Consider the following 144,179-nt stretch of genomic DNA (forward strand, 5'->3'; position numbering starts at 1 on the left):
TTGGGTAGTTTGAAAGAAAGATTGGGGTAAAACTGATACTATATGATTCTAAAAAGCAAAACTAAGTAGGAAAAGGTAAAAAAAAAAAAGGGAGGATGTGTGGAACATTATCTTATAAAATAAAGTATAAGAGGAATAAGTGAAGCAGAGGAATTAGATGGGGAAAGAGAAGCTGGTCATTCTAGAACCCTATTCTTAAAGGCAATGGATTAAAGAAAAAATAATACATATATATCTAGAAGGATATAAACATCTATATTTGGGCAGAAACAAAATGACAAAGGGAAAGAGGTAAGAGAGGATAAGGAAGGGATTCTCAGAGGGGTGGTCAGTTACGTAATTAAAAGGGCAAGGTAGCAAGTAAGTAGAAACAAAGCAGAGAAGTCAGGAGGGATAAGAAATAAGAGATATGCACAAACATAAAAAATCAGGGGTAATAATCATGATCTTAGACAAAACTAAAATAGATTTACTCAGAAGAGATTACTATATTTGTCAGTCACATTAATTGATATTGTTTTACACTGTTTAAAATAACTGAACAATATAAGGTTGGAATATTGCTGTGATATAGGGAATCATGAGTTGGTAGAGTTGGAAAAATATGGAAAGACTTAGACTTACAAAGGAAAATACTATAAACCTTCAGAGAAACAGAGGACAAGTATAATAAAGCCTTATATAGATGAATATGAATATATATGTGTATATATGCATATGATTGGCTATCTATGAGTATGCATGCATATTTGTATGTATACATACACAAATACATATATATATATTTCACATATGTTATAATTTCTTGAGGAAAGGTAGGGAGGTAAGAGGGAATAAAAGAATAAAGTAAAAAGTTCACAGAAGAGAACAACAACAACAACAACCAAAAAAAAAAAAAAAAACCCTACAAGGAAGCAAAGATGGACAACTCTGAACACAATGTGTAGTTAATAGCATTTATTTATGTTAATATATATGTATATATTTATAGTATTATATATATATACACACACACATATATATGTGTGTGTATGTGTATTTTTTTTGGAAGAACCATTCCTTAAAATGCTCAAAAACTTCTATCTAAAACTGAGTAATATTATTTGTATCATTGAGTATTGAATACTGTTATTTGTATTTATACATTCTCACACTGTGGGTAGAAGAAAATTCATAATTAGTCAAGACATAGAAAATAATATATATATTATTAAATATTTTTACATTAACAACATCAATGGAGCTCGAATGAGAACTCAGATTATCCACTAAATATCCTCCAAGGATAGAATTCCCCAATCTTCCTTCTCTGGTTTAAAGGTTATATTTGTAGGACATATTCTTTGGGAAATAAAAAACCTACAAAATATGCAGCTGTTTAAGAGCACAGCCTATATATTCCTCTGTTGGGTTAGCTCTTTGTCCTTTATGAGAAATATGTCCGTGTTCTTGTCTACCGCAATCTCAGCTAAGCAGATCTACACTGAAGAACTCTAGTTTCTTGCCTTTGCTCAGAAATCTGCGCATAAGTGCAGGAAAAAGTCCATTGTATTTCTGCCCTATGAAACCTATTGTTGTTTATTGGGGGAGGAGTCTGTGTTCAGAATTCAACTGGCTCTATTGCATTCAATTCTACTGATTGGATAAGAAATAAATCAACAAGAAAAAAGCAAATAAAAATAAGTTTGAAAGAATCCAGATGAAGTCAGACCAGATGTTCTTCATGGGATCAAGGCAATCAATCATCTTGCAATCACTGGAAACCAATCAGAGTGATCTATTTTCATCCCAAAGGCAGCCAGGTAGCACAGTAGATTGACAAGTGAACCTGGAATCAGGAAGCATCAAATCTGTCCTCAGACACTTCCTAGCTATTGTGAGGCTAAAATGAGATAATATTTGTGAAGCAGGGAGCAGATTTTCTAGCACACGAGACACTGTTAAATGTTAGTTCTTTTTCCTTTCCCTCCTCCCCCTTCTTAACAAGACTTCAATGAATGTGTTCATATTCTTAATGACAAGATGCTCTTCAGAAGCCTTTACAGCCTCACTCTCATAAATTCATCACAATGATTGAAGAACTCATTAAATTGACAAATTGATCAGGGGCTCGCCTAACTAATCAACCTCACTTACACACACACATAGGTATATAAATATGTGTATATATGTGTATATATATATATCTCACATGTAACATAGAGATATATGTGGGTATGTATATATATGGGGGCATGCACACACATGTGGGTTCATTCGCATGTAAGTATATACATACAACATATATGCTCACATACATGTGGGCACACACACACTTACATGTATGTGTGTATATATAGACACATCCTTATCCATCCTTGGGGGTGCCATAGTACACAGAGTACCAAGCTTGGAATCAGGAAGATTCCAGTTGAAATTCTGGCCTCTGATAGATAATAGCTTTGTAACCTTGAGCAAGTCAATTAGATTCTCTTTCAATTTCTTTGATTGAAAAATGGACACAATAACAGAATTTGCCTCTCAAAGTTGTTGGGAGGAGCAAATGAGATATTTCTAAAACACTTAGCACAGTGCCTAGTACATAATAGGTGCTATATAAATGTTGCTATTATTATTATATGATTTGTATATATTCATATATATAATATAGATATAAAAATGTATAATATATAGATAGCTCATATAGTGTAGATTATATAGATATGGATTTATATATTGTGTATTATAAAATTTTATATATCATTAAATATACTATATGGATATATCATATATATATATATATATAATTTTATAAATATATATGTATTCTATGTATTTTTATAGTATAATAAAGTGTAGAAAGGTTGTTTTCTCAGTAGTGCTGAAAGATCTTCATGGGTTTAAGCCTTCAAGCACATCCATAACACACACATTCATACACCCCCACCATCCCTACCCTCTTTTCATTAGATTTTTCTTATTTGCAACTTAAGAGATTTCTGTTGGTATGAATAACTGCTCTCTAACCCCATGGGCTCCCAAGTGAGTGTCACAAGGTTTCCTGAGTCCCTCACTGCCTGTTATTGTCAAAACCTCCTGGCCAGTTTCTTCTTGATGACACAGATTGATCCCTTCTGTGATTCTCCCCAGCCAAATCAATACATTTTGCAATTAACAGGATTAGCTATCTTCTGGAGAGCCATGACTTTGGGCTTTGGATCAGGGTTATGTTTCCAAATCAATTACCATGTTGGGTGCTTGGCAATTCTTGAGCAAACAAATAAATAAATAAATAAAACCACATTTAAAGCAACTTTCCATTTACATGGTTTTTTTGGTTGTTTTTTTAAATATACTCCGGGAAGGGCGACACCACAGGTTTCAGATCGAATCTCTACTTGGTTCCTTAAAAATTATTTGACAAATGGTAGGAATGAAATGACATTTTTATCAAAAGAGGAAAATGAGATGTTCCTTTAGGAAAGAGGTATTTCTATAATACAATGTATGCATGTCTGATTTCTGAACTGAAAAGGTATAGAAATCAGCACTCCGAGATAGCTCATATTCCTTCAGGTCACTGCCAAAAGTCCCAGTGTCACTAGTTATTGTTTGACTGGCGATCTCCTCCCTCCTTCCCCATTTGCTCTGGCACGTGGTCTTTCTCCAGGGTCTGTTTCTTACACAGCCAAGTGTGAGAACAGCAAGAGGCTTAGAATTAATAACAACCCCGGGCTAAGCAAGAGGACTGGTTGAGAAGAGACTAGCCCTTAGGATGGAGAGTGGGACAGGTTGCATTTTGCTCTAAGCAGATGTCCTGGAATGCAAAGAGAGGCAGTGAGAAATATGTGATGTATATGCATGTATGTATATATGGATTTGTATATACTTGTATGTGCATATATTTGTGTGTTGGGGGGGTTGTTGAGTGCAGGGATATGTTTGTGTGGGTTATTGCTTAGCTTCTGGTGAGAAAGGGAGAGACCAAATGTATTTGCATTGCCTTGTTGAGCAAGAATACTACTCTGGGAGACAGAAGAGCAATTTGATTTTTCCCAAGTGCCCACTAGATGCTAGTTAGTAGGGTTACCAAAATACAATGAGAAAATGCCTTTCTTCTTGGAGCATGGAACTTGTATCCTTCTAATGGAAGAATTCAATATGGAAACAGATAATAAATTAATCAGTCTATTCTGTATATCATACAAAACATTGGGGATATAAAACATGGTCAACCCAAAATAAAACACAAAAAAGAAAAAGCTACTGAGGAAGAGGTGAGAATAAATCACTGGTGTTATGAGTGGGGAATCAAGGAAGACTTCCTGAAGGAGTGAGCCCCTGAACTGAACCTTGATGAAAAATAAGGATTATGGTATCTGCACTGATCCTTTGTTATTTTTGGGGGGGAATACTACTTTGCCTCAAGCATAGCATTCAATTTCTTGGGCCCTCAATTATTCTGATGAATAGATAAATTCAATTCCATTTCATGGACAATTATTAAAAACCATATCTTGGACATCCAAGGCAAGGGTGCTGATAATGAGAAGACAATAGAATGGCACTTCTCCATTTGTCCTGAAGTTGGGGTAGGAGCTACGCCATTCATACAGATAAGAACAATGCAAAGTGGCACATTATGGAGCCCAAAGAAGATCTAGATATAGAATTTTGGATAGAAACAATAATGACAACTATAAAACAGTCTCAGCATGTATACATGTATTGTATTTAACATATACTTTAACATATTTAACATGTATTGGTCTACCTACCAACTGGGGGAGGGGATAAGGGAAAGGAGGGGAAAAATTGGAACAAAAGGTTTTGCAATTATCAATGCTGAAAAATTACCCATGTGTATATCTTGTAAATAAAAAGCTATTTTTAAAAAATAGTCTCAGTTAAGGGAATCAGGGAAAATGAGGAAGGAGGGAACAATCATTTATGAAGTACCTATTATGTGCTACTCTGTGCTAGCCTTAAAGGAAAAAGAGGGATTCCCAGAGATTCTACTGAGATGAGAGGGAAGAGACTGACCTGGAGATGCCATAATTTTCATGCTTGTGAGATAACTTGCTGAAGAGTTTGATGGCGACATGTAAAGGGTGTTTTCCAGTTCTACTATTTTGTGATTTGGTCTATTTTAGTTTTTAAATGGTCAGGGGGAAAATAGTCTGGCCAGAAAGAAATGACACATCTATAGCAAGATATTTACCAGCAGCATTTCTGGTGGTAGCAAAATTGCTGAACACAAAGTGGATGCCCACAAATGGGGGCAACCCCTGTACAAAGTGGGTCATATGAAGAGAGTGGAAATACTGAAAGAAATGAAGAATTCAGAGAAGCCTGGAACTGATCTGTAGTGAAACAGGGAAAAGGGAAAGAAAATATTTAAATGAACAAGTTAATAAAAAGAGAAAACAAGACTGGAAGGCAGTTACATTCTGATCCTAACCAATCTTGGACCGGGAGAACAGATGAAGAAACACGATTTCCTTCTCTGTACAGAAAAGTGGGGAACTATGGATTCAGAAGGTTGAATACAGTAAATCAATCAGATGCAATTACAGTGTTGGATGCTTTTTCTTAACTGTTCCTGTTAGAAATTCAATGGGAAGTGATATTTGGTAATAGACTGTGCTATACAAAAGAACAGAAACTGTGTATATACATATATGTATGTACTTGCACATAAACACACACATGTATTTGTGTGCATATATGTATGTGTGTATATATGTATATAACACATATATTGAGAAGAAATGTGAGATGTACAAAATTAGACAATCCACCCCAAAAGTTCATAGAGACTATTTATGTCCAATCTGTGGCAGAACATTCCAAGTTCACGTTCGTCTGATCAGTCACAATCAGACATGTTAATGTGACTCTAATAATGTAATGTCATTTTGCTCCTCTTTGAGAACAAAGGAAAACAACTAACCAACCAACCATAAACATATACTATATTTATATGTGTGTGTGTGTATATACATATATATGTATATATACACATACATACATATATATGTATATATATACACATGATATATATATATATATATATTATTTATGAAAGAAAAGAGTCTGGCTCATTTTAAGAAATCAATAAGCATCTATAAGCTTACTATGTGTCAGATGCTGTGCTAAGTGTTGGGGATAAAAAAAAAAGATTCCCTGTCCTTAAGAAATTTATGATCTAATTATGATCATTTAAGATACAAATTGTTATCTCCAAGGTAGAGAAACCATTATTGTTGTTCTTGTGGTTCTTGTTGGTCCTTGACTTGAGAGTGAGTTGGTTTACATGAGACTGAGTAATCTTTGAGGGAATAGTAATAGCTACTGGGGGATGGGAGGGACCCTCTGGAGGTGGTGTTTGAAATCAGTCTGAAAGAATCAAAAGTTAAGAGAAGCATCCCAGGCATGGGGGAAGAGCAGATGCAAACAAAGGACAATGAATTTGTGGTAAGAGAGACCTTAACCCCTGGGATCTCAAATCTTATAGATTTTATAGCTACAGTTCTCCATCCTCTCTTCTCTTTACATATTTAACTACTAATTCAAGTTTTCATCATCTGTTCCTGATCTAAACTATTTCAGCAGTGTTCTAGGTGGCCCTATCCACTTCTATTCATCTCGGATTCAAATTTATACAGCTGCCAAAATTATTTCCTTGCCTTTACTCCACCATCTTGGCTCCATTCCTGAAAATTATTTTTTTAATGTTTGGTCAGATCATGTCATCTCTTTGATAGACATCTTCAGTGGCTCCCTTTGACTGTGAAGATAAAATACAAATTCTTCAGTTTGGTACCTAAAGCTTCTGCAGTCTGCCTCCCCCTTGCCTTTTGTCATACCATTACTTATCATTAAATTGGGTCTCTGGGTTGAGTTTGCTGATGAATAAAAGTCAATAAAGAAGCTAAAAGTCATTTGAGATAATGTGGAACACATAAATCTATCTCCCAGTGATATGGTGGATAGAACACCAAGCCTGGAGTTAGGAAAATTCATTTTCCTGAATTCAAATCTGACTTCAGACACTTATTAGTTGTGTTACCTTGGACTAGTCACTTAACCTTGTTTGCCTCAGTTTTCTCATCTCTAAAATGAAGACAAAATGGCAAATTAATGAAGTATCTCTTCTTAAAAAAAACACCCAAATGGGGTCACAAAGACTCAGACAAGACTGAAAAATAGCCTTCCAGGACTATTGTGAAGATAAAATGAGAGAACATCCATAAAGTGCTTTGCAAGCTTTAACACTCTATTATGACTACTAATTATCATCATCATCATCATCATATTGTTATTATTATTTGGCTAAGAGTACTGTGTATACAACATCCACCAAATCCACCAAAACATTAAATTTATTATATATGTAGAACTCTGTTTACAACAAAAAGGACAGCAAAGGTCACTTAGTCTAAAGCTTTTTCAACTCTGGATCAACTAATCCCATGTGAGGTTGTACAACTGAATGTGGGTGTCATGAAATTATGATTTATTATCAGCGAATGTTTAATCTGTATAACTATTTTATACACCTGTAGACACAGATTGCCTAAAAATTTCTATGGCAAAACAAGGGTTGCCAGTGAAAAAATTTTTGACCTAACCCAATCCTCTCATTTTACAGATGAGAAAACTGAGACTCAGATAAAATAAATTACTTGCCCAAAGTCATATAACAAGGCAATGGCATTCACAACTTGAATGTAGTCACATATCCTAATTCTCTCCTTCATGTTAGGAAAACAAAAATCATAGTCTCCTTAAATCTTGTTAAAATGTGATTCTGCCATGTTCTAATAAATCCCCAGTCCTTGTAACCACATTACTTTGTGCTGTTTCCTTACAGTAACTGGGAGCAATCTGTTTCCTCTGCCTGTGTCTCTGTAAGAGCCACCCCTCCCCAAAACCATCCCTAACCCCTCCCCCCCACCATCACCCCTTCCACATACACAGTGATGGTAATGGACAGGAGAGTTATTTGGAACACAGCATCTCTCACGGCTTCCCTTCTCCTATCAACCTTACCTTTTCCTACCAGTTTAGCAATATTGCAGTTTTGGCTTCTGGTGCAAAGTTTTATAAGGGAATAATCCTGGTGCCATTAGCTTCAAACCCTGTGGCGTTGACATTGCAATAATCTGTCAGCAAATTAGCATCATGGGCTTGCTGCATGAGGTAACCTGTGCCTGCCTGATACCCTGCAATCTCATGTTGTTAAAGATGGCCCTTTAAATCAAATAGACCTTAGCAGGGGGTGGCTCTAACTTGGAAATCCCAGCTTTCCCCTGTAGGGTCATGTCTGCTCAGTGGGATGGCCAGACTGGGGAAAGAAACAAAGAAATCAACCACCTCAGAGCACCTGCTCGTCCCTCTTTATTTAGGACAGTTGGAAATGTCTTTGAGGGAGCCGGTCATCTGTTGGGGAAAATGCCCTTCCAGCATCCACTCGAGTTCCCCCTCTCTCTGCAGAGTCAAAATTTAGCTATCCATCTTGTCAAGGAATAAGGAGAACTTCTCACATTCTAGAGATCGATTTGGAGACCCACGGGGCATAAGGGCAGGACATAAAGCCTCTGAGTTACTGTTAATGCCGACTTGGGGTAATGAAGGCCGTCCATCCCATCCAGGGCCGAGTCCCCATCTTGGGTCTCTCTTCCTCAAGACATCTACCAACGCTACAATTTGGGGTCAACTTCCTGGCCCAATTCTGAGCATCCCAGGGAGTGCCCTCCCATGCCTCCAAAATGACAACAACAATAACAACAGCCCAGCCTAGAAATCACCCAAAGAGATAATTTTTGAATAAATGTGGCCCGGTGTTCGCTCCTCATTTGCTGGGAGCTGCCAAGCGGCAGCCTAAATTGACGGCTTGTTAGTGAGGACTGGCCCCTTTGTGAGATGTTTTCAGAGTGATTGATTTACAATAAAGTGGTTCCTGGTGGGTGCATGCAGGTGGAACTGATGCAGATCGATTCTAGTGGTGCTAACTAATCAGCTGTTTAAGCTGGCAGCGTACTCCATGACAGCCACAGAGCAGCTATCATTTTCCCCTAAGATTACAAATTAACTTGTTCTGTTTCGCCTACAGGCCGTCAATTTTCGGGGGGCCCAGCCTCTGGGGTGTGGGGGGGAGCAGGGCACAAGGGGCATTTAGGAAGCAGAGGGGAAGCCTCTGCTGGAACTTTCTTTCCACCAAAGGCAAGGCGAGGCAAAGCATCATTTGCTCTTTGAAAAATAAATCTCAGAGAAGAATGGGATTTATCATTCTCAGAGAAATTAATCCCCTTTCAGGGAAGGCAGGAGTGAATGAAGCTGCTCTATTTCAAAAGGCTTATTCAGCATTATTTTTTTTTTTCTATCAGCTTTTTGTTTGAAGATCCATTTCTCTCTTCCCCAAAGAAGGATGAATTACTAGGCAGATGTCCATCCACCCCACCTTCCCCAGAAGAAAATCTGATTGAGAAAATTTACAACTTACAGGGTGAATGAAGGAAGCATTCACAAAGCTATTATCTCAATTGACTTCATAGCCACTCTGTAAGAGAGGTACAAAACAGAAAGTTAGCACATATCACCTATATTTTACAGGCCAAGACACTGAAGATCAGAGTATCCACGTGCAAAACTATCCTGCCACTAGGAAGAATCAGAGGTAGAGTTTGATTCCAAGCCTAGTTGTGTGATTTTGGACAAATCAGCTTCATTGGGCCTCGATTGTCCAGAGAGGCAACAGCGAGCCAAGTGGATATATTGTTGAAGTCTCGTTCAAATCCTGCTTCAGATCTTTTCTGTCTCTGTGGCTTTTGGGGAACCTCATTTTCCTCCTCAGAAAAATGGCCTCTGATTCCCTTCTAGCTCTAACTTTATGATCCTATAATCACCTGAAAAATCATGGGTTTGAACACGATGGTCTTGCAGGTTTCTTACTACCCTCAGCTCAAGAGCTTTAGATTCTATGGCCTTCTTCTCATCACACCTTGTTTCCTTCCACTACAACAGTCTGACTTGCACAAACTACCTACAGCCCTCACTTTCTAGATTAAAAAAATTCTTTATTAAAAATGACTCATAGAAAATTAGAAATTTTAAAACTCAAAGGAGAGATTAACAAAATAGAAACTAAGAAAACTATTGAACTAATAAACAAAACTAAGAGTTTCATGAAAAAACTAATAAAATAGATAAACCTTTGTTTAATTTGATCAGAAAAAGAAAAAAGAAACAAATCATGAACATCAAAAATGAAAGGGGTGAACTTAACCACCAATGAAAAAGAAACTAAAGCAATAATTAGCAACTGTTTTGCCCAACTGGATGGCAGCAAGCCTCTTTGGCAAGATGAATATTTACAAAAATATGAATTGATCAGGTTACCAGAAGAAAAAATAAAATACTTACATAATCCCATTTTAGAAAAATAAATTAAACAAGTCATTAATGGACTCCCTAAGAAAAAATCCCCAGAACCACTTGGATTCACAGTGAATTCTACCAAATATTAAAATAACAATTAATTCCAATACTATGTAAACTATTTGGAAAAATAGGTCAAGAAGGAGTATTGTTAAATTCCTTCTATGACACAAATATGGCACTGATACTTAAATCAGGAAGAACCAAAATAGAGAAATAAAATTACAATCTCCCTAATGAATATTAATGTAAAAATTTTAAATAAAATATTAGCAAAAAAAAAAAAGACCCCGCAGAAGCCTCTCATTTATACAGCAATGCCCTTAAACACTTAAAACTTTACTCCAATGGAATTACCCACTTTACAAAAAGACCTGAGGGTTGGTGTGCAGAAGCATTGTGATAGCAGTAGCATTAAAAATAGAAAGGGAGGAATGGAAGCTGGAGGACAATCTCTCTGACCTCCTCTTGCCTCCACTTTGTTTATTAAAAATCAATAGGCAAAATAAGGCTCTGTTGGGGAAAAGGGAATGCTTGAAGTTCTTGGTGGAAATGACTGAATCTAAGTACCTGAATTATGTCTAGGACTCCTGAGTTTGGGGCTATGTCTATAGGAAGTCTGCCCGGATTTTGAGAGTAACCATGAGTCCTCAGTTCAAATAAATTTTGCTTTAATATGTTTTTGTTTTAATCCCTTTTGTCTGTAAAGATTAATAATAACAAACATAATGTAATATTATTATATTTATATTACATATCATATACTATTTATACTATATTGTTATAATATATCATATTAATAATATGGTATAATATATTTTTGGTTATATAAGTATGTTAAATATAATAAACATATAAATGAATGTATACATATACACACATGTGTATATATTTGTGTGTGTGTGTGTGTGTGTATGTACAATGTTATATCACATGTGTTATAACCCTATTACATCAAGGATATATGATAAGAATAGAAGCTAAACCTGTAACTTCCTTATTATAAGGGACCTCCCAGGTGAATAAAACTAATTTATCAGTGAATTTTGCTTCCTTCTTGTAGTCTTTGTGAATTGCCTGAGGCAATGAAAAGTGATTTATTTTGGCTGTATGACACCAGACATTTCAAAAGCAAGATTTGAATAGAGGGATATCTTGACTTCCAGGGCAACTCCCCATCCACTACATCATGCTGCCTCTGATTAGAGTCCCTTGGTAAGAGAGTAGAGTTTATTAGTAGGTGGGGGTTGAGCCAAGAATTTAATTGGATAAACCCATATAAATTATATGCATAGAAAAATAAACTTGACACTGTTAGCCACAAGAGGAACAGAATAAAGGTAAAGACATAGCCTCTTCTCTGAGAGCTATAGAAAGAGAGGGAGGGAACAAATATTTATTAAGCACTATGTCCAGGGGCAGGTAGGTGACATAGTGGATAGAGCTCCAGTTTTGGAGTCAGGAAGACTTCTTCCTGAGTTCGATTCTGGTCTCAGACACTTACTAGTTGTGTGATCCTGGGCAAGTTGCTTCTTGGTTTCTCAGTTTCCTCATCTGTAAAATGGTTTGGAGAAGAAAATAGCCAACCCTCTAGTATCTTTGCCAAGAAAACCCCAAATGGAGTTATGAAGAGTTAGAAATGAATTAAAATGACTGAACAATACCTGCCAGACACCAGGATAAGTGTTTTATAGATATTATTTGATCTGAGACCCTATGGGGTCAGTTGATCTAAAATAAGCCCCTGTATGAGTGTGGGCTGTCCAATGCCTTGTCCTTGGTATAGGACAGGTTCAAGCTAATGTCCAGTATGGCTCTCTGGTGATTAAATTAGCAAGACTCTTTAGAAAACATAAGTGTGCCCTGGAAACAAGATTTGTTATGGCTAGAAAGAGAGATCAAAAAAAAAATCTTGAAGCAAAAATATTAGTAGCTATTTAAGAACTAATAATTTAAGTGGCTACCTGTGTGATATGAGAGAGAAAATTTGATGAATTTGGACTCAGGAAGAGCTAAAATCCGAATCCTGATTTTGGCTCTTGCTAATTGTGTAATTAGGACCACATCATACACATACCTCTGTGTATCCATTTCTTCATCAATAAAATAGGAACAATAATATCTATATAATACCCTTATTTTCTACCTTAAAGTGTTACCATGAGATTCAAATGAAATAATGTCCAATGATTGCTTTGCAAAATCAAGAGCCTATTTAAATGTCACTCAGTATTAGCTTTCTAATCTGGACAGTTGGAACCACTTCATTTAACTGATTAATAAACATACAGTTTAGCATTACCCTATAGACTGAGACTAATTTTCACCCTGGATAGGGGAATATAACAAATTCCAAACTAGTGGATTATTGCCTCAGTATTGAAATAGTCTTATCATGTGTCCTATGTCAGCATTTCAGAGTTGAGGGGACTTTAACAGCAAATAAGTCTAAGCCATATAAGAATAGACATCTCTTCTAGCCTATCATGTAGCCTCTGCTTGACATCTCTAGTGATGGAAAACACACTATCTTCTAAGGCAACTTTGTTTTATTCTAGGTTGTCTCGAACAATAGGAAGATTTTCCTTAATTCAAGTCTAAAACCGGCTTTTTAAAATTTTTTTTATCTATCTATCAGGTCTGTCTATCATGTTTCCCAACCCCCTTTACATTACAGCATCCATGTAGCAGCCTTCTTGTTTCATGTCTCTATATCTCATGAGGTACTGCATCCTCAACACATCCAAGAAGGCTTTTCATACTTCTTAGGTATAGTTTGTGATGTTTACCTCAGTCAAATTTTTTCAATCACAGCTCTGGAAAAATATCCTGAATTTTGAATTTGGCACAGTTTTGGCTACCTAACATAATTAAGCATTTTTAAAATCATTTGGTAAGTTTCTCTCTCTCTCTCTCTCTCTCTCTCTCTCTCTCTCTCTCTCTCTCTCTCTCTCTCTCTCTCTCTGTTTCTACTTCCTTCCCCTCTGCCTTTATTTCTGTCTCTGTTTCCCTCCCTTTTCTGTCTTTCTCTATCTCTGGGTATGTCTCTTTTTCTTTGTATCTCTACTATGTTATGAAAAATAAAGCACAATGTATTTGATATACCTTTGAGATATCATAGAATTTTGAAGTTGAAAACATCTTAGATATTATTCCTCATTTCCATTATTCCATTATTTCCTGATTTTACTCATGAGAAATCTGAAACCTATTTTATTTGTTCATCCTTATTGTTCTCCCCAATAGGAATGATCTTTAAGTATGTACTAATTTACTTAACAGAAATATTTACAAAGTATGGTTTTTAGACGATTTTCTTCATGGAAATCCTATGTCCTTCCTCTAGTGATTCCCCCTCCCACCTTGGATTCATCAATTCCAAGACAAGTTTTTTTAATTGCATTGGAAATTTCTGATAATATAAAATATCTCTGATAATTTAGTTATTTAGAAAATTACCACAACTATGTGAAACTGAGAGCTAATCCCTTATAGAATAAATGATTAGAAAATATGAATAAACGGTTGTTTGAAGAGTTAAAATATAACAAAAGAAAGTCCAGCTAATTAAGAGGAACTAAAATCTCCCCTAAGCCACATGAAATGCTATAATTTGTTAAATATGAATTCAAAAATATGGATTTTAAGTAAATGTTCCATTAGATAAATTGGCTTTTGGTGAATTGTCTTTGCACAAATTGATTTTAAGTGAACTGGCCTAGAAACAACTCTCTTAGTCATGATAATGACATAATCTAGGGATCTTGTTTCACAATCTTGGATATCAGGAAGTCTAATTCTGTCTTATGTTTATTAGGTCAATATTTTTAAAAAGTACACACTCAAAGAAGCTGATTGTGAAGAGGAACAAGGTAGCTAAACCACATGGCACTTATACCATTGTTCACTGATTTCAAGGGACTTGCAATCTTATCAATGTGAGTATTTCTTTCAGGGATTCATAAAGCAACACATCACTCCTTATTCTATGTGACTCTTGTAAATATCCTCTGGAAAACATCTCCATAAGATATGTTGGTACATGAGACCAGAGTTTGGGAGAAAGAAGTATTTGATATGTTCACAAGAATCTAAATATTTTACAAAGACAGTAGAGAAAGGATTAAAACCCTATCAAACAAGGAGATGCACAATCTCCCATACTTCAAAAAGCATGACCTGGCAACATGGCAAGCTTGTCCATCCAGTTAAGAAATCTAAGTTCTAATTCCAAAGGTCAAAAACAAGACTGCTTATTTCACACCATCCCTCCAGATAGGTTCATTATAGATTTACTAGTTTGGGAGTTTCTTACTGAAGGTAAGTTCTGTCTTTTGGCTCTTTTTATATGCCCAGCAGTTAACACTGTATCTTGTATGTAGTCGATGCTTAATAAATATTTCTTACAATCAGCAGGATGATTTCAAAGAGACCTGGAGAGATTTACGTGAACTGATATTGAGTGAGATGAGCAGAACCAGGAGATCATTATACATGGCAATAGCAAGACTGTACAATGATTAATTCTGATGGAAGTACCTTTTTAACAATGAGATGATTTAGGCCAGTTCCAATGATCTTGTGATGAAGAGAGCACATCTACTACAGAGAGGACTATGGGAACTGAATGGGAATCACAACACACTCACTCTTTTTGTAGTTCGCTTACATTTTTTTTTCATATTTTTTTTTCCTATTTGATCTGATTTTTCTTTTTTTCTTTTTTCCCATCACTTTTTTTTTTGGAATTCAAAACTTTATTTTTTTCATAATTATAACTTTTTATTGACAGAACCCATGCCAGGGTAATTTTTTACAACATTATCCCTTGCACTCACTTCTGTTCCGACTTTTCCCCTCCCTCTCTCCATCCCCTCCCCCAGATGGCAAGCAGTCCTATACATGTTAAATATGTCGCAGTATATCCTAGATACAATATATGTGTGCAGAACTGAACAGTTCTCTTGTTGCACAGGAAGAATTGGATTCAGAAGGTATAAATAACCCGGGAAGAAAAACAAAAATGCAAACAGTTTACATTTATTTTCCAATGTTCTTTCTTTGGGTGTAGCTGCTTCTGTCCATCATTTGATCTAATTTTTCTTGCACAGCATGATAATTGTATAAATATCTATACATATATGGGATTTAACATATATTTTAACATGTTTAACATATATTGGATTACTTGCCATCTGGGGAAAGGGTTGGGGGGAAGGAAGGAAAAATATGGAACACAAGGCTTTGCAAGGGCCAATATTGAAAAATTATCCATGCATATATATTGAAAATATAAAGCTGTAATAAAAAAAGAGAAGAAAAAGTAGTAAAAACCAAAAAAAAGTTTCTTGATTGATATAGGAAAAAGTGTCATGAGACAGCATTACTTTTTGACCAAAGGGTCCCTAAATCATTAATGAATGCTCTTTTCCTAACTCCATGTTAGTTTTGAACTTCTCTGTGCTAGATCCTTAGGTCATTTTGTGGGGTATCATTTTATTTTCTTTGTTCTTGACAGCAGATGGGCACATACATAAATCACTAGGTTGTACAAAATAAGATATAAAAAAGACAAAATGGAGTATGGAAGCTAACTACATCCAGAGTACATAACTAATTATGTACAAGACAATTATAGATATAGATATAATCAAATATAGAAGTTAATTGCAAAGCAGGATATGCATAGACATAAGAGAATATGGAAACCAGCTGTTGCCTGAAGATTGGATGCAAGACAAGCAAGAAATATACAATCTATCATTTCAAGCAAAGAATCACTGATTTCTTCTTGATCAATCTCATGTGCCAATAACGCTGTCCAAGGCTTATGTAAGCGTATGATTTAACTTAGATATGCTGAGACCTTCTTGAAGTTTCGAAACACATTATACAGACCCTGACTAAGGTATCCATCATCTTCCCACAGTATTCTGGGAGCCTTCCCCTAGATCATTTGGCATTTTCTGATTACCAGTGTAGCATATGAGCTGTCCATCTGTTATTTGCACTCTCATTCTGTGATTTGTCTACCTCCTTTTCTGGTCTGGTATCTCCATGATGGCATCTAATATAACAGTTTTTAATACATAAAATGTAAATTATAATATGCTAGAACCTATTGTACCCACCATACTTTTCTTTATTGCCCTTTGGGAGCAGTATAATTTTTTTGCCCCTTGGAGATTATAGTATTCCCAGTCTTACAGCCATATATCCATCACCAGAAAAAGAGCCCACAAAAGTCAGGCACAGATCAAAAGTTTACATGATATTACATAAGAAATATAAGATGGATATATGCCTGATTATTAAAGATCATAGCACAAAAAAATTAGAAAAGAAACAGTTCATATATCTTTATTCTTTAAAAAATAAAAGGGGGAGATAGAAACAAGTAAAAAGATAAAATAGATCATTTCAATTGAAAATCTTCTGCATATATAAGAAAATCGATGCATCTAGGATAAGCAGGGAAGTATTATTTGGGGGAAAATCTGGAACTAATTATTCAGATAAGATTTAGTATCATATAGATATAGAAAGATATAATTAGATAGATAAATGGATAATTAGATCAAATATATAAATCTAAAAGTCATTCCCCAAGAAATAAGTTGTAAAAAATTATCAACACACAATTTTCAAAAGAAGAATTGCTATCTATTAACTGATAAGAAAAATGCAAATTAGAACAACCTTGAAGTTTCACTTGACACTTCAAAAATTGGCAAAGTTTACAAAAGATGGTGATAATCAATTCAAGAGGAGTTGTAAACAGAAAGGCACATTACTGTATTGCTGAGGAAGATGTGTACTACCCTAATTCTTCTGGAAAGCAATTTGGAAAATCTGCAAATAGAGTAGCTAAAATGACGATTATCCTTAATCAAGAATTTTTATTGTAGGTCATTGATTTTTTAAAAGTATATATATATATGTATGTATGTATGTATGTATATATATATACCAAAATATTAATAGTACTATTTTTTGTCAATGAGAATGATCATAGAAAAGAATTGGAAATGAAATAGATGCCTATTGATTGGAGAATGGTTAAGCAGCAGTACATGTATATTGTAGAATATTTTTGTGATATATAAAAAGACTAATGAATACAGATAAACAAAAAAAAAAGACTTATATGAATTGATGCAAAGTAAAGTAAGTAAAGGAATGAAAATAATATAAAACATAATTGCAAATATGTAAATGGATAGAAACCAGAATTACATATTGTAAAATTACAAAGAAATTGGCCACTAAGAAGAAATATGAGAAAGTACCTTTTTATTCTTTAGCAGAGATGGAAACTAGTGTGGACTATTGCAAATGATGACAGGTTTGGGGAATGGTACTGATTGATTTTGACTATTATATTTTTCTTTGTCTTTTTAAAAAAAGTTTTATTATAAGGGATAAATGAAATTAGAGAAGGGCAAGGAGAAAAATCTAGGTGATATTAAATATATATATCACATATATGTATATACATTTTTAAAAGTTTGACATTGTGTCCAAATAAGCAGTTTTCCTAAGAACATTCAAATATTAAAATGAAAAAAAATAAAAGCAGAAAAAAGGAAAATATTTACAAAAATGTTAATACATTTTTATGTGTCAAGGATTATAGGATCATTTTCCTTGGATAATGGACTTAGACTCTAAAATCAAGAGCTTTAAGTTATTTATAGATTGAATAGAAACACTACTGAAGAGAGCAAAGAAAGAAAGAGCAACTATGTTGGATCAAGTATACTTAGAAAAAATCCATGTTTGAAGCTAAACAATTGTGAAGACACTGAGGAATGAATTTACAAAGTATCTAAAAGAATACAAAATACCAAAGGCGTTGAAAAAAATTTCAGACCTTCCTGATTCCAAAAAAGAAATGTAGAGGAGAACGTGGGGGAATATTGGATTTTAAACAGGTATACTCAAGTAATGACATCCAGGAACCAGAGGTGTGAAGATGAAGGAGACAATTTGGGTGAAGGAAAAACAAAAAAATGTTGAGGGAGAAACAAAAATGATTTTGTGCATCAGATGATGATAACTGACAACATAAAGAAGTCTAAACAGCTCAAATCTTTTTCTGTATTTTTTTTTGGGGGGGAGGATTTTTGTTGTTGTTACTTATTTGTTTCTAACAATGAGAATAATCTCATCAATGTGACAAAAGAAGATGACTGATAGAGTTAATATCCATAAGGAGATAGTAAGAGAGTCCCTAATTTCCTTTGATGAATTCAAGTCAACTAGCTTAGCGAACTACATTCTTGGATATTGAAAGATCTAACAAATGTGATTGCTGAGCTATTCTCAATAATATCTGAAAGATCGTGGACAATGGAAGAAGTACTACAAGATTGATAAAGGGCAAGTATCAGCTCAATTTAAAAAAAAATATTTGGGGTATGAGAAAAAATAGCTTTCAAACCATAGGTAGATGAGCTTGACTTTGATGGCCAGAAAATTTTTAGTATTTCATCTAAAAAATTAGTTTTCTACCCTAAAAAAGAAACCTTGGTAATTTCAAGGAACCAGCATATCTACATCAAGAACAGATCTTGCCTGACTTTTCCTTTAAAAAAATTAAATTGTAGGTGAGGAAGATGATGTAGATAAAGTTTACCTGTATTTTATCAAAGTTTTAATAAAGTATCTCATACTATTACTGTGAAGAAGACACAGAAGCATGGTTTATATATTACTATAATGACAAATTAAGAATTTGCTACATGATCATATTTGGTTAAATTTTAACATGGCATGAGCTCTCCAGTGGGGTTTCTTAGGGATCTGTGCTTGGCTCTGTGCTGTTGACATTTATATTAATGACTTGGATAAATCAAATTTGTAGATGACACAGATCAAGGAGTAATTGCTAAGTCACTGTACAGTAAGCTTAGAACAGAGGATTCTAGCTTTCTCAAAATAATATTTTAATTGCAATTTTAAAATATGAGATTGTAAAGTACCTGAAAGATTTTGTGAAGGTAAAACCCACAGAACTTGGCAACCAATTGGATATATAGTTCAAAGAATGAAAGCGTTGAAGGCAACATCTAGGTTGCCATTCTGGCTCAATGGGAACATGGTGGTACCATCCAAAGTAAAGGGAAAGTTAAGAAGAAATTGGGTAATTAATTCAATTTTAATATTAAGTTCAAGATGTGTGTGGGACACTGAGTTTCAGATATCAAATAGTCAAGATATTTGAGATTGGAGATTGAGAGAAAGATTAGGATTAGATAACTAGATCTAAGGATCATCTGTATAGTAATTATGATAAAATCCATGGAAACTAACCAGATTGTCAAGTATGGAGAGAGAAGAAAAGAGGACCCAAGGAAAAGTTTTAAGGGAATCCTAAGGTTAATGAGTAGTCCTTGATGAAAATTTAACAAAGGAGACAGAATTGCGAGTTAGAGGAGGGAGAGAATAAGAGAAAGAAAGAGAAATGAAAGCCTCAGAAAGGGATCTCCAAGAGGTTTCCTTAGATGTAGCATATGACCTGTTAAACAATCAATCATGAATAGATTTTCAAAGTTTCTTTTAATCTTAAAATGGAATATCTAGTCTAATTGCCCATAGGCAAAAGTTGGAGGAATTTGCTTTCTCTACTTAGAGATGCCAGATGTCGTATGAATTTAGGAATGGTAGAGTCAGTTCAATCTTTCATTTTCACATTTCCATGTTGGTTATTTATCTGAAGACAGAAGCATGGAAAAGAAAGGCTAAGGGATTTTTTTTTATCAAATATTCATGTAGTAGGCAATGTTTCCTTAAACCTATCCTGAGACAAGAATAGAGCCAAGGGTTTTTACCAGGTAGAAAGGGATGATAATTAAATGTAATTTGGAGATGAAAATTAATAGTGAAGGACTTGAATCCTTTATAGTAAATGTAAATTTCAGAGCACTTTTGTGCAGAAAGGTAACGAGATATAATATATGGCAGAACTATGATTGCTGACAGTAATGGGGCTCCAGTGCAATGAGTTATCAAAGACTTTCAATAAGTCAGATTTGAAGTATTTTCTGGGATGCATCCCTGTAGTGGATTTAACTTGTGAAATTAGCAGGTTATTTCAATCACTAAACAGAAGTTTAATTCCCAAAGAAGATTAAAAGGTAATGTATTTTAGGGCAAAAATATGATTTTCCTTTCCCCATTTCTTATTCCCAAATGATATATACTCTCCTTTTTACAAGTACTCTGTAGTGAAAGACTATCTGTTTTTCCTATTTTGAAAATTGAGTGTGGGCTAATTTTCTCCTGACAGCTTGGAATAGCCCACTACAAGAACTTAGGACATTTTAAAAGGAAGTAGCATATTTTGCCTGGAGACCCAGATTATTTTCTTCTGGGAACATATATCTTAAATTTTAATATAATTCAATGAAAAATCATGATTCTTTTTTTTGTACCTCTCCACAACTAATCATTAACTCTATACTGTTTCTTTACTCTTTCAGTGACCTCACACATTCACAAGCCTTTTCTTGTAATGATTAAGCACAATAAATCAACAAATGTTGGCTATATCTAAGAATGCACTTATCATTCTGTCCTTACAGTTCAGCACCTCTCTGCCAAGAAAGATGCAAAGTATGTTTCATCATCAGTCCTCTGAAGCCCTGATTGGTGACATCCTTGATCATTATTAAACTATATTTCAAATATTCTTTCTTCTATATTACTATGGCCATTGTGTACATTGTTCCTCTAAGTCTACTATTTCACTCTGCACCAATTTTTACCAGTCTTCCCAGATTTCTCTAAATCCATTGTATATATAAATATATATATATATATATGTATATATGTATGTATATATACATATATATATATACATGTATATGTATATGTATATATAGCACTGCATATAATACAATAATACTCCATTCCATTTATATCCTATAATTGATAGATAACTATTTTCTTTCTAATTCTTGCTATAACATAAAATAAGGCTATAAATACTTTTGTATGGATGGATTTTTTTCCCCACTGTCTTTCACATATTTAAGGTATATTTGCCTAGAAATAGTGTCAATGCACCAATGCAAATTGATGGACAAATGAATGTCCATAAATGTTCCTAAAGACATAAATATCATTACTTAGTGCATCCAATCTTAAGTGTAAGAAATAAGGCAAAACTTAATGTACCAAAGTATAGTATACCAAACTGTATGTACAGTTTTGGATCTTTAGGGATATGGTTCCAAAATAATTTTCAGAATGGTTGGGCCAATTAATAACCATGGTTCATTTAAAAAATAAAATGCTTTACTACCTCCTCAGAAACAAAAGCCTTTTTGCTGTTGTTAATTGAAATATATCTCTGGGGATGTAGATAGATAGGTTCATAATTCTGATGTTTTAGAGAACCTACATTATCTTATTCTCATTGTTATTCTTTTATTAAAACAATGATCTCTAAACTCTTTTTATTATACTCAATTAGAGAAACCATTCAAGCACAATCCCAATATATTTAGTTTGCTCATCTCAGTCTGTGTCTATCTCTCTGTCTCTCTGTGTGTGTGTCTCTCTCATTGCATAGACATAGTCAATAAAAAATAGAGAAAGGGATCAATTGCTTCAATTCTTCAAGGAGAACATGGAACCTGAGTTAGAACTCCAATAATTTAATTCTTATGATGTGGAAGGAAACTGTTCCATTCCATAGGTTTTTAAAGGGGAGGGACAAGGGAGAGAGAAGCAAAAGAATGAAGTCAAAAGAGGACTGAATAAAATATGAATATGATTCATAGTTCTGGTTTGTTTTATTCCAGTTTGATTGAAGCATTGTATGTACAAAAATCAAGTTAGTTAAATTGGAACCATATCAGGGAGGGCTTTCAATGCCAATTTAAAGAATTTGCATTTTACCCTGTAGACAAAGGTGTTAATGCTAGGGAATGTAGGTTGGATGCAATGCAGTCTGGTAACAGGGATATTAGCTAGGCTGATATTACAATAGCTTAAGAGAAAGATAATGAACTAGAATGGTAGCAGTAAGTGGAAATGAGAGGACAAATGCAGAGATATTATGAAAGTTCCATTTTATTTCTGAATCGGTTATAACAAGCTTTCAAGTATCCCCAGTTCTCTGGTTTCTTCCTCAGTGTTGACTCTCTAATTATATGGTACAATGGAAAGCATGCTAGATTTGGATTCAGAAGATCCAATTTTTCAATTATTTTCTTTGATGCTTGTATGACCTTGGGAAAGTCGATATCACAAGCTTCATTTGTAAAAATGAAAGAACTGAACTATCTGGCTTCTAAAGTTTCTTCCAGCTCTATGGTCCTAATGCTTTGGCCACTTGAGCTTGGGAAAAAATATCTCACTGTTTCCTAGAGAAGATATATTTCATTGTCAACTCTTCAAGAAGTGGGAGAGTCTTCCATAAGACTCAAGTTCAGTCCTCATTTCCAGTTTCAGTTTCCTCATTTCAGTAGAAAACTAGTAACAGAATATTGTCTGTCAGACAAATGAATGTCCATCCATGTTCCTAAAGACATAAATATCATTATTTAGTGCATCCAGTCTTAAGTGTAAGAAATGAGGCAAAACTTTCAAAGGTATGCTGTGTCTTACAACAGAAAATGCAAGTGTAATAGGGGTCATCCGAGGTCCCTGACCCACATAATAGCCTGGGGAATCTTTTCATTAGCCCAGCATACAAAATGTAGTTCTATGGTCAGAGACATGTTTTTACTTATCCCTGAAGGATTAGAATTTTGCCATGACATAACAAGACCTTATTGGTCACCATGATGGTGAGATTGTGTCAAAGGTGATTGATAACTAAGTCAAGAGAAATCTACTTTGGTAGATTTCTAAAGAAACAGCCGCAGTCTTCACATTATGCACTTAAAATGCCATCGTTGCTGTCTGACCTGAAATTTAGAATTTGTGAACTGCTTGAAGAATGCAGATTAAAGGTAAATGTGAAATATCTTTTCATTTGTATCAGATGTCCCTATGGGAATTAGAGAATAGAGAATAGAAGTTAAAACTTACTCTTATTTTAAGTCTTTGAAAATGTATGCTTATGTGTATTTAAGTTGCTCTTTTATTATAGAAGAAATAAGTAACTATCATATATCTGATATTTATTTTTCATACTAAGTATCTTTTGCAGAAAGGACAAAATTTGTTTCTTTTTCGAATGTGTGCCTAGAAATGAGTCATACTTAAGATTTGCTTAAAATATTTTACCTGGAGTTCTGTGGTGGGGCTTAAGAGCCAGAAATTGAGCAAAAAAGCCTTCATCCCTCTTTTGAAGCTATAATTTCCCCCATATTGAATCTGGGTCTACATTATCACAGAATTGAAGAAAATATCTTTTAATAGAATTGAAGTAAAAACAGATGCAGGAACTGAGAAAAGGGTGAGCCACAGGTACTTGAGAGCAAGCCAGAAAAAGAGATTTCATTGAATGACAGTCTTTATTTTGTTTTCCCATGCTCAGCATTCCCTCTGTGTGAGCATGGAGTCTTGGTTGTTAGTCACCAATCAATCTTTCGACTTCTTAAAGTGGTGATGCTAAATGAACTAAATGACCTATCCTAATGCATTACATCTGGAGCCCTAAAAAAAGATGACTTCAAAACAAGTTGAAGGAAAGATTCTATTTCTGATTTCTGCAAAGAAGCTGTTTTGAGAAGCTTTTCAAATCAAAACACTGATATAAATTCTCACTTGTTATTTTTCAATCATGTCCAACTTTCTGTGATCCCATTTACAGTTTCTTGGCAGAGATACTCGAGTGATTTGCCATTTTTTTCTCCACTTCATTTTATAGATGAGGAAACTGAGGCAAATGGAATCAAATGCCTTGCCTGGGATTACCCAACTAGTAAGTACCTGAGGCCAGATTTGAACTCAGTAAGAGGAACATCTCTCCCTGATTTCAGGCCTGGTACTCTTTCTACTGCATCACTTAGCTGCCCATAAATTCTCAGAGAGGAGATAAAATTAAAACACACAAGCAGTTTCTTTATTAAAATCATAATAATAAGCTATGGATTGACCAGAATTGTAACAAAAACACAAGATGAAAAAAGCCATAATATTGTGGAGAACATTATTATATATTAATAACCAAATATCTCCCAGATAGCTCTTTGAATAGTTTCAAATGAAATTTTATGAGAAGTGAAAATATTCAGCATAATCTAATCATCTCTTACTTTTGCAGCAGAGAGTAATCTAAGCCCTCACTAAAGAAGATTATTTTTAAAATGTCTCCTTCAGAACTCACAGAATTTACAGTTGAAAGAGAACTCAGTTACCTTCTAGTCCAACCATTTAATGAAAGGAAACTCTACTGTACCCAGCAAGCAGTCAAACAGTTTCTGGCTAAAGACCTCTAATAAGGGGGAATATACATGACCTCCCAAGACAACTTGTACTGTTGAGTCAATTGTACTGTTAGTATTTTTTTTTCTTTTTTCAGACATCAAAGCTAAATTTCCCCATTTTCAGCTTCTACTCATTGCTTCTCATTTGGCCCCTGAGGCTAAATGGAACAAGACTTCTACCTTTTCCACATGACAGACCTTTAAATACTGGAAGAAACTTGTCACATTAACCCTGGAGACTTGTCTTTCTGCTTAATATGCTCAGATCCTTCAAATTGGTTTTCTCATATATAAAGGGGCTCCAAAAGTCTTATTGTGGTTTTAAGCTTTAATAACCTAAAACTTGAACCTTTGATTTAAATAAAATATTTAAACACTGTACTGAGACTTTGGGACATTCTGGATACTGTTGCCAAAAGATTAAGAGAACATTGTAGTGGTGAAGCTATTTGTTCAATTCTGGAGAATCTGTGTCTTGGCTATGATTTTTGTGCTCTCTCTTTCTCCCTCCCTCCTTCTCTCCCTTCTCTCTTTGTCTCTGTTTCTCTGTCTCTCTCTGCCACTGCCTCTTTCTCTCCTCTCTCTCTCTTTCTCTCTTTCACTCTCTCTTTCTCTCTATCTGTCTGTCTCTGACTCTGTCTCTGTGTCTCTCTCAATCACTCTTCTCTCTCTCTTTTTCTTTCTCTCCTCCCTCTCTTTCTGTCTCTCTCTCTCTCTCTCTCTCTCTGTTGCCTCTCTTTCTTTGTTTCTGTCTCTGTGTGTCTCCCTCCTCTCCTCTGTGTGTGTGTGTGTGTGTGTGTGTGTGTGTGTCTGTATATCTCTGTCTCTGTGTGTCTCTTTCTCTGGTTTCTATCTCTGTTTCTGTGTGTCTCTCTCTGTCTCTGTGTCTTTGTCTCTCTCTCTGACTCCCTCTTTCTGAGTCTCTCTCTATCTCTTTGTTCCCTTCTCTCTGTCTCTCTGTCGCTATGTCTCTGTCTATCTCTCTGTCTCTTTATCTCTATTTCTCTCTTTGTCTCCCTCTTTCTGTCTCTGTCTCTGTCACTGTCTGTGTCTTTGTGTGTCTCCCCACTAACCTCTCCTTTCTCTTTTTTTCACTTAGGCTTAAAGATCTGCTGCTGTTTGATACATCAAGAAGTTTTGAAACAACCATTCTGGAAAGCAGTTTGGAGCTATGCCCAAAGGGCTATCAAACTGTGCATCCCATTGATCCAGCAGTGTCTCTACTGAGTCTGTATCCCAAAGAGATCTTAAAGGAGGGAAAGGGACCCATATGTGCAAAATTGTTTGTGGCAGCCCTTTTTGTAGTGGCAAGAAATTGGAAACTGAGTGTATGCCCATCAATTGGAGAATGGCTGTTATAGTATATGAATGTTATAGAATATTACTGTTCTAGAAGAAACAATTGGCAGATTGATTCTAGAGAGGACTGGAGAGACTTACATGAACTGATGCTAAGTAAAATGAACAAAACCAAGACAACATTGTACACAGCAACAAGATTATACAAGAATCAATTCTGATGGACATGGCTCTTTTCAACAATGAGGTGATTCAGACCAGTTTCAATGATCTTGTGATAGAGAGAGCTATCCACACCCAAAGAGAGAAATGAGTGTGGATCACAATAAAATATTTTCACTTTTTTGTTGTTCTTTGCTTACATTTTCTTTCTCTTTTTTTCTCCTTTTTGATATGATTTTTCTTGTACATCATGATAAATGTGAAAATATGTATAGGGGAAGTGCAAATATTTAACATATATAGTATCACTTGCTGTCCAAGATTAGGGGAAAGGAAGGGAAAAACTTGGAACACAGAGTTTTTGCAAGGGTGAATATTGAAAACTATCTTTGCATTTATTTTGACAATAAAAATATTATTAAAAAAACTTTTGAAATAAGATTTAAAAGAATAAAAATAATTCTAATGATGGTAAATATTTGTATAATATTTCAAGATTTGTAAAATGCTTTACACATATTTTATCTTCACAACAACCTTAGGAGATTATTTATTATATTATTATTATATAATTACATTATTATATCATTACAGCATTCACTCTATTTTACAGATGAAGGTACTGTAACAGTTAAGTGATTTGATCATGGCTATGCATCTAATGTCTGAAGTAGGATTTGAACTCAGGTCTTCTGATACCAGGGTTCAGTACTTTATCCACAAAGCCTGCTTCTTTCATTTTGCCTTTTTCAAACAGAGGATAGGAAATGAGGCCATTGAGGAAGACTCCTGATCCCATAAGTTCCTATGCCAGAGATCTTCCTGACACTGAAAATCTGCTTCTTTGTCTCTTAGTGTCTCACTATAGATCACAGTTTGCCTGGAAAATGGTCAGAGTCTTGGAAACCTGTGGGCACAGATAGAATGAGATGCACCAAAAGGAGAAGTTTTAAATTGCAGATAAGTTCACTTACTTTGGTGGTATATTATCCAGGGATTTACACACTAATAATAAGGATGACACATGTATTCCCAGAGCTAACCCTGTGTTTAGGAGCTCTCAAGGAAAATATGGGAGAAAAGACATTTTGTAGACTGACTACCAAACTGAAGGTTTATACAGCCATTGTGCTGACTTCATTGTTGAAAACCCGTGAAACCTGGACAATACACTAGTACCATATGAGGAAAGTGAATTACTTCCATTTGAACTATCTTAGCAAGGCTCTGAAGATCATCAAAATCTCAGACACTGAGGTCCTTTCTTGAACAAACTGTCAAATATCGAAACTCTATGGCAGAGAACAACTGCATTGGGCTGCCCACATTGTTTAAAGGTCAAATGTATGCTTGCCAAAAAGACTATTTTATGGAGAACTCACACAGGGCAAATTCACAAGATGGTCAGAAAAAGTTATACAAGGACACTTTCAAGGTTTCTCTTAAGAGCTTTGGAATTGATTGCACGACATGGGACACACTGGCACAGGACTGCCCAGTGTGGCATGTCCTCATCAGAGAAGGTTCTGTGCCCTGTGAGCAAAGCAGAATTAAATAGCCCAAAAGAATCACAAGATGCATGAATTTAGAGATTCTACCCCAAATATTCACAGAGTTATTTCTGCCCAAACAATGGTAGAGCATTTCAAGCTTGACTTAGTTGATCAGTGACAGCTGGACACACTGTATTTTGTCCTAACATAGTGATGTCATTTTGGTCCTCGTAGAGAATGATGGACAACAATCAGCTTAGACTTCCCCTGGAAGACTCTCTCCTTTAGAAACCTGTGGACACAGGTAGAATGGGATGTATTAGAAGGTAAAAGACTTCCTACTGAAGGTCTTCAAAAGCAAAATCTGCTTATTAGGAATAAAGTGAATCAGAAGATTCTTCGAGGGTATTTGTTGAAATAGATGGATACTGAGATTGCTTCCCACTCTGAAATTCAATGATTCTAAGAAAATCAATGGGGTCTGAAAGAATGTGCCTAAGGGAACACAGCAGCCCATTTGGTCTAATAGTCTCATGTCTGCATTGGGAAAGGTGGAGAAGAGCAAGAATAGAGAAACCGATGCTGAAGTTTTATTTTCTTCCCCAATCAACCAATCAACAAGCATTTATTGAATGACTATTAGGTGCCAGACACTAGGATTATACAAGTACAAAAAATGAAACAGCTCTCACTTTCAAGTGGCAAAGATTCTAATGTGAAGACTATAAGAACTTATATAATTATTTACAGGTTGTATGTATGTATATATGTATGTATGTATATATATAGTAGTTAGATACAAGGTAACTTGGGAGGAAGTGCACTAGTAATTGAGTGGATCAGAAAAGACTTTACATACTTAATATGTAGAAGATAGTGAATGAGCTTCATCTTAAAGAAAGGAAATCTGTGAATTAATAGTAAGAAAGGAGTGTATTTCAGGCATGGAGGATGACAATTACAAAGGCAAGGAAATGGACAACTGAATTTATGTGTGAAGAATGCAAAGAAGACTAGTTGGATGGGTTGAAGAGTATGAGAGAGAGAGAGAGTAAATTTCAGAGTCTGGCAAGGTAGATTGGATCTGGTCAGGAAGGACTTTTAAAAACTGAACAGAGGCACTTCCTTGTTATTGGAGAGGCAATAGGGAACCACTGCAGTTAATGAATAAGGAATTCACATGGTCAGATAGGTTCTTCTGGAAAATTACTTTGATAACATTCTCTAGGGTGGACTGCAATTGTGAAAGACTTGAGACAGAGAGCCCAGTTAAAAGCCTATTGCAATAATCTGGGTGACATGTAATGCTGGTAACTGTGAGTTGAGAGAATGGGTTCAAGGTTTAGCAAGTAATACATAAGTCAAGAAAAGAGAATAAGAAAACCCAGAGAATGCTGATTCTGGAAGGATAGTAGTTCTTTTGTCAGAAATAGGGAAAGAGAAGATGATGGAAGGAGTTAGAAGGAAAGTTAGATAATGAGTTTGGGTTTTACATAATTAGTTGAAGATGTTTCTGGGACATTTCATTTGAAATGCTCAGTAAACTCTCAGTGTGAGAATGAAGCTCAAAGAAGAGAATGGGATATAGATTTGGAAGTGAATTGTGTAGGGAGGATAATTAAACCAATGAAAGCTGATGATTGAGAAAAATGTTGAGAGAGAAAGAAGAGGGTCCAGGAAAGAAACTTGGGGTACACTCACATGAAAGGACATGATATGAAGACTGAGAAAGGAGGTCAAACAGATGGGAGAAGAATCAGGAAAGAACTATTATCACCAAAAAGTAGAAGAAATAGGATAGATAGGAGGAGAGAATGATCACTAATATTAAATGCTGCAAATAAATCAAGAAGAATTAGGGTTGAGAATTGCCATCAGATTTGACAATTAGGACAGATTGGTAACATAGAGAGAGTGATATCAGTTGAATGATGGTATCAGAAACTAGACTGAAAAGGGTTGAGGAATCAATAAAAGGGGAACTAGAGGCAAAGAGTGTGGATAATTTTTTCAGGGATCATGGATGGAAAAAAGAGGAGAGTTAAAGAATGATCAGACTAGAATGTCACAGGTGAACCAAAGTATTTCCAGCAAGACTTGTTAGCTTGCCAAGCACACATTAAGTGCTTCATTTATAACCCAATCACACAGAAGTAATTAAAAGTTTAGTACTATTAGGGAAATTTTCATTCTGTACCTTCCAGAGCACTCATCTTCCATAACTGTCATTGTATGCATTTCTAGCCTTTCTCAAGAGAGGGAGGAAAAGTATATATTATATATATGTAATATATGATGGCTAAGCTCTGTTTTATCGTCACTCATGAGAAGAGACAGGAGAAATCATGACATATGAGTTATCCCTCATCTCCTTATTCACAGAGATAAAAACATAGATCTGCCATCATTTATGTAATATATACACACTAAGGGTGGGAAGTGGGGGGGGGTATAACAATCAAATGTCCCAATAACTCTTGAGATCCTTTTTCACACTGAAGGGATGCAATGGAGTCAGAACAAAGGGACCATTCTCAGGGAAATGAAAATTCAAGTGAACTGAGCTATTGGACTAGTTTCTTTTCTTTTTCTTTTTTCTCATCCTTCCTTCTCTTCCTTTTCTCCTTTCCTTCCTTCCTTCCTTCTTTCTAATCCCAGCAGGATTCAAAGAGAAGTAGTGCTTACAACTGGAATCTGGGAAATAATTAATTGCTAACAAATGATGGCTTTTGAATATTCATTTGAATAAACAGCAGTGGATAATGTGTTGAACTTAGTATCAAGAAGTCTTAGATTCTAGTTCTGACTCTGAACAAATCACTCTATCCCTGGGTGTTTTTTTCCCCTCACCCAAGGACCAACTAGACTTATTAAATCATGAACTGGTTACAATCTGTATTGATAACTAGCATTTCCCATGCTAACAAAATCATATATCTATCCTTTTGGCCACGACTTTGTAGAGCATTCTTACCAAGGATTTTAGATTATTTCAATGTTTTCTTTGCTTTGGTTCCAATTTTTACATCCTGCCATTACAAATTAGAAAAGATTTTAAGAATTGCATAATATTAAAGCATTCTAGTAATGTTTTCCTTGTGGAATCACATTTGCATCAAAATAATCTTTCATTCTTGGTGAGAGCATGAGAAAGGCACAGGAATCTTTAAACTCTTAGGATGATTAAGAGTTGCATTTAACAGTTGCTTTAGTCTCATCTTGACAAACATTTTAATTTGATATCCCTCAAGTAACCCATAAAACAGCATGATCTAAAAATTCCTAACAAATCTATTAATAAAAATTTAAATATGTATGCATTACTTATCAGCTTTGAGTTAATTACACAGCAATATTGTCTTGCATACACCTTAATTAGATTAAATATTGATTAGTGCACTTTCCATTGATATTTCATTAACACACAATAACTGTCTTGTTCCATCAAGATGAAGCTTTTAAATTAATTTAAAAAGTCAGGTTGAAAATGAAAAGTTATGGCAACAAATGCAAAAAGCATCTACTTTTAAAGCATAAACAACATTGGAAGAAGAAGCTTTTGAATTAAAGCTGAGAAGAAAATTTTAACTCTACCTATTTTAAGGGTTTGAAATAATTATACCTAAAAGTCTTACCACTTTTTAAAATCCTGGATTATAACTGTAATATTAGCAAATGTAGATATATTTATCACTATGCTAAGGAAGAAGTTATGAAATATTACATTTATTCAGAAAGATTATGATCTTTGTTTATTTCAGAAAGAACCTGGGTTTTTAACAGCATCATAGATTCTTAAGCATGTGATTAAAGCTGTTTATTTTCATGCTGATGAGCCATGAACTGTTTCAATAGGAAGATGCTATAATTTTCGCATGATCTGGAAAAATAATTCATGGTACTTTTTATGTTGTCATTAACTGTCACATTTCTTGAGTTAAATATGAGTCCTGTCATTTGGAAGTCAGCAAGCGACTCCTAAATTTCTCAATTTCATTAGCAATTGATTCAAATCATTTCCCGAAAAGAGTTGGAATTGACACATGAATTGTAGTGGTTCCTCAGATTGGTGATTAATTAATCAAGCCATCAGGTTCACATTAAACTATTTATCAATCTTACGATTTCCTGCTTTTCAAAAAAAATTAAAAAGCACTCTAATGATGTTTTATGAGTTTGAAGAAAAATTAAAAGAGTATCAAGGGAGAATAACCTGTCCTGCTTCAGGAAATACCTCAATGATAATTTCTAGAGAGCTTGGAAGGGCACCTGAACTAGTACAGTGTAATAGAAACAACTGTGGGAGAGGATGTCCATTCACCTGTGTTCTACATTACGCTCTTTTATTACCTATGTGATCCTAGGTGAGTATATTAATCATTTAGGGTCTCAGATTCCTCACCTGTCATATGTGAAAAAATGGAGCAGAATGTTAAAGTTGCCTGCCCACAGTCATGCAGGTTATGAATTACAAAGTCAGAATTTGAACTCATAATCTTTGACATTAAGTATAATATTATTGAAAAAGAGCTAGAACCAGGTCTTAGATTATTTGACTTCAAGACCAGGAATCCTTTTACTTCCCCAAACTATCCCTTTCTCTGTGATCATTTTCAATAACTGTTTACTGGTAGTGGTGGGAAGGTATTACATAGTGCTAAGTGATGTAAAGGATACAAAGCTCAGACAATGTAGGGAAGATGAATAACTGGTGCATTTGGTATTTGGCAGGTTTAAATTCTACAAGTCACTTAACTCTTCTGGGCTGGAAAATGAAAGGATTGGATTAGAACATCTGTAAATTGCCTCCCAATACCAAATTTATAATTCTAATAAAAGAGGATGAAAATATGAAAGCATAGGAAAATTTGTCCTTAAGGTTATGGGATAAGGAAATAAGGAAATCATTCTAAAAATGCAAATAAATTCCAATTGGATGTAGCACATATTCAGTATCAGAAAAGTGATGCCTTATTAGGAAAGGTTCTTTGACTCATTCATCTTCATAAATTACACAGCATCTAATGCTGACCCCAAAGTTTCCCCAGTTACCCTCAAAAAAAAAAAAAAGAAAAACAAATACTTTGTCAGTAGTATCAACTCATTTTCTTTTGTTTTAATGCATTTATAAATTGTCCATTTCCAGAGTCATTTCTATAATCTGTTCTATTTTTAGACATTGGATTAGTTCTATAACTATGGTAAGAAATTAATTTCACACACATCAAACAGCCTTATTCTTCTCTCTTCTTTCCTCCTTCAAACAATCCTCGCATGTGGTTCAGCAATTTGAGTTATATATTTGTTCTTAATGTTGTTGTAAGGTAATGGTTCTCTTATCTGAAATTCATCAGCCTGCCATAAATTTAAACTCCATTACTGCCAATTGAGAAAAGCTGAGCATCAAACCACTTTCAATAAATTTTCACTTATGCAATTGAACTGATATAGCCTCAGAGGAAAAGGTGAGAATAATCTTGAAATATTTAACTTAGTTTAAGTCACCATTTAGTCTAGTATTAAACCTGCATCTGCAATGAAAGCTCAGGTTATAAGAGGAGGTTTTTTTTGGGGGGAAAATCATTTTCCATAATCACTAGAATTCCTGAATCTCTCTGGGGTATGATAAATTCTAAAACATAAAATGCTTAAGAAAGAACTCCTTATTTGCGAAGAATTATTGGCAGAAACCAGAAAGAGGTTTGGCAGAAATTGGGTTTAGATAAACATCTCACACCATGTATAACAATAAACTCAAAATGGTTGTATGACTTGAAAATTAAAGGTCATGTAATTTAAAAATGAAATGAAAATTGAAAGAGCAACAGATAAGGTATTTTCACAGCTATGGCTATAGGATAAGTTCTTAACCAAACAAAAAATAGAAGTGATAACAAAGGATAAAATAGACAACTTTCATTATATGATTATGATACACACACAAATTTAATACAACGAGAATAGAAAAGCAATAAGAAATTCAGGGGAAACCATATCAAATATATCTGATAAATTGTTATCTAAGACATAGAAGCAATTAACACAAATATGTAAAACCTGAAGTCATTTCCCAATAAATAATTGGTTATAATATATAACCAAACAGTTCTTAAAAGAATTGGAGAAACATGTTGGGAATAGATAGATACACACAGAATTCAAATAAAAGTCAGGAATAAAATCTATTATGCTCCAGCTGAAATAAAAATAGGGAGGAATATCAATCATGATCTTAAATAAGGCAACAAAAATAGACCCAATTTAGGGTGCTAAATAGAGAAACTTTATTTTGTCAAAAGATAACACAGAAAATGAATTAATAATAATAGTAAATATACTTGCCAAAAAACATACCATTTAAAATCTTAAAAGAAAGTTAATGTTACAGGGAGAAGTCAAGTTAAAATAGTGGGGGACCTTAATTTGTCTCTTTCAAACTTAGATAAATATAACAAAATAATGAAAAAAAAAGAAAGAATTAAAGTACCTATATAAAATTTTAGAAACATCAGATATGATTGACCATTAGAGAATATTGGTTGGGAATAGAAATGAGCATACTTATAACTCAATTATACAAGGCATCTTCACAAAAATTTGCTATTTATTAAAATACAAAACTTTACAAACAAATGCTGAATAACAGAATATTAAATGTATCTTTACTTATAATGCAAATAAAAATAATAATTAATTGAAAAATAAATCAAAAGAATTGCATTCTATTAAAAACTATTTTAAAGAGTGCTTTGGATCATCAATAATTAGAAAAATTAAGGTCAAAACAACTTTGACAAAAAAGATAACAAAAAAATGAAAATAGTCACTGTTGAGAAGTTGTTAAAGACAGATCCTCTGATGCATTTTTGCTGATGCTATGACTTAATTTTCAAATGATAAAATAATATGATCAAGTAATTTTTCAGAGGAAGAAATCAAATCTATCAATAGCCATGTGAAGAGAAAAAAAGCTATAAACCACTCATAATTAGAGAAATGCAAATTACAACAACTCTGAGGTTTTACCTTACAACCATTAGATTAGAAAAGTTTACCCCCCAAAAGGAAAAATGACAAATGTTGGGAAAATAGGTACATTACTACTGTTTTAGTAAAATTGTGAACTAGTCCAGCCATTCTGCAAACCAATTAAATGATCTATACTCCAAAGAGATCAAAAAAGGAGGAAAAAGACTCATGTACAATGATATTTGTAGGAAGCTCCCTTTGCCATTGCAAAAAGTTGAAAAACTGAAGAGGTCCCTATCAATTGAACAAATCATTGCATATAAATATAATGGAATGTCATTGTGCCATAAAAAAAAAAGATAAAGAAATGATTACTGGTGTAAAATGATGCAAAATTAGATGAAAAGAACCAGGACAGCAACTTATACAATGATTACAGTAATGTAAAGACAAACAACTTTTGAAAGAAAGACTTTGGGCCATTGATGAGTGCAAAGACCAACTTTGACTCCAGAGGACTCATACTGAAACAAGCTACCCATTTCTTGACTTATATGGGATGGATGCAGAGTGAGACATATTTTGGACACAATCAATATAAAAATTAGTTTCATTTGACTATTCATGTTTCTTACAGAAAAATAAAAAGAAAGGCCACACTCTTTTTGTAGGGAACCAGAAACAAAGTAGAAGCTCATTGACTGGGAAATGGCTAACCAATAGGTGCTTCATTAATATAACAGGATATTGCTGTACTATAAGAAATTACTTAGTTGAATACAAAAATACAAAATATTGAAAAACATTTTAACTGATGCAAATTTAAATAAAAATATGACTATATTTCTCTATGTGGAACAATAAAAATTTTTAAATGAAAATAAATGCTATGAAATTATATAAACCTTGGCTCCAAAGAATAGATATGAAAGGCATATTTTCTTTGCAAAAGAGGAACACTTTGCATGAAGAATATAATAAGAAATGATAGACTTTTGAATATGATGTTTAATTTTGTTAAACTTCTCCCTCCCATTTTTATTCTTTTTTTTTTTTTTTTGTACAAAGGAAGGCTCTGGAAAACACTAGGAAAATGATTAAATTGAGAAATGTGGGTGATATAAGAACAAAATATATTAATAAAATCATTTAGAGAGTATAATACAGAAATTCCTGGTTTATCTGAGAATTTTCAACCTAACTTTTCTTTGCTTTTTTTTTTTTTTCTTTCTTTCTTTTGGCCTAGACCTATAATTTCATCAGGACAGAATACTCCCAGTATGGGAATTCTTTTCAAATCAGCAATTCTTCTGTGACTGATACTTTTAAAGAGGTATTTGAAGGCAATGGGGAAATCAAGTAGAACCTTGAATCCACATAAGGATTTTTGGCTACAAAGCTGGTACTATAGGGTCTTCATCATATCATACCACATGTCTTACCCAATTAAATACAACAAATGAAAGCTATTTTTGAAAAATGGATCCTTGATTTGATCAATTAAGGAAGCTTTCTGGTGAAAAGTAACTTCTAACGGCAGATTGACATGTATTTTGTCACTTAGGGATTGCCTGGGTCTCTGAGAATTTAAATGATTCTGTGAGGGTCACAAGATCTGGATGTGACAGAGTAGGACTAAAACTCGGGGCTTCAATCCATGATTCTGCCTCCTACCCTTCAACATATGAACATTTTGACATCCTCATCAACGTATTTAATCAATAGATAACCAGACTTATTATCTTGAAGCTGTCAGTGCTGATAACTACCTTTTAGGCAAAGGGAAACTACAACCAATTTTGATTCAAAATGTTCATAAGTCAACATGCTAGTAAGTCCTGTTACAACCAGTTAGTTGACATAGGCTCCATGATAAGAAGCCAACAGAAGAAAGACAGACATCTAATGAACCCCTGGTTATGTACTGATCCCCTTGTGATGGGTTCACAAGGCAGGAGTTCTTCCAGTAAATTAACTTACTATCATTGGTACAAGAGTTCTCAGATGATGAAGGAGCATATTTGGAGATTTAGAAATTCAAAAAAAAATATTTATAATTTGAAAAAGTCTTCTATTCTCCAGTGACATAAGAATGAGAAGTTTTAATTCCCAAAGCAGCACTGAACATATGCTACAGGTTGTAGGATTAGCTGTCAGAAACACACACACACACACACACACACACACACACATACACACACAGCCCCAAATCCCAAATCTCTTTTCCTGCCCCCAGCCTTAGTGCCAGTGTTAAGGCCAGAGAGTTGGCATCAGATACCAGTTGGAAGAATTGAAGCAGCATTTGTACTTAATTGGATGATATACATTATTCATGAGCTTTGACTCTATGATGAGTTTGGCATTCATTAGGGGGAAGAAAAGGGCATTAGATTTTCTTGGTACAAAACAGTCAGTATTAAGCTTCATTTGCAATCTACTTTCAAATGTGAGAAATTAGAAGTGCTTTTAGCAAAGGCAGAAACTATGAAATGGTGAAGAAACAAACAGCCACTACTTCTTAAGATGGTAAGTGTGTAATTTCCAGTGGAAAACAACAAAGAGTCTGAGTGTGGCTTGATTTCTCACATCTGTCTATCACAGAAGAGAATGAGTTCTTCATCCAGGTAAGGAAAGTTGAGTTTGAAATTCGAAAAAGGCAATAAACTCACTTCACCCTATTAAGCAAACAAAGGAAAAAGGTTTCTTCTCACAAAGTATTTCTAAGCATCAGGTGGCTTGTTTCTTTCTTTCTTTTTTTTTCTTTCTTTTACTGTGCCTCATCCTTCAAAAAGCTCCAAAATATTAAATTAATTTTCTCATGAAATGGAAAGCAAACCTACTTTGGGACTTCATTGATTCCTACTGAATTTAAGTAAAATAGTCTCTTATTTCTTCTTTGATAATCTTAAGACAAAAGTGGAACTGTGGGATCAGAATCCTATTTTAAAAAGGTCAAAAATTTAGAGTTGGAAAGAATTTTAAAGGTGAGTCTATTCTAGCTCTTCCTTCCTGATCAACCAGTGGAAATGAAAAAGGCTATTTAGTAGTGAAAGGTATCTTGGTTCAGGAGCAAGAATGTTGAACTTTTCATGAGAACTAAGTTCAAACATAGCTATCTCCTATTTGGGGATGATAGGCAAGTGATTTTATTTCTCTCGGTCTCATTTCATTCAACTTTAAAATTGGAGAGGTTGAAATAGATGGTCTGCCACATGCTTAATCATACTATGATAGCTCTTTTTTTGGTGGCAAGGAATAGGAAACTGAAGGAGTTCCCATCAATTGGGGAAAGATTAAACACGTTCTGATGTAAAGGAGGTTTCAGAAAAACCCAGAAAGACTTTCAGGAAGAAATACAGAAAAGTGAGCAGAATTAATGAAGTGATCAGAACCAGGAGAACAATTTATACAGTAATAACAATATTGAATGATAATATCTTTAGACTTGATTCTTGAATTAATGAGGTGATTCAAGACAATTCCAATAAACTTTAAAAGACATATCTAGAGAGACAACTATGGAGACTGAATGTGGATCAAAGCATAGCATTTCATCTTTTTGTTGTTGTTTGCTTGTTTTGTTTTTTCCATTCTTGTGGTTTTTTTCTCCCATTGATTCTGATTTGTGTGTGTGTGTGTGTAGCATGATAAATATGGAAATATGTTTAGAAATATGTTTACTCTATGTCATATTGCTTGCTTCTTGGGGAGGGGAGAGGAGAGGGAAAAATTTGGAACACAATAAAATACTAGTAAAATAAAAAAACTGATGAAAGATATTATTTTTGAAAGACTTAGGATCTCTGATCAACACAATAATTAATCCAGAAGACCAATGCTGTCCACCTCCAAAAAGACAGGTGATGGACAAAGAAGCAGTCTAGACTAATTTGAGAATTTGTTTTGCATATGTGTACAGACTGAGAGAGCGTGAGGAGAGGATATTTTAAGATTTTTTTTTTGGCTTTCTTAGTAGATGGAGAAAGGTAATTAAGAACAGAGAGAATTTGGAAGTGAAAATTTAAAAAATTAAATAATAAAAACAAGTAGATTGTCTCTGAGGTCTTTTTCAGCTCTAGGTCTCTGATTCTAGAGTAGAATGGAGCATATCACTTCTATTTCCTACCGTTCGCTGAGGCAATCCCAACTCTATATAGCACAGGCATTGATCCCCCGATTTCTCATTGAAAGAAAAAATGAATCTATAGGGTTCTCCATTTTTTGCTAACTTTTTCTTCATGCAGGATGGGAATTTTTTCTTCATTCAGTTTTGACAATTGCATGGCACTTCCATATCCCGGCACAATTTTCCTTTTTTCTATTCTTTGAGATCTCTTCTGATAACTAGCTCTGACCATTAGCCATATATATTTCCAGGAGAACACTATTTTTCTCTCCAGTCATTCAACTAGGAATGGAAAGAAGAAGAAAAAAGTATTCCAATATAATCATTAAAAAATTAAGATGGAAAGTACCTTAAAGATGTTCATGTTTCAGATGAGGAAACCATCTAGGTGAAGTGACTTAACTAAGCTCATGCATCTAGTCATTATTCATAGCATTAAGAATGTATAATGATTCCGAGAAGTTTGAAAGAAAGGAAATTCAACATCTATCTCTACCCATGTTTTCACAGCAACACAAACCCTCATTAACTTCTACCACCTCTGAAAATTTATATCACATAATTTAGGATAAACATGTTTTATATACAGACATATACATCTATAAGCACAAATGTATATCTATGTTAAATCAAAAATATCACACACACACATATGGATATATGCGTGTATCTCTATTTATCTACCTAATTTGTTTTACTGTTCAAAGGATTATAGATTTTTGAACTGGAAAATATATTATAAGGACATTTAAACTGTCACAGATCTAGGTTTGGAAAAAAAAAAACATTTAGTCCAATCATTTAGTCCAACACTATCATTTACAAATAAGAAAACTGAGACTCACCAAGAAAGTACAACTTGTCCAGTATTACACATAGACATCAGTTAGTCTATTTATGTCTTTCTCATTTTTCCTAGTAGATTGTATATTCTCCAAAGCCAGAAATTGTGTTCATTTTTCCCTGAGAACTTACCACAAGGCTGTTTATACTTTGGTGCTCAATAAATGCTTATTGATGGATAGCTGGTCTTAACTTGACATACACTAATCATAGGTCTTCCAGATGGACAGTGTTGTCAATGTGTTGTCAAGTGAAGGAGAGTACCATATTTTACTCTTTGGCACATCCCCAATTCCTGACTCAAGCAACAGAGTGCAATAGTCTTTAGTCAGTGCAATGACTGATGGATATTGATAAAGGTGTGAATACAGCAGGACTCACCCCTCCTGTCAATTTTTCTTAAGGAGCTGCCAAACATGTGAATCTCCCCAATGAAAGCCATAAAACTGGCTGAACTCATTTCTCTCCTGTCCATGTGTATTAATTCCTGTTTCTATAATGAGATACAGAAGAGGAAAAGGAAAAGGGGACTGATGTGGACTCAGATTGGGCTTGATGAGTTATGGACCACACGTTCTCATCAGCGATGTAAAACAGCACTGCCTCTATTTACTGCCAGCATTGGCAGGGTCGATAAATAACGTTTTCAGTGACATGAAGAGGAAAAGCGTGAGCACAATGAAATGAAGGCCACTGGGAGCTAGAAAGCAAGACAATGCCCTTTTCCTTCTCTCTAGCCCAATTCAAAAATCATTTGTTCGACTGGGGGGAGAAGTGAGAAAAAACAAATTTAGATTAGACTTCAAGCTATCATCTGGGTACCTTTTCCTTTTGCTTCTTTGAGGTTGGAAGGGGGAGGCAACCCCATAACTGAAACTTGGGAATGTGGCCATGTTTCTTTCCAGCTCCAATCCCCACACCATTCTTCTGGAGAGTATTTTAAGATCTCTCTCTCTCTCTCTCTCTCTCTCTCTCTCTCTCTCTCTCTCCCCCCCCTCCCTTTTTCTCTCTTCATCTTTTTATCTTCCTTCCCTCTCTCTTTCCCCCTCTTTCTCCCTTTCTTTATCTTTCTCCCCTTCTCTTCTTCCTTATCTCCCTCCCTTCTCTCCTTCCTCTCTCCTCTCTTTCAAAGTTGTATAGAGATATGTGTAGGTATGTGTGTCCCTGACTGTGTCTCTCTCCATTTTTGTCTGTCTCATACACATACACACACACATGTATACATGCATGTGTGTGCACATACCCCTACAACCAGTCTTTGTACAAAAATAGAATTTAGTCATCTTTAAAGGCAATTTTGCTTCCCAGTTCATTTTTGATATTTTTAATGACAAAAACAGAATTGTTAATGATACCAATTCATGTCTTTTCATCCTGATGAAGATGTTTGTCATGAAGAACCACCTCCATTCTGGTATCTGACAGACACTGCCAACCTGTGGCAGGAAGGACAGAAGTGGGATGGGGTAGGAGAAAGGAGAATCAGTGAGTGATTTTTAAGCCTCAGTCAGTCACCGGCTCTGTCTGCACCAGTCACAAATTGCCTCCAGTCCGGAAGCTCTGGCCACTCTGACTGCAGCAGCAATCATCCTTCTCGTTCCCAGATTCATTCAGATGCAAGGCAATAGCCAGGCTAGTCGTAGTTTGTCTTACTTTATGTTCAATGTCAGAGTATCTTTTTGTCAGCCAAGCTTTAAAATTCACACATGTGCCTAATAATACCCCGAGTATCGCCAGAGCTGCCCCTCCTTCCATCATTTGGGTACCACAGTGTGACAAGATCCATCCAAAAGAAAGCACCATAATGAAATAAATTTGTAAGTTTAAAAGGTTTAGAGGCACATCTTTGATGAGCCATTATTTTCATTCACTTGCTCTTTTTCCATGATATTTCTCCAGCATACAGAGTTGGACCACGAGATTGGGGGTTTTGGAAAGAGACTCACGAAGTCCAGTTTTCGATCATGCAGGCATTTGAGGTCTTTGGCGTAAGTAGGCTGCAATGGTTACAAAAATATTCTAGAAAGGAGATGGAGAGTGATGAGGAAGCTGATGGAGGTTGGGTGTTGGGGTAGGCAGGTATAGACTGAGAGAGACATAAGGAAAGAGAAAAATCCCCAACTCTCATCAACTGCTTCAGATTCATAAACACCATTTATAGGGTGGAAAATGCTTATGCACTCCAGGCACTAAAATACCCTAGGTACTGTGTTGAAAGATGCCAGGGAAATAGAATCCTGTAAGTCAATGTTAGATAAACTATTTTGGGGAAAATCTGCCTAACCCTTACTACATCAAAAAGTATTTCTTCCATGCCTTTTTCTGTTTCTCTTTTGCTCAATAAAATGAGGAGGATCAACTAGGTGATCTCTAAACAAAGAATTCTAAAAGATTTCTGTGTTTGTGGGACCCTGGATCTTTTGTGACATTGTCACCAATCTTCCAGGTTGAAAATTTCCAAGTTCCTGACTGATAACTGTTAGATTTCCCTCTATGATATGTGATGGAAAACCAGTCAGAGAGACAGATAGCCTGCCCTCTTCTAGAAAACTCATCTTCATTCTGGATAAAAATTAAAAATGAGACAGTCCCTGTCCTCAAATTGCAGATAAATATAGCCAGAGTAATAAAATTATTCAATCAATATCTTCTCTGTCCCTGTCTAAAGGAAAAAATGGGTGACTTTTTAATGTGGTTTCATATGAATTACCTCAGAAGAAATGTGAGGTGCACAGTTAGACAATCCACCCCAAATGTTCATAGGGACTATTTATGGTAACCTGTGGCAGAGCATCCCAAGTTCATATTGGTCTAATCAGCCACAGTTGGACATACTAATTGGACTCTGACCTAGTGATGTCACTGCTGTCCTCCTTGAGAATGAAGGAAAATAATATAAAACAAACCACAGGATATCTCTTCTAACATCAAAATGGCATTTAGTACACTCATGGATTAAGGACCACACCTGGAGTCAGGAAGACCTGAGTTCAAATATTAGCTGTGTGACTCTGGATAAATCATATAACTTCTGTTTACCTTAGTCCACTGGGGAAGGAAATGGCAAACAACTTTAGTATCTTTGCCAAGAAAGATAGACTCCAGACTTGATCATGAAGACTGGATTGATGAAAAATAACAACCGAAAAAAGCAAACAAACAAAAATTCAAAATATCTTATTCACTGGCTTGTCATAATCACTGACCATCATTAGGTTAACCCCTTTAGGTTAAAACACTATGTCCAGAAGACCTCTGTCAATATGTAAATATTTTATGGAAGATAGGCAATAGTATAAATCTTTAGAAAACAGTAAAGAATGTGTAGGTTTTAATTAATTGGATTAGCTAGCTATTAGGTAATAGAGAGCAGGACCCTCAACAAATGAGACACAACAAGGTAAATTTTGATTAGAGGGGAGAAAAATGTACAGAGAATGAAGCCTTAGCAAGAGAAACCATCCCCCAGGCAATAGCATGTAAGAGACTTGAGTGATCTAATAGGACTGAGTACTTGTCCAGGTAGTGATTGATACATAATTGTTCATCCTTTGTTTTTTAAGAGGACCAATGATATTGCCATGTGACAAGCAATGTTTGACTTGATTATGAATTGCGTTTAAGTGGGGCAGAGTCAAGTAAAATCCTTAGGTTCATTCATCTAATGGTAGTACAAAAGTCAAGACAACTAGGGATGATCTGGGACTGTGGGTGACCTTGTCCTCTCTGATTCTGATCAAGCTTTTGTGCTCCACAGTTTCTGCTTCAGTTGACTTCATGGCCAATGCAATAAATTGTTTTCATCTTCTAATTAATTCTACCAGGGACATCTTCACATGCTTGGGGGATGTCTGGCATATAGTAGGTGCTTAATAAATGCAGCTAAATGAACGAATGAATTTCTTCACCAATTGCAAGTAAAGGAGTGGAAGTACTAAGAATAACTGAAGCAAGTAGTTCAAAGAAATATTATTTATTTCTTAGTTATTCTTCAGACTAGTCCTACATCAAATCAAATGGAAAAGTATCTCTGCTTGGATAAGAAACTGAGGCATTTGGGATACCTGGGCTCTCAGATATTTGTTTGATCTTTGATCATACTTGTCAAACCTGACCTTTTAAATCTAGACATCCTAAACTGCTGTCCAACAGTTCCCAGATGGGAATATCACTTTAATTATTGGCCCCTGACTATTTACCCCTTGATGATAATTGATCCCTTCTTCTTCTAAGGACTCTAGTCAACAATCTTATAATTCTTATTAAGAAAAAAAGATAATATCCCTAAACAGAGGGACCCAAGACAAAGGTCTTGACAAAGAAAAGCTGTTGACTCCACCCATAGGAAGACCATAAATCCAATTAAAACGTCATCTTTATGCAGACTCCCTTTCTTTTCTTAATTAGAAAATGTCCCTTCATTCCTCAGACCTTCTATATTATTGATTACTTCTTTTACATTCTTACACTTTTACAACCTTACATGCAGGTTGGGTATTCTTTAGTTATTGTATTTTTGTACATGTGATAATCTTCATTAACTATAAAGTGTGAGTGCTGAACTTCTTGAGTTCAAATCTGGCCTCAGACACTTACTAGCTGTGTGACCTTCAGCAAATCATTTAACCTTGTTTACCTCAGCTCCTCATCTGTAAAATAAACTGGAGAAGAAAATGACAAATCACTCCAATATCTTTGCCAAGAAAATCTCAAATGAGGTCACAGAGAGTCTTGTGACTAACTAAAAAAAAAAAAAAAAAAAAAAAAAAAAAACATTAAGTTTGTACCATAAAGAGTAAGGAGCAGTGATTTAATTTTTTTGAACCTCTGAGCTGACTACTTTGCACACATTGAGTGCTTAATAAATGCTTATTGGATGAATGAATCCTAATTGAATGAATTGCTGAATGAATGGATGGGAAAATGAATGACTTCACCATCATATACTTCATGGCAGAATGGAGAGTCTTATTACACAATATCATGGGGAAATCCAAAAGAGATAGCCTGTGTAGAGCACTTTGCAAAAGTTTGAACACTGTGTAAATGTCAGTTATTATTATTGTCATTATTTTATTATGTTTCTCCATCAAACACAAGATGAGGAGTTTTTTTTTAAATATATTTTTAAAAAATCCTGTTCAGTCATTGGATATGAGGCTAAAGGGAACTAGAGAGGAGGGCTGGCCCTTTGCAGCAGGGCCCTGATCAGGTGTTGTCAGGCCCACAGCTCATCAGTCACTGATTTGGAAATCATTAGTTCTGCTGTTTCAGCTGACTGCCCTATTTATCTTGGCTTAATACATTACTGCATCGACTTACAATGGCATATAGGTATTCTTTTATTATACTCAAGTAGCACATTGAAGCGTGTTTCAATTTAAAGTGACACACAAATCCTGCTTTCCCTTACTCTTTAATTTGAGTCACCGGTAACATAATATGGGCACTGCCAACACTGTACAATCTATTAGCAATTTTACAGTGACTCATGGCTCGTCGTCTGAGTATTTATTTAGCAGAGACTCATATGATCTAGTCAAAAAAAGCACAAACTCCTGTCTCTTGCTTCTGACACCTTGTGTAGAAAGCACATCTTGGGGAGCGTATGAAATATGTATGCATCTTCTTCATGAAAATATTTATAAATACGTGATGTTAATAGTCAAAGAATTAAACACGGAGGACATAATTGGTTCTAATGTGTGTAACTAACTTTTCTTATATTCATAGGTCCATTCAAGGGAATGCTGCAAAGAAAATGTTCAGTATAGATGATAGAAACAGATACACCATTGGTCAATAGGCTCCTTCAATACTTCCAAATGCAGTTTTTAAACATTTGCATATCTCTGTTCTTATTCAATTGTCCTTCATAAACCCTATATTTTAAACAAACTAGAATATAAATTATTTCTTAAATTAGGCAAGCAATCTCCTCTTCTGGAAATTCCTAGATGATCATGGGCAAATCACTTAAACTCAGTCTCAGTTTTCCTCATCTGTAAAATGGAGATTAAAAATTTAATTTTATGAGATTGGGATATAGGTATTCTCCATTTGCCATGGAGATACAATTTCAAAAGGCTCTTGTGAGGATCATCATTGTAAGGTGTTTTGTAAATAATAAAAATAATAACAATGACAATATCATTTATATAGCACTTCAAGATTTGTGAAGCACTTGACAAATATTCTATATTCACAACCACTCCAGGAGATAGAGCCTATTATTATTCCCATTATACAGATGAGGAAAATTAGGCAGGCAAAGGTTAAGTGACTTGCCTAGTTAGTAAACATCTGAAGCCAGATCCTTCCTGACGCCAGGTCCAGCCCTCTATTGGCTCACTATACTATTTAATTGTCTCTAAATATTGTAATTGTAAATGTTAAAGATCAATCTAAATGCTAGTTATATATTATTTGTATTCATGCAGGCTCTCCTCCATGATTGGAATATAGCAGTTACATTATTTTTAAGATCCTTCTCTTCCTTTAAAGCTCAACTTTGGTGTTTTGTTCTCCATAAAGTCTTCCTTGGTCACTCCAACTGAAAATGTTCTTTCTTTCTTCAAATATTTACAGAACATTTTGTGTGGATCTCTCCTTTGTCACCTTTATTTCCCTCTTGCATTTTTTTGTTCTTCAATCATTTTCCAGTCATATTTGACTTTTCTTGACTCCATTTGGTTTAGGGGGGGATGTTATTCTTCTGGGGGAGTGGTTTGCCATTTCCTTCTCCTGATCATTTTACAGATGAGGAAACTGAGATAAACAGGGGTAAGTGACTTGCCCAGGGTCACACAGCTAGTGCATGTCTGAGGTCAGATTTAAATTCTGTGAGTTTAAGGAACTCCAGGCCTGGCACTCTGTGCACTATGGCACACTTAGCTGCCTTTACTTATTGTCCTTTATTCTTTTTTTTATTCTGGTGATTAGTCTGGCACATACTGGACATTTAATAAATGTTTGTTAAATAGTTGTACCCTGTTAACCTAGTAGAATGCAAACTCCTTAAGGGAAGGGACTATTAGTTTGAGTTTGTATTTATGCCCCCGTTGTCCAGAATGGTACCTAAAATAAAATAATCAATATATATATTGAAATTATTGCATGTCAGAGAAAGATGGCTGGTATCTTATTTTCCTTTCTCTATTTTTCCTGTAAACTATAGTTCAAAATGTCTCTCATCAACTAATGCTTAAAGCTACCTGTTGTTCATATGCAATTAAAAGTATACAGATTTTAGTTTCTCCACTAAGAGCATGAACTGGACAACTGAAGAAAGATACGAATAGCAGAATAGTGTCTTTGCCCAGAATTCTCATTTTAAGATATCACTCTCCCTTCCCCCCACCCTGCCTTTTGACTAAAGAGGTCAATAATGAGAATGGATTTACTCAAGAGACACTTGATACCAACAACTACACCTGCTTTGGACGGAAAAAAATACCATGATGTGGAACTCTGTTTATCTGTATGTTTTTGAAGTGTTGAAGTTCTCTGTGGTGACAAGCCAGTTTTCCCATGAAGTTTGTCCTCCAATACCATGGCTGTATTTTCCTTCTTTTTATCCTGTGGTCCCCATATTTTTGTGAAGAAGAGGCATAAAGCCAGAAGGGGCTTTAGCGATCAGTGGAGACAACTTCTTCGTATCCCTAATGAGGAAACTGAGTCACAGAAGGATGGTCTAAAATTTTCCAGAAAAAAAGAAGCATAAGAAACCTCAAGAATGAAATACTGAAGATAGGAATAAGAAAGATCCAGTGAGGGAGAAAGGGGGTCAAGCTTTCTAAAAGATAAAAATGTATCAAGAGGAATTTTAAAAGGGTGAATTCAAGAGGAGCAAGGTCCTATAAGAATAGCATCAGGACATATTTGGCTACATAAATTCAAGAGCTATTGTGGGAACAAAATCAATACAGCTGGAATCAAAAGAGAAACTGTCAATAGAGAAAAGGCAGCTTTATAATAACTCTCTGATAAAGGGCTGGAAATATATACACATATGCACATATATGTGTGTGTGTGAATATATGTATATATATTCATGACTATGTATTTATGATTACTATATGGGTATATGGACATAGGTATAATATAGGTATATGTATGTATGCATGCATTTGTGTATGCATGTATGTAAATGTGTTCTTATACATGTATCAAGCTTATGTAGAGTCACACTCCAGGAGATAAGGAGCAAATGAAATGACCAGTCCATTAAAAGAATCACTATAAGTTACAAAGAACCATAAAAAATTGCTACAACTTCAAACTAAAAAAAGATAACTGCTAATTAAAACTACTGAGTTTTCATCATGTACCTATAAGATTGGTAAAGATAAAAGAATAAAAACTGGAAGAATAGGAGGAAGACAGAAACAACACACTACTGGCAGAGCTATTAATTAATCTAACTTTAGGAAAATCAATTTGGAATTATGCTAGATGTCATAAAACTATATATACTCTTTTATATAGATTTTTACTTCTGGTTGCATCTCACTATTCTCCAAGAAGGTCAAATTCAGAGAATAATTTCTCACATGTACAAAGATATTTTAATAGCATTTTTACAGTGGTAAAGAGCTGAGCAAATGCCCAACAATTTGAATTGATTCTGGAACATTATTGTGTTAGGAGATATGATGAATAAGAAGGATTTAGGGAAACCTGACATTACTTTGTAAATTCATGAAAATCAAAATAAACAGAATCAAGGGAACAGTGTATTTAATGACAACAATAGTATAATCAAAGCAACATCAAAAGACTTCAGAACTCTGATCAAAGTGGTAAGGAATCATGACTTTGACTATCAGGGAAAATATGCTTTTTTTCTTTATGGAGAAGAGGTGGACAATAAGGGTATACATTGTCAGATGTGGCCAGCATAACATATTGATTTGTTTATGTCTTTGTTGTAAGGTAGATGAAGTGGGAGCATCATTGGAAAGTGACAGAAATGTAAAAAAAAATGATATTAATAAAATATTCATCCAAATTTTTGAAATGAGTTTCAATAGTGCTAGAGCTTGGAATGAGCTGAGATTGACAATAAATGTTAAAGGAAAAAAAGATGATTAAAAAAAATCTCTATGGGAATCAAGAAGAAATTTTTTTTTTTTAATGAAAGGATCCAAAGACAGTGGATAGGACGGCAATAATAGGCGACACAGAAAAATCACAAATAATCAACTTTCATTTTGCCTCTTTTTCTCTGTCACAAAAAGATTCTTTGAACTAGAGAGGACAAAACAGAAAAAAAATTAACAGACAATTGACACTAGATATCTGTGAAGTGATGACAAAAGTGTGCTTAGCTGCATTTGAAACTTTGAATATTATTAAAAAATTATAAAATGTTACTATTCAATATAATTCAAAGCAAATATTATCAAATGAAATAATACTGATAAAGAGTGTTTAGAATAGTGCCTGACTCATAGTTATATATTTCATATATGGTTATTGAGTCACTACTCATGGTTCTTGAAAAATCATGAATAATAGTTGAGAAGGGCGAATGACAGAAGATGAGCAAATCTTGTCCTAATTTTAAAAAGGGGGTGGGAGGCTTGGATCACAGAGTTTGTAAACTATAGACCAATGAATCTGGCTTATTTTTTTTAAATTTTAAAACCTATAATTAGTATGGTGGTTTTAGCATTTAAAAGGGGGGAATGGTGATTCTTTAAAAGAAAGAGATAAATTTTATCCCCAAAGGAGGTCCCTTCCAGAGTACTATATAGGGATTTGTCTTTGCTGTCATGCTGGCTTATATTTTTTTATTAATTATGTGGGAGAAGATATTGATGACAAACTTATCAAAGCTGCAAATGACAGCTTAGAAACCTAGCTAGCACATTGGAACACAATGATGATTCCAAAAACTCTGGGCAGGCTTCTAAGATGGACTTAATCTAAGATAAAATGTAACGCTTGCTAAACTGCAAAGTTCTGCATCTGAGTTTTAAAAAAAATTAAGAATTCACAATGGAGAAGACATAACTACATCATTAGACTGGGGAAAATGTCTGAGGGTTTTAGTGAACTGAAACCTTAATATATCAACAGTAACATGGCAGCCAAAAAAAAAAAAAAAGACTAATGTGAGCTCAGGCTCAGGCTGCCTTAAGAGAGGCAAAGGAGGTGATGGCCCTGCTCTTTGCAATGATCATACAACACCTAGAGTATTTTCTTTGACTCTGGGTAAGATATCTAAAAAATTTAAAGAAAAGATAGCAGTAATACATCATCTCCTAAGAATATGTATTCCTCCCTTTTCCTCTTATTAAATTTCTGAGGGACCTTAGACTTCAAAATGAATTCCAAAATTCTCTAGATTATCTATATTCCTTTTTAAACCCCTGAGACTTCTTGGATCAGTCTTTAATTTAAAAAAAGGAAATGTGGTCAATTTTGTCTCTAATATCCTTTAATAACATTCTCACCTCACCTTTGCATGCTTCTCTACTCCTTCTAGGGACAGATTTTCTCCTCTCCTAACCTTCTCTCCCATCATCAACTGGCAAAATTTTTTACTTCTAGTGAATTTACTGCCATCTTTCCAGTCACCAAGTTCAAATCTTGGAATTGACCTTGACTCTTATCTTTCTCATACCCAATGTGGGTATTCAAAACCTACTAAAGGAAAAAGGCATGTGGTAAACTGGAAATGCTCCTGGATTCTGGTATCAGTGGACCTGCATTCAAATGCCACCTCTGATAATAATTTCTTATCATTTTCCCTCCCTAAGCCTCAATTTCCTTAATTAGAAAATGAGGTGATTGGACTCAATGGTGTTTTAGATCCTTTCTAATTCTAAATCTCTGAGCTTATATTCTATGAAGAGTGCAGGAACATATATGACAGTTTTCACTACAAATCCTTCCACATCACTGTTTACAGAGTGATGACATATAGACTCCTCCCCAGAGAGCTGTTGTGACCCCTTATTCAACATTCTACCCTGCTTCTTCCACTGGGATTTAATTCTTTCAGGGATGGAGGGCAGAAATGACTATTCCTCTCTGGGAATCTGTTTTACTACCAAGTAGACAGGAACAAAGCAGCCTTTGCACAAGGAAAATTAATAGAAACAACTTCCAGTTATGTTTTGTGAGGGAGGGGAGTTAAGAATCTGCTTTTTGCCCTCCCCTCTGTGAAGGCAGATCTAAATTTGGAAGCCAGGATCCAGTGATTTGGGAAGCAAAGGGAATTATAAGGGAGACCTGGTTAAGTTGATCCTTAATTCTTGGTGACTATGCCGGTCGGATTTGATTAATAGGCTGTGATAACTATTATTGGAGTGGACCGGTTCATTGAAAGACTCAGTGTCTCCTATCAATGTCACTGGCCATCCCCCAGCCCAATGATAGTTTCCATGACAATGCCGTCCATGTAGTCAGAAGCACCTCCCGGAGTAAACAGTGATCCTTCAGAAAAACAAGAAGGTCATTACAGCAACTTGTCAAATCAATGCAGTGAGTGTCTGGGCCGATTAAGGCATCTTCTCTCAGCGCTGACATCCTGTCAATAGGACCGGGCCACTAGTGCTCAGTCAGATGATTGAAGCGAAATGCCCATCAGTCAGGGAGTTGAGGTGGACTAATGATTCCCTGTGCTGCCTATTAGAACTACATGACAACTCAATCCTGCTGGCTGAGGGGGAAAAAAAAAGAAAGAAAAACAAAAAAAGTGTGAAAGATAGAGAGGAGAAAAAAAAATTGTGACCTTGTTGCTTTGTTTGAAGTTGAATTAAATTGACAACAGCAGCTAATCTTTACCTAGGGCGATTAACAGAATTAAAGGACCACAAGGCAGGAAGAGAGGGTTTATTCTCAGTAGTCTAGACTTGGTGCACTATGGTACAGGAAGCCTCCTCCCATTTCCCTTTCATTCCTTCATTCCTTCCTCCCCTCTGCTATCCCCCATTCAAGTGCAAACACGTGTGGATTCTTAGCCAAGAGCATTCCCAAAAATGAATGCAGGAAAGGGGACTGACATATTGCCAGAGGAAAAGGTCTCTTGGGTGCTCATTGTTGGTCCAAATACATTCAAGCAAAGAAATGGCTACTCTCAGTAACCTGGGGTGGTTATTTTGAATTTATAAATCGGGATGGACAGATCAATAAACCTAAATTACAAAAATTGTGATCAAGTCACTTGAACTTTTTCAAGCTTGTTTCTCATCAATAAGATGGGGAAGATAATACCCATCCTGCCTAGGTTACATTTTTTTGATTCATTTAAGAGCCAATAAGAGATAGCAGGCTGTAGTAGGTAAAGGATAAAATGTGAGGTCAGACTTGTATTCAGAACTTCTCTCTGATTTATATTAGCTCTGTGACCATGAAGGAGAAACTAAAACTCTCAGTGGCCCCAGAGAGCTAAGTTTATAACTTACAGAGGAGTTGCAAGTGTACAATGGAAGAGGGAATTTCTATAAGAGGGAATTCTATTTACAAATGAAATCAGAAATGGTTGAACAAGCTGTGTTACGTTAAGGTAGTGGATTATTGTTGTTTTATAAGAAAAGATGAACAAGCTGATTATAGAAAGGCCTGAAAAAATTTACATGAACTGATGCTGAGCAAAATAAGCAGAACCAGGAATACATTGTACACAATAATACCAAGAATGTATAATGATCACCCATGAAAGGCTTGGTTTTTCTCAGTGGTTCAGTGATCCAAAGCAATCCAATAGATTTTGGACAGAAAATGCCATCTGTATCCAAAAAAAGACCTAAGGAGACTGAGTGTAAATCAATACATGCTATGATCACTTCTTTTTTCTGCTTTTTAATTTCTTCCATGGTTTTTCCTTTTAGCTTCGATTTTTCTCTCTCAACATGATTCATAAAGCAATGTGTATTAAACATAAATAAACTTTACTACAATTTAAAAAACAAATGAAATCAGAAGAAATAGTGGGGAGAGAGAAAAAATGCATCTAAATGGAGGTGTGCTAGTAAATGCTTAAAAAACATGCAACCATACTTTAAGTTTAATCAGTATTATTAACATTCTCCCCAACACTTTTGGGGGCAGCTAGATACACAGAGGATAGAGTATGGAGTTCAGAAGAACTGAGTTCAAATTCAGCTTCACTTCAGGTGATATTGAGCATATCACTTAATTCTGTTTATCTCAGTTTTCTCAACTGTAACATATTCTGAAGAAGGAAATAGCAAACCACTACAGTATCTTTGCCAAGGAAACCCCAGTTGGGATAGCAAAGAGTTAGACATGACTAAAATACCACTATTACAACAATATCACTTTTATAAATATAAAAATCAATGAAACAATACATGAGTACTGATTTATATTGTTTACTGATTTCTAATGTATAAATGCTCATAATGAAAATTTAACAATCAGACAAATTGCTAAGACCTAGCTCTTGGACATCTTACCACATGAGAGATAATAATAATGTGATGATGAGGATGTTGATGGTGATGAGGATAATACCTATCATTTATATAATATTTTAACATTTACAAAGTGTTATTGGAATACAATATATCATTTGATTGAGTGGATTATTTTTTGGTGAAATATTTAGATTAGTTCTATATCTTTCAAACTTAATTGAAAAATTTTTAGTTGGAAATGCTCTAATTTCATTTGGAATGAAACGTTCAGATCAGTAGTCCACAACCAAAATTATCAATCCCTTCTACAGCATACCTAAGCATCCAGGCTAATCTTTTTAGGGATGAAAAAGTCATTAATTCATAAGATAGCACAAATACTTTCTGAATTGTTCCAATTATTAGGAAGTTCTTTGTACTGGACCCAAACCTGGATTTTTATGATTCTCACACCTTTGTTATAGTTCTTTTTGGACCCAGGTGGAACATAGGCAATGTGCTAAGACCCCTAAGGAGATAGACAGTAATTCTCTACTGTCATAGGCTTGAGAGCTCCCATTGGGGTGCTTTACCTTAAAATATCTAATTAAGAATCATTTAGTCATGCAGTTGTATGATGTTTTTGAGAAGAGACATTTACTGAAGTGTAAAAATAGGAATAGTTGGTCCAAAATATCCCCATGAAAGTTTGAACATGATCTTTTATGGATACATATAGTGAGTGTCTAGGGAAAAGTGGGCTCAGGCTTAGCATGTGGTAAGTCATGGCTTTTCCTTAATAGAGAACTTACTCTCCTATTTGTGAAGTGTTCAAAAAATTCCCTCTAAAATCATAGTAAAATTACATCCATTTTTCCTTGGCTTCTGATCCAAGCACTACTATAAGTAGAAAATCCAAAATCTTGTTTAGTCAACTTAAGGGGATGGAAGTAAGGGGATGAAATCTGGCTGAAGCTGGAACCTTCTCTTTCTCCCTACTCAGGTGTTTCCTTTTTAGTGATGTGCTATAAGGCTAAAAATTCCATTTCTGGAATTTCTCCTATTCTATATAACTTGTATTTTTCTATAGAACCCAGAGGGATCCAACTGAAATCCTAATGGAAATAGACATCTTGTCTAGTATTTTATCAAATGGCTTTCAAAGACTTTTATGGATTTAGTCCAAGATGCATGATTGAAATTAATTGATTGAGATGCCTAGTTAAGGCATAAATATAAAATGCTATTGGAATGCTTTTGACTACCCTTACATATATAACAATTATATAGAACATTGTTGTGCTATAAATGTACAATTAAACATCTCTGTATAGAACTTTTTTTGGGGGAAATTTGTAATAGTCATTTAAATATAGTATTATCAGGATTTGATTATGTGGAGCTAGGTATATGTCAATATTATATTGAAATTCTGCTCCATATTTTTATATAAGTATAGTTTTTCCTTCTTTTGATGAAAAACTTTTACACAAATATGCTTTTTTGTAGGTTATCAACCCTATTATTTTTTTAAATAATTTTTTATTGATAGAACGCATGCCAGGGTAATTTTTTACAGCATTATCCCTTGCATTCATTTCTATTCCGATTTTTCCCCTCCCTCCCTCCACCCCTTCCCCCAGATGGCAAGAGTCCTTTACATGTTGAATGGGTTATCAACCCTATTATTGATTAACTTAGTCATAAGAATCATAGAATTTTGATCTAAAAGAAATTATAGAAATAAGACTATTCTAATCTCTTTCTTTTATTGATTAGGAAGTTGAATCCCAGAAAAATGAATCAAATAGCTCATGGCTTCCCAGGCAGTAAGTAGTAAAAGAGGTAGGGTTCAAACCCAAGTCTTTGGCAGAGGCAGAGCAAAATAAGCCAAATCTGAAGAATGTATATATGAAGATTATGCTAATATCAAGAAGATTTTGTGAAGAAGTGAAAACTACAAGAAAACATGGCTGAGCAATTGAAAAGCCAAGCACTGTCTCAGAGAATAGATAAAAAGACTATCTTTTCCCCCATGAAAGCTGTAATCTATTAAGGCACAGGTGAGAATACTGGACTTGAGGTCAAGAAAACCTGAGTTCAAATTTGGCGTCAGAGATGTATCAGCTACATGATCCCTTTAGCAGAATATATTGGTGCAATACTATGGCATTCATCTCCTTTGACTTCTTTTGCTTTGCCTTTGGATCAAATCTAGAAATAAAAGATTTGGGTCTGAATGCTGTTTCTGCTCCTTATTGTCTAGAAGCCCTGGGCATATTATTCTGGACCTCAGTTTCTTTATCTATAAAGCAGAGAGTTAGCATGCACTTCCCATTATCCTTTTTAAAAAATCCATTTCCCAATTAATTCTATCTAGACAAGTGACTAATGAATGTCTTTTTTTCTCCTAAATTCTAAACATACTAGAATAAAATTGAGTTCTTATTATAATCATTACTGTTAATCACCTATCAGCATTGACTCATTGTTAAAAGGCAATTTGTCCTAGTGGATAATTGGCCAGCCAAGGAATCAGGAAGATGAGTCCAGATCTTGCTCCTGAAAAAGTATTACCTGTGTGATGACGGACAAGACAATCTTACACTGCCTTAAGTAACCATCAAAAACATATATTGCATACAAGTATCACAGAGGGAGGTATCTCTTCATACATACAGGTCTAAAAACATATGAAATATTAGGGGAAAAGTTCTTGATAAACCTTAAAACGACATATAAATATTACATTATTATTCTACTATATCAGGTGTGATGCAAGACTCTAAGGCAGATACATAATCAATCAACATGCAGTTATTGAACAAGCACATGTGCATGATCTGCAAGACATGTCCCTAATCTCCATGAATATACTAGTTTCCTTCTTGCTGAAAAGAATCTTAAGGCATCATGCGGTAAGTAAACCATGAAGAGTGGTAATAAGCATGGGACTTTAGTGGAATGAGAAATCTCTTCAGAAAGGAATAATCCCAAGACATTTCATGGAGATGGTGGTATGTGAGCTAGGAATTGAATGATGGGGGGATTTTGTGGGGAGCAGATTCCATTTCAAATTAAGCAAACAATATGAGCAAAGATAGAAGCACAGACAGAGTCTGTTTGGGGAATGGCCAGTAGACCATGGATAGCAAGGGGAAATGATTTACTCCCTTCTCAAAGGCAGGCGCTGTTTTACTATTTGATTAAGTAGCATCTAGAGCAAAAGGACAGTTAAAGCCACTAGTTTCTCAGGCTCAAGAAATGACACATTAGAAACTCAATGACATGATTTACAGGACACTGGGTTGGGCTTCCACATTTTCACATTAAATTTTAAAGTGGTAGATGCATTTGGGAGAAGCTGTTGGCTTTTGCTAAGAGTTATTTGAAGGAAGGCTACATTGTTAACTAGCCCAAAGGCCTACTAAAGAGTCTTGTCCCCCAACCATTACTGCAAAAAAGAATACATAAGGTATTTCTACCCTTTTTTTCTGAAATATCTCAGAAAAAAATGTCTAGATTACAACTAGCTTTAACCCCTGGACTGGGGCCAAGAAACCTGAGTTTTATTCTCAAAAAAACAAAAACAAAAAAACATGAGAGAAAATAAGTCATGTCACCTTTGGAAAATGAGATCTTCTCTTTGAGTCTTAGTTATTCCATGTAGAATGAAAGGATTAGGTTAGATAAAGTTGAAAGTTGCTACCATCTATCTTTAATATTCTACTTTTAAATAATTAACTTTTTAAAATGTTTCATCCTTTTAAACAAAAGCTAATTATTATGTCATTATAATAATGGCTAATTTCAGAAAAGAGATATAAAATATACCTAGCCCTTTTCCCTGGAAAGAGAAGGGCCTAAAGGTGTAAAAGACTGCACATGGTTTATGTGATAGTTGGTTTTGCTACTATTTTTTTTTTTTATCATAAGAAAAGTTTCCCTTGGGGAAAAGTAAGAAGTCTGGAAATGATTATCATTAAAAACAAAACAAAACAAAAAGACTTCAATAAAAAATAATTTTGCCATTGCTTGCTTTTAGATCACATTTTATGTTCTAAGGATCCTTGCAACTCCAGCATTCAGTGATCAGAAAAAGAGTCTTTGCAGTTCTCATGTTTTCTGTTATAAGATTTTGATGTTCTGTGACCTAGGATCCCTTTCAACTCTTACATTTATCTTTTGATAATCCTGTTGTGTCTAATATTATCTGCTTCTGTAATGGTCCCCCATTTCTAGAAAGTAATTTTTGACCAGCTAAAGAAACTTGAAGAATTAGGTAACTGATAATACTTTTCTCCCCTTTACTGTAGCGATATTATATTAGATACGCTCTAGTCATCCCCTTATTCAGAGGCATCCACTACTCATTCCTGGAAGAGATTTAAAGATTCGTGTTTCAGAGCTACACATATTTCTTTATTCTCTCACATGGATTTAGAAGCTATAGATTCTTGTACCCATTGCTCTTCCTGTAGTCTTATACAATGAGAAGGGCCATTTGCAAACCCTCTCACAGAGTAATGATGACATGGCATTATTGAAGTAGAGATGAGAATGAGAATGCCTCATAAATCAGCTACAAGGGAAATGTTCTCCTTTAGATAGGCAAAAATATCCAGCAGTGTCTGAGGGCATCAGAAATAGAAGTCTGCCCCAGAAGATACAGAAATAAATATAAATTTAAGTAGGAAAATGTAACCATTTTGGTTATTTCAGATCAGTTAAGAGGGGTTGAGAAAGAAGAGTTATGGTAGACAAAGGGCTTAAACCAAAGCAAGTAATTAGTGCATTTGTAAAAATACCTAAGTCATACTTTCACCCTAGTTTAGATGGAGCAAAATCTGAGAAAGAACTATTATCACATTGTTAGGGGGGGAAAGAAATATTGAAGACAAAGGGAGCTGTGAAAATAAAAATGTAATTTTTAAAAATTCACAATAAATATATTTTAATATGATTGCTTTTCAATAAGTTTTCAATTGTATCTAACTCTTCATGACTCCATGTGGGGTAATCTTGGCAAAGATATTAAAGTGGTTTGTTGCTTCCTTTTCTAGCTCTTTTTACAGATGAGGAAACTGAGGCAAACAAGGTAAAATGGTTATTGAGACTCTGGAAGGAGACATCTACAGCATTCACTGGGTAGAATGCTGGGTCTGGAGGCAAAAAAGACCTGATCTAGACTAAGTCAGTTACTATTCAAGTTGCTTAAACTCTCCACTGTAAAATGGAGGATAATGATAGTATCAACATCTCAAAATTATTGTGAAGACCAAATGAGACAAGGTTTATAAATTGCTTAGCACAATGCCTGACACACAGTAGGAGCTTAATAATTACTTGTTTTCTTCCTTTTTTTTCCTGTTCTAAAGACTCCAAGGAAGGAGAATTCATCGTTTCTTATGGAAGTGCAGTGTACTAGAAAGAACATAATAGAATTGTAAATTAAGAGATCTCAGAGATCTTATAGTATTAACTTCTTACACAAATAATGAATCTCCTCTACAGTTTCCCTGACCACCATTCCTTTAATACCTTCAACAATATAGAAAATATCCCCTTTGCATTGGCTCATTCCATTGTTGCATAGCTCTAAATTTTTGGCTGTTTTTACCCTTTACATTGAGATACAATCAACCTTCTTCTAACTTCTACCCATTGGTCTTAGTTATACTAGCCAAGACCAATCAAAGCAAGTTTAATTTTCTTCTAACCCCAGTCTCTCTTTAACTTCATTAAAACCGCTAGATTTCTTTAATATAAACTACTTTGTAGCCACACTCTTCCCACTATGCACTTCTACAACAGTTTGAGGGTTTGGGTTTTTTGGGGGGAGGGTTTTTTACTGATGGCAAGGATCTTGCATTTATTCCTAAAATAATTTCATCTTCTTAGTTTCAACCCCAACATTCTGACAGTCAAAACCTTTTGAGTTCTTGATTCTGTCACCCAGGGTGTAAATCAAATGATTTCATGAAAGCCAAAACATTTAAGAAACATTATCTGCCTGAATCTGAGGCATTAAGGACAGTAATATTAAACAGGAAAGGGAAATGAACAGAAAGCTCCAAGGAACTCCACTGGGGCATATCTCCAGAATGACATTTGAGTTGCATCCTAGAGAGTCAACTATTTCTAAACCAAGTTAATGCCATATTCACTGATGCAACATGTCTTTAATGGTGTACATAAGGGTATCATAAAAACTGTTCACTGTCTTACTGAAAGTTAGATACTTATGTCCAGTATTTCCCTGATGTTTTAGTTTAGCAAACTTATCAAAAGTTAAATGTGGTTTTATATAGCTTAGTTTCTTCCTAATGAACCAATCAATGCTAGCCCTTCTAGGTCACATCCTCCCTTTTCAAAGAGCTCACAAATGATCAATTTAAAACAATTCTTGAGTTTTACCAACAAGCAACTCAAGGCTTATTAACCTATGATTTGAGGTAGATACTGCCTCAGACATATTTTTTTAAAAATCAGGAATATATGCAAGTTCTTAGATAAATAGAAAGATAGACAGACAGATAGATGACAATGCAAGTTTTTTTATTAAAGCTTTTTATTTTCAAAACATATGTATAGATAATTTTTCAACACTGACCTTTGCAAAACCTTGTGCTCCAATTTCTCCCTTCTCCCTCCATCCTCTCCCCTAGATGGCAAGTAATCCACTATATGTTAAACATGGTAAAGAGAAATATATGTTAAATCCAATATATGCACACCTATTTCTACAATTATCTTGCTGCATAAGAAAAATCAGATCAAAAAGGAAAAAAATGAGAAAGAAAATAAAATGAAAGCAAACAACAACAAAAAGAGCAAAAATACTACGGTGTAAACCACGATCAGTTCCCATACATCTCTCTCTGGTTGTAGACTTCTCTCTTCATCACAAGACCATTGGGACTGGCCTGAATCACTTCATTGTTGAGAAGGGCCATATCCATCAGAACTGATCATCATATAATCTTCTTGTTTCTGTGTACAATGATCTCCTGATTCTGCTCATTTCACTTCATCAGTTCCAGGCCTTTCTGAAATCATCTTGCTGGTCGTTTCTTGCAAAATAATTATATTCCATAACTTATTCAGCCATTCTCCATTGATGGGCATCCACTTGATTTCCAGTTTCTTACCACTATAAAAAGAGCTGCCACAAATATTTTTGCACAAATGCACTCTCCTTTTTTATCTCTTTGGGATATAAACTCAGTGGAGACACTGCTGAATCAAAGAGTATGCACAGTTTGATAACCCTTTGGGCATTGTTCTCCACAATGGTTGGATCAGTTCACAGTTCCACCAATACTGTATTAGTGTCCTGGTTTTATCACATCCACTCCAAAATTAGTCATTATCTTTTTCCTGTCATCTTAGCAAAGAAGTTGCCTTAATTTGAATTTCTCCTATCAATAGTGATTTAGAACACCTTTTCTAGACTAGACTGGTTTCAATTTCTTCATCTGAAAATTGTCTATTCATATTCTCTGACCATTTATCAATTGGAGAATAGCTTGAATTCTTACAAATTTGAGTCAGTTCTCTATATATTTTAGAAATGAGGGCTTTAGCAGAACCTTTGAATGTAAAAATGTTTTCCCTATTTATTGCTTCATTTCTAATCTCATCTGTACTAGTTTTGTTTGTACAAAGTTTTTAACTTAATATAATCAAAATTATCTATTTTGTGTTCAATAATGAACTCTAGTTCTTCTTAGGTCACAAACTTCTTCCTTCTCCACAGATCTGAGAGGTAAACTATCCTTTGTTCTTCTAATTTGCTAATAATATCACTCTTTATGTCTAAATCATATCCATAATGTCATGAATCCATTTCAACCTTATCTCGGTATAGGATATTAGGTGTGGATCAATGCCTAGTTTCTGCCATACTAGTTTCCAATTTTCCCAGCAGTTTTTTGTCAAATAGTGAGTTCTCATCCCAGAAGCTGGAGTCTTTGGGTTTGTCAAACATTAGATTACTATAGTCATGACTGTTTTGTTCTGTGAACCTAACCTTTCCACTGATCAACTATTTCTTAGCCAGTACCAACTGGTTTTGATGACTGCTGCTTTATAATATAGTTTTAGGTCTGGCACAGCTAGGCCACCTTCATTAGCACATATGCAAGTTCTTTCTGGGCTGTGGGGTATATTTTGTCTAGGCCAGAAAATTTAAAAGTGCTGAAGGCAATCAAGTGTGCTCTCTCTTTTTTTTTTTTTTTTTTTTGCTGACTTTGTGATTCAATTGAAACTTTTTTTTCCTGTCCTCATTCTGAAATCTCTTCTCAGTTATAAAACAGAGGTAAGACTTAAATGTAGTAATTTGCCCTTCTCTCCATCATCTCCTGTCAGCTTCCCATCCAATGTAAGCAGAAGTGTCTCCCTTGAGCTTCAGTCTCACATCATCATTTGCCTACTGGACATTTCAAACCAGATATCCCAGAGAGATCTTTAAAGACAACACGTCTAAAACTGAACTGATTATCTTGCTCTCTACCTCCTTCCCCTCCTCTTCCAAACTTCTCTATATCTGTCAAAGGTACTCCCATTGGGCTAGTATCTCAGATTCATAATCTTGGTCCTATCATGGACTTTTCACTCTCCTTCACCCTATGTCTCGAATTAGTTGCTAACTCTTGCCCTTTCTAATAACATAATAACTCTTGCAAATGTCTCCATTCACACAATTATCATCTTGATTATTCTGGTCTAGATTATTGCGGTACATCCTTAGTTAGTCTTGTTCCTTTTAGTCTCTCACTGTTCTAGTCCATCCTACCTATGATACCAAAGTAAATTTCCACATGTTCTGACCATGTGTCTCCCATACTCAATCAACATTAGTGATTTTCTTTTGCCTCTAAGAGGAAAAAAATAAATTGTTTAGCTTTTCAAGCCCCATAAAAGCTGACCCCAACCAGTCTTTCAAGCCCTGTTATTTTTCAAGCACTCAGAAATTTAGCTAAACTGGATTTTCTTCTGTTCCTTACACAAAATGCCCTTTCTTTCATCTCCAAATCTTTGATGATTTGGACTAGAATGCTTAAAATACCCTCCTTCCTTATTTGTACTTGAGTCCCTTCTTCTTAAAAGGTGTAGCTAAAGAACCATCTTCTGCCTTTTCTGATCTGTCCAATTATTCCCTCCCTCTCAAACTACTTTGCAACAAATTACTTTGTATATGTTATAACAGCTTTATATTTATACTGTATATAATTTTATATGTATGTGTTGATTTCCTTATTAGAATGTAAATTCCTTATGAGTTGAATTTGTTTCATTTGCAAAGAGAGAATGAATCTTCACTAACTGGCATATAGTAGGATCTTAATAGATACTTGTTGACTAATTGATCTTCTTGACTTATACATAGTTCAAAAAACTTGTGGTTATTGCTGCTGTTATCTGTAGTATTTAGTCCAAGCCCATGATAGGTTTTGGCATTCTTGATAAAACATTTGTAGCATCTTAAGATTTTTCTCTTATAGTTTCCTCGGTTTCCTCCACACACAAATATTATTAATATACTTTTTCCCTTGTTTCTTGTGATCTTTGTTCTACATTGATATTGTTTACATTTATATTCATATTGTTTATATTGTTTCATTGATGGCATCCCTGTGCAGCCACATCAGTACCTTCAAACACTTCTACCTTATTTTTCTTCTCTTCTGAATATCATTCCTTGGGAAAGCAAAATCTACACAGCAAAGTGATCAAAGAAAGACAAAAATGTTATATATGTACAAAAATATTTATGTCAGGCTTTTTGGTGGTAGTAAAGAACAATTAATGCATGGCTATTAATTAAATAATGGCTGGACATATTATGACATATAAATGTACTAATAAACTGTAAGAAATGAGTAAATAATTTCAGAATAATCTGTGAAAACTTGTATAAAGTGGCAGAAAGTAAAGGGAGCAGAACCTATTTATATAGTAACAATACAATATGTGAAAATGGGCACTTCTAAAAGATATAAGAATTCTTATTGATCCAATGATTCTAGAGAATAATGAATGCTGAAAAAGAATGTTGCCCATCTTACAACATCCTGTACTAATCTGCAGGAGAAATGCATTTTTAAACATGGGAGTTCATTTTGCTTGACCATGCCTATCTGATCACATATAAGTAATTTTTCGATAGTATCAAACTCTTCACAGACCCATTTGGGGTTTTCTTGGCAGAGATATGGAACGGTTTGCCATTTCCTTCTCCAGCTTCTTTTACAGATGAGGAAACTGAGACAAACACAGCTAAGTGACTTTCCCAGGCTAGATTTGAACTCATGAAGAAGAATCTTCTTAACTCCAGGTCTAGCACTCTATTCACTGTGCCATCTAGCTTCCTGCCTATGTCATACAACTATTATTACTTTCTTTTTTCTATTTTTCGGGGCTTAGCAAGAGGCAGAAGAGGAAAAAATATTGACAAATGCTTGGTAATTGAAAAAAATTTAAATAAATTTTGACTGTATCACCAGAATCTAATTCTTGAAAACTTCTCATTCCTTTGATCTTATTTCCCTTTTAGAGTCTTATGCTAGAGCATTTTTCCTCAACTCTTTTGAAATCTATCTCATTAAGTCTAAAGTACATGCTAGACTAGGTATGATAGTTCTCCTTATTAACTGTAAAATCTAAATTGTCATGCTCACAAGATCCCAAAGTCCCTGTTATTTCTACTATGCCAAACAGTTCTTCCTTATTAGGAAGAATAATGTCCAGAATAGAAGTTCCCTTTGCATCTTCCTCTACTTTCTTAACTATAAAAACATAAACATAAAAGCCTGTTATCTTTTCACAGAAAGAGACCTCTAGTAAATGTTTAAATATTTGAAGTCTCCTTAACACGACTAAATCCTGTCTCTGTTCCAGCTTTATTATTTGTATAGGTAATTCATCATCTATTTCTTCCATTTGGCCAAGTCCTGTATTCCCTGCATGGCTCCATCTCAGTTTTGCTGTCATTGAATCCTTTCATCAATGGTCCACCATGATACCAACTTCTTGAAATTCCTGTATTTCTATACAGATTTTTTGATATCCTTTACGATGCTTTCCAGCTCCTAATCAATTCTTTGTGATATATAATGCTATTTTGGCTCCAATTTTCTCTTATCTTTTTCTTTTGATCATACCCTTCCAACAGCATTATCTGATCATTGTTTATATGCATTTTCCTACCATTATCTTCTTTAAATTACTAAGCACATTCACTGTTATTCTTCATATAATGTGCTTGCTGCCCTCCCAGGTGTGTGTATATGTGTGTGTGTACTTGTGTGTATGTGTGTATAGCTTAGTTGCTATATCTAAATATATTTTTTCCTCCCCTAAAACTTTTCAGGTTAAAATGTTCATAATCAGATCAATCAGTTCTTTACACACTCATTAGAATGAGCCCATCAAAGAGGATTTCCTATATCTTATACACTGCTCCAAAAATGCTCTGTGACATTACCTCTCAGACCTGTGGAAGAAGAAGGAATTTATGACCAAAGAAGAACTAGCAATCAATATTGATTACAAAATAGAAAATTTTGATTATATCAAATTGAAAAGTTTTTGTACAAACAAAGCTAATACAGACAAGATTAGAAGGGAAACAATAAAATGCAAAATACTCTGTGACATTTGTCAATGCTTTATTTTTAGCTAGATCTTCCTTCTCTGTTTCTTACCTTCAACCATAAGCAGTAATGCCAAATCTTTCCTGAAGCCTTTTCTCAACTTTAAGTTAGAGGACCTGTATTCTACCGTGTTTCCCCAATAATAAGACACTGTCATTACTTTTTTGGACAGAAAAACACCAGAGGGCTTATTTTCAGGGGAGGGCTTATTTTAATGAATATTGACAGCAATTTTAATAAACAGATAAATGTGAACAAAAAACGTACCTTTATTCAATAATGTTTTAACCCCATCATGCTCCCTGAATGCTCCTTCTATCCTCCATGATGCTCCCTGAGTTCTTCTTTTATCCTCCATCATGCCCCTTTTATCCTCCATCATGCCCCCTCACTCCCGCTTACATACCGGGTTTTTATGTTGTCCTGCCTCAGCTTTCCTCCACAGCACTGCTCTCAATGGCACAAGCAAGCAAATCACTGGGGAAGAACAGGATGACGCGCTCACTGCTGCAGCTCTGATTGGATGAAGCTCAGAGCGCGGCGTGCGTTTTACCAAGGGGGGGAGGGAAGGAACACGGTGCATACAGAGGGTACTGTAATGTAGTGTATAGTGCAGGGGATCACCTTCACTACAGTAGCAATCTCAACAGGGCTTATTTTTGGGGGACGGCTTATTTTAGAGGACTCTTACACAGTAAGGGGAGGGCTTATTTTCGGGATATGTCTTATTATCGGGGAAACACGGTAGGTCTGGGTCTGCCTGCCACCAATAACAAGAGTTAACCTGTATTGGGTGCTTTAAGGTTAACTAAGGGTTGAACTCCATTATCTCACATGCATCTCCTGGCAACCCATTGAGGTAGCTATTATATAATAACACAGTTCTAGATACTTATTAACTCTGTGACCCTGGACAAGCTGCCTTAGTTTCCTCATATGTAAAATGGAGATCATAATAGCTTCTTTCTCTCAGAGTTGTAAGAATCAAATTGTAGAGTAGTTTTCATAGTGCCTGGCACATAGTACATATTTAATAAATGTTTGTTTTCTTTCCCTTCCTATCTCCTTATTTGCCTCAGTTTTTTAATCTATAAAATGGAAATAATAATAACACCTATCTTTCAGGTTTGCTGTATCCTATGAGATACTTGTAAAGCATTTAATCAACTACATAGTGCTAGTTATTATTTTTATCACCATTATTATTATTCCAACTTTTATGGACAAGAAATTAAGAGGAAGAGAGGTTAAATGATTTGTGAGGAGTCACACAGGTGCTAAGTGCAATGAGAAGGATTTGAATTCAGTTTTTCCTGGTATGAAGTTTAGCACTCGCCTAGCTGTGATATGCCATCCTTCAGTAAAGGAGCTATGTATCCTGGGCAAAGTATGCCCCACCTTGGTCATCAGTCTCTTCATTTATCTAATGATGGAGTTTAACTGGGTCATCTCTAAAATCTCTTCCAGGATGAACATTCAATGATTCAGGTTGGTACTAGACTAAAAAAATGTTCTACCTCTCTTTTTCATTGACTTCCCATTCCAGATAGCAAAGGAAACCTGACTTTTCACTAGGAGTTTATCTAAAGCTGGGGTATCAAATATTCTGATAGACTGAAAGTGGCTTGAAGCAGATTAAAATGTAACTGAGAAATATTTAACAAAATAAATTAAAATACAATGGAATAGATATTGCATTAATATGTGATTTTTTAAGTCAGTCTGAGGCTAGCAGAGATTCTTCTGTATGATTTACTTCTCATTACTATGTGAGTTTGATACCATTGATCGAATGAACATTAATATAATGGTTTGTGTGCTTCCTAAATAGAGGCCAAAATGCAAAAGAATACTCCATTTGAACTAGAGTGAGTTCTTTCTGCCACCACTGATTGTCAGACTTTCCTGTATGTTTGTCAAGCATGAATACGAGAGCATGTACAAACAAGTGCCCATCAACCTTAAAGTCAGAAGAACAGAATCTATATTTTGCTTTTGTAATTTATCAGCTGAATTAATATCTCTGAGTCTCAGTTTCTTCATTTGGAGGAAATTACACTTGCCTCGTGAGCATTAAATGAAATCATGATTGTGGAAGCCCCTTGAAAACAGTGAGGCGCTATATTTGAGAAATAGCATTGTGCATTGACAACTGGACTGAATTTGGAATCAAAAATTCAAATCCCAGTTCTGATGTTCACTACCTGTGTGATATAGGGAAAAATCATTCAATCTTTCTCAGCTTTGGTTTCTTATCTCTAAAATGAAAATGTTGGACTATATAGCATCTAGGATCACTCCCAACTCTAAATTGATAGTCATTATGTGATAATTGGAAGCGGTTAAGATGATTTTCATGTTTCAACCAAATTGCCATCAATTATCTAATAATAATAAATATTAAGTCCTGTTAACATTAACATTTCCATCTCCTAAATGTTTTGGCCGTGTAACAAAAAAAAAAATCTAGCTCTCCACTGTTCCATATTCTAGAGTAATCTCCCAATGAAATTGGTTTTTCTTTTGGAGAATCAGTCAGGTTCCTATCTCTTGTAATTGGCTCATTGCTTGGGGAAATTTGCAAGATGGTGTCACATTAGGAGAATACCCTGGACAAGATTTGTCCCCACCTGTTATGAGAAAAATAACTCACAAAAACATCTCCATTGTAAACCCACAAAAAACGGATTGCCACCCCCAGGCAGGAACTCAATCTGTCTAGTGTCTTGTATTGAGTAGAGTGTGCTGTTGGCACTCAATAAATAATACACAGAGTCACCATAAACCTTGTCATTTCACAGAGGAGCTGGTAGGTGGGAATGCTTAAGGGGCTGGCAGATGCCTATACATTTATCTGGGAAATGGAGAAAAAAATAAGAAGGACCAAGTGATCCCTAGTGATGCTGCCCAGAATTTCTGCTCATGGTACTCCAAGATAAAACAATCTAACCACCATAAGCAAATGGACTATTGAAAAACTGCACAAAAACAAAACAAAACATTTTCCTTGTATTGAGTAAACTAAGGGAATTAAATGGTGAGCATCTTGAATGAAGTTAGACACTCCAAAGGATCCAATCAAATTTCCAAATCCAAGAAGTAAAGCCTTAACCTGAAACCCATTGATAGACCACATGGGAGATGATGGAACTAAATTTGCATAAATCAACATTTTTTTTTATACACTTCTCTTGGTGGTAAGCAGAGACTAATTTAAATGAATTGTATGTCAAAGTTAGCCTATATCCTAGAGAATTACATTCAACAGCTGAAAGGTATTATACTCTGCAGAAAGATACCATTTCCTCACAGAAATAAGTCAGAAGGTTTTGAAATCATATGGCCACCATTTGTGGAGAGCTGTATGGAAAGGGTATGAAACTTTAGTCAATAAGGTACAGTAAAGGAAAAATATTGTATAAAAAGACACAGAGGAACTAAGTGGAAATGGTTTTGAAATTGTCTTATGAGTCTGCCTATGGGATAATAGTAATCTTTTCTTCTTTGGGTATTAATTTTGGATTGTCTTCAAACTATAATATCAATAATAGTAGCCAGATCCTCAGACAAAGACATGAGATGGATATCAACAGAGAAATTTAAGCCATAGTGAGTCACCCTTCTGTCTCATATTTCCTTTCTTTGTTAGGTACACTCCATCCCTAATTTGAAATTTTTTCCCTCTATTTTAATCTGTGGATCTAAAATGAAAACTTAATTTTCAGACATAAATGATAAAAAAACTAAATATGACCAAAACATAATGAAGCCCCATTCAATGGGGACTTCAGAACTTAGATCAATTATGTGTTATTGTTCTTGTTTAACCCAAAATTTATAGATGAATGAAATCAAATAGAAATAAACACATAGGATCACACTGTCACAAAAATACATAGCAAAGTGGTGTCGTAGTGCATAGAACACTGGGACTGGAGACAAAAAGACCTGAGTTCAAATCCAGACATGGATATTTACTAGCTGTGTGTCAAGTCACTTAACCTTAGTTTCCTCAAATGGGGATAATAATAACATCTGCCTCCCAAACTGTTATAAGGATACAATGAAATTATATTTTAAAGTCCTTTGCAGAACTTAAAGTTCTGCACATATATATATATATGTATATATATATATATACACACATATACATACATACATAAATACATATGTACACACATATACATATATATGAAATATGTGAGTAATATATATGTGGGGGAGTAATACATGTATATTATAATATATGTATATGTACACATACATGTGTAGATACTATAGGTATATGTGCACATGTATATATTACATGCATAAATATGTGTGTAAATGTATATCTATAGATGTATCTATGTAAATAATGTATTTGTAGGTACATGTATATAAATATATATGTGTGTGTTTATATTTATATTTATATATAAATATATATGTGTATGTGTTAGAATGAGTTGGGGAGGTAATATATAGAAGGAAGAAAAGTTTATTACAACTCTTTCAGAGAAGGGGTTAGCATGCTGGTTTTCTGACTATATGTCTTAAATTCTCTCCAATATTCTGTACTCCTAACAGAGTCTGCTTTTTTAGGCTCTTGCTTTGGGTTTAAGCCTAGGGCTCAGATTTTGAGAGTGAAATCAATAATTATTTTTTAAAATCACATTGTGTTGGCATGACTTTATATTCAGAGGTTTTCCATCTGAAACTTGCTGAAATTTGTGGTTTTTATAAAAAATAAAAATTTCAGCTCCTTTCGGTTTTACCACAGTGAAGTGAAGTGTATTCCAGTCAGATACAACTTCTTAATGCTGCCTGCCTTATAAGGAACTGTGAGAAAAATCAAGATTCATCTGTTTCCTTCTTTGTCTTTAATAAAGTTTGTCATTTACTGAAAAGTAAAATGTAATTCTCTTCCCTTTATTATTAATGCTCCCAACTTTGAAATGCTGAGCCACCCGCTAGGAAAGGAGGCCCCCTCCCATTCCCAGCCACACAAGCACACACACACCCCATTATGGCTCTTGCTTGTCTTGGCTTTGCTGAGTTTGCTTGGCTAAGGCAAGGCTGTATTTTCTTTTCCCTCTTGCTTTTCCCTCAGAAGAGAACTTTGGTTTGCTCCCTCGTTCCTCACCTGGAATAGGAGCCAGAATTCAAACTACTTTTCTTCCCTATGTTTCCTCTCCAAGGCCCTCAGGGTTGAATTAAACTTTGAGAGAACTTTAAAATGTTAGATCTGGAAGTAAAATGTTACAACTCTTCACTTAACAGGTGAAGACTTGCCTAGAGCCTCACAGCCATGTAGGGGATGAGTCTGAAGTATAAATTGGGTCTTCTGATTTCATATCTAGTCAGCTTTCCAATATAGTACCTTATAACTGAATATATGGTCAAAGGGGATGGAGTAGAGAAACAGAGTTACAGATTTAGAACTGGTAGAGCCAATTGTCCACCATTTTACTTATGAAAAAAAGGAAGACCATATAGATAATATAACTTGCTCAAGAATTTAAACCTAGATAATTTACTTTCAAATTCAACACTAGTACAACATTCTTATTACTCTTCTGGCTGTGTTTTTGTCAGCATCATCTTTTCATTAAGATGACCCATGGAAGGGACAGTTAGGTGGCGCAGTCTATAGAGCACTAGCCCTGAAGTCAGGACCTGAGTTCAAATCTGGTCTCAGATACTTAAAACTTCCTGGCTGTGTGACTCTGGGCTAGTTACTTAACCCCAATTGCCTCAGCCCCCCCCAAAAAAATGACCCATGGAAAGACCAACCAGCCCTCTCAACAAAAAACTACCTCTATCAGATAATCAGGATTTTTTCCCTTTTCATTTTTTCTCCATTCTACATGAGAGGCAACATTTTGTGGCTTAAGGATATTCTACTTCATCACCCTTTATTTTTTACAAACATAAAAATGGGATCTATAGGTACTTGATGTGTTATTTATATTTCATTTACTATACTCCATTTGAGGCAGAAGCTTTCTTGGGTAAGTCCAAGATTTAGATTACCTCCTACTCCTCAAGTTCAGTTCATTATTCCCATTTCTATTCAATTCAGGCCACTCAGTGGTATTTTAGGACAGGAACTAATATGAGAGCCAAGTGTAATGAAGGTTTGCTATACACCCAGGCCATCTAAGATGGCATCACCTATCTAGAAAATTCTATGGGACTTTGGCCAGGTGGATATGTTGTATTGACATACCATGTGGTTGGAAGTAATTATTCTTGAGTTGACTTATTTTTCCCCATTGTCAGTATAATTGAAGTCCATTCTGAAACAGGAATGTAGCAACACCTCTAGCCATTGCTGAGTTGGGAGTTTTAGAGATCCTGTTAATTTCACACAGTAGGGAAAGGCTCTCTCCCACCACATGGTAAGCCAAAACACAATGTCTCAGAAGGAATCCTTCAAGTGTTCCAGGTGGGTAATGCCATCTTTGGTGGGTTAGCCATGCACCAAACATCCCATTATACAATACAGTATAGCCAGGTAAAAAATGTAGTCTCAAAGTATTTGATTCTATTTTTGATTCTGTTTTGTCAAACTGTTGGGAATGACAAGAATCCATGTTTTACAGAGTATATGTTTTCCAGAACTTTACAGAACTAAAGCAATATGCTATGCCAAGGAATCCGATTAACACATTTGTAAGTTGATCAGTGATTTAACTCCTAGCCAATGAATAGGGTCCTAATAAAAAATTCACAAAAAGTTTCCAATGCTTACAATGAAATATGCATATTACCACTAAGATCATGGGAAGCAGTAAATCTTGAATTCAGGGAGAAAAGTTGAATTCAGCAAAAAAAAAAAAAATGTGGAGACACATGGCAGGGAATAAATCCATAAATTGGTATTCAAAATAGGGTTAAAGAATTGTGAATAGTCCAGAAATGGTGTGGAAGAAGAAGAGGAAGAAGAAGGCACATCCAGATTCATGGCATTGGACAGATCCATATAGGTGAGCTTTTAGAACTTATGGATGGTCGTGAAAAGCAGGAAATCAAATGTTAAGCAGATAGAACAAAATTAGGAGAATATAGGTGCTAAAAACCAGAAATGCCCAATGGTGAAATAGTCAAAATTTGGTAGGGGGTGGGGTTCTCTCTACATGTAATGGATACTAAAAAGACTGAAATCTCAGACCAGTATGTGGTTGGTTCAAAGTGAAGTTGTATATCAGACAAATATGTCAGTCTTTCTAAATATTAATCTTGGCAATAAAATCTTTAGAAGTATATAGTTTAATCAATATAGCTATACTGACTTCATGTCATTAACTATATGTCATGACTAGAGTAGGGTCTGTCCTGACCCTAAAACTAGGTAGCACAATGTTAATCAAATCTTTACAAAACTTCATGTGCAAAAAGAAAATATTTTTCTTATTTAGATTTAAAGGAAAGTCTTCTTACCAGAATGAAGACAAGAAGCAAGTCTTTTGGGTATCATTATGAGAACCCATCATTGCTTAGAAAACTATTGAAAGTCCACAATCCAATGGCTGGGGTTTGTTTTTTGCTTATTTGGTTTTTCCCCCTTTGATGAGAGACTTTCCAGTTCAGGGGGACTTTGCCCTCCATACATCATGGTGGTCTCTTAGTCTTACAAATTCCCTTAATAAAAAGCTCAAAGATAATAAGGACTATATTTTATATTAGACATCTTTTCCAAGGATGAATGATTGCTTGGTTTTAATCATTCTCATTAGCTAAACATCAGAGTCCTTCCCAATTCTCCATACAATCTTAGAAGAAACTGGGGAATGAGCAAGACTAGAACCACATCCCTGCTAGTCAAATATGATTCCATTTATTTTAAGCCTGAATCCTCTCTTCCTGAGAATTGTAGTTTATGGTCATTTTCCATTAGAAATGGAATCTTCTGATCTGAAGGGATGGAGCAACTGGGAGAAATGATTTCATTAAATGAAATGTTTATCTTTTAAAACCTTTTGGACTAATTTTTGTTTTATTTTGTTTTTGTGAGTTCAAAAAAAGAAGGCAGAACACAAGTAGAAAGAAATGGCAATTCTCATTGATTTGAATGAGTGATGTGTCAAGCATTTACTACATTCAAGACACAATTTAATACAGAAGATAAAAATACTAAATCTAAAATAATCCCTTCCTTCAGAGACCTTAAATTCCAATGGAGGAGATCATGTATACAGCACTAGTAGTCAGAGGATGGTATATTTATATATCATGATTTGTTCAATCATTCTCCAATTAAGAGGTATATTCTTATGAGTTATTTTTTCCATTTTTTACAACACAGAATAAAACAATGACTATTTCAACCTTTCTTTCTGTCATTGACCTCATTTGGGCACATGCCAAGGAGTGAAATTGCTGGATAGCAAAGTATGAATGGGTTAATTATTTTTCTCATTTAATTCCAATTTGTCACAGTTGGACTAATTCACAGTTCCACCAATAGCGTATTAGGGTGCCTATCTTGTCTCATCATTCCAGCCTTGACTATTAAGTTTATTTTTAACCTTCTTTGAGAATTTGATGATTATCAATTGAAATCTCAGAGTTGTTTTAGTTAGCATGTCTCTCATTTTTAATGATTTGGAAAAAAAATTTTTTTATAGTATTGTTTGTTATTTGTATTTACTCTTCTGAAAATCATTCTTGTTCCAGTTTTTAATCACTTCTAAATTGGAAAAATCTATTGAAAGGTATTGAGCAGGGAAGCAAAATCTCTGTCATAGCTATGACTCAGGAAGGTTCTATCACTACCTGTATGGAGGATTGTAAAGGGGACAGAGTAAATCAGTAAACTCAATTAGATGGCTATTACAACTGTTCACTCTTCCTCTGATTCCATGACACCATATTGTCTTTATTCCTTATTTAAAGGACTTCTTCAGTCAGAGCTCTGGATCTTGGGTAGCCAACTCCAGACAGTGGGAAAATTGGACCACAAAGAACAAGATTTATGAGGTATGCATTTGGCTGACATTTTAAGGAATATGAGAGTGGGCAAACCGCACAAGGAAATTCACTTATTTTTGTACTACTGGGGTAGCTTCTGACAAAATTTTGGACCCACCCTTCCCTTTAGGGCACATCTTATAATTATAGTATATATTTCTGTTGATTATATGATTTTTATTCTCTTACCTCCTTGAAGTCAGGGTCTGTGCTTACATGTATCCCAAGTGCCAAGATGGCTGCTATTTATGACATTTGTGGATATTCCAAATGTTGACTGATTGGACTCTCTCTGAAATTTTTTTTAAAAAACACACCTAGTTTATTCTATAAGAAAGGGTTATTTTATTATTTTCATTTTAATGATGGGAAAACAAACTAGAAAGGCAAGATATTCAGGTAAGAGGAACAGAATACTTAAGTATCTGACCTTTGGGTTCACTCCATGGCCTATAAGTTCTGCTACGCAGCTAGCCACAGACCTTCAAGAGATAGATATTTCCATTTAGAACTTTGCTTTTTACCTTTCTAAAGGGCAAACCTGAATACCAAAAGAAAAAAAAATCCACCTCTATTTCCCCAGACTTTTGCCAAATTAGAGTTTTGATTCCAAACATTCTGGAACTGATAAGGATTTTCTATTCATTAGAAATCAGTGAAAAAAAAAAAAGAAAGAAAGAAATCAGTGGCAATTTGGCAATGAAATTAACCATTATGAATGTTCCACTAAGCTAAAAAATGCATTTTATTTCTATTGCTAGATGCATTATACAACTGGGAACACATCAATTTCAAGATGTGCTAATAAATATGGCAGATGTGATTCTTGAATTCATTCCTTTCAGGAGATGAGTACATAGTATGGCAAAAATCACTAATGATTGTTTCCATTCAGGAGTTGAGAACTGAACATGTCAGAAATGTCTATTAAATTGTTTGATTGCAGAACTTACATACAGGTTTTTGCTATTAAAGTAGATTTTTTAATGTTTTACCATATGATTTTTCCTTCTCTATCTCCTCTGAAGTGTGCTCAGTTGGCCTCCTTATGGGAAGATAGGAAGGCATGGACTTTGAACTGCATCACTGTGAAGGAGAGATAACTTACAGATCAATCAATCACAAGTCAATTTGAATATTAAATCCTTGATAACTTTGTATCTGCAAAGATTAATTTGTTTTATCTCATTCTTAATTCTGTGATCATAGGTAGTACAGTGCATGGACTGCTTGACCTGAAGCCTGAAAACTTGAGCTCAAGTACAATTTGAATCTGTATGACCCTGGACAAGTCACTCACCTGCAGTTATCTCAGCTATGATATAGAGATAATAACAATGTCTACTTCTCAAGACTATTGTGAAGAAAGTATTTTAAAAAGTACTTAGCAGAGCATTTGGCACAGAGTAAGCACTATATAAATGTTTACCTTCTTCTTTCTTTACTAAAAATAAGTTACAAAGTAACAAATGACAAAAAAGGACAATTGAAAGATGTATGTATTATCAAGCAGCATCGCTTTTTATTCATTTATTCCAAAAGCATTTATTAAGCACCTACTATATATTAAAATATATACATATTTGCATGTATACACACATACACACATATATGCACATACATACACCTTGTATATATGCTTTGTGATGTTGGGTACATTTTTTGGTTTTGTCTTTATACCTGCAGTATCTAATGTAGTATCGGACCTATATTAGGAACTTAAAGACATGATTTTGTATCCTCCATTAGAGTGCTTGCTCCTTCCATATAGTAATTGTTCCATTTATTATAGAGTAAGTACCAGGGTGTAGACATTTAATCAATGTTTGTTGATCAACACTGATGCATTATTCTAGGCATTAGAGATATGGAGACAAAATGAATAACAGTGCTACAATGGGAGGAATAGTATTGAGGAGCTAAAGAGTATTTGACATGAATCTCTAAATGCTAGTTATACCAATAATCTGAGAAAAAAATTAAAGGCATGTTCATCAGAAAAGGAGAAAAAATATCCTATTTCTAGACAACATGGGAATTTGCAGATACATGACAATGGAGAGTTGCATGGTTGGTAAGAAGCTAGGACATATAACAAATTATGAACTTTAAAGAGGAACATAAATAAAATATGTCATCAAGGAATTGTCTGGAAGAAAAAGGGAAATAGGATTATCATGAAGTGAAGGTTAGGAAGGTTAGGTGGAAAAGTAGAAGGAGCAACTAGGAGAAAGCCAGAAAGGTCTGCAGTATATTATGTGGACTTTCTGTGATAAACTGATTAAAGAACATGTATAGGTTTGAATTGCACATGGATGAATTATGATTCACCCTGCTAGAAGGAATTCCAAAATTAATGAGCTAAAATGCATTTGTGTATTTCAGTTTGATGATTAGTATGGTTAGAAAACCCTAGGGAATCAGCAAAGAAAAAATTTTTAATAGCATCAGAAAAGTAATAGGATATATTTATTCACAAAATCATTAACATTTCTATATAATAATACTACAAATGATAGAAAGAGAGTTTCCATTCAAAATAACTACAAATTACATGTCTCTTTCTCATGTTTTTCCCCCTTTTGATCTGATTTTTCTTGCCCAGTATGATGAATATGGAAATATGTTTAGAATAATTTAGAAGAATGGGGAAGTTTTAATACTCCTTGTTCCCCATTGCAACTTCCAATTTCTCCCTCGGCCTTGATCACTCAGTATTTTCTCTCTCTTTGAAGTTGATTTTATTTACAACCACCACTCAACTAAAATCTTATAGCTGTTACTTACAGACCTCCAGGTCATTCCTCTTTGAGTATGGTCAATGTGTGTGTGTGTGTGTGTGTGTGTGTGTGTGTGTGTGTGTACTGATAAAATGTGTGTGTATAATTATAAAATAAATTGTTTGATCAGTTTAGGGTCAATGGGAAAGTGATTGTTTATTCAACAGCCTCAAACTATGTTTAACCCTTGAGGGAAGCTAAACCACAAAGTGACACTATAATTGTATGAGACTTTCTGAGAAGAGTAGGATGTATTTCGAGATCAGGGAGTTGCCCCATAGGCAAACAGAAAATGATGGACTATCTAAGGGTATTTTCCCTCTGTTTATGAATTCTTGTGAGTCCTTAGTATCACCTTAATTTTTGGAGGACTGAAATAAAAGCTGTCCAATTTATATGCATTTCTACTTTTAGCACCTACACAGAAACTGAGACCTTTTTACTCATATTTAGGTGAATCTAGACACAAGTTTAAAAAATTTTATATTTAGAGACTTTCCTGGAATAACTTCCATAGAATTAACAAATCAAAGAGATAAAACACTTCTCTTCATACAGGATAGGATTTGTTCATTGGTTTAAGTTTATTTTGTGTCTATGTGTATGTCTATATGTGTGTGTTTGCTATTCTAAAAAAGGATTTAATGGGAAAGTAATTAAGCATTGACTGTAGCATCAAAAACAAAGTGCAACAACAAAACTATATTTTAAAAAAGGATAATTAGTTTTAAAAAATAATCTATTCAAAAGTAATCTACCCAATGGTATTTCCTATCCCCTCCAATAACTACACTACATTTGAGCTCTTCCATAAGGACACCTGTTGGGATGTTTATTTCTCCTCTATTATAAACAGAGAGGCATTCAGGGGACTTGAAAGCAGGTAGTCAATCAATAAATATAATATTTCATGATGCCCTCTCTCTGGAAACAAAAATTGTTATTAACATCTCTGTACCTCAACATTAGGTTATTTAATTACTAATATGCATTTATTTCTTGTCTCAATCTCTATTTTCGTTGATATAAGAAACTTTGAGGCACTGAAAAATTGTATCTTATTAAGAGTCACACAGCCAATATATATCTGAATGAGGACTTGAAGTCAGGTCTTTCTCATGACTCTAGACAGAGAAACTCAGGACTCTGAAGTTATTTTTTTATCTACCATAAGTCACATAAAATTAATTACATTTTTAAAAGTAAAATATTGCATACAATATTTTTTTCTGGTTAGAGAAAAGAACAAGGGAAAATGACTCAGCAGTCACTTTCCCTCTCCTTTCCCATTCCTAGAATCTGGTGACCTAGGCAGTTTCCCAGTTTATAGCCTGCAGCTTCAGTCTTTCTTGGATCCTTGCCCAATTTAGATGGCATGCCTTCCTCAATAAGATGATGTTTCACTCCCCTTCTAATATTATAATTCTAGGATTAACTCCTTCTAATTAATGATTAGCAGAAGGAAGCCACAGATCCTTGACTCTCCTTTGCCTGTCCCCTCAAGAAGAATGAGGAACACAAAGAAAATCTACTTCAGAAGCACCATCCATTACATGGGGTGTACTTTGGAAATATGTAATGCTTCTCTCCCATTAGACTTTTAAAAAGCAATTTGCCCTAAAACAGCAGAAGTGTTTATAAAATTTAAATGTACACATTTCTCAGTATGCCCTCCAAGTCCTTGTTATGAATGTTATTAGGTAATTTATTCACTTCCTGCCATTAACACATGTGAGATGTTCTCTTCAATCTTCTATTACGCTTGGGTAGAAATGTTCTCCCAGAAGAGATCAAATCTCCTAACATAACTTCTCCTTTATTCCTAACTTAAAGACCTCTTTTTTCTGAACATGTATAATTTATGCTTTTGCATTAATTCAGAAATTAATGGTTGTAAAATATTTCAAATATGTAAAGTGCTGCATAAGTGCTTAATTAAAATAAAAACAAGTGATGATAATTAATTGTTCATCCTAAAGGCTAGATGGGAGTAGAGTTCAGAGTGACTATCAATTAATATTTCTATTGTTAATAATAGTCTTTAATTTTTTTTTCATGTGAAAGATAGCAGGTTTGAAATGCCCTGATTAAATTAGTAGGCAAAAAGAAAGCTTTTAAAATATACATATATTTTCACCACAAAAGCTTTGAATGGAGATAACCTTCACACTTCATCTCTGAAATCTTTTGTTGTCAATTTCAACCTTATTTTTGCAGTTCTGTATTTCAATTTAATTTGGTTCAACCAGCATTTATTAGTCACCTATTGTGTGCCAGGAATTGGAGATAGAGACATAAATGGAACTCTTTAGGCCCTTGAGGACCTTAGATTTTAATGGGAAGAGTAAAATTGTCCACAGATAATTATCTAGAAAGCAATCTCCTTCTGAAGAAAGGATATTAATAACTGGGGGGGGGGAGGCGGGGAGGAGAGAGAGAAATGATTAGGGATAGCAGAATTACTGTAAGAAATAATAATAACTAAGATTTATATAGAAGTTTAAGGTTTGCAAAATCCCTTAAAATATTATCTCATGAAGAAAATTGCTGGGGAAACTGGAATGCAATTTGTTGGAAACTGAATATAGATCAACATCTTATACTATATACTAAAATAAAGTCAACAAGGCTATATATTTAGACACATAGGTTGATACCATGAGAAAATTAGGAGAACATGGATTATTTAATCTGTCAGATCTATGAATAAGGGAAGAATATATTATCAAAAAGAAATAGAAAGCATTATAGGACATAAATTGGATAATTTTGATTACATAAAATGAAGAAGCTTTTATAAAACTAATACTATCAAAATTTAAAGGAAAGCAGAAAATTGGGGGAGAAGGGTTATAGTAAGATTCTCTGATAAAAGCTTCATGTCTCACATATATAGAGAAATGAGTCAAATTTCTAATAATATAATTTAATTTGATTATTGATAAACAGTTTTCAGAAGAAATCAAAGCTATCTGTAGCCATATGAAAAAAGAAAGAGGGAATATATTAGAGGGGATATGGAAAAATTGGGACACTAATATGTTGTTGGTGAAATTGTGAACTTATCTGATCTTTCTAGAGAGAAATTAAGAACTATCCCAAAAGGGCTATAAAACTGCACATGCCTTGAGACCCAGCAATACCATTACGAGGTGTGTATCCCAAAGATGTCAAAGAAAAGTCGAAAGGACATTTATTGCATCTCTTTTGATGGCAAAGAATCAAGAATCAAGGGGTTGTTTTTAATCAATAAATGGCTAAACAAGTTGTGGTACTCAATTGCAATGAAATAATTTAATACCATAAGAAAGGATGAGCAGGATGCTTTTTGAAAAACCTAGAAAGATTTAAAATGAACTGATATGAAGTAAAAGAGTAGAACCAGGAGAACATTGTACGCAGTGATAGCAATACTCTGTGAATGACTTACTTTTCTTAGCTATACAGTGATCCAAAACAATTCAGAAGGACTTATAATGAGAAATGCTATCTACTTCCAGAAAAAGGATGGATGGAGTCTGCAAGCAGACAAAAGCATACTTTTTATTTCCTTTATTTTTCTTTTTAGATCTGTTGCCTAAAGACCTTGCACAATCCCAAGATCCCCAGGGATAATATTAATACTTTTTTTTTTTTTAACGAAATTTGTCTCTCTCACATGCCCCCGTAAGTTACCGGCTGCCACCATCTTCTAAAAACCAACCTTGTCATTATGCTCTGTTCCCTAAAATATATACTAAATAATGTTTGAAATATTTTATTCACTAAACATTACATAGAAAAATAAGTGAAGCAAGTAGAAATGAGAATAAAATTTATTTTTATTAAAGCTTTTTATTTTCAAAACATATACATGGATAATTTTTCAACATTGATCCTTGCAAAACCTTGTGTTACAATTTTTCCCCTCCTTTCCCTCACTCAAGTTCCCACAGTCCTCTCTCTGTGTGTAGACTGCTCTCCTGATTGCAAGATCATTGGAACTGACATCAGTCATCTCATCATTGGAAAGAGCTACGTCCATCAGAATTGATCATCATGTAGTGTTGTTGTTGAAGTATATAATGATCTCCTGGTTCTGCTCATTTCACTCAGCCTCAGTTCATGTAAGTCTCTCTAAAATCCTTCTGCTGGTCATTTCTTACAGAACAATAATATTCCATAATATTCATATACCACAATTTATTCAGCCATTCTCCAATTGATGGGTATCCACTCAGTTTCCAGTTTCTTGCCACTACAAAGAGGGCTACCACAAACATTTTTGCACTTGTGGGTCCCTTTCCCTTCTTTAAGATCTCTTTAGGATATAAGTCCAGTACTAGCACTGCTGGATCAAATGGTATATATAGTTGGATAGTTTTTTGAGCATAGTTCCAAATTGCTCTACAGAATGGCTAGATCCATTCACAATTCCACCAACACAGTGTTCCAATTTTCCCACATCCCCTCCAATATCCATCATTATCTTTTCCTGTCATCTTAGTAAAGAGGATACAATTTTTATCAATCCAGAAAGTTTAGAGGTTATATAAGATTTTTGAGTCAATATTGTCTTTCTTTGGACATACACAGGGAGGAAATGGTCCTACCTTACTTTAATCTCTCAGAAATGATCATTTATGAAAGACTTCTGATCAACTCAGTGATTAACCATGGTAGAATATGTTAATAAATGACAAGCTTTATTGAAGTACCAGATATAAATTAGGTACTACACTAGTGATACCATCAAACAACAAAGATTTATTATATGCCTACCATATGCCAGATCTGGTGATCTAGTACTAAATCTCTAGGAGAGACAACATATACAGATAATACAAAATATATTGGAAGTAAATACAAAATGACTTCAAGAGTGATGGAGAACTAACAAATTATTATTGTTATTGAGTCATTCCAATCATGTATGCTTCTTTGTGACCTTCTTTGGGGTTTTCTTGGCAGAGATACTGGAGGGTTTACCATTTCTTTTTCCAGATCATTTTATAGATAAGGAAACTGAGGCAATCAGATTTAAGTGACTTGCTTGGGATCATACAGCTAGTAATTATTTGAATCTGGTTTTGAATTCAAGGTCTTCCTGATTCCAAAACCAAATCTTTATCCACAGGATCCCCTGACATATAGCAGAACCAGGCAAAGTTTCATGTAACAGGTAGTAATTTAGCTAGGTTTGAGGCATGTAAAAGGCATCAAGAGGGAGGGGAATCCAGTGAAGGGAGATATATAATAAAAAGACACAGATAGGTAACAAAGCTTTGCCTGTGAAGAACTGCAAATGTGTCAGTTTGGCTAGAACTTAGAGTGGGCAAAGGGGGCAACAAGTGAATTTCTATTTCATTTCAGAGATGATGGAGAGGATGATGATGGTGATGGTGATGACGATAATGGCTGTAATGATAATCATAGCATTTATATGACACTTTAAGGTTTGCAAAGCATGTTACAAATGTCATCTCTTTTTATCCTCACAGCAACCCTAAAAGGCAGATACAGAATTGTTTTACAGATGAGGAAACTGAGGCAAATGGGTTGAGAGACTTGCCCAGAGTCACACAGCAAGTAAGTTTTGGACAACAGATTTGATTTCAGGTCTTCCTGGTCCCCGGTGCAGTGTCTGTGCAGAATAAAGGTCATGTGAGTCAAGAAAAAGAGGTGGATAAGAGAAATGTTGTCTCTATAAGAAACAGAATTAGGAAGAGTAAGAAGATTTTGTAACTGAATATGGGGGTGAAGGAGCATCAGGAAACAAAGGTGATTCTGGAGTTTTTAACCTGGATAACTCAGGCATGGTGCTAGGCGCTAAGAATACAGAGCTGACATCAAGGAGCTATTAAGTGTCAGATACTATACTAGGTACTAAAGATACAAGCACAAAGAATGAAATTATCTCTACTCACAAGCAACTTTCATTATAGTGCAGCATTATTTAACAGCAATAATAGCTAACATTTATGTGTTATATTATATATATAAAACATATATTAAATATTATATATACATATATAATACATATAATATATACATGTATATATTATATGTATCAGGCACTATGCTAAATGCTTCACAATTATTATCTCATTTGGTCCTAAATACTATGATTATGCTCATTTTAAAATGAAATAATTGAAACAAAGAGAAGTATAACAAGCATTAAGATAGCTAATGAATAATGAGAATTAATAATTGGCTTTTCCTTAGCATAGTGCCTGGAACATCATTGCTGTCATTTGCTCTTTGCTTTTGAAGAAAATCAGTGAATCATTTTGATTTACCTGTAAACTGGATTTAAGTGAGGTAGAGCTGCACAAATTTGTCAACCTCACTCTTTCTTCAAGAGTTATCAAGGTCCAGAGGCAGGACAAAGGTCAAGATGAGTGGTGATGGCCAAGAATGCAATGGATGACCTTGGTACCTCCGAGCAAGCTCTCAGCTCTCCACAGAACCTGCAGCAGCATCCTGCATGGGCATTGGAGCAAGTTGTTCTGATCTGCCCATCCCATAGGTGAAAGTCATCACATGCTTGAGCTAGACATGTTCCTAACTCCCTAACAAGTTTGAGGTCTGCTAATCACCATCACCTGGCTTAGCCCATAAGTCTTACCAGGGTGTGGCTGTGATGTATGCTATGGCTTCTTGGAGCTACAGATGAGCCCTCATGGTAATGGTCCTAGTCCTTCCTGAGCACCATTTATCTCTGTACATTGGAATATAAGAGGTGATATATAAATGCTAGTATGTCCCCAAAGCCAGATTTGAATTCATCCTGACACCAAGCCTGGTATTCAGTGCTTTTCAGATTATTTGACTCACACTATTTTCTTTCTTTTCTGACCATATTTAACACTTATAACTGTTGACTATTTCTTGGTCCTTGAATCTTTAATGGTCACATTCTACTGAGCCATCCTGGCATTTTACACAAACTTCTCAGCTTCCTGGCTAGTTGGAAAAAAGATCCAAGGCCCTTTGTTCACCTTCCAAGTAGCTAGATCATTATGAGAATCTCCTCACTTTGGTTCACCTTCTATACAGGTCTTTCTCACCTTCTTTCCATTCTGGTCCCTGCCTAGTCTTCAACTTATTCTTTAGTCAGTTTGCTGGCCTCCTATCACCTTAGAACTAGATCCCTTAATCAGAAAAATGCAAATTAAGACAACTCTGAGATACCACTACACACCTGTCAGATTGGCTAGAAAGACAGAGAAAGATAATGCTGAATGTTGGAGGGGATGTGGGAAAACAGGGACACTAATACATTGTTGGTGGAATTGTGAATACATCCAACCATTCTGGAGAGCAATTTGGAACTATGCTCAAAAAGTTATTAAACTGAGCATACCCTTTGATACAGCAGTGTTACTATTGGGGTTATATCCCAAAGAGATAGTAAAGAAGGGAAAGGGACCTGTATGTGCCAAAATGTTTGTGGTAGCTCTGTATGTAGTGGCTAGAAGCTGGAAAATGAATGGTCCCCATTAATTGGAGAATGGTTGAGTAAATTGTGGTATATGAATGTTATGGAATATTATTGTCTGTGAGAAATGACCAGCAGGATGATTTCAGAAAGGCCTGGAGAGACTTACATGAACTGATGCTGAGTGAAATGAGCAGGACCAGGAGATCAATATATACTTCAACAACAATATTATATGATGACCAATTCTGATGGACATGGCCATCTCCAGCAATGACATGAACCAAATCAGTTCCAATGGAACAGTAATGAACTGAACCAGCTTCACCCAGAGAAAGAACTCTGGGAGATGACTATGAACCACTACATAGAATTCCCAATCCCTCTATTTTTGCCTGCCTGCATTTTTTATTTCCTTCACAGGCTAATTGTACACTATTTCAGAGTCCAATTCTTTTTGTACAGCAAAACAACTGTTTGAACATGTATACTTATTTTATATCTAATTTATACTTTAACATATTTAACATGTATTGATCAACCTGCCATCTAGGGGAGGGGATGAGGGGAAGGAGGGGAAAATTTAGAACAAAAGGTTTGGCAATTGTAAGTGCTATAAAATTACCCATGCATATAACTTGTAAATAAAAAGCTATTAAAAAAAAGAAAAAGAAAAATAGTTCTGAAAAAACAAAAACAAACAAACAAAAGAACTAGATCCCTGAATTTTTTGTTTTTGTTTGTTTTTGTTTTTAATTCAATTTTATTTTCAATTCTAAATTATCTCCCTTAAAAAAATAATGTCCCTTTCCATTGAGAAGAGAAGAAATACAAAATCCATTACCAAAATAAAATCATGCAAAATAAATTTCTTCATTAGTCAATTCAGTAAAAACAAAAAGGGGGGAAATGATTCAAATTGTTCTCTGAAAATATCATCCTCTATCTGGAGCTAGAAAGTATTTTTCATCATGAATCTTGGAATTGTATAATGATTAGACACACAGTAACAACAAAAAATTTTTGTTATTGTGTAATTATTCAGGTTCTGCTCACTTTATTTACATCAGTTAATATAAGTTTTCCTGAGTTTTTTTGAAACCATTCCCTTCATCATTTTTCATAATGTAACAGTAGTCCATCTTATTTAAATATCATAATTTATTGAGCTGTTCTCACATTGAAGGGATCCCCTCTGTTTCCATTTCTTTGCCACCAGAAAAATAGCTTCTATAAATATCTTTGTGTATATTATTCCTTTTTGTCTATCTTTGATTTTTTTGTGAGTATAGACCTAGTGGTGATATTATTGGTTGATTCTTACCTTTGAATCTACTTTCTGGAATCTCCTTGTCTTCACATCTACATGGATACAGATCCTTGGCTTCCTATTTGCTCTCCCCATAACAACCTAGCATCCATTGCCTTGGAGACAGATTTCTTTTTTCCTCCTTGGGCACTTCATTATATATCAAAACCAATCTGACCTCAATAAAACCATACCATTTTTTTCTGTTTTTTTGAATTGGCCATTGGCTATTGTTTTGTTTGTTTTTATTTATCATGTGCTGCTATTCCAAAGATCTATTCCCTTGGCAAAAGCATATGGGGATGAAGGCTAAGCTCCATTTCCTTCTAGACCATCTCACTCTTCTAAGTAGTTCTTTTATACTCTATCACAGCTAAAGTAGCAGAAGCAGATTTTGTAATTAGGGTACTTTTCTGTCCAACAGACCTCATTACAATGCTTCCTACTTTTTTTACTCTGTTTCACATGCTAATAGTATCTTCTAACCAGAGTTTAAGTACCTGAAGGTATGGATATCTGATGTTTTCTTTTTTTCTTTCTTTCTATTTTTAAAATATCCCTCTCCTCCTTCTCAACTACTAGGAATAAAGCAAACAGTCTATAAAACCTTTACAAACAGAACTCAGATAGATGGCCAAGAACCAAGCTTTAACATAGTTTAAGCCAAAAGTGCAAGATAGTCACAATTCCCATGTACCACTCTTTGTCTCTCTCTTGAGATCTGCTAGTCACTACCACCATCTCTCTCAGTCAATCTCCCTCCCTCTCTCTCTCTCTCTCTCTCTCTCTCTCTCTCTCTCTCTCTCTCTCTCTCTCTCTCTCTTTCTGTTTTTCCCTCTTTCTTTCTCTCTTTTTCTCTGTCTGTTGTTCTGTCTCTCTCTCTCTCTGTCTGTTGGTCTCTCTCTTTCTCTCTCTCTCTCTCCTCTCTCTCTCTCTCTCTTCTCTCTCTCTCTCTGTCTCTCTCTCTCTCTCTGTCTCTCTCTCTCTCTTCTCTCTCTCTCTCTCCCTCCCTCCCCCCTTCCTCCCTCTTTGTCTGTCTGTCTGTCTCTGTCTGTCTGTCTGTCTCTGTCTCTCCCTCTCTCTTTCTCTCTCTCTCTCTCTGTCTGTTGGTCTCTCTCTTTCTCTGTGTCAGTCTCTCTCTTCCTCTCTGTCATTCTCTCTCTCCTCTCTCTCTGTCTTTCTCTCTGTTTGTGTCAGTTTCTCTCTCCCTCTTCCTCTCTCTCTCCCTTTCTTCTTCCCTCCCTCCCCCCCTCCCTCCCCCTCCTTCCTCTCTGTCTCTCTGTCTCTCTCTCTCTCTGTCTCTCCTCTCTCTCTGTTCATGCTCACCCCACCCCATCCAAGAATCTTATGTCACATAACCGATCAAAGAACCCAGGCAGATCATTCGCCGGGCTTTGCCTGACATCACTTGCCCTTCCAACTGGGAGGCCAGCACAGTCCTGCTCTTCCTGATGTCTCACTTAGCCATTTTCACTTAATTTCTCATTCACAGTTTAGGTTTTGAGGGCAGAAATAGGCTTCGGCTCAGAGAAGTAATGGATTGAATTTAGGCAGTCAGCCAGTGAACATGCTTATTGTTTCAGGAGGAAACAATGAATTTCTGAACCTGACGATAATTTCCACTTGCAAGGAAGGCAGGCAAAGTGAAGGTTGAGGCTGTTAAGTCATTGACAAAATGTTTGTGATGTTATGCTGCTGTCCACTTTGGGGATATATCTCAAAGGAAAGTGGAAGTATTAATGTCTTCCCCTTTGGGCAGAGCAGGCTTAGGGGAGGCCAGTGACACTGTGGGTGGTATAGTTGTGCAAATTATGGTCCAGAGGAAGCATCATTCCCTGTCCTCTATTTCCTCATGAGCAAAATCAGGACATTGAACTCAAGAACCTTTAAGATCTCTGTTTTTCTGTAATTCCAGAAGATGCTCTCGGTAGAGTATAAATGGAAGTATAGTATGCCATCATTTTAAACACTCATTTAACTGGAAATACATTGTACTCAGCTCTGGGGGCACAAAGGACTCAAAAGGAAAATAATTCCCATCTTCAAGGAGAATATATTCTATTAGAAAAAAGACCTATTAGAAAGATGCATTGAGGTTAAACCCAGCCTTAGACACTGATTAGCTGCATCATTCTGGGCAAAATAAATTAATCTTTCTCAGTATATCACAAAGTAAATACAAAATTATCACTGATTTAAAATAAATGGATGGCAATGGGGAGTGCAAGCATTAATACTGTGGGAGAAAAGGAATGAGGAAAGACCCAATGGGGGTTGGGTCATCCATCCAGTCATCACCATTACTATTTTAGCATAGCATGTGATGCTCTGTGGGTTATTCCCCTACTAGACTGTGAATTCCACAAGAGGGGACTATGGCTTATTTAAACTTTGCAATTCCCTCAGTGCCTAGCCACAGAATGTATGTACAGCAGGTTCTTAATAAAAAAAAATAATTAACATTAATGTTTACAAAGCTCGTTAAATGTTGTATCATTTTAGCTTTACACATGTTATATCATCTGATCTTCGAGCAACCATGTGAAGCAAATATCATTATTGTCCCCATTTTACAGATGAGCAAATTGAGGTTGAGAAAGGTGAAATGACTTAGCCAGAATCACACAGCCAGTAGTATCTGAGGCTGGATTCAAATTCAAGTGTTTCAAATTCCAAACTTCATGCTCTATATATTGTGCCAACTACCTGCTCCATAATAAATGTCTTTTTTTGTTTTCTTTCAGTGAGGCTATTAGGGTTAAGTGACTTGCCCAGGATCAGTTAGTAAGTGCTAAGTGCCTAAGGCTGGATTTGCACTCAAGTCCTCCTGATTCCAGGGTCAGTGCTCAATCTACTATTCCATCTGGCTGCCCCAATAAGTATCTTTAGAACTAAAATACTAACATGTTCAGAAACAGTCTGCAGTAAATGGTTGTGAAACATATAGTTAAATCATCCTTACCAAAAAAAAGTGAGCTAAGGAAGCAGAGAAACAAGAAACTTCCAAATGTCTGTGCTTCTGTCAGAATTTTGCCTGACGCTTTGAACACAGTCAGGGCTTCCTAAGTGCCTGTGGAATTGAATAAATGCTTACTTAGTGTTTATCTTGTGGGAAAACATAAACCCTTCAAACAAATCAGTTTGTAAATCGCATACCCTTCATAAACAAATGCTAAGTTTCAAATGCAGTTATGGGCCTTCCACATTGCAACTTTCCCCATCACAGCATAAGAAAATGAATGGGAATTTTGGGAGAATTTTATGGAGATTATAGATGACACACAAAGGCCAGAAGATGACACTGAAAAAATTTAGAAACTAAGAAATGCATAAAATATATGGATAGTTTGGTATAATACCAACCCAAATTTTACAATAAGGTACTGTAAACAACCCATAAAAGAAAAAGAAAAAAAATTCAAACTTCTTCTCTGAGACAAAGAAAAGGTCAAAAAGATTTTTATATGGATTTCCCAGATGAAGGGGACCCCAAAGGGATAACTATAATGGCTACAAGGTCAAATCATGTTGATAGGGTAAAGCTGGTGGGACATACAAATACACAAACACACAAATACTAACTACTCTAATTCTCATCTCCTACCCTGCAAACTCCTTTCCTTCAATCCCCTCACCCCAAAATAAAATAAACAAGTATCATTTGTCAATTCAAAGAGCTTTGACCAAAGCTATTTCCCACTATCTACTTTAAATATGTGTTAGAACTAACCAATAATATCAGACTTTTTAAATAATCTTTTTTTTTGATTTGTGCAAATTATGGTCTCATTTGATTAGAGCTATGACTAACATGGGGGACCTGGGACTTCGAGGCAAAGCACTGAAATTTAGAAGGTAATTCTATCTATCTATTTAATGGATAGAGCAGATATGAGTCTCCCTAAGTTCAAATCTGTTCTTAAACATTTCCTAACTATGTGATCCTGGGCAAGTCACTTAACCCTGTTTATCTCAGATTCCCTATCTGTAAAATGAACTGAAGAAGGAAATGGCAAACTACTCCAATATCTTTGCATTCCCAAATGGGATCATGAAAAGTTGGATACAATTGAAATGACTGAACAACAACAATCATATTTGCAGTCCTTTGCCATCATTGAAATATCTGAAACTAGCACTAGTAAGTAAGTTAGTTCCCAGTTAACTAGTTAGCAAGTAGTTAACTTAAATTACTTAGCAATAAATAGATAGACAAATAAATGGATAAATGAATGGACGGATAGATAGATAGATAAAGTGAATTACTTAGCAATAAATAGATAAATGTATAAATGAATGGATGGATGGATAGATAGATAAACAGATAGATAGATAGACAGATAAAGTGAATTACTTAGCAATAAATAGATAGATAGATAAATGGATAAATGAATGGATGGATGGATAGATAGATAGATGGATAGAGTGAAATAATTAGCAAGAACAATCCTGGTTAGCCAGTATTCTTTCCTGATCTATTGCTACCTTGGCTTCTCCAACAGCAGTTAAAGGTGTAGATGTCCTAGATGCACTAGGAATTGTAGTAAAAATTGTTAGTTATGACTGTGCCTTTTGATGCTCCCAACAGTCTTGTGAAGTTAGTATTCTAGATATCATCATCATCACCCCATTTTACAGAGGCTCAAGCTAAGGATGTGGTACAAATAATAAGTGTGTTGGGGTTCCTGCCCTAAAGAACACAAGACTCCAGCCCACGGCATTCTGCACTTTCTGTCAAACTTAAAGTGAGGGTTCTATAGCACACAACCTGGTGGGGGGGACCCTTGGCAATCCCACTGGAAGCTTTCCACGTGGGCAGCCAAACTCCAGTTCTTGTCCTTTCTCACCAGCCTTTAGGGCTCCCTTTTCTCTGATGAAGCTGCTCCAATTCCTTTGTACATGAGCTCAACCCAACTAATCTGCTACCCTCTCCAGAGCCAAAATGATGGCTGTATATATAACCTTTAACTTCCTCCTCATGTGTCTAGAGCCACCTCCTCTGTAATATCCTTTAACGGCAAGTCCTGAATTCATTCCTCTTCTGGGAATAATGCATGTTGTCTCTGTTTCTTTAAGGTGTAGGATCCGCACAACGGCGCTAATTTAGTGTGGGCACTGCTGCCCGGAAAGCCGCTCGCTCAGGATTGACTGATTTCCTCGCCGCGCCTAGACTGAACCTGCTCCTCCACCTCTCTCTCCATGGAGTCCCATCACCCTCCGAGCCATCCATCAGGGCTGCAGTTCAGGCTCATGATATATTATACTAACATATCATTAGTGCAACGGAGAAGCAAGGAGCCCCGATGATGTATGGAGGCCATGCATCATCAGAATGAGTCACTCGGATGATGTATAACTCCAAAGATGGTACTATCCAGGGAAACATGGACCCACGATCAATCAGGGACAACGTTCGAGAAGAAAATCCAGGACATCCTCTGAAGGAAAACAAAGGGTCCCTGCGGTTGGAACCATCCGGGACGGTTTGTCTCAGCTTCCTCTGGAGGAGAGATGGAATTCCTAATGATTAAACCAGATCTTGGTGGCCCTGCGCCATACTTTGATTTCCTTTTCATCTGGACTTGTCCCGGTGCTTGTTCTCCACCGACACTTCCCTCCCCTGGCCAAACAAGTACAAATCCACTCAGATCAAATAGCCAACCCTCTTAGTCTTCACCCCACACCAGGACTTTTCAATCCATAACTCATGCTGTTGAGTTCTGGGATGGGGGAGGGTGTTAAGACTATTAATGGTTCAAGGGTGTGTATGCATGTGTTTTCCCCTGCCCTTTATCAATTGTATTTTGTTTTTTTTTTTTTTTTGAGATTTTTTTGAAGATTTTGAAGATTTTGGAGGGCATGGAACCAACTTATAAAGACTCTGTAAGGGGGAGCCCTCACCTGGTCCCAGCAATCTTTCAGAAGGGGTTTCAGGATTGTAATTTGTCAGTGGGATAAATCTCAATGAAAGTTTCTTGGCTTTTCATACCCACAGAGCAGGGAAAGAGCCTACATTTAAATAACATTGAGCTTGACACACAAATCACCGAGAGTCAGAATATTCCAAGTTCAGCCTGACACTCCATCACTCACACTGTTGGGCTAGGAGTGTCGGCAACTGAGGGAGGGGCTGGCCTCTGTCCAGGGGGCCCCTCCACACTTTCTTCCCAGGGATTTGAGTTAAAGGACAGGGTGTCAGCTGCCCTTCAGCCTTTCTTTAACACAAAGAACTCTGAAATTCTGGGCCTGCTTGCCAGTATAAATATATGAAACCTTTTCATTATTTTCAACCTGTGACTGAATGTGGTCCTGTCAAAAAGAAGGTGAAAGTGCGGATTGGGAGGGGAGAAGAAGGAAGAGAGCTTGAAGATCACATGCATGCAATTAAAAAAAAAATTATATCAGTGTGTAATGTGTAGATTCAGTGGTGAACTGTCAGCTTGAGATCAGAGACCCAAGCATTCTGACCCTACCAAAAATAAATAAATAAATAAAATACAATAAAAATCAAAGCTCTAGGTGCCCTGGGACTGGAGAATATCAGAACTCAGCCTCACTCATATGGGAATCATTACAGAAACCAAATCTTCCTCTGGAGGTCCACTTCCAACTCTCCCTCCACCCACCCAGAAGTCATAAAACAAAGAAGGCACATTATCTCTCCACTGACCTTGATGATAACAGAAAGAATAAATGCCATTGTTTGCTGGAAGAAGGAGGCTGGGCTGTTAGTGTTTTCAGTCTGGTCCCCTGCTTCATTCTTAGACCCTGAGCTGGGTTAGAGGGTAGAGGCCAGGGTGGCCATAAAACAGGAGGGCCCCCTCACCTCCCTTCACTGCCCCAGGGCAGTGGGCAGCAAAAAGCCCAAAACAGCAGTTAAGGGAACAAGATGCTTTTTATTGTTCTTAAATGTCTCTACCTTCAAAGGCTATTTCTTAAATTTGAACCAAAACAGACCTTACCTCTGTTTGAGAGGAGAAGGGTGGGGGAGGCAGCAGGGAGGAAGGGGGGAGCAGACAGAACAAACTGGGAGCCATTTATGAGGGAATAAGCCTGGCCAAGGTTTCCAAGCCCATTAAGCTGGGTTGGTGACTTTTTCTTCTGGGCAGATAATTCATGGGTTTGCCTCTAATTAGATGTACTTCCTTTGAGTTCCCTGTAAGTCCTTATAGAGAAAACATTTTTAAGAACAAACTGGGAGAAACCAAGGCAAAGACTTGGAATGATGGGCAGAGGCAAGTTGAGTAGGAGAAATCTAGAAACAGGGAACAGGGAGAGGTTAAGAGAGTCATGGGTCAAAGCAGTTTGAAGGGCAAAGGAGAATCTCCATGATTTTATACTTATATAAGTGCCTAGAAGTGGTAAGACATGGAGGATAAAATGTTGGGCCAGAGGCAGGAAGTTCTGGGCTAGAATTCTGCCTCTAATACTTAATAGTTGGGTGATCCTGGCTTATTACACTCAAGCAATTTCCTCCAACTCTTTCTGTGCTCCTAAGAACTGACAGCTGGAGAACCACAAAAATCACACAACTGAGGCTTTACCGCGTTTTTCTGTGTTACCTCTCGTTCCCAACAGTCTATCTTGAGTGCATGATTCTCACCATCAAATACACCTCATATACTAAAGCCCAGCTCAATGGCCTGCCATAAGCATCCAAGACTAAGAGAATCACTGACTATAAACATCGATGACTTACAAGGTGTCCAAAAGGCAGCAAGGTACCAAGTGCCAGAGACTGGATTCAAAGCCAGGACCTTTCACTCTCTCAAGGAAGAGCATGTAACACACACTTTCTCAGGTGGATATAATATGTGGCTAGAAGCCAGCCCAACATTTTACCTGAGGGATAGGGCAGTAGAGAGGATTGACCACTAATCAGAAGATCAGAAATTATGTATGGGCTTGGGCACTTATTAACCTTATGGTCATCCAACTTCCCTTAAATCTCAGTTCTTCCATCTGTAAATTAGAGGAAAAATGGCTAATAATAATAGGTAACATTTATATGGCATTTTTCTGTGCTAAGCACTCTACAGTTATTGTCCCATTTAAATCAAACAACCCTCTAATTTGCACATTATTGTCATTTTGCAATTGAGGAAACTAAATTCAACAGTACTTAAATGACTTGTCCAGGATCACACAGCTAAGTGTCTAAGGCTAGATTTGAACTCAGATCTTCCTAGATCCAGGCCCAATACTCTGCCCACTTTACCACATCATTTGTACTTCCCAAGCTGTATAATTTACCAAGTTCATGTGAAAATCAGTCATTCAATCCACAAACATTTATTAAGTGGCTGCTATCTGCCATGGGCTATGCTAAATACTAGCAATACACAAAGAGGCAAAAGATGTTCCTGCCCTCAAGGAGATTACAATCTGGTGGAATTAAATGCAATAGATGTGACTATAGATAGCCCAAAAGTTTTGTATAAGTTTAAGCCTTACTAGCTTAAAATTTTAGCTCTATATACATACTCTATTTGTATATATGCAGAAGCACATATCACATATACACATATATGTGTGTGTACACATAAGTGCTAATCATGAGTACAAATGTGTATATTGTGCACATATACATACACTCACACATGTGCATATATACCTGTATACACATACATATATTGCATATATACATATACAATGCATGCATAGAGATATACACACAAAATCAGTAGATGGTCCAGTGGATAGAGTCTGAACTCAAGAAGATTTATCTTCCTAAGTTCCATTCCAGACTCAGATATTAACTAACCATGTGGTCTTGGAAAGTCATTTAACGCTCATTTCGTTATCTGTAAAATGAGCTGGAAAAGGAAATGGCTGACCATTTCTGTATGTTTGTCAAGAAAACCCCAAATGGGGTCATAAAGAATCAGGCAACACCAAAAAATGAGTGAAACAAAAATATATACATACATATAAATACACAATATATTTGTGTGTATACATAGACACACATATGCCTACCCACACACACTTAATTCTGGTTCCAGATCTACCATTAACTTGCCTTGTAATGTTGGACAAATTATTTAACTGCTAATTTACTTGAAAAACTGGGAGAGTGGATTACATACATGATCTTTAAGGTCTCTGCTGGCTGTAACCTTCCATGAATCTGTGCATTTATAGACTCTACAATATGGAGGGATGGGACATACACATAACTAAAATAACCAATACTATAAGGTCATTTTTTCTGATTATTTGATGAATAAAATAATTCATTAGACTATGGGATCCTTGAGGGTAGGGCTAGTCTGTCTTTAGTCTCTCAAGTCCCTAGTGCTTACTTAGTATAATGTTTAGTACCTTAGTAGAATACCTAAACACCTAGATGTTTGACAAATGCTTGACTTAATTGGCTTGACTTGATTGTGACACTGAGTAAAGACAAATATATTAAGTACTTATATAGGGAATAGCAATTACAGTACCTCAAACCTTTTTTTAAAAAGTCCAACCATAAGGTCCATAGCTCTCAGTTCCAGAGAGGATTCATCATTCTTGGGTTCCCTTGAATGGGAAGAAGCAAATTCATTGATTTCCATTTTTGCAATGTAGGACTAATGTTTTAGGCTGAGAATATTAATTATAAATATGAGAAAGGAACCAGACTGATAAATTCTGAAATTTCTATAACCAGGCACAAAATCTATTTCTTTCACAAGGCATCTTTCCTTTTCCTCCCATACTCTCATTTATTTTTCCTGGAAAGAAATTTACCAGCAAATCATAAGGCAGCAGTATTTGGGAGCAGGAATTCTATTTGACTTTTTTTGATGTCATCTTGAAATTCAGTGTAATAGGAAGAATAATAATAAAAAAGAGCTCACTGTGTTATTTTGTGCTCCCCCCCCAACATAGTAATGTATAGTTTTACAAGATGGAAGTGCAAGAACTAATAAAATATATGGTTTAATTAACTAAACTTATGCTGTAGTCTACATTAGAAGGTGGTGATTTAGGGGGCTCGCTCCTCTTCAGGACAGAATAATGCAAACAGTATAATTAAAAGTTGATGAGAAGTATATTTATGGGGCACAGAGAAAGAAGAGACAGCCAGATTTATGGCACATAAAGTAAACCTTTAGTTTACAATATTATTAATATTTTAAAAACCACAGCCTGTGTATAATATAGCTCAAACCCCTCCCCCATGGAAGGAGTCCTTTCTGGGGTGCTGTGCTGGACAGGCCCTATATAGTTTAACAGTAAATTACATCCCTGAACATATATAAATGTAGCATGATCAATTATGATCTAGCAATGATGCTTCATGAGGCATCTGGAGCTCTGATGGATCACATTTACATGTCTATATAGATGAGAGAGATGGCTGAAGGCCAATTATTTATCTGAGGCACAAATTTCTTGGCTATTAGTCACTGGTATAGCAATTTGAAGTGAGAATATGCTATCCTACTCTAGTCAGCTCTGCACAAGTGGATTTCTCCTTAAATCATGTGAGCCATAGTTAAGTCTTCAGAGAGCTCTTCCAAGAGCTAATGTGGTGCATGTGGCAGAGAGATGGAAGAACGTTTTTCTGGAAGTATCAGAACTGGGGAGGGAGAATTGTTAGTGAATCCCCCTTTCCTAGGAGGCGTGAGACTCAAGGATTAATATCCATTCACTATACAGTGGTTTTAAATGGTTGTAGAAAAACTAAGGAAAAAAAAACAAGAAAAGAAAAAAAATAGTTCCAAGAAGATAGATAAATCCAATTGCCCTTCATGGTCATTTATTATTTCTCTGCTTCCTGCATCCCATGCTTTCCCCACCCCACCCCTAATTAATTAATTAATTAGGAAAGCTTTTATTTGTAAAATATATGCACCGATGATTTTTTAATATTGACCCTTGCATAGTCTTGTGTTTCAGATTTTCTTCTCCTCCCCACCCCAATCCTTCCCCTAGATGGCAAGCATTCCAATATATGTTATATACATTAAAATATATGTTAAATCCAATAAGTGTAAACACATTTATACAATTCTCTTGCTGTATAAGAAAAATCAGATCAGAAAAGAAAGAAAATGAGCGAGAAAACAAAATGCAAGTGAACAACAAAAAGAATGAGAAAGCTATGTTGTGGTCCACACTCTGTTCCCATGGTTCTCTCTCTGGGTGTATATGGCTCTCTTCATCACTGAAAAATTGGAACTGGCCTGAATCATCTCATTGTTGAAGAGAGCCATGTCCATCAGAACTGATCATATAGTCTTGTTGTTGTTGTGTACAGTGATCTCCTGGTCCTGCTCATTTCACTTAGCATCAGTTCATGTATATCTCTCCAAGCCTCTTTGAAATCATCCTATTGGTCATTTCTTACAGAACATTAATATTCCATAACATTCATATTCCATAACTTATTCAGCCATTCTCCAACTGATGAGTATCCATTCAGTTTCTAGTTTCTAGCCACTACAAAAAGGTCTGCCACAAACATTTTTGCACATACAGATCCCTTTCCCTCCTTTAAGATCTCTTTGGGATATAGGTCCAGTAGAAACACCTATATCCCATTCTTCAACCAGATAGGGGATCTAATATGATTAGATTGATAACTCAGTGGAAAATGAAGTAAATGATTATTCAAGACAAGTTATACATGTAGAAAAGATAGGGTTTCAAAATTATTAGATATGGAAAGTGAGAAAGAGTGAGGAATTGAGGATATTAGTTGGATTTCTAACCCGGTTAACTGGGAGGATAATAGTGTTCTCAATAGTTATAGGCAATAAAAGAAATGATAAGACAATGAGAATGAAAGATCATGAGTTTAATTTTGAGAATGTTGAGCTTAAGATGGCTATAAAATATCCAGTTCAAGATATCCATTACAGTTGAAAATGAGAGACTGGAAAGTGGTTAGGGTTAGAATAATAAATCTAAGAATGATCTGCATAGATATGACAGTTGGATCCATGGGAGCTGATGAGGTCACTAAAAGAAATAGTATAGAGGGAGAAGAGGGTTCAGGATAGAGGTTGGGGAACACCTATTTGTTAATGAATGTGATTTAACTGAAGATGCAGCAAAGGGGACTGAGAAGGAGCAAGCAGATAGACAGAAAGAGAAGCATAAGGGAGCAGTGTCTTAAAAGTCCTAAAGAGAAGAAATCATGAAGGAAAAGAGAAAGATCAAATGTATCAAAGTTTTCAGAAAGGTCAAGAAGGATAAAGAGTGAGAAAAAGTCATTAATTTTGAAGGGATCACTGTTAACTTTGAAAAGAGAAATTTCAGTTGAATGATACAGGAGGGTGCCAGATGGTAAATGTGCAGCATTTAGAAGAAAGTAAGAATATTGTAAATGGCCTTCTTAAGAAGTTTAGTCATAAAATGGAGGCGAAATATAGAAGGATTAAGTGAGGGTTTTTGAGGATGATGAAGACAAAGTAAAAGTTTGTAAAGCAGTAGAGAAGCAATCAGTGATCAGGGAGAGATTGAAGATAAATGAGAGAGTGGGGACGATTGGATGGGCAATCTGCTGGAGAAAACAGAATGGAACAATAATCACTTATGCACAAAAAGGTGTTTGCCTTGTCAAGGAGAAGGGCTACTTCTTTGTGTAAGATGGAGTAAAGGCATAAAAAGTAGAAGGCATTTGGTAAAATGAAAAAAAGAGAAGAGAAGAAGGAACTCTCAGAAAAATGGCTCAATTTTTTAAACAAAATATAAGCTCAGATTTTTAAGTTAACCAGGTGGAAAATCCTCATCATGGGTACCTTGTTTGACTTACAAAGGTATTTATTCTCCTGATACTGTTCCCTGGGTTGTTCCATGCCATATGTAATTTCAAAGTGTTGTTGTTTTTCCACCTCCAAAAAATGTAGTAAAGGCTTCAGAACAGATTCTATCAATGTCATTAAAGAATTTGGCAGAGAAGTTAGTTACTCGTTAGCTTAACCACAAAACGTGGTTCTTCCCTAATAAAGCACTTGATAATAGTCTGTACACTATAGTACAAAGCTAAGTCATTGATTATTTGTATAATTTTTCTTCTTTCTTTAAAATTGTCTATGAAACCAACCAAAAGAATTATAATAATATTCTCATAACATACTATAATCTACTCCATATCAACATATATTAAATACATTATGATTAATACTATTACTACATTATGACATAATATTATATTGCTTACATCATGATTAATACTATTAATATCACATGATAGTAATGCTATATTATGTTGCAATATATTAGCATATCATATATATTATACACACTATTTCTAAGTAACTTTAAATTTTGCAGAATGTATTCTACATACATTTCACTTGAATAGATTGTTTATTGAATAATTACCTATAATGAATTTTCATCTAGCCTTCAATCCTAAACTATCAAAGCAGTTTACAATTATGAAATCCAATCCACAGAAAGACTGCAACTAGTCAAATATCACTCACTGCCTCGATCTCCCAGACTACGGGAACCTGGTGAAGGTGAAGATGATTAAGATTGAACAGTTAATGGTCAAGAAGCCAAACTTCTAATAGCCCAGTGTGGTTCCTATCTTAATAGAATCTTAGAACTGAAAGGGACTTCAGAGACCATCAAGGCAATGAACACTTAAACAAGAAACCCCTCTATAACATCTTTAGCAAGATATCATCTACTTTTGTTTGAGGATGTCTAATGAGAGGCAACCTTATGAGGCAGTCTAAGGAGAAAGTAATGATTTTATACCTTGCTTAAATCCAATTCACATGCAAGTCAAAACATTATATTTGTGATATTATTGGTTCTTTGTGAAAACAAAGAATGAGCAACAACAATAATTGGGAAACTCTCATTGTTAAGAACTGCTCCTTTTCATCAAACTAAATTTATGTTCTTTGTCTTCATTCAAAAGTAAGCCCAAATCCCACCCTCTGCAAGAAGACTTTCTTGGTTGCCCCTGCTGTCAGTGTTTTTCCTTTGAGATTTCATTCCATCTACTTTGTACATATCCTGTATGTACATAGTTGTCCACCTATCATGCTCCCCGCCTTTAGAATGTGAGCTCTCTGAGGACAGATACTGTATTTTTGCCTTTCTCTGTGTCACTATCACATAGTACAATCCCTAACACATAGCAAGTACTTTATGTTTGTTGACTAACTAATCTTTTTGCTCTTAATTACTCTCTTGGACCAAGCAGAATAAGTCAAATCTGTCTTCCACATCTCCATATTTGAAGATAGTTACTGTGTATCTACTCTCAAGTTTTATTTTCTTCACATTAAACATTCTTAAGTCCCTTCTGAGGACCTTCATATAGAACGAACTCAAGGCTCTCCATCACCCTGGGAACCCTACTCTGAACATGACCTAGATTATAAATGCACCCAGAATGATATTGAATATAATACTCTTAATATTGCTTGATATGGAACAGAATTTACGGGGACTTTGACCACTGTCTTTAGTTCTTACAACACTTTCTCTCATTTTAGTGATTCAATCTAAATAGGGTCTCATGACTCCTGCTCTCCCCCTGCCAGAAAAAGGATGGCATCCACTGATGGGGACCTTTCTTCCTAACCAAACTCTTTCCCCTAACCTCAATAATGGGAGAACTAAAAAGTCTTCCACCATTAAGTTAGTTGTCCAGCTTGACTGAGAGTTAAGATTCCTCATAATTTCCTGGAAATCCCTGGAACCGGAGAAGTGCTAAGTCCCAAGAACAAGGTTTGTGTGGTGACATTTATGGTCTCTGATGGGCATGAGCACTGAGCCCTCTGTCGCCAGAGGTCTGGCCAGGAGAACCATCTGTTTCCTGGCAGAGAACACAGCTTTTCATATGAGTATTTTTACCAGGTTTCAGTATAAATAAATGGAAACATTTGTTTGAAATCCTAGTACTGTTGGAAACACTCATGGGGAAGAGGCACTTTGGGGAAACATGCAAAATAAATTAGGTACAAAGCAGATAAAGAAAATAATATGAGCTCTTCTTCATTATCTGGTTCATTACACTTTTTAGTGCTTATTAAATTGTTGTTAAATGATTTAATTTTGTTTGAAGAAAAAAGAGGATGAAAAGAGGATGAGAGATTAAGGGGATAAAATGCTGATCTCTGCATTTTGGGACTGGTTACAGAGCAAGTGCTAAGATGGGAAAATTAATTTGTTGGTCTCTCTTGGGGAGTAGTCACCACCAGGCACCACAACACATGCAATTTGGCTTATTTTTTGCTTAATTGGCAAGGCCTTCTCGAGGGAAAGCCCAGTCTAAGCCAACTGAGAGAATAAATCACCCATAGTGATGGCCCTGCCAGGGTCAAGTATAATTCTTCTGACAGAGGAGTAGAGTTTGGATGCTAATGTGTGAGCTAACTATTCATTTTCCTCAGTGTGTGGAAGGCAATTTCCTTTCTGTCTGTGTATGCCCCCGTACTTACTTATGTTTTCAATGTTGTCCTTTTCCAAATAGAGGAGAAATAAAAAAAAAAAAAAAAAAAAACAAAATAAAACAAAACAAAACCAAATCCTATTGAAACTAGAAGATCCTTTAAATGTTTTTTTTCAGTCTTCTTTCCAAGGCCTTTCTGAATTCTTTAGAAACTTATGATAAAATGTTCTTTCATTTTGGGGAGAGATTGGAGGTGAGTTGAACAAAAATATGAATTCATCCATTCAATTATTTAGTATTTAATGAGTGTTTTCTATGTATGACACATTGTACCTAGATCTAGAGAGATGTAAACTAAAGCCACTACTTTCGAAAAACCTTACAATCTTGCGGGAGAAATGAATAAGGCTATATTATTTAATAAGCATTTACTTTGAACTGGGCACTGTGTTAAACCATAATGAAGGCAAAAAACAAAAAACAAACAAAAAAAAAAAAACAGCCAATGCTCTTAAATAAAAGTTCATATTCTAATGAGGGAGGTAGCATTTAAACACTAGATATATACAAAGTGGATGGGATATGTAAGCAAGGAAATAATGCAAAATGGAAGGTGCCAAAAATGGAGGGTGTTTTGAGAGTTCAGAGGATGGAGAGATGGAGAGATCCTTTCTGGTTTGGGGGAAGATGTAGTTAAGTCAAGTCTTTGATCTGGTTCCTAAAGGCCCATAGGAGCAAATAAAAAAATTAAAATGGAAAAAAAGGAATATTAGGTTAAAAAAAAAAAAAAACAGGCAAAGATCAGGAACCAGGAAAATATAGGATACATTTAAGGCTCAGTGAGTAGGCAGGTTTGACAAGAGTTCCAAGGGTTTTCCTTTTAGAACTTACTTCTTTGTTAGTATTTGTATTTTAGTGTTTGTAGTGACACTTTTGGCATACTTAATGGACAATTTATATTTGCATCTTCTTAGTACAAATGCAAAAGTTCAATTAGAGGAATTTCAGCTTCATTGTGGCAGGTAAATGAAGGAACTAGTTGGGATATAGCCTTTTGAAGTCCTTCCTATCATGACATGCAGTCTACTGACTCTCCTGTCCAGGAAGGAGAGGTGAGGTAGGAACCTCTCCACTCACTAGCCATCATTCTGGTGACTCTCCCTGCCTTGTGACCTGAAAAATTCTCTATTTTCTTTTTACTTTGTGGAGTCTTTCACAGAAAAGCACGCAGTGTGGTCTTATTTTCCATACTTATAAATCTTGAAATATAATCAATCACACATGCTCAGGAGTGTGCCCTATTAATAGCTGGAAAACGACTGAATAAGGTAATAAGGAAGACATTCCTGTGAACAAACATCTAGCAATTTTAAGGAGGAGGGGAGACCTCAAAAAGCAGAGAGAAATGTGCCATTCATGATCTCCCCAACTCTCTAGGCTGATTAGGGATCCCATCACTAAAGAAAGCTGTCTGTGAGATAAAGACAACATTCATTCCCCCAACTTGAGAATCATATACTGACTGTCCAAATAGGATCTGGGGAGTTTGGCATTCTTTTCTGATAAAGATGAAAAATTCAGGAACTCACATTTTTCCTGCTCCTCAGAGACTTTAGCTCATAGTTCCAGGTGAGTGTGTTAGCTTTACAGCTATTAAGACACCCATTGTACAGAAGCATTCCTAACCACCCCAGGAAAGGTACTAGGCAAGATGTGCTGACTCATTAGAAAGGGGCAAGCCTGTGAAGGGACAAATAATGTAAAATATTCTCTTGATTCTTATCTGTTCCCTTCCCAAGAGCTTTCTGTCTGCACAACCAAAACCTTTGCAAACTGCCGAGAAAGCAGAAAAGCAAAAACAAAAACAAAAAACAAAAACCCAACTGTACCTTTCCTAATGGATTTGGGCAGAAATAAGGAGCATTCCTAGGTAACTAACTCACCCTGCCCTACTTTTCCCTATCTTCTCTCTAACAAAGTCTATTGCATCAAGCACCTGAGAGCAGAGTTTGGCTTTCAAAGACCTAGATTTAAAGCAGGGGGAAAAAAATCTCCTCAGAGGCGCCTGTACGTACAAATATGTATTCTGTATTTATACAGCATATTAAAAGCAAAAACCTACAGTAATGCAACATTAAAGTCAGGAAATGCAGAAGTGAAGGTTTTATGGCATTGTTAGCTGGTCCACCCCATGCATTCTGCATAATGAAATTCACCTTGAAATGCAAACGGTATAATATTGGGGTGGGGGGAAGAGGAAGAGGACCTGAAACCTTCTGCATTTTCTGGCTTTCATTGCTTCAAATTGCAACATTAATAACAAAAATATACAGTTGAGAAAATGCTAATTTTCTACTTTTTTCTTTCCTTTTTCTCTTTCTTCATCTCCTTCTTCTTATTGCCCCCTTATGAGCATTAAAATAATAATGATGATACCAAGGGAAAAGAGAAAAGGAAGGTGGAAAGGTGGCATAAAGGAACCCTGATTCCCAAATTCTTTGTTGAGCCATTAAAACCAAGTAGAAAATGCAGCCAAGATTAAAACAAAATAGGTATACTTCTGACTTCTGTGGTCAACTGAAAATCTTTGTATACACTCTAATTTTTCTAGTCCATTATTATCATGACACAATACTGTGTGTGTGTGTGGGGGGGCACAAATTACCAGCAACAGAATTTTTTTTTAATTATTAGGGGTTTTCAAAATCTTGTAAGAAAATATCGAGAATTCTTTTTTCCATTGGTGATGTAATTTCCAACTCTGCAAAACATTGCTCCTAGAAAGGAAGCAAATACACTTAATTATCGGCCACATCACCACTGGTGTTCAGGATGGCATGGATTTCTAGTGGTGATAGGATAGTCAATGGAGTAGAAGGAAATGGAAATTCAGAGACTTGAAAATTGAGATTCCCAGCTCCAACACCTACTCCATCACCCTTTGTGGTTGCCCTGTCCACAGATCAATTGTTTGCTGCCTTTGGGATTCCAAGAGGGAAAAAAAGATAACTTTGACCTTGACTCTGTTCTCCCAATAAAGATACGGTTAGAGTGCCTTTGGCTCTCAAGGTGCATATGGTGGCAGGAAATTACAATTACAATTTTTGTCATTTCAGGAAAGTCAGCCACAGAATGTGCCTTTGTCTCTTATTTTGGCTCCAACACATATAAGACCAAAGCCAATTGGCTATTTTTCACACTATTAACAAAAAGAAAAAGAGAGAGAGAAAGAAAGTGGGAAAAAAAGGATTTAGTAACTTGACAATATTTCCAAAAACTCTATGGTTGTTTGTTTCCATTTTCCCACTTGTGTGTTTACAGTGTTTCCCTACACTCAGGGATAAGAAAAGCAGGAAATAGGAGAAATAGTCCATAGTGGGGTTGATCTCAGAGATTTCCCATAGGTTCTTAATCAAAGTTTCTGTTCCATGAGACTGTTGATATATATTGCATGTGCTGTCTGTGCTAGGGCCTTGAAGGTTCCCCCTTGGATGACTTTTGCTACAAGGTTGGAGTTTGAGGTAAGCACTTACTGCAAAGCAAAGTTATTCTGCATAAACTTAACCTAGCCCAGCCAAGAGCAGAGGGAGCCAAAGATGTCCCTCTCATTTCCTCTAAGAGAGTTCCTCCAGGAATACTCCCTCCATTTTGCATACTTCTTAGAACTGTGACTAGTGAGTCAAAGATATAAAGGATATGTGGGGTTGAGGTGGTAAAGGGAAAAATTACACTGAGGGAAGCTTTGATAATTTCTAATAGTCTCCTTAATGGGCTTCCTACTGTTAGTCCCTGTCCTTTCCCATCCATACTTCCCATAGTGCCAAGGTAATAGTCTTTCTAAGGCATATGCTTGATAACATTAATTCATTATAGCCAGAGACTTTCAGTGGTTCTCCATTGCTTATAGGCTACAAGAACAAGTCAACAAACAACAACTTATTGACAAAGCCCATCAGCAAGAGATAGAAAGAGAAATTGCACTTAAAATTACTGTAGACAAAATAAAATACTTGGGCGTCTATCTGAAAAGACTAACTCAAGAACTACATGAACACAATTTCAAAATACTTCTCACACAAATAAAATCAGATCCAAATAATTGGAAAAATATCAATTGTTCATGGCTAGGTCAAGCTAATATAATAAAAATTATAATTCTGCCTAAATCAGTCTACTTATCCAATGACATACCAATCAACCTGCCAAAACATTATTTTATAGAACTAAAAAATTAATAACAAAATTCATCTGGAAAAACAAAAGGTCAAGACAAAAAGGGAATTAGTAAAAAAAAAAAAAAATACAAATGATGGTGGCTTGGCAGTACCAAACCTAAAATTATATTATAAAGCAGTAATCATCAAAACCATTTGTACTAGCTAAGAAAGAGTGGTGGATCAGTGGAATAGATTAGATACCATGGCACAATAATCAAGTCCTATAGCAATCTAGTATTTGATAAACTCCCAAACTCCAGATTCTGGAGTAAGAACTCACAATCTGGCAAAAATTGTTGGGAAAACTGAAAAATAATATGTCAAAAACTCAGCATTGATCTACATTTCACACTCCATACCAAAATAAGGTCAAAATGGACATATGATTTGGGACATAAAACGTGATACCATAAACAAATTAAGAGAACAAAGGAAAATTTACCCATCAGATCTTGGGAGAAGGGAGAAATTTTATGATCAAAGAAGAACTAGAAAACATGAAAGGCAAAATGGACAACTTTAGTACATTATTTTTTTTTTAAATTGCACAAACAAAACCAACAGAAACAAGATTAGAAGGAAAATACCAAACTGGGACAACATCTTTACAAAAACCATTATTTCTGATAAAGGTCTCATTTCTAAAATATATAAAGAACTCTGTAAATTTGTAAGAATACAAATCATTCCCCAGTTGATAAATGGTCAAAGGATGTGAACAGTTTTCAGATGGAATTAAAGGTATCTGCAGTTATATGAAAAAATGCTCTAAATCACTGTTGATTACAGAAATGCAAATTAAAATAACTCTGGGATACCACTTCATACCTCTCAGATTGGCTAAGATGACAGGAAAAGATAATGATAAATGTTGGAGGGAATGTGGGAAAACTGGACACTAATGCATTGTTGGAATTGTGAATGGATCCAACCATTCTGGAGAACAATTTGGAGCTATGATCAAAGGGTTATCAAACTGTGCATACCCTTTGATCCAGCAGTGTTATTACTAGATCTGTATCCCAAGGAAATCAGAAAGGAAGGAAAAAGACCCACATGTGCAAAATATTGGTAGCAGCTCTTTTTTGTGGTAGCAAAGAATTTGAAAAGGAGTGGATGCCCATCAATTGGGAAATGGCTGAACAAGTTGTGGTATATGAAGGTAATGGATTATTGTTCTATAAAAATGATGAACAACCTGATTGTAGAAAGTCCTGGAAAGATTTATATGAACTGATGCTGAGAGAAACAAACAGAATCAGGAATACATTGTACATGATAACAGCAAGAATGTGTAATGATCAATTATGAAAAACTTGGTTCTTCTCAGTGGTTCAGTTATTCAACAACTCCAACAGACTTTGGTCAGAAAATGTCATCTGAATCCAGAAAAGGTGCTAAAGAGAGTGAATGTAAATCAACACATGCTATGTTCACTTCTTTTTTTCTGTTTTTTTTTTCTTTCCCATGATTTTTCTCTTTTGCTCTGATTTTTCTCTCCCAACACAGTTCATAAAGCAATGTGTATTAAAAATAAATAAATAGAAAAACAAACAAGAGCAATAATAATGAGTTATTCAGAAGATGAGCCTACATCCTAACACATTTTTCTAGTTACCAAGAATAGCCATTTTGACCACCAACATAATATTTGTAGGATATTATGTATAAAATAATGATTCCAGGATATTGAGTTATGTTCAGATCATTTTAAAATGAATTCCATGAGGAACTCACTTCACAGTGGAAAAAAGTATTGATTCTGGGGACAGAAGTTTTGAGTTCAAATTTCACTTCTCGTGCCTATGTGACCCTGGTCAAAACATTTAATTTTGTTTAGACTGTTTCCTTCTGATCTATGTAATGAAGAAGATAGAAGAGATGGACTTTAAGGTTGCTAAGTCCATGATTCTATAATCTTAATATGGGATGAAAGCAATAAAAATAAATATATATATAAATGTCCCTCATATACCTGTTTGTTTTTATATATATATATATATGTGTGTGTGTGTGTGTGTGTGTGTGTATATACGTATATATATATGTGTGTGTATGTGTATGTGTATATATATATATATATATATATACATGCTGTGTTTTTTGTACTGTGTAGGTATGCTGTGAGGTTTGTAAAAGGCTTACAGATGTTATTTAATTTGACCCTTAGAAGATTGTACCAATTTTACAGATGAGAAAACTGAGGCAGATTAAGATCAAGTGATTTGCCCAAGATCACATATCTTATAATTGCTGAGGCAAGATTTGAATTTTAGTTTTCCAGACTCCAAGATTGGCACTTTATCCATTATACCATTTAATTATTTTAGTGTAGTCATCACAATAAAATTAAAAGCACATTTGTTATTGTTCAGTTCTTTCAGTTATATCCAACTCCTCCATAGCCCTATTCAGCATTTTCTTCATGTAGTTTGCCATTTCTTTCTCCAGCTCATTTTGACAAATAAGGAAACTGTAGCAAAGTTAAGTGACTTTCCAAGGATCACACAGCAAGTTTCTGAGGCTGTATTTGAGGTTTTCTTGACTCAAGAGCCAGAACTCTGTTCACTGCACCACCCAGCTAGCCATAAAAATTCCCTATCATCCCCACATTCCTCTGGGGGAGATGATGTTGAATGAAATTCAATATGTTTGAAGATGAGTTTGTATCCCAATATTTTGATTCCAATACAAAAGCAATCATTTCATCTACCTGCAAAGAAACCTATTGATTCAGGAATCATTATGGATACTGCTGGCCAACTTGGGGAATCCAAAGATTCCTTACCCCAGCCAATAAACCTTGATTTCTTCCCTGCTTTTGCTTCTTCCCTTAAGGTCCTGCAGTTTTTCTCCTAACAGATGGTATTGTGCAAGCAGAAAAAATTTTTTTTTGCTTCTGATGCTAAACATGATTTACAGGCTTGAGTTATTATTTATCATTATTCATTTTCTGTCAGCAGTGCATTGAAGGTTAATAGAAATGCCAGCATGCTCACTGATTTACTTAGTAAAATATTTGTTCCAAGGTTTAGGTCATATGATTGGTGTCTGGGAGAGTTTCAGGTTTATGCATTATGAAAAGCAAGATGACTTGACCTTCAGCCACCAACACCAGCACCATATATTACTTTAGTGAGTGACCTTCAGAGACCTAAGACACTCTAGATGTATTCAACACATGTTTTCCTCTTCCATATTTCTGGCCTTGTATATAACCAGGCAAACTTTAGGCAATGTAAACTGGTCCTTGGATTTCACCTAATGAATGGAAGCAGATGATATGCAAACTCCAGTGAAGCCAGAGTCTTCTCTTAAGATGATTAACTAGCTTTGTTGCCCAAATGGTCTGAGGTTTACAATATACAACAGACCCAAAAAAAATCTCCACAGAGCTCTCACTGAACTTCTAGCTGGGAGAAATAGAGGATGCAGGTAGGGCAGTTCTGGAAGACCCAGGCGGTTGACATCAACCAATCAATCCATCAATTATATATACTAATCTATTACAGGATCTTAGGGGATATTGGGAATTCAAAGAAAGAGAAAACACAATCAGTTTCTCAGTTCTGAGACAGGGTATGGGAAGATCTTAGTATAGTGACTAAAGATCACTAGTTTTGAGTTAGAGGACTTATGTTGGAATTATGAGTAAAGTCAAATAATTTCTCTATGTTCATGTTTCCTTGTCTTTAAAATGTAGGGATACATAGCAGGTGGAATGTCTATGAGATCCTTTTGAGCTCTAAACCTATGTTGATATATTCTATAACTAGTACCAGTAGAATCTAGTCAGGAGAAAATATGACTCACTTTTATGAAGTCAGAAATAATATGTCTTTCAACTTTGTTAATGAAATAAATTTAGGAGGGATAACCGGCTTGTGAAAATGTATTGTTAAATGTTCAGTCTGAGCATTTGGCAAAAACTGTAAATCAGGGATTGATTTATCAGGGATTTTAAAATTTATTTCCTAAATTTAATGAAGTATTGAAGAGAAAATACTAATACTAATTAAATTTTAAAATATCATGCATGAGTATACCTATATGCATGTATATAATATCTATCTAATATTACATGTTGAAGATAATCATATAATTCAATATAATGTTGAAGACCTGGTTGTTAAAAACTTACCATCTTATCCTTAGTGTGGTACTAAATGAATATACCAAACTGGTATAATTGATAATTAACATACTGATTGATTGAATTAGGATTTTTAAAAAATCTCAGCAAACTAAAACTATGTACAGAATACAAAAAGATTAAAAAATACTAACTTACATTTTTGTTCAAAAAAAAAAAACTCCAATATTTCTGAAATATAAATTTAGAATAAATGCTTTTTGCTTTGAGTGTCCTTTAAACACTACTTTTCCTGAAGTCTTCTCTGACTGGTGTGAATCATCTAAGCTCATATTAACAGCCTTTTACATTTTTAGAGCATACACAAGGTACTTTCTTCAAAACAGCTCTATAAGATAGGGGGAGCAATTATAAAAAGGATCAATGATATTATCAGAGAGCTTAGACACATGATCAAATGGAGGCTTTTAAAAGGTCAAGTGACATGACCAAGCTGAAATTCAAATTCAAGTCACCACATTCTGAAATCAACAATCTTTCACAAGACTGCCTTTCCTTATCTATCTTTTAAGCCTTCCTTTAAAACAAAAACAAAAATAAAATAAAAAAAAATGTGTTTTGTTTTGTTTTGCTTTGTTTTTACAAGCATGCACATTTCTATATCTTTAAGTCATGTCTGTTTCTGTTCTAAGTGAATGACAGGGATTAACTGCCTGGGTTAGGTTTAGAATATTCATGCAAATTTAAGGGACTGAGTAGCATTTATTTAAACCATCAGTAAGCATCATATGTCATGGGGATAAATTGGAACCATTCCCAATAAGATCAGGAGTGAAACAAGGTTGCCCACTATCACCATTACTATTCAATATTGTATTAGAAATGTTAGCTTCAGCAATAAGAATTGAGAAAGAGATTAAAGGAATTAGAGTAGGTAATGAGGAAACCAAATTATCATTCTTTGCAGATGATATGATGGTATTCTTAGAGAACACCAGAGATTCTACTAAAAAGCCATTAAAAATAATCCACTACTTAAGCAAAGTTTCAGTTTACAAAATAAACCCACATAAGTCATCAGCATTTTTATATATCACTAACAAAATCCAAAAGTTAGAGAGACAAAGAGAAATTCCATTTAAAGTAATTGCTGATAGTACAAAATATTTGGGAATCTATCTGCCAAAGGAAAGTCAGGAACTATATGAGCAAAACTACAAAACACTTTCCACGCAAAGTCAGATCTAAACAATTGGAAAAATATTAAGTGCTCTTGAATAGGTCGAGCAAATATAAAAAAGATGACAATGCTACCTAAAATAATCTATATATTTAGTGCTATACAAATCAGACTCCCAAAAAACTATTTTAGTGACCTAGAAAAAATAACAGAATTCATCTGAAAGAACAAAAGGTCAAGACTTTCAAGGGAATTAATGAAAAAAAAAATCAAATGAAGGTGGCCTAGCTGTACCATATCTAAAACTATATTACAAAGCAGTGGTCACCAAAATCATTTGGTATTGGCTAAGAAATAAACTAGTTGATTAGTGAAATAAGTTAGGTTCACAGGACAAAATAGTCAATAACTTTAATAATCTAGTATTTGACAAACCCCCAAACCCCAGCTTTTGGGATAAGAATTCACTATTTGACAAAAACTGCTAGGAAAATTGGAAATTCGTATATCAGAAACTAGGCCTTGACCCACACTTAACACCATACACCAAGATTAGGTCAAATGAGTTCATGATCTAGGCATAAAGAATGAGATTATAAATAAATCAGAAGAAGATAGGATAGTTTACCTCTCAGACCTGTGGAGGAGGAAGGAATTTGTGGCCAAAGAAGAACTAAATATCATTACTGATCACAAAATAGAAAATTTTGATTATGTCAAATTGAAAAGCTTTTGTACAAACAAAACAAATGCAGACAAGATTAGAAGGGAAACAATAAACTGGGGAAACATTTTTACAACAAAGGTTCTGATAAAGGCCTCATTTCCAAAATACATAGAGAATTGATTCTATAAGAAATCAAGCCATTCTCCAATTGATAAATGATCAAAGGATATAAACAGACAATTGTCAGATGAAGAAATAGAAACTATTTCTAGCCATATGCCATATTTCTAGCCATATGAAAAGATGCTCCAAGTCATTATTAATCAGAAAAGTACAAATTAAGACAACTCTGAGATACCACTATACACATCTCAGTTTGGCTAGGATGACAGGAAAAGATAATGATGAGTATTGGAGGGGATGTGGGAAACTGAGACACTGATACATTGTTGGTGGAATTGTGAATGCATCCAGCCATTCTGGAGAGCAATTTGGAACTATTCTCAAAAAGTTATCAAACTGTGCATATCCTTTGATCCAGAAGTGTTACTACTGGGCTTATATGCCAAAGAAATCTTAAAGAAGGGAAAAGGACCTGTATGTGCCAAAATGTTTGTGGCAGCCCTTTTTGTAGTGGCCAGTGGAAATTGAATTGATGCCCATCAATTGGAGAATGGCTGAATAAATTGTAGTATATGAATATTATGGAATATTATTGTTCTGTAAGAAATGACCAGCAGGATGAATATAGAATGGCCTGGGGAGACTTACATGAACTGATGCAGAGTGTAATGATCAGGACCAGGAGATAATTCTATCCTTCAACAACAATACTGTATGATGATCAATTCTGAGGAATGTGGCTCTCTTCAACAAATAGATGAACCAAATCAGTTCCAATAGAGCAGTAATGAATTAAATCAGCTACGCCCAGGAAAAGAACTCTGGGAAATAAGTGTGAACCACTACATAGAATTTCCAATCTCTCTGTCTTTATCTGCTTGCATTTTTTATTTCTTTTCAGGTTAATTTTACCTTATTTCAAAGTCTGATTCTTCTTGTGCAGCAAAGTAACTATATGGATTATGTATACCTATATTGTATTTAGCATATACTTTAACATATTTAACATGTATTGGTCTACCTGCCATCTCAGGAAGGGGGTGGGGGGAAGGAGGGGAAAAGTTGGAACAGAAGGCTTTGCAAAGATCAATGCTGAAAAATTACCCATGCATATATCTTGCAAATAAAAAGCTATAATTAAAAAAAAAGTTTAAGAGACTGAATGATGTATTTTTTTTAATCTATCAACAAAAATGAAATGTCTGTTGTGTGTCAGTTACCAGGAAAGCTTAATGTTTTATGATATTACAGATGTAAGAGGGAGTATCCCAGTAACTTCTCAGCAAAAGCCAAAAGGTCTTCTGATGTTAAAAGATAGAGGCATTGAAGTATAAAGGGGAAAATCTTTAGATACAAAATAGACATTCTTCATCCTAAAAAGTGTCAAAGGCTTAAATAACTCAATTGCTATGAAGAATCCATAAAAATGGTGACCATGGTTCCAAGGAACATACTAAATTCATACTTCCTATCCTACCTACTTAATTATATAATTCTCCCAAAATTGTATGAGAGGTAATCAGACTGAAATCCAGGAGCATGATGGAGAGGTTGACTTGAGCTCACTCATTTCCTGTCTGCTGATGACAAATCACCTGAGATTTGAGGCTCTGAGGGAAAAAGAGGAGTTTGCTGATTTCAGTTGCTCTATCTAAAAACAATCCTATAACACTCTAGCTGAGTAAAAGTACAGTACATGTTGAATCTCTGTGTGTGATGGAAAGTCACAACCAAGTTGGATTGTATGTGATGGAAAATATGTGTGTGTGTGATGGAAAATCCTGCAGCAAACTATCCAAAAAGGAGATGTATCCAACACAGAGAAAGTAGACCCTCAGAAGAGCCAGTAACTACCCGTCCTTCCCAGACTATAGCAGCAGCATAAAGGCAAATCAGCCTCCCAGGCAATATTCAACAATAGCCAGTGGATTTCATCTAGCTGAGATACTGTATTTAATGAGAAGCAAACCTAGATAGACTATCCTGCCGATTTGTGGATGTTTGCTGCACACTATTCAATTTATGGTGGAACCAAAGCAGAGAATAGCATGATGCTTCAGGAATGCTTATTCCTGACATTTATTAGTCTCCTGATACAGATAAGCTTGTGTTAGATTTTCTGATGATCATATACTATTAGTTCATATGAACTTGTGGTTGTCCAAAACTATAAGATTTTTGTCAAACCATTATCTATTCAGTGAGCATCAGTAGCTTTCCTGAAATCTCAAAGAACTGCCTGGAGACTAAGAGATTTTTCAAGATTTGAGTAGGATCACACAGTGGTGGGACTTTGGACCTAAGTGTTTCTAACTCTATTACTCTATTCAGACTACATTCTTTCTTATGAAACTTTAGGTCAACTTCAGTTTCATCTATAAAAGGTTGAATTGGATCAGTTGATCATTAAGGTCTCTGCTCATGAAAACATTTCATAGGTTCTTAGTCTTCCTTCAGACTGGGAAGGAAATAAAAGTCATTTCATCCAACTTTTACATTTTACAGAGAAGGAAACTGAGACTTCGAGAGAAACTATACTTTGCTCACTATTATCAGAAAGAAATTGGATTTTCATGTGAAATTTAAAATATGGTTTTATAATAACCCTGGCTCACCCTTTTGTATCTTCTTTCCTCCAGGCACTTAGCCCACACTGCTCTGCCCATAGGGAGCATGTGATAAATGAGGATTATTCAAAGATTTGTCTTTACTGATTCATTTATCTAAAGCATAAGGTAAATGGCCTTCAGATCTCTTTTAACTCTTTTGTGTTCAAATTCCTTTAATTATTCCTGGATATAATGACCCTTTAATAAATTATTTCTTAGTATACAAAGAATCAACTGATTTCTTCTGGTATTTCAGGCTCACTTGGACTGTTCTTACTGAATTAGAAATTAATGTCACACATAGTCATGTGTGTGTGTGTAGGGATTAGATCTGAGATTTAGTGGATAAGAAAATCCTGGATAAAGATCTCTACAAGATAGTTTGGCATCTTCTCCACAATTTATTATTCTAGAGAGTTTTCTAGAACATAGAGAGTTTCAATAGTTGGCCCAGGAACACGCTCCCAATATGTGCCAGGGGAAAGGACAAGAAATACCAGGATTTTCTGGTTCCCAGACCAGCTCTGTATCCATGATATTTTGGTGATGGGTATTCTGACTCTGAAGCCCACATGCTATGAGACTGTGGTCAGGTCACTGCCACATAAGATAAGTTTTAGTTTCTATATATACAGAATAGAGGTAAGAATAATTATCTGCTTCATAGGATTCCACTTTGTAGAGTATTTTTTAGATCCAAGCTGTTCATGTTACCAAATACAAGAAAGCATGCAAAACATTTAGTATGAAATATTATATAAAAGTTAGTTGCTATAGGCCATGAGATCTCTGTGGACTAGGACCATGTCTTGACTATCTTGCTATTCCCCCCAGTATCTAGCACACTGCTTTATATATAGCAGTTGCTTACTTAATGTTTTTTGGATAAATGGATGAACAACCCTCTACCATAAGTAGATATATCTTCAAGCTACCAGCTACAGAAAGAGGGAGGGAATAATTAGTCTTGAGAGAGCTTGTATGTCAATAGATAAAACACAGATAAAAGCTTCTCCTGGCCAAAGGAAATCTGGATCTCACCAGCATGTTATTTTTCCCCCCGTCACATTTATTTTTCTCTCTCCTTGTGATGAGCATTTGATGCTGGGATCTAATGGTGTCAGCTTGGGAGTTAATAGTACAAGACTCATCTCAGGTATAGAATTGTTTATTGGAAACAGTACCAGACAAGTTTTAGGTTAAAATTTTAATTTTGTGGCTTAGCAAGGTGCCACAGACAAGCTTTTTTAAGTCTCTAGGCTTCAGTTCTTGGTGAACGAGATAAAGTGAGATCTTTCAAGACAGTTGTGAAAATCGAGTAAGGCTTCATCTATTTCAAAGTTTGAGTAGGCCTGAAGGACTTTAATTTCAAGGGCATACTTAGTGTCTCCTCCCTGCAAAGTGTTTCCTCCCTGCTATCCTAAGGACATACTTAAAGTCTTCCTGCTATCCCCTCCCTGTTAGCCCCCTAAGGGCATACTTAAGTCCCCTTCTTGTTATCCTCCCTATTTCAGCCAAATATGGGCAACTATGTACTTGTTGGCCAAGTTCAATTTCTTGGATAGTTCCCGCGTTTAGAATGTAAGATCCTCAGCCAATAAGGATGAAGGTCAGTGGTGGGAGGGGGAATCTGCGTTAGGGATAAAAGCGCCGACTCTATCCACTATGGTACCTCCTCCCTTCGATTCTCTGCTCAATGTGTGGGACCCTGGTTCTCGAGAATGTAAATAAACTTTGCGTTGCTTCTAGAGATCTATGCAGTTGTTTTATTAATGGTTTCTGACCCACACATTGGGAATATGTTGGAACGTGCTCATCAGGCAGGCAAAAGCCAATTGTTAAATTTTCAGCATAAGCATTATGAACATGGTGGAAACGAGTAAATGCTACAAATCAGGGCTTAGTTAATGTTTGTTAATTGTGTGAACTTTAAAAAAATGCTGGAGAAAATATTAATAATGGTCATTAAAAGAATGGCATGTACTTTTTTTTTTTTTAGAGAGAGCCACTTGTTAAATATTTCCTAGCATATCCTCACCTAGTTCTCTCATTTGTAAACTGGAATAATGCCTGCACTACTTTTCTTGCAGGATTATGAGGAAAATGTCTTATAAAGCTTTAAGCTTCATAAAAAAGTATGTTATTATTCACTTGGATTAATATTTTAATAAATGGATTGGGTTCTTTTTTTTTTTTTTTTTAAGCAGAAGCTATAGATTATTAAAAGAAGAAGTGCAGTTTCCCAAAGGCCCTCTTTCCTGTTCTTTTTCTGCTGTTAATCTCTGGGCCCAGCGTACTGTTTTTTTGTTTGTTTGTTTGTTTTGTTTTTTGTAGTACCTAAAGACAAGATGCACTGAAGCATAAATTCTAGTTGTTCATTCAAACGCATAAAGTAGTCTGGGCTAGGGATGTCCAGCTCAAATAGAAATAGAAGCCACTAATCCATAAGTAAGGTTCCCTCTAGGCCTCCACATTGACTTAGTTTGAAAATCTAATACTATGTTTTATTGTATTTTTATTTGTTTTTATTTTCCAATAATGTTTTGATCTAGTTCAATCTTTGCTCTGCAGAGAGTTTGACATCTCTGGTCTGGACAATAGGTATTTTTCCTTCATTTGTGGTGTGTGTGTGTGTGTGTGTGTGTGGTGTGTGTGTGTGTATTTGTGAGATGTAAGTAGGTCAAACTCTCAAACTCTTCAGAATACTTATAGGCTTTCTTTCAGATGCTCTGAAAGACTGAAAGAGTCTTCTATCAAAAACTTGATAGAATCAGCACAATGTCATCTAAGAAACATATTTTAAATAATGATTTTTTTTCTAATGTTGGTATGTGACCATGAGTGATGATACATGAAAGAATGGAAACTGAATATCACCCAAAAGGTAATGGAGAAGTTTTATGGTTGGAGTGATCAGACTTTGACATCACAAATATCATAAAAAAAAAAAAAAATGATGACCAGATAAGCTGATTAGCTGGCCATGTGTGGAAATTGAGAGATGTTCTAATGGGCAGCCTCCTAGTTCCACCAGAATCCTCATAATATTGAAAGAAAGCAAGAAAGTCGCTAAGTATTTTAAAGCTTTGCAATCCTAACCTCCATATCCCCCATAGCAAGTGAACTTATGAGTAGACACAGACAAGAGTCATATAGAATGATCAGGCATGGATGAGTCTTGATCCAAATAGATTTAGATCAAGACACACACACACACACACATACACACACACACTTATGTGTGTGATACATGTAAAGATAGATATCTACAACTATATATCTATATCTAAATATCTCTATCAATAGATATATCCAAAATATCCAAGCTTGAGTGCTTTAGCATTAGGATTGAATAATTAACCATTGAAAATAGACTTGAAATCAAAGACTTGTAGAATTATTAGATCCATAAGGTAAAATGGAGATCCTATAATTCAACTTGTCTCAATTTATATATTTTATATAAAATATATTTATAGTATAGTAAAATATTGCAAAGTAGTAACAAAAGAAACCTTTGGAGGAATAAAGAAACAAAATAATTTAAACCTCATTAAAAGAATTCTTCCTTTTCTCCACCCTTCTCCCCACATCTTGAGCCTAGAACATTCAATGAGCCCATCTGAATTCCAAGAGCTTTCCACAGTAAGTACTGAGTGCCAGAAAACTGAGTACCAAATTGGATCACTTATTTATACCAAGATCCCTTACTTAGTTGACTGAGGGTAACTGCCAGGCTATCTATCCTCAAACCCTCCAGTGAGTTGGGAAATGTCTACCCCCAGTCTGTGAAGATTTCCTCTGGTGTAAGGAATGGGTTTTCTCATTTTTTTCAAGAGTGTTCAGTGGTTAGAGCTTGATCAAGTATCAAATTCTTGATTTTGGTCATCCACTGCATCCTAGACCATCACCAGTCATGCTGAATTTTGTCTTGCCACCGGACCATCTAACTCACTCACAAGCCAAGACATGGCCCCATGGTATCATTGCTCTTCTAAAAGGAAAGATGAACAATTTGGTAGCAGAACTGGGATGTGAAGGCACGATCTCCCTTCTAGCCTAATTAATTCTCTTTTTGCAACTTAATGAAGCCGCTCTAGACCTTCAGTACAAATTCTCAAAAATAGACAGGGATGAAAGAAAGAGGGTTTTGTTTGTTTGTTTGTTTTTTAATTAACCTATGGATTTCCTTTGAATTAGGACTTTCCCAATGTGTACAGATCACAGTCTCCTTGTTCTGACAGCTCCTGTCAGTCCCTTAACTTTTCTTCAGACTCTGACCCAGCTGAGAGCAACATCAGACAATTTTCAGCTGCTTACCCAAAGTGAGTCACTCTATAAAGGGGTTGAGACTTCATCCCTGCTCTCTAATTTATTCATTATCTAATAAGCTAGTTAAGAAAGAGGATCAACAAGGAAGTCAAAGCTAGTAATTTCCCTGGTGGGAGAGCTCACCAACACTGAATAATTCAGTCTTTGTCATCTTTCCTTACAAAGCCACACCCTGCCTAATCACTTGAACCACAGGAATCTCTGTGTTAGTCTTGAAAGGTTTAAAAGGCTTGGCCAAAGTCTCACAGGTTATTGGTTACCAAGCCAGAATGAGAAACCCAGACCTTTGGAGCCCTAATCCAGAGTTCTTTCCATGAGGTCAGGTTGCCTCCCATACTCCAAAGTTTTCTCTAATCCTGCCCATATCAAGGCCACTGAAGGAAGGGACATTTGACCTGCCCAAACTACAAAGCCCCATTTTCTGTTAATCACTTCTCCTCTCCTTCAGTGGACAGGAAATGTCAAGAAAACCATGGGGTGTTGGAAATGTTAATGGTAAAATATTGCAATATAGTAACAAGAGAAACCTTTGGAGGAATAAAGAAACAAAGCAATTTAAACCTCATTTAAATAATTCTTCCTTCTCTCCACCCTTCTCCCCACATCTTGGGCCCAGAGCATTCAATGAGCCCATCTGAATTCCAAGAGCATGCTCAGCTTTCCACGGTAAGTGTTGAGTGCTGAAAATGTCCTTTCATTTAATTTCCAGGACTGGCTAAATTATCTATGGCTATGATCTGAGATGGATTTAGCTTTTATTACACTTGACTGTGACAATCTATAAGGGTCTCAGCTGATTTTTTTAAAGGCTTTATTGCTGTCATTTTAATGACAGATATTAAACATGGGGAATTCTCAGCCTTATTTACTACTCCAGGAGCCCAAGACATTTGGAGCACTTGTGGATACAATAGCTTACAGAATCAGTCCCTCTCCTATCTCTATACTCTATTGTCTCCTGATGAACATCCTCAGGGGATCCCAGAAACCCTAATATAGAGTTTGAAGAAGCCTTAAGGATCATTTTGTTTAACTTTCTCATTTTACAGATGAGGAAACTAAGGTCCAGCTAGAGAAAAGATAATTTGAACTTGTATTGTTGGAATCAAAATTATTTTCCCCCAACATTGTTTCATGTTGAGAATTGTTATTCCCCCAGATTATCGGAATCTCTGAGTAGTAACAAATCTCAGCTACAATCTAATACAGCTCAATAAGAATCTCCTCTTACACTATCTCCCCTAAAGAGTCATCTAACCGTTGCCTGAAGACTTCCAGTAGCAAATGGGGACCCTTTATCTGTATTGCAGCCCATTTTTGGCCAATTCAAAAAGAAACAACCCTACTCCTTGTGAACTTCTGCTTATTGTTTTTAATTCTGCATTCTGGGAACAAGCAGAACAAGACTAATTCTCCTTTCATGTGACAAACCTTCAGATACCTCAAGACAGCTATCATGTTCTTTTAAGCCTTCTTTTCCCCTTACTAATCATCCCCAGTTCATTTCAATAATCTTAAATGGAAGTTCTCAAGTCCTTGAATATCCTGGCTATTGTTCCACATGCTCTATGAGTCTATCAAAAGACCTATATGTCTTTCCTGTCCACATAAGGCACTAAGCCACATTCTTCATCAAGTTTCTAATTTTAAAGAGAGCTTTTAACAATGTTAAATTAATCTTTCTTTGTAATTCTTATCTTAAAAAACAAAAAACTTCATGAAGAGCAACTCCCTCTATCAATGCAGACTGGCTCTGCTCTTTTTATTTTTATATTTTTAATTTATTTTTAATACACATTGCTTTATGAAAAATCAGAACAAAAGGGAAAAAGCATAGAAGGAAAAAAAACAGAAAAGAGAAGTGAACAAAACATGTGTTGATTTACATTCAATTTTCATAGTTCTTTTTCTGGATGCAGATGACGGCATTTTCTGTTTCAAAATTTATTAGGATTGCCTTGGGTTACTGAACCATTAAGAAGAACTAACTTTTTCATAATTGATCATTGCACATTCTTGCTGTTATTGTATACAATGTATTTGTGGTTCTGTTTCTTTCACTCAGTATCAGTTCATGTAAACCTTTCCAGGCCTTTCTAAAATCAGCTTGTTCATCATTTTTGTAGAAGAATAACATTCCATTATCTTCATATACCACAACTTGTTCATCCATTCCCCAATTGATGGGCATCCATTCCTTTTCCAATTCTTTGGTATCATAAAAAGAGCTGCTACAAATATTTTTGCACATGTGGGTTTTTTTCTGTCCTTTCTGATTTCTTTGGAATATAGACCCAGTCATGACACTGCTGTATCAAAGGATAAAACTATATACATAACTTGACAGCTCTTTGGGCATAGTTCCAAATTGTTCTCCATAATGGTTGGATTATTTCACAACTCCACCAACAATGTATCAGTACCCTGTTTTCCCACATATCCTCCAACATTTATCATTATCTTTTCCTGTCATTTTAGCCAATCTGAGAGCTATGAAGTGGTACTTCAGAGTTGTTTTAATTTGCATTTCTCTAGTCAACAGTGATTTAGAGCATCTTTCATATGACTATAGATGACTTTAATTTTGTCGTCTGAAAATTGTCTGTTCATATCCTTTGACCATTTATTAATTGGATGACTTTTGTTCTTATAAATTTGACACGATTATATATTTTAGAAAAGAGACATTTATCAGAAATATTGACTGTAAAATTTTCCCCCAGCTTTGTACTTCCCTTTTAATCTTGTTTCTGTTGGCTTTGTGCAAAACCTTTTTCATTTAATGTAATCAAAGTTATCTATTTTGCCTTTAAGAATGTTCTCTAGCTCTTCTTTGGTCACAAATTCCTCCCTTCTCCCAAATTCTGATGGTCAAATTATTCCTTGCTTTCCTAATTTTCTTATGATATCACCCTTTATGCCCAAATCATGTACCCATTTTGACTTTATTTTGTTGGCACCTGTCTTGAATTAAACATTTTGGAAAACTGTCTAGCACTGTGAGACATTAAGGTGACTCACCTTGATCACATAATCAGTAGGAATCATCTCCAAGGCTTCACCCCAGGTCTTTCTTAATCCAAAGCTAACTCTCTACCCATTACTCAAGTCTGCCTCTTTTATTACATTATTTGCTGAAAAAGAGGGGAAAATCATTTTTGTGCTTTCTTTTGGGTTAAGACATATAACATGGAGTACATCTCAATAAGAATCTTCTCTTATAATATCCCCCCAAAAGGGTCATCTAACCCTTACTTAAAATTTTCCAGTAATGGGAGTGGTGAGGACTCTTTATCTCCTGATTCTCCTGGCTACATGGACATGGAAATTGTAGTAGAATACTACATAAATACTACAATAAAAAAGTTTACTATACTTTCATCTATAAATATGATAATTAAAACTCAAAAAGATGCTATCAGTGGTCTTCCATAAAAAAGAGTTGGGTTCAGAGTTCATCAGAGTGGAAGTACAAACTTTCTGGCTCTACATTTCACAGGATAACACAGACAAGAAAGAAAGCCTAGGAAGACTAGCTTACCTCAAGCCAACCAGGAGCTATTAATTAACTCTCTTGACTTTCTAAGACAAAGTCCCTCAAGTAGGGAGGGTCTTCTTCATCTCCACTAAGAGGTTACTTTTCCATGAACCTTTCAAGAGAGATTCCCCTGGCAGGGGTGGGGAAAAAGGAAATAAATTATTCAAAACTCAACAACTTAGCCAACTTATTTCTGGCTTGGCATCTCTTCTCAGTTATTGTTTTCCATTTGAAATGTTCATTGTGATAACCCATTTCTATATGGAATGGGTAAAATATAGGCATTCCTCCTGATTTCTATTCCCACAATGTTAAATTTATTCATCATATATTTACTCAGAGGTAGCACTGGTTTACCATGCACAGTCTCCGACTCAAGCTGTCTTTGTGATCCTGAACAAGGGACTAAATGTGCCAGTGCCTTAGGCAACTTTCAAAGGCTATCTAGTAGGGCAAGTAGATCATTTGGGGAGGGATTTTTCTTACTAGAGAGCTCCTTTATATTAAATAAATCACATTTCTACTGCATGTATGTATATGCATAAGTATTCACATTGTATGTGTGTATGTATATGCAAACACACCCATAAAAGTTAAGCACTAGAAATAGCATGTGTATGTATATTATACATGTAAAGAAAGATAAATAGATAATAGATAGGTAGCTAGAGAGATGACAAATTGACAGACAGACAAATGGACAGACAGATAGACAGAGACTAGATCCATGATTTCATTTGTAAAGAGAACTCCATGGAAAGGAAATTCCTCTGCTAATGCAGGTTAATTGCTTCTCTGAAACTTAGAATCTGCAACTTAGTTGCCTAGAACACTAAGAGACTGAATAACTTTATATGTATTTATATATGTAGAGAGAGAGAGAGAGAGTATAAATATACATATATATATATAAAATATCCACATATAATATTAAACATCAAAATATATGTAAAACATATTAGAATATATTAAATATAATACATAAATATATTTTATATGTAAAATATAATAAACATGTATGTATGTGGGTATGTATACACACATACACACACATATACAAAGTATGACTTGAAGCCAGTTCTTTCCAATTTTGAGTCTAACTCTACACAAGGCAATAATACATTACAATATAGAATATTATGTGTTGTGTTGTATCTTGTATTGCATTCTGTTGTATTGTTGGGTGATATTATGTTGTTATAATATCTGGTTTGGACTCCCAGATCTGCTATTTTATGCTACCTTGGACAAATCACTTCCACGGTCCCTTCCATCTCTACAACTAAGATCCTGGGAATAGTACTTGAGGAGCTGAGATCATAGAGATCACCAAATGAAGGTGACACAAACATTTGTCAGAGATCTTGTAGAGAAGTTTGTTGTTCAGTGACAATGGTTCCCTATCTTTTTTGAGAATGAGGGATCCTTTTCAAGATCAGGAAAGTTTATCAGACTCCCACATAATAGTATTTTAAACTATTCATTGAGAAAGTACATGAGAACAAAAAAGTTATTATAAATTCATTAACTTAAAAATTAATCTATATTTTAAGAATTGTTTCTGGGATAGCATACTTCAGAAATGTACATGAAATAAAAAAAGATATTAATAAAACTGATTTTAAATTAAAATAAAGTTTAAAGAGGCAAAAAATATACTTGTAATTAATTAGAGGAGCATCTAAATATGTTTAAAATTATATATATATATACACACACATATTTCAAAATATGATTTATTCACTGTACAGAAGATATATTAGCTTCTAGATGATACCTTGCTTTACTTAGGGATTCCTAGACCCCAGTATGAAATTCTGTGAAGTGGATGACTCTGAGATCTACAGCTCAAAATCAATAAACATCATTATTGTTACATTCTAACCTAAGTGAGCATCTTTGTATATTCATGTCACTATATAAAATTATATGGCAACCAAAGGGAAAAAATGTGAATGCCAAAATTTTGCCATTTACAATAATCATCTAAATAATGTTTTGTAGCTTATTATTATTATCACTGACTTCTTTTTTAAAAGAAATTTGTTTTCTCTCCTCTTTCAGTTCTCATTTTCCCTACTTATCTGCCTTTCTCTCCCCTTTCTCCCTGTTATACTGAGATTATGTTTATATAACACCCCCAAAACAGATTTTTTTTTTTTAATAAGGCAGAAGAGAGAAAGTTTACTGTTATGGAAAGAATGTTCACTCTGGAATCAAAGGAGCATATATCTTAATTTATTATTGTTGTTGTTGTTACTATTATTATTTGTAGTCTATCCTATCAGCTCTTCTGATAGGACGTTAAGAGATAAAAATTTGCCCAAGGTCCCAATATATGAAACAATTAAGGGGAAATGTTGAACAGACATTTTACCTTCACCTTGGCTCTGCACTGTCTTCTCTGAGAAAAAAATAAAAATCTGCTACTGAGAATCAACTTCAACTGGAGGAATCCAGGAGTTCCCAACCTCTGGAATTCAAATGAAAAACCATATCTAAATAGAAATGATCTATTTATGTCTATGTTTTATAGTTTTTCCAAGCAATTTACATACATTTTTTATATCCTTTGGCTGTTTAGATCAAATATGCAGGAATGTTTTGTTTTGATCCAGACATAATTTCATCTATATAGTTGCGTGTATACAAGTTTGTGTATATTTTTCAAAGTGATTTACATATGACTTAGAAAAAATGCATTGTATATGATATTAAATGGAAAATAGGCTTAAGATTTTATTGCTTTATTTTTTAAATAAATTTTAAATAAAATTATATGAATGAAGCAATTATACTGTAGTCTTCTACTGACATCTTTTATTTATTCCTAACCATGATACAAAAGTAACTTAGGTATCCCAAGGGCTATCTGAGAGGCACAAGTTCTGGTGATGAGGGGATGTAACAGAAAATGAAATAGAATCCAGGTTTCTTCATTATTAGCTAGATGACCTTAAGTAAGCTATTTTCCATTTTTGGGTCTCAGTTTCATCAACTAGGAAATGGGAGAATTGAATTAATATTTCTTCAAGTTTTCTTACAGTTGAAAAAATTGATAGTTTAATTCAAGATCATACTAAACAGCAGTGGACTGTTTTGTGTTTATTTTAGATTTTATTCATTTTCAACTTAAATGTAAAAAGGAAAAAAAAAAAAGAACACAGCACAACATAAAGAGAGGATTCAATGTAAAACCATGAATTTCTATTTTGTATGGTTTACTTTTTTGGGAAAACTATGTAATAAATCCTGCATATAATTTTCAAAACTACCCTGCTTTTCTGTGCTTTCTTCTAAATTTTCTTTTGTTTTTCACTGTGCAATTTTTTTCTCCTTCCCTTTTTTTTTCCTTTTACATATATGTGTATTTTTATCTATATATATACATATATATATTTGTTTGGATGTGTATGTATAATATTACATGTACTTCTATTTATCAGTTCTTGCTCTGATTGTGGATAGTATCTTTCTTTGTCAGTCCTTTCAAGTTTATTTGAATATTCATAATTCTCAAATGACTTAGTCAAAGTTGTTCTAAGAACAATATTGCTATTACAATGAGCAATGTTCTCTTGGTTCTGTTCATTTTATTCTTCATTATTTCATGCAAGTCTTTCCATGTTTTCCTTAAATCAATCTGTTCATTATTTCTTATAAAGCAGTAATATTCCTTCACAATCATATACCACAATTTGTTCAGCTCTTCCCCATCATTTTCCAGTTCTTTGCCACCACAAACAGTTCCTATAAATATTTTAAAACATACAGATTTGTTTGTTTGCTATTTTCCTTTTTTTCTGATCGCCTTGACAAACACCTAAGAGTGGATTTGCTGGGTTAGAGGGTATACACGGTTTATAACTTTGGAGGCACAATTCCAGATTGCACTGTTTTATATATATGTTAACTACCATCTTTACTAAGTATGAAGAAGCTCACAACCACAAATTTGACTACCAAAGGATAAGCAGTTTTGGCCACAATCAGTTAGATTTGGGGACATGAAGAAAGGCCTGGATTCAAATGCAACTTTTGGTTCTCATAAGCTGGGGTACTCTGGACAAGTCACATAAGTCTCTTGAATCTCAGGCAAAACTTCTTGAGGTTTTTCTCCTGAGTAACAGACAGGTTGTGTACCTACAAGAGTGGACAGAGATGACATACTGGGAATTATCTCTGCTGGTGAAATATTACATCTTTTAAAAAAGGGGGGGGGGTGATGTCTAAGAAAAGAGGAACTATACTAATGAAACCACAGATATAAAATTTGAAGCTTATTTTTAGGACTTGTAGAACTTGTGAAAATAGAAATGAAAAACTGTATTCAGAAAAAGCTGATGTCAATAGTTAATTGATTGAAACTGTTCTAAATATAAATTCATAGAAAGGAACGTGAAAACATAACTTGAGAAAATAATAGGGAAAGGGTCAAGGATGAGATCTGCAGTTTTATTGATATAGAAAATGCTCATATAAGGAAACTCTCCCTATAAATTGAGGTGGAAATGCTCCCTATAAATAGATTTAAAGAATTTTCTATAGCTCAGCCAAGTGAAGTACCAAAGGTCACACAATCATTACATGTCAGAGCTAGGGCACCTCCTGCCTCTGACCATAGAATGCATTTTTTAAAAACAAAATTAGCATTTTGAGACTTGATTTCATCAGTGTATGAACTCCCTCCATGGAGCAGATCACAGGTATAACTTGGTTTTTTGAGCAGAATTATCTTTGTCTATGTTTTTCCAAAATCATCTAGAAAGAATCTACCTAATGCACTGGAGGCCTTTCTGTGGTTATTTTACTGCCTTTGAGCCACTAATGTTAATATTTACACTGTCCATCTATTGCTTCTTATTTGTGCTTTATGACAGACCAACTTCCTGTCCTGGTCCCATGTATCTAGAATAATGTATTTTATGTTATTTGGCACAGATATGTCATCATGTGAAACCGCAGCCCACAAGAGATCACCAGATGTCTTTCCTTAGGTATGTAAGACCTGATGAGGAAACTTAGCTGGAAGGAGGGGTCACAGCTGGACTGGAGTTCACAGTGCTGATTGGTATTAGGATTAAAATCTGCATCTCTCTGAATTTTCTTTGGTCCACTACTCTGCCCCAATTGTCCTGCCAGTGATGGAGCCATGTTCTCAGCTTCATCTCTCAAATTCTTGAGCAACATATTCTTCCAGTCTGAAGAAACCAAGGGAAAATTCACAAGAGGAGAAAAGATGACTAAATTTGCCCTTTGCTCCCCTCCAAATAATGTATCTTTCAATCAGTCAAAGGCAGCCAGAGGAGGCCTAACAAGTAGGGACAGGTGGGTTACCTCTGCCAAGTTTAGAATGTAATTGAATTTGATAGTTTGGGAGAATGAAAGTAAACTTGAATCTTTGGGAGTTGGCATTTATTTACTCCTGGCATAACCTGGTTTCCTTTTTTGGATAAAAAATCAGTTCTTGGGGGCATCTGAGAGATCAAAGAACTGAAGCCAGATGACATCGGGTGCTTGAGACATAAGACAACAAAATCATACTGATTAGCCATCTCCCTTTCTGCTGGAGGACAGAGCAATGCTAGGAGGCAGCAGTTCTGTCAGGAGATCAGAGAATAGGAGCTGGGCTAGTAAGGGAAAAATAAGAGATTTTTCTGGATGGCAGTATTCAAAAATCAATAGTGTGGCTGGAAAATTCACATCATCCCTAAAACTCAGAGCTGGAAATGAACTTAGTTCAGCATCCTCAATAAAGGGTTATTCCTTAGTCACTTAAATGTGTCTGGTGGTGGTAAACCTACTACCTCTCAGTGCAGCCTATGATCTTTAAGAATATATCAAGGTTTTCCTTACATATTCTATATCTGCCTACATCTTCCATCATCATCATGGCTAACATTTATAAAGTGTCCATTATGTGCTAGGCATTTTATTAATTGTTTTACTAATATTATCTCTTTAAATTCCCACAGCCACCCTAGGAGGTAAGTGCTATTTCCCCCATTGTATAGATGAGGAAACTGAGGGCAACCAAGGCAAGTGACTTTCCCGAAGTCAGTAAGTGTCTGAGACAAGATTTGAATTCAGGCCTTCCTGACCAGCATTCTGTACACTGAACCATTTCATTGTCCATTTGCCCTAATTGGAGCCCTCTCAGACTAATAAAAAAAAAAAAAATTGAACTCTTCTTCCATATGACAACTTATAAAACATTTGATAAAGTTTTTTTTTTCCATTAAAGTTCCCCCCCCCCCCCTGGCAAAACATGCCAAATTTCTTCAACTAACTGATCAATCAATAAATAAACATTTATTAAGCAATTACAATGTACCTGAGCACTAGCTAAACTGACAATCAGTCATCAATTCAATCAATTATGAGCATTTTAAAAGTGCCTACTATGTCCAGAGCATTATGTCAGTTACTGGAATAGAAAGACAAAAATAATACAGCCCTTGTCCTCAAGGAGTTTATAGTCTCTCTCTTACCTTGTAACAAGCTAATGAGCCTACAGAAAAAGGAAAGTAGGTTGGCCTGGTATGGTCTGGTCTTGATAAAACCATACCAGTTCTTTTGGGACTGCTGCTTCATTAAACAAATTTACTAATTCTCATTTTAACAAAACATTCTAGCATCTTGTCTAGAATTGAAGTCAATTCACTGGAAGATTCAACTCTCTTCTTTTAAAAAAAAAAAAAATCAAGACTTTTGCTCTAGAATTACTCATTGCCTGGAGAATGGAAGGGAAAACCACCCTTGTATTTTTTCCAAGAAAACCCCATGGGATCACGAAGAGTCGGACATGGCTAAATAAGTCACTCATTATGTCTTCCATTCCCCGTTCACAGGCCTTTCACAGATCATAGTTGGAAGAACTAATTGCAAGGAACTGATTGAACTCCTTTCTTAGAATGGAACTTCTATGTACTATGACTTTCACTACTTTGTGGGTGATGATATGGGGCATTTCTGTCTTGGTCCTTGGAGAGGAACATGGTGATACATAACTATCTTCCTACCTTCCTAGATTTCATTCCTAGAAGATTTCTTAGAGAAACAAAGGAGTGACTTTGGAAACTAGGTCTCCTGTGAGCCTGGAGGTGCAAGATTTGGGATCTTTTATTTATACTCCATACTTTTTCAATAAAAAATATCATCATATTAAAAGAAAGTTAATGTGAACATTCCCTGCTATTTTCAGGAAGTTGAGGGATCAGTTAGAAGCCAAGGCTGGACATGGCAGAGGTTGGCAGCCTATTTCAAAATCGATGCCAGTTCTTGGCAACTAATTCAGTTCTTTATGATTTATCTTTCTAGGCTCTGACTAAATGCTTTGGGGGTTCAAATTCACATCATTTAATTTTGCCTGGTTATAGAATGATAGGGAAGTCAACTTCTTGGCCTGGCAATTAGAGAGAACAAAGGGGCTGGAGGTTTTATCCCAGGATGCTGACAATCAGAGTAGGGCTTCTAGAGGGGGTCCATATTATCTGTACTTGTGTTCCCCATTATGGGCTGTCCTGAGGTACCATCTTCCGAGTCCCGTCATGATTCTGTTCCTCTCCCAGGGCCTGTCTTCCATTGGTACTGTGCCCTCTTCCTGTTTCCTTCCACTCTCATGGTTCTCTTTTTCTGTAATTTAGACAGGCAGGGGGACAGAGGGGAGCTTGGGTGGACAGGTGAGCCTCACAATTTCCCATCCCTCCCTGCCATTGCATTTGCCTAGGTTGCCATATTTCCTAGTTATGGCTCTGCTTCCAATCAAATCCGTACAAACTCTGCCACACCAAAAAGGATTTTTGTTCCTCAAAAACTCATGTTTTTTTGGGGGGAGGGTATTATTTTGTTTCTTTTTTTCTCATGAGGTTGCCACTTCTTGTGGTCTGGGCAGGAAGGGAAAATGCCGACATCTCCTGTTTTAAATATGGTAAACATCAGTGTTTATGCCTTTGTTAGCTGCCCTAATTATCCCGTGTCCTCTAAAATTTTCCACTGTAATTACTACTCACTGCAGTGACACCTACTGCTAAAAGGAGGGAGGGCCCATCAGCTGCTGGCCTTCCACAGCCGAGCCCAGCCAGCTGCTGCTTCTGGTAACTTTAGGAGCCATCTTCTCCGTTCTCCCTGCCCGAGTAAATGCCATCCTGGCTGAGAAATTGAAAATGTTTGTCAGCCTTGGAACAAAAGCTGTGAATGAACACTATGATAATTTGCTTCCCCACAATCCCTTCCTTTCTTTTAAGCAGCCAGGGAAGCAACTTGATGGGACCTATGGAAAAAAAAAAAGTCTATTAAGTACCCATGATATCTGGTGTCTCGTTGCTATTATGGGTATAATAGACTTTGTGTTATCTACATATGTACTGTAATGCATAAAGAAATACCCGAAGAGGAGACAGCTTAGGAGAATGGCTTTTAAAACAAAACACTTTGCTAAAGGGACTGATCTTCCTAGTAACAAAATGCCCATTAACACACATGGGCAGTATTGAATCGCAATCGTGGTTGTGGTGTAAAGGGAGTAGTTTGGCCCAGCTTCTGGGCCTGTAACTGACTGGGAGGAAAAGAAAGGAAGGGGAAGGGAGGGGAAGGGAAAAAAATCAATAAATTCAGTGTAAGCAAAGTCACAGCAACCTTTAAAATAATAAGACAAATCCATTTATTTCACAAATGTCTTTATTTCCAAATGCCATTGTTTGGTGCTCTCTGCTGTCAGCGTCCATGACATTTGAGAAAACTTGGCTCTTAATCATTTAGGTGTAGCAGGAGTTATCATCTAACAGGCAAGTTAAGATTATGCATTCACCCTGGTGCTCTTGCAGGGAAGATCGACTGGAACAGCCTTGTCCTTTGGGGTAAAGGGGGTGTGGAGGAGGAGGAGGAGGAGGACAACGAGGAAGAGGAGAAGGAGGAGGAGGATGGGAGGCGGTGGGTGGGGGGCTAGGGCTGGAGAGACAAGGCTTAAATACGGACAGAAAAGTCCCGCTGTATGGCTATATACAATGAGAAGTAATTACAGAGAAAAATGAATGCTGTTTCTTGCTGTTAGCAGGAAGAATAAGGGAATTCTGTACCTTTTTAAAGCTCGGAGTCCATTTTGATGTAATTGGTTCGAGAATTATTTATGACATTAATTGCCGCGCTATCGACTGCCTGTCAGTTCTGCAGGCAGTCAGTCCATCTTTCTTCCCTCAGACAGCCTGCTCAGCCCAAACTAGACTGACAAGCTAATTATACCCATCTTCCCCTTCAATGACAAATGCTGCTCATCGGAAACCTTTCTAGAAATAAGCTCTCATTCTTTTTCCCTTTTTTTCCTGAGCCAGACAGAACCGATATCTCAAGGTGCAGATCGCAGCTAAAACTCTGCTCGCAGGGCTATTAGCTCTGAACATCTCACTCGAGCCCCCCAAAACTAAGCATCTTATGTTATCAAACGGCATGCCATTCCCTGATGTCGATTTTCAGGATTGGAAGTAACGGGGCCAGACCTGTCAGTCAGAGCAGGGGCTGAAAGAGGCAAGCTTGCTGAATTAGTGGAGTTCTTAACAGTCAAAAGACACAAACTCGGCTCAGGTGATGGCTCGGCTATGGGAAAATGCGTGTTTGCTCGGCATACTGGGGGCTGGAGGCAAAGTGAAGGATTCTGAAAAATACAGCTAGTGAAGAATAGTTGGGAGGGCTGACTTAAACAGCGTGTGTGTGTGTGTGTGTGTGTGTGTGTGTGTAAATTATGTGAGGGATTTCTCTGATCATCCTTTGATAATTTAATGGTGGAAAAGTCCTTATATTTAAGCTTTCATTAAGATAGGAATTTTGGAAAATATATTTGGAACACCCCAGGTAAGACACAGAACTTCTCAGGTTTAATACTATAATGCAGAGATGCTAATCGACATCCTTAAGGAGAGATTCCGTATAGAGTTCCCAATAACAATGAAATTACATCTTCCTCCACACACACACCCCCAAAGAAATCAGGACAAAGACCCCCAAATTATCAGGAACTTCTCCGGAAAAATGATTATTCCACAAATGGAGAACATTCTGGAGAGGAACAAAAGGAAGAAAAGACACAGGACCTGCTGGTAGAGGTGACAGGATATGACTAACTAGGGGACAAAGGGCATGTGCTTGGAAAACTCCAAAGAGAAGACATCTTGCAAGATGGCAGAGTGAGAGTTTGTGTACAAGGTTGGCTGCCCTCATCATTTTAACAGCTTAAAAGACCACTAAATAAATTGGAAATTAAATTAAACAAATGTTTATTAAAGGAATAATAATATTTAGATAACACTTACTCTGTGCCAGGTTCCTTGTTAAGTACTTTATAAATATTATCTCATTTGATCCAAACCACAATTCTGAGAGGTACACACTATTATTATTCTTGTTTAACAGATAAGGAAACTGAGGCAGATGAAGGTTAAATAATTTACCCAGGGTTACACAGCTAGTAAGTATCTAAAGAAAGATTTGAACTCAGGTCTTCTTGACTTTAAGATCAGGGCTCTCTCCACTGTGCCAGAGAAAAGTAATACATTAAGTATAAAGAGTTCTAATATAAAACCTAAAACAATCCTTGTCATTAATGTATTACTTTTCTATTCAGAATCATCTATAAACTTATACATAGCATATGTATAGATGTGTGTGTGTATATATATATATATAGGCATGTATGTCTAAATAGGTATTACATAAATGTATATATATAATTGTATCCATGGAAAGATGACATAGACAGATATGTTGACATATACAGAGTGTCCCAAAAGTCTTCACTATTTTAAGTTTTAATAGTAATATATACATATATTTCTATATATTACATATAAGAATGTGTGATATATAAAAATTAAAATGAAGTAATTTTAAGAAATATAAATCACTTACCATATTGGGGATAAGGAAAGTATATAGTAAGTGGCAATTAAACTAGATTTTAAAGAAATTTAAGAATCTGAAGAAGTAAAAGTGAGAAGAAATATATATGTATAATAATATATATAATATATATATGTATGTATAAAGATTTTGCAGGTCACATAATGACAATGTAAAATGCTATTTAATCTGTATTTTACTGGATTTTTATTTATTTTGTTAATTATATTCCAATTCTACTTTATTCTGGTTTGGGTTGCACTAAGGAGTGTTGTTGGCTGCATGCAGCTTGTGAATAGCATATTTAATACTTTTTTTATTATTGTAATGTAGATAACATGGGCAAAATGTTGGCTAAAATGTAGGATGTATGAAAGGTAATAGATGACTGGAAATAAGTTTATGTGAAGGAACATAAGATGAAATAAGACTGAAAAGTCCGATGGGAAATCCATATAAGGAAATCCTCACAGAAAAATCAACAGAAATTAAAGAATGGAATAAACTAAGAAAATCCTGTGTCACAATTTTCCTAGGTTAAGAGAATGCTAGGAGAACTCTCCCAAAAAGAATAATGCTGCAATAATTATGATTAGAACTTCAGAAAAGATAAAAAGAATAAATAAGCAAACTGGAAAATGGTTGGAAGACTTATTCAAAGAATAAAAGTGAAGGATTAAATTAAAACTTTTAATGAAAAAAGTAGAATTGATGGGTTAGAGAAAAAGCCAGGAAAGCTTAGCAAAACAGTAGACATCTTGGGAAAAAAAAGTTATAGAGAGTTGAATTAACCAACTTAATTTTACAACAAGAACTTCTAGGGCAAAAACAAAAGAGAAAAAAAAAAGCTACTAAAAATGCAAATGATTCTTTCTCTAAAGTATTGGATCCAGAAGAGAAAGGCCAAATCTATAGAATTCCTAGAATATCTCCAAAAGAAACTCCAACATTATCTTACTAGAAAAGTGGTGTTTAAGTCATGAATCCCCAAAATAGGAGGAAATATTCCAAGTGACTTCGAAGGAATAGATTATCTAACAAGGAATCATATAGAAATAATGTAGGGCTACTCATCAAAAATAATAAAGAAAACAAAATATTTGAAAATTATATTCCAATTGACAAAGGAAAATAATCTTTCCTCAAGAATAATGTATTTGACAAAGTTCATTCAATCGACAGATTTTTATCAAGTGCCAAGTGTTAGGGATAAAAGTACAAAGAATGAAAGGATACCTTCTTACACAAAGGATACCTACATTCCAATAAGGGAAAAGAGAGCACATCAACAAATATATACAGCATAAATATTAAATGAATAAATAAAGATGCAAAATTAATGAATTAAATTAAATAAATAATAGTGACAAAAGAAGATGTCACTCAACTACCATTTATTTGGTACTTATTATATCACAAAGATCTAAAGAAAGTCCCTGCTCTTAAGGAGCATTGAAATGATGGAGACAGCATGTAAAACCACTATGTACAAACAAATAACAGAAGAGGGAAATCTCATATAATGACTTCAATTGTCCCAGTAGACAAAGTACTCAATTAGGAGTTGGGAGTCAAAGAGAGGCTATATCAAGAGCCCAGTGGAAGTCGGGTAATGTTAATTTCTAATGTGCCCAATCAGTGCTGATTCAGGACACAAATGTTGTAGGAGAGGAGGAAAATGGTGGGAATAATACAAGGTAGAGATTTGGGAAAAGATGAATAGCAGTAGGACAAAGAGGCAAAGAATTTGCAAGCAGAAGATCTTGTAGAGTTCAAATGAATAATTATTGGATTGAGATTAGAAAGGGAGGGAAATGAATCAGAGCAGGTTTAATGGCCAGATACATTACTGAAAGGGAAAAACTGAAAGTTTATATTACTGGGAACAACATGCATAGAGAGGGGTACAATGATGGAGATTAAGTTTGAGTTTGTAATTAGGGAAATAGAATACTGTAGAGTTCTTGTATTGATTTGTTCTTAACATGCAATGATTTAAGATTTGCAAGGCATTTTAACAAATGTTATCTCATTTCATCTTCACAATGCTAAGGAAATTTTTAAAATTTCCTTTTATTGGATTTTATTATTTGGAACTAAGGGTCTTTTTTAGTTTATTTTCTGGAGATTTGGCTGAATAAAGCCTATCTCGTGTTAATATTAATTGCATCTGATTTGGCTCTGCCTGCTAACTCAAACCTTGATTGACATCACTTCTCTTAACCTCCTCTCCCTTTTGATTGGAGGACTGAAGGGAAGAGTATCAAACTCCTCTCTTCCTTTATGAGAGTAGGAACTAGACTCCCATCTCACTCCACTTTTCATTAATTGCTCTGCCTAGTTTCAACTCTACAAAACAAAGATACCTCCTGGTGTGTCTTCTCCCAACTACTTTCCTTCTATGTGGTATCTCTTCCCGTTAAACTGTGAACTCCTTGAGGTTGGGGACTGTCTTTTTAGAAAGTGTATCTTTAGCACATAGAAGGTGCCAAACAAATGTTTATAGTATGGTATGTCAAGTATGGAATGGTAGTCAAGAGATTATATATTTGTATGTATGTGTGTTTTTCTCTGTGTGTCTCTGTCTCTCTCCGAATCTCTCTGTTTCTGTCTCTGTTTCTATATATCTGTGTTTCTGTCTCTTTGTCTTTCTGTCTGTCTCTTTCTCTCTCTATATACACACACACACACACACACACACACACACATATATTTACATTCCTGAGACTAGAAGCTAAAAGAAAGTTTGAATTTAATGAATGGATGAATAAATTATGGTATATGAATGTTATGAAATATTATTATTCTGTAAGAAATGACCCACAGGATGATTTCAGAAAGGCCTGGAGAGACTTACATGAGCTGATGTTGAGTGAAATGAGCAGGACCAGAAGATCATTATATTCTTCAACAACAATACTATATGATGATCAATTCTCATGGACCTGGTCATCTTCAACAATGAGATGATTCAAACCAATTCCAATTGTTCAATGACAAAGAGAGCCATCTATAACCAGAGAGAGGACCATGGGAACTGAGTGTGGTTCACAACATAGCATTTCCGCTCTTTTTGTTGTTGTTTGCTTACATTTTATTTTGCTTCTTTTTTTTTTTTTTTTATGTAGCATGATAATTGTATAAATATGTTTACATATGTTGGATTTAACATATATTTCTACCATGTTTAACATATATTGGACTACTTGCCATCTAGGGGAAGGTGTGAGAGGAGGGGAGGGGGAAATTAGAACATAGGGTTTTGCAAAGACTAATGTTGAAGAATTGTCCATGCATATGTTTTGAAAAATAAAGTTTCAAAAAAAAAAAAATACAATGTAGGCAAAAGAATTTCTAAAACCATTGATGACTTTCATGGATTCCTTTTGAGAAAACCCGATCTTTGAAATTCAAATCTAGCAAATAAAAGAAAAGTAAACATTTTCAAATAGCTAGAAAAGGCTAACTACAGTTCAAGTGATTATTGAAATGAGAGTGACTAAACTGTGTTTCTTGAGAGTTCCACAATACCTAAGGGAAATTGAAGAAATAAAAGTGAAATCCATAAACATTAATGGAATACATCCTATTGGCTGGGATAAAAACAAAGGTAAAAATACTTCCTGGCTTTGGAGATACTTTTATTTTAGTGGGAAAGGAAATAAGCTAATGTGTATTATATAGGAACCTGGTATACACCGGATAATTTGGAGGGAAGGAACCAGCATTATGGCTAGACTTCTGGAAGAAGGTAGTATTTTAAGGGAAACTTCAGGAAAGCCAGGAGGCACAAGTGCAAAAGGACTTCATTCCTAGCTTGAGAAAAAGTCAGTGAAAATGCCAGGAATTCAGAGATGGGATATCCTGTGTAAGGAATAGAAGGAGACTAATGTCACTGTATCATAGACTACATGAAGGGAAATAAGATGTAAGAAGATGGGAAAGAGATCAGCTGTTGGGCTCTTGCATTAACAGAAGTACCCTAAAGAAGGAAGAGAAAAAGGGATGTATTAAACTTTAAGACTGAAGTGTCACACATGAAGGTCAGGATTAGAGGTGGAGGATGGAAGAGGAGAAGAAAATTCATGAATCACATTCTTATTGTTTTGGGCTAAGAAAAGACTTTTATAGTTTAGTTTGGTTAAAGGCTATAATAGCAAAAATAAATTTAAAAGGCAAAAGGTCTAAGCTGAGATAGGCTAGGATAAAAAAGAAATGACTAGGGCTGATTTCTTTTAAGAGAAGAAAAAAAAAAGAAATATAAAGGTACTGGATTAAAAGATATGCAAACTTGACTATCATGACTGTTAATACAATGTGATCTATGATATGGGGTTTGTCACTAAATAATGGCAGGCACCAAAAGCTGGAGTTTGGTCAAATTCATAATGGCCATTCTCTTTGGCAAATGGTAGGTTTGTTTAGGGAAACTTTACAGACAAAATGAAGGGGTACAATAAACCCTGGAAATGGTAAATATGAAATAGAATGGAAAAGCATAAAAAAGACGATTTCCTCGGTGGAATTCACAATTCCCCAATAGAAAGGGAGCATCCCAGGAGGTTGAAACATATCCTTAGCTGGCAGGCTAAATGCTGAAAAGAACTCAGCCCCCTAAAAGAGCTAGTTAGCTATAAGAGGCTGGGAAGCATAGTGGAAGGGGAAAGATCCACAAGGCAGACTGCTATGTCAGGTTGACCAAAAGGAAGGTAGCAGCCATAGGATGACTCATAATTAGATTTTATAGGGAAAATTTAACCCCAGGGACATGAATGGGATTTCTGACAGGGCATGGCAGCTTGACATAACTTGGATTTCGGACTGGACTATTTCCCCAAAGGGCAGGACCAACTAACTAAATTGATCTCTATCAGAGCCTTCACTTACTTGCCCAAGGAATCAATTCCTTCTACTAACCATACCTAGCACTGAAGACCTTATCATTACTAATAATAAGAACTCATCCATAAAATAGCAGAGAGCAAAAGAATGGATTAAATAAAATGCAACAATCTGTGGAACACAAGAAACTCACTTAAAATATAAAGGTTAATATAGAATTAAAATGATAGAATAAAATGTATTATACTTCAACTGTATCAGACCAAGTGGAAATGAAATAGCAGTTATGACTGCTGACAAGGCAAAATAAAAAAAAATTATTATTATAGTTAAAAGAGACAAAAAAGCAAATCACAATATCTTTAAAGAAACCATAAACTATAAAATAATATTAATGTTATGTCCGTTAGTCTGTCTATCTCTCTCTCACTCTATGTGTGTATAATATACCAAATGGGCATGGTCTAGTAAATAAGTCCTTTTGAGATTAAAAGACTGAGTTAATTTTCAGTGACTTCTATATAAGGGGTCAGCCTAACTAAGGAGAGGTTCTTACCAGCAGTTTATTAAGTAGATGTAAATGAGTAGTTTAGGAGAGGGAAGGGAGAGATAAAATTTCGCCAAGACCCTTAACTAAGACATTTGATTTGTATATGTGGTGTGGGACCACAAGCCAATGAAATCACAAATCCTTGAAGTTTTTAAAGTATCTGGAACTAGATAAAAAAGGCCATTCTTTGCCTCATTTATTTCTTACCTAACCTTAATTACTGAATGGGCAGTTGTCTCAATTGAACTGAGAACTGTTAAAGACCTTGGCTTAAAAAGGTCAAGGTCTCCCACTGCATCCAAGGTCATCTTCAATTGTCCTGCTCTATACCTACTCACTGGACCCAGAAGGTTCCAGAGATAAAAATGAGGCAGGTGATCTTGCACAGCTCTCCTTCACTTAAATTCAAATCATTTGCAAGTCAAGGAATGTCATGATAGTCTTCAAGAATGAATGACAAAGAACAAGGTCACACTGGATCCATGAAACAAATGATCATCCAGGGCAGCTGATAGATAATATAGCAATGTGGATACATGAACAATTAATAATGCTATCATCATTAGTTGACTATTTGGTGAACAAGACCAGAAGAATCAATCAACAAACAATACCAACAACTATGTACAATCTATAGATTGGATAAATTAAGGATAATCAATAGAAGGCACTGTGATTAAGGAGAATTGGGAACAATTTCTCACAGGAGACTTAAAAGAAGTCAAGGAAACCAGGAGTTGATCATTATCGACAAGACAATTCCCATTCAAATTGTGTGAAAAGAGACTTGCAGAGTTAAATGGAGATATTATCCCCAATTGGAAAGCAGTGAGCCTCATGTTACTGAAATATGAAAGCAGAATCTAGGTGTTCATTTGTCTGGGATGATTTAAAGATGATTCCTGCATAGAGGAGAATATTGAAGAGATATTCTCTAAGCTGTCTTCCAACCCTGAGATTCTCTGTTAGCATGATCTGCTTAAATCTACACAGGAGCAGCAACAGGAATAAATGCTAGCCTTCTTTCACACTAGTCTAAGGAAAATGGTTAGTTATCCTTTGTCTAGTCCAGTACCATGAACAGCAGTTCAAGAAAAAGTGAGAACAAAATGAATATTCAAAAATAAAGCTATCTGTACCAAAAGATCAGAACTGAACACAAAAAACAATGAGTGTGCAAGCACCTGTTGTGTTCCAACACATTGGAATTGGATAAAAGGACAAAATTGAAGTAGCTTCTCTCTTAGAAAGCTTGGATTCCACAAGGAGAAACCACATGAGAAAATATACATAAAGAAAAACCAGTTGAATACCCAGATATTTTGTCTCCATAATACTGAGCATCTGCATATTCATAATTATGGGGGGAAACTGATTGAATTGAATTTTTTCACCCCCCATTCCCTGCCCAGAAATACTTATATTTACATTTTTTAAATTTCACTTCATAGTAGTAGATAGGATAATGAAGAAGAAAGCAAGAGTCTACTGTGAGAAGCATTGGACATATTGCCTGATGGTATAGTAAATATTGTACTGAACTTGAAGACAGGAAGATTTGGGTCCAAATTCTATTAAAATGGGATTTTAAAATGAGATCACAGGTAAATTATTCTTTGAATCTCAGGATTTTTTATGTGTAAAATACAAATAATATCTATATTACTGAACTTATGTATTATTGTAAAGTATATAAAATTTTCTCAGTTGTAAAGTGAGCTGGAGAAGGAAATGGCAAACCATGCCAGTATCTTTGCCAAGAAAATCCCAATTGTGGTCACAAATAGTTGGACTTGACTGAAAGGACTCAATAACTAAATGACAACAAAGTTCTTTGTAAACTTTTAAGTACTATATAGTAATTATCATCATCATCATCATCATCATCATCATCATCATCATCATTTGAAAGTAGTCTTATCCAGGCTGGAAGTGGGGAAGCTTTTCCCAGGTCAATGCTAGTATTGATTAGCATAGGAGCTTTGACTTGCCTCTGACTTGGGCTGATTCAATCCTGTTTAGATAATCTAGTCCAGGGCCCTTTAACCTCTCTCCTCTCTCCAGAGTACACCAAATTGGTTCCAGGCTTTATACAGATACCTACACAGCTTAGCCCACTGCAACTCAGAAGTCATCAGCCTCAACTTCCTGGGAATAGTGGTTACAAGTATCTCTACAACATGTAGAAGCAATTATCATCATTATCATCATCATCATCATCATCATCATCATCATCATCATCACAATTTCATTTTTATTGAAAAAGTTAAGATGCACAATCACAGGCTTTAAAATGCTAGATCTGGAGCTGGAATCAACTTGAAATATCATCTATTCCAGTGGTTCTCAAACTTGTTCTTAGTATTAAAAATTAGTGAGCACCTGTCCAGAGATTTTTTGTTTATATAGATTATGTTTATAGTAGACACTTAATAAATGCTTGCTGGTTCAACAAAAGAAGATAATAGAAGATAAATACTAGGGAGATCCTAGGTGCTTTGTACATTAAGAACAGGAAAGGTTTCTTTTTGGTTGCACTGATGAAGAAAAGTCGTAGAGAAGGATGAGCTTGGGGTGAGCCTTTGACTAATGGAGAGGATATATATTAACAAGAAAGAGTTGTGTTTCTAGCATGATGTGATTTGGTGGGTTACCTTAGAGTTACTTTCATCATGGTACCCACAGAGGAATCCCAGGATCCATACGCATCAATCTTAATTTCCAAAAATCCAAAAATCTCTTCGTTGCTCTATCCACTTCCCAAGCTTGATCCTTGTCTGACTTCTTTCTATCTCCTTCCTCTTCCATGTTAGGATCTTTAGTATTTGGCAGGGAAGAGGAGGGAGAGCCCATGGTTGCTATAGTAACTGCCCACTTTATATTGAGTAAGACATTGCAAGAACTTGAATAGATGGTAAAAGTGCCAATTAGAAGTGCCCTTGAGCAGCCCTGACCTGTCCTCTTTACAAGATATCTGTATTCTTATTTTCAGTGAATGATGAGGCTTCCTAAAGCTGAGTCGCCAAACACCTGCCCAGCAAGGAGAACGGAGATAATTGAATAGCTAAAGTGTGGGTATTTTACACTTTTGTCCCCCTGGTAAACTTCTTGGAAAAACCCACATAAATTTAGCATGAAGCTTTAAAAATTGGCTCCTTTAAAACCTTCTCAGCCTATAAATTGTGTGGTGCTGGAGGCCAGCCTTCTCCAGCCATTCTTTCACAAAGTCAGCAGACCCTAGTAAAAAAAAAAAAGAGAGGATTAAGAGAAAGACAGTTTTCCAAGAATGTGAAAAAAAGAACACACTTATTCCCTGCCCCCAAGCTGGCCAAGAGCTCATTTCTGAGTCTTTCTCTCCATGCTGGTTAGAGCACCAGATCAGAGCATCTTTAAGGACTGACTTAATTTAAACTCAAGCGTCTAAGTGCCCTTTCCTTACAGGATCAAAGGATTGAGAGCTAGAAGGGACCTTAGTGATGAGCCTCCTCTCTCATCTTGCACATAAAGAAACTGAGGCTGGAATCTTAAGTAAATTGCCTAATGTTACAGAAAATTGAAGAGCCAGTCTTTAAAATTCAAGTTCTTTGATTATTACAGCTCTCTGTCAGTCACAAATCCTGTATTTGACATGTGCTAATTGACAAGGAATGGAGGAAGGAACTACTTAAATGCTTAAGGTATAGCGGGAATTTCATCATCCAATTGCTAGACATTTGGACTAACACACCTTTAGGTCAAGTTGCTCTATGGATATTCTTACTTCTATTTATTTAGTTAATTAGTTTCATTCATCCTCATTTAATTATGCATTCAGCCATCTATTAATTTATTTATTCATTCATCTATCTATTTATTTGCTTGTTTATTTATTTATTTGTTGACCTGGACTATGATTTCATTGATGAGGGGAACTGATGAGAAAACTCCTTCTATCAATGCAGACTAACCACAGAGCCAGAGAGATGGGGTAGTAGGCAAAAGGATGACCCTGGAGTTAAGAAGACCTGAGTTCAAATCCAGCCCCAAATACAAAATAGCAGTAACTCTAGACAGGTCTCAATCTCTGATGTTGTACTTTCCTCATCTGTGAAATGAGGGCAACAATAGCACCTACTTCCTAAGATTGTTGCAAGGATAAAATGAGAGAATATTTGAGAAATTTGTATAAATTCTAAAATGCCATGTAAATGCCAGTTATTAAAGTTTATTGTCTTAAGGAGTTGCCCTTGGAAACTGTGAGGTTGTAATAATTATGTTAATAATGATGATGACAACTAGCATTTATATAGATCACTGTGGTTTGCAAAGCACTTTAAAAATACTATCTCATCTGATTCATATAACTCTATGAAATGGTTATTATTATTATTAGCCCAGACAATTCTCATCCTTGACCTTCCTGGAACCTCTGATCTTTCTGTTCCCTTCACTTCTCTTTTTCCTTCCAATTTTCTTTCCCTTCTTTTCTTCCTTCTTTTTTCCTTTCCTTCTTCTTTTCCTACCCTTTTGTTTCCCTTTCTCATTCCTTTTTTCTATCTCTTCCTTTCTCCTTTGCCTATCCTTTCCTTTTCCCTTTTCCTTTCTCCTTCTCTTTTTCATCCCATTTTCTTTCCATTCTCTTCTTATTCACTTTTCTCTTTCTATTTCTCTTTCCTTTTCTTTCCCTTCCTTTCCCTTCCCTATCTTCAGGCTATTTATATAGCTTTTTTGACTCTAGTATCACATTTCCAACTGCTTGCTATACATCTCAAAATGGATATCTTAAACTCAAGATATCCAAAACAAAACCCATCTTCTTACCCTGACACCTTCTTCTCTTCCTATTTCCTGTTATTGCCAAGGACATTAACATCCTCCTGCTTACCTAGGTTCACAATCTAGATGTCATCCTCAACTCCGTTTCTCAACACCCCTATCCAATCATGTAAACCTCCCTCATATTCTCTTGTTTGACACAACTACCACCCTAGCATAGGCTCATCTCACCCATGCTCAGACTATTGCAATAATCCTCTAGTGGGTCTTGCTAATTCAAATGTGGTGCCTTCCAGTCTATCCTCCACTAAGCTGTCAAATTGATTTTCCTAAAGTCTAGGTCTGACCATGTTATTCCCTTTCCACCCTATTTAATAATCTCCAGTGGTTTCTTATCATCTCAAAGATCAAGTATAAAATCCTCTGGCATTTAAAGTTCTTCATTACTTGACTCCCTCCTACCTTTTACATTTTCTTAAATCTTACTCTCCACTATGCAAGTTCAAGTTATTCTCTTCCTACTCTATGACCTCCTGCTCTATTACCTGATTCCTGCCATTTGTCCTCCATGACTAGAACTCTTTATCCTCAGATAAAATTTTGTCTTCTACAAGGTCTTTCCCAATCCCCCTGATTGCTAGTTCTTTCCCTCTCAGATGTATCTCCAGTTTGTACATATACCTTATTTGTATGCAGTTGATTGCAGGTAGTCTTTCCATTTGACCATGAACTTCTTGGGACTATGCTTACATCCTCAGTGCTGATATATAGTGGATTTTCATTAAAAGCCTCTTGATGTGGTGTAAGGAAACTGAGGCTGGGGTTAACTACAGGATTTGTCCAGGGTCATACAACTAGTAAGTGGCTGAAGCCAGACTTAATTTCTAGTCTTCCTGACTCTTCATCTAACTTTTTATCCATTATCACACCATAACAACTATATAATCAGAATATGTCAGAGACAGGGAGGACTTGAATTCCAGTCTTCCTGATTCCAAAACTAACTCTCTATCTACTACCTCCCCCCAACTTCTTAAATTGTGGTTTGTGACTTTATATGAGATTTTGTAAGTGAATATGGGAGTCACAAAATTATGATTTATTATCAGTAAATGTTTGGTTTATATACCTATTTTTATATGCCTATATATCTGGGGTCATGTAAAAATTTCTTGGGTGAAAAGGGATTATGAATGGAAAAAATTTCTGAAGCCCTGCACTCCCCTATGCTATTTACTACGAGTTCTCCCACTTCTGAATCAAAGGGCAGCAAGATGGCTTAATAGATAGAACATGGGTTCAACAGTCAGGAGGACCTAAGTTCAAATCTAACTTCAGACATATGTCAATTGTATGATTCGGGACAAGGCATTTAACCCTGTTTGTCTCAGCTTCCTCATCTGTCTAAACTAGAGAAGAAAATGGAAAATTACTCCAGTATATTTGCCAAGAAAACCCCAAACGGGGTCACAAAAATCAGATACAACTGAACAATAACAAAATAAATTTCATTTCAGTGAACCCCACTATTTTCCATGCAAACCCTATTTAAATGCTTCATGTTGTCATAGAAATGACCTGAGTATCACCACCAGAGTATTAGCTCATGGTGGGTCTTCCCAAGTTGGAAAGGCTTGGAGACTTGGCCCAGAGATAGATGATAAGGATTAGTCTTGCTTTATTTAGAGAGGCTCTCTGTCATAATCTTGGTGATCTTGGCAATTTTCTTATAAAAGCCAGTTACTAAGGGATAGAAGTATTACAATCATTATCAGAGAAAGGATAACCCACAGCTCTGCAAAATCCCAATTGTCCTGAAGTATTGGTGTG

Source organism: Antechinus flavipes, chromosome 2 (assembly GCF_016432865.1).
Source record: "Antechinus flavipes isolate AdamAnt ecotype Samford, QLD, Australia chromosome 2, AdamAnt_v2, whole genome shotgun sequence".
Lineage (NCBI taxonomy): Eukaryota > Metazoa > Chordata > Mammalia > Dasyuromorphia > Dasyuridae > Antechinus > Antechinus flavipes.